Genomic DNA, 121,896 nt, shown 5'->3' with positions numbered 1-121,896 from the left:
ATTTTAAGTTATTATTAACTTTATTGTACTCATGATGCAATTTTCTCAAAATGTCAATAAAAAATGATAACACACAAAAAAACCACAAATAGAGGAAGCACTTCAAATGTATTTTAGACACGGAAACTTTTCCTCAAGGGTTATCAAAGAAAACGGAGCCAGTATTGCCAAGTCGAAAACAAGAACGTTATGATTTTACACCCTTTCTTATTTAAATATACACCCAGGGGCCGCTGTGCTGGCCAAAGGAAGGGAGGCCGCTCCAAGGGCCCTCCTTGCAAGTCGCCCCCGTGCCCACCTCTTGCAGCGGAGGCCCCACCTCCCCCGCGCTTGGGCGCCCAATCCAAGATGGCCTCCGCAGGAAGACGCTCAGTTCAAGATGGCCACAGCGTTACGGTTCCCAATCAAAGATGGCCGCCGCACCTCTGTATACTTTTGTTCCAACTTTATTGTCCCTGCCGGAATACTTCCGGTTCACCTTGTCCTGACTTTATTGTCCGGACAGAAGCATGCAGAGCCTGGAGAAGCCGAGCATGGAGGCTCAGGGGGGACCCGAGGGCAAGCAGGCGAAGAAAAAGAGCAAGGTGGGCAGCGCAGGGCGTGTCCCTACGGGTAGAACCTCGGGGGCCACCGGGAGGGGCCTGGGGTGAGAGAGGCATTGCTGGCCTCTGGGAGAGCAGCAGGCTGACCTGTCAGCTGTGCCATGCTGAGGACAGAACACCTCAGTGGAAAGTCTGTGTCTCTAAGTTTGAAACAGGTGTTGTTAGGAGCACCATGCCTCCGAGCTCTCAGGCCTTCCAGGTCATGTAGCTCTGCCATTTCAGGTTTTCGTATTGCATTCTGGGACTTGTAGTCTTTATGCCTTCATAGATGACAAGTCCCAGAATGTAAAGACTAAAGCCTGGACTGGCTGACATACTCCAGCATGGACCTGGGGAAAGTGAGAGCTCTGCATGCTTCCGTCCAAGGCTTCCATCTAACAACATTCATTCTGAGAGTTGCATCCTGATTCACCTCATCCAGGCTGAGTAAAGTTGTAGCTCAAATGCTTTCGTCCAATTATAAACTTGAATTGAATGTGCTGTCCTCAAAGAAAGTGCTTTGAGACCCTTGTTGTAGTGTCCCAACGATAGGTATATACTCCCACCTTCCCTCAGATCCCAGTTCCTGTAATCCATCCACACCATATGTGTTGTACTATTAGTGTAGCTCTTCAAGCTTCTCATAGGCCATGATGCGTCCTGCTTTGGGCGAGTTTGTTGGTGCCCTGTCAGTGGTCATGGTCGGTAGGATGCTGACTTTAAGCATGTTACATCGCCTCCGCTGTTACCACGGGTGTTACACGTTTAAGATGAATGTGCACTCCCACATCAAGAGAGGAGCTATACTATCTATGGCTACGTACAAAGACTCTATTTCATTGGTCACAGGTGTCTATACCTACAGCACAAGAACATCAGATATTGAGCACTCTTCTTTAACCAAATTTGTCAATGCACTTCCATTTTTTGGGATGGAGTCTAATTAACTGATAGCAAAGAAGGCTGTTGTTGCTATCAGTTCTAACATTTTGCTACCCTGATACCATTTGGAAATGCACCACCTTTCACAAAGTGTTATGAAGTCTTTGAAAAGTGTTTTTTTTAAAGGAACCAAATTTATGCTGTCTGTGTTTGGATCTGTTTTATGGTCATATTACAAGGTGAGAAATAAAGAAAGAAGGAACACTGGCATATTATCAAGAGATATATCTCAGCTTTTTCAGCACATAGGGCCGAAAAAGCGACGTTTTTTAATCGCAATATTATCAAGGCGTCGCTAACATGTATTATCGCATCTTAGCAGCTGATTAACGCATCTCATGAGAGCGATAGTTATCGCTAATGAGATGCAAAGTAGGCGTTCCCTCCTAAGAACATGAGAAATTATCGCAAAACCAACATCGCAGTATTAACAACGCTGCCCCTGAACAGTGAAGCGATAACAAAAGGCATGCTAAGCCCCCATTATCGCGTGATTCTAACGCCTGCAAAAAACCTGACTTAGCCTTATTGCCTATGGGAGGTGGATTGTATGGTTAAGTACACACTATCGTATCAGCGAGTTTTTCTATTATCGCTGCTCAGTTATTTCTGGATTTCTCGCGATAATGGGTGTTTTCACCGCTATCGTTGGATTGGATTTCTTCTCGCCTTTGTGATGAGAGTTGATAATACTGCGGTATCATGGCGATGAAATCCAGAGATAGCCAGCGATAAGAAAAACAGCGCTAAGCGCGCTTTACAATAATTATCGCAACTCGTTGGTAATATGCCCCCACAGTCTTCGATGTTCTGATTGATTCCTCCAGAAATGGCTTTAAAACATAATTGAACGAATGTGTAACCACTGATGTCCTACCTCATTGGATTGACACAGACTTGGAGTACAAATATTTTGAATATTGGCTCAGCCTGTGAGTGGCAAAATGGCGATTTTCTAGCATCCAAGAATTTGTCATTATTGTGAAACGTGGGTCAGAGGGTAGTAGTTGTGCATTGTTCGAGTCACTGTCGGATAAATATATATATATATATATATATATATATATATATATATATATATATATATATATATATATATATATATATATATATATATATATATATATATATATATATATATATATATACACACACACACACACTCCTGGTTTACAATCCTTCATTGGTGAAAAAACCAGAGTCGGAGCCCAAATGCAGTGAACGGTGCTTTCAGATTTTAATCGGCAAGAAAAAACACCCAACGCGTTTCGAGATCAGCCGATCTCTTGCTCACAGGTGGAGCTTACCAGTACCATCCTTCTTTTAAAGTTACATGCTATGATTTAGGTTTTATCACGTGATCAATAGACACAAAGAAAACATTCAGTTAATGTAATGTCCCTTAATAATGTTTAAATAAACGTTTCATGTAAACATTAATGTCATGTTATTGTCCAGAAAAGGAAAACATACAGTGGAATTCACATTTCCAATGGCAACCGTATTTACAAGGTAAAAGTTTTATAGTTATATATATATATATATATATATATATAACTTTTTTTTTTATTATTAATGTCAGATGCAGTGTGGTCGATATTGAAGATGTTGGGAAGGGTCCGTGAGGTTCAAACATGATGCGGTGATCCATTGCTTCACCATAACACACAATAGTCCTCTAATAATTGTTTGGGTGTTTTTTTTGTTTTGAAAAACAAAGAATTTATTCCAGAATAACTGTATGCATTAAGGCGGAATGTTAGACCCTACGTGGAGGAGTGGCCACTTATTATAAGAAAATCAAAATGGACCTGTGACAGGTGAATTAAAAACCAACATGGAGAAAAGGGAACTAGTACCCCATCACCACTCAACTGACGGTTTGAGTGGTGATGGGGTACGAATTCCCCTTTCCTCCATGTTGGTTTTTCATTCCCAGTGGTATTCCATTTAATATAAAGGCCAGTTTGGCATATCACTTTTTTTTTTACTATACTTTGTCATAGGGTCATTCTTAGTTAGAAGTGCCTCCCCGATCTCCAGGTGTAGGCCCACTCTTCATCAAACCGTGTTTTTGAAGAGCACGGGGATTCCTATGATGAAGCATGACACTTGTGTGAGGACATCTGTCACATTTTCGTTTATGCCCAGAGAGAGGCTGTTGTGAAGTGTAGCATTGGTTTTAAGTAGTTTCTCAGTTGTGTTCAACAGTGTCACAACTATCCAGTTATTGAGTTGAGGTTTGATTGATGAAAGCTATGGGTCCTCAAGGGGTTGGTGAGTATTATATGGTAAGGGTAGACCCCATATAATACACCCCGTTTCCTCACAGTAGGTACCATTGCAAGAGCAGTGAGGCGAGTTGCTACACATTCCCCACCCTTCACTACAGTGCTCCCCAGTAAGGATCAACCTGGCTGGTTCGTGGGTGGGTCAGCATGGCAAGTCACTACCTAGCCACCTCCCTTGGCCGCAGTGGGAGTCAGGCAGGCAGACGTACTTCCATTCACCAATAATATGATGTGCCAGTATCTTAATCCAATACATTTATGTCACATTTGGGGCAGCCTGTGCATAGCTCTGTCGCTTCTGGCCACAGCATCAGTCCTCGGGACATCAAGAGATCTCCATCAACACCATTCCTTGCCACTTCGTTCCGACCCCACCAGCGAACCAAGCTACTAACTAGGAACCTTTGGATCGGGCTATTTCCATTAGGCAGCCGCCTGGGATTTTACCTGCGTGGCCTCTGCCTCGGACTTCTATCAATTTATTCTGGCTCTCACCAATTTCCTGCAGTAGTTACAGTCACAGTATCTTTCTGTCCTTCTTGTACCTCGCCCAGTAGCCCTGGATGCCTCTCGTAGTCTCTGGACATGGTGTGCTTGGGCCGGTCAGTGGAGAGCTCAATAGAACGGGTGTTGCTCCCTATCCTACTTCTGAGGTAATGCTCAAGGCAGTTACTCAAATCCGAAGTATAGTCTTTAATCAGAAGCATTAGAGAGAGCATTTCAAACAAACTTTTTGGAGTATTGCAAAGCCCTGAACTCAGACTTAGTGTGTATTCAGTTCTCCAGGTCCTGAAAATGTCAGGAAGAATTCTATCTATCTATCCTTCTATCTATCTGTCGCCCACACTCTATCTGTCGCCCACACTCTATCTGTTGCCCTCACTCTATCTATCTATCTATCTATCTATCTATCTATCTATCTATCTATCTATCTATCTATCTATCTATCTATCTATCTATCTATCTATCTATCCTTTTAAAATGTTAAGGAATTCTATCAAAAGGAAGCAGATACTGTTGCCAGTGGTACTTGTGGTTCTGCTGACAGTGTCTGCCATTTTTTTAGTTTGTTAAAAACCACCTTGCTGTGAATTGGCATGAAACATGGGAGTATGGCTTAGATGCGAGTCTAGATTTGGAGATGACAACAATTAATTACTTTGGAAATATTGAAAGCAAATATGACAATGCACTTTTGTAAAACTGAAACATAAATGGGTGCACTCAAAAACATATATCGCTGTCTCGGGACGTACTGCTCTAAGCAGACCAATACACTTGCTAATGATCATGACGATCCGCTATGAGTAGGGATGTCCCACCTACATTCAGCCCATTTAGATTTTCAATCGCTTTCTTATATTACAACTACTCTATAACATTATCGGTGGCTAAAATTAGATTATTAGAAAAAAAACACATAGAAATAAAGTATTGTTGATAATGATCAAAATGTGCTAATTGTCTTCATGACCCTCCTGTTATGGTGAAAGGGAAAGAGCCAGTGACCTTTTTCTGTGACATCTCGCTACAGGTTAGATTGTTTTATTATTTCTAATGTGGCCCGCTGCCAGGTTCCTAGCTTCTAGGCACAGCAAACATCAATTATTCACTACACGACGAGAACATAGAAGAATATATGCATATCACATACTTCAAAAATTGGTTTTGCAATACGCGATAAAACAAATATTTTCAAACCAGAACAGCTGACTGAGAAGGCCTAAGGTATATTGTTTTAATTTAGTGACGGAAGCGCTAACCTGAGTAAGGCATTTGTGAGCCCCTTACAGGTGCGTAGTGATTGACTAGAGGGATAGAAGCCAGTATAGGAGAGCCAGGATGAAGTTCAGCTGCCTGCAGCTGAATGCTGGAAAGGCGGAGGTGATGGTAGTTGGCAAGCAGCCAATATGGTCACATTTGTGGTGGCTGGAGGAGATGGGACCTACTCCGACTCCCACGGCTAAGGCCAAGAATTTGGGAGTATGGTTAAACAACACCCTATTTTATTCAGAGCAGATATCAGCTGTGGCCAGAGCCTGCTTTGGCATTCTAAAAATGTTGCGGAAAATCCTGGACCTACTACCACTGGACACCAAAAAAACCATTGTACAGGCCCTCGTTACGTCCTGTTTGGATTACTGTAACAGCCTTTACCTAGGGGTGAATAAAAGAAATCTGAGCATTTTTCAGAAGGTTCATAATACTGCGGTTCGGTTGATATTGAATATCCCTAGGTGGGCATCTGTGGGGGCTGCCTTGAGGGAATTACACTTGCTCCTTATACAGGCTAGAGTCACCTTTAAGGCTTTGTGCTTTTGCCATAGGATCCTCAACGAGAAAGGGCCAAGATATCTGTGCCCCCTTCTCACTGCCTATAGACTGGCTCGGAATCTGAGGTCGCTGGGCACGGCGAAGATGATCGTGCCTAAGGTTTGTAAGGTACAGGCAGGAGGTAGTTCCTTTTAGCTTTCTCGGAGCTAAGGCCTGGAATGACCTACCTGTGGAATTGAGGATTTGTCCATCGGAGACATTGTTTCGAAAAAAAAATGGAAAACCTGGCTCTTCCAATCCCCCCCAGGGGGCTGGTAGTTGGCCTTCTCCCATCTTAGGGCCTTGAGGTTAGGATGTGGGGGGGTCCGGACCAGTTGCTGTGGTGTTACGGTGTCCTAGCGTGGGGACAGGCGCTCTACAAGCTTAATAATCCTAATAATAGGATTGCCAGGAGTCTTGACCAGATCCTATTGTAATGCACATATTGAATGGTTTAAGGCCATTCTAAAGCTTTGCTCCTGTTACATTCTAGTTTGGCCTCTAAATTTGGTTAGACGTCATTTCGGGATGGTTAGTTTCTAATTGTGGCCACAGCAAATGAGTCTGGCCGTTAATGGGAAAGGAAGATGTCCATTAGATACCTGGTGGCTTTCCCTTTTTAACTTTTTTTTAAAAACTTAACTGCGCTCATACAATATTTCTATTTGGATACCGCCATTGCTTGGCATAATAGGCTGCAGTGTGCGATTGTCAGCATGGAGCATATTTTGGAGACGACCTTTAACTGAAAGTTGGCAGATCTTACCACAGCCAGTATCTGTGTCGTGAAGCAGTGACAGGGTACATGTCACTGCGACGGGCAGGTGACTGGCTGTACCCAGAAGGCCAGATCAGCTAAAGGGAAATACGGATGGATTGGTACTCCTAGAAACCTCTGGTTTTCCGATGTTTTGGCATAGTCCAGAAGGTCACATCCAACTTTTGATGGCCAAAAGGTCTACAGACAACCTGGAGTCCTCTCTAAAGTTGTTGCTGAGGTCAGTAAGAAGTTGTCCTTGGCGCATGTCTCACAACTGATTCCCCTCTCTAAATAGACGGGCAGTGATAATGTTGGCATCTTTGCTGATATAGCGAACTATGCAGTCAAGTGGGGGGTGGTCTCGGTCGTGCAGTGCTAATGGTCGCGTCTTTGCTGATATAGCGAACTATGCAAAGAAGCAGGGGGGGGGGAGGTGTCTGTTAAGTCAATTGTCCCAGTCTGATCTGCTGGATGCAGTGTATGAAGAGAGGTCATAGCCATTCCCATGCTTTGTCTGAGATACTTACCGAGTTCTTCAGATGCAGGTGGATTCTGTATCGGGCCTCTGCGTTGAAGTCTGCCGAGACGTTGAGTATGACTAAAACTAGTGGGTGTCTCTAAACCCTGCAAGCCATTTCCCTAATGTGCAAGATGCAGCATCCCTTCCTCTTAAAGGGTGAACACCTTATTAGCTCCTGACATCGGTAGAATGAATACCCGGGCTTCTCGAATCTGAGCCACAAAACGTAGACTAGAGATGAGTCTGAAACTGGAAGTAGTAGGTGAGCCAAGTGAGAGGACACCACTTGTTCAATGACCTCTCTGCAGGTCTGCTTTAATGATCCATGTACTGTGCATAGCCATTACTCCGATATACTACTTTCCGAGGGAGGTGGAGCATGTTCTTTAAGGGGTCCTGAGGGTCTTAAATTAGCGACAAGGATAGCCATGGACTTTCTTGATACAAATTCTACGGGCATCCTCTTACTAGTGAAGTGACCTGGAGGGTAAGGCAGAAAGCATATGCAGTTGTCAGATTCAACTTTGAGTGTGTCTCAATATCTTGACTTTTTGAGGGAATCGTAGTGTGCCAGGCAGTAGCGGTGAGGTTATTTTGAGGTTCACTCTGTAAGCTACATCTGAGGATAAAAAATGATTGGTTTAGATCATTTAGTGGCTTCAATTCACATATAAGAAGTTTGTCTTTACCTATCCAAACCAGCAGGTCACCTTGAGGCAGCGACCCGGTCTGGTTTTGTCTGTAGGGATATTGGGTTCGAATGAATTGGCAAGTCAGAAACTGTAGAAATCCATATCGACATGCTTCCGGGGCGACTGATTTACTTTTAGGGATAGGAAGAAACATCCCTGCCCTCCTTGCAGCGCACAGCCTATAATCTCTTGTTGTTTGTTTCACAGAATGTCAAACGCTACTGGGAGGGGACGCTGGAAAAAGAACCAGGATCTGTTGCACCGGAGCCGAAGAAACCCAAGGAGGACGGGGCTGCTGGACTCATTCTAGACCGGAAAAGGAAAAGGAACATGAAGAAGAAGAAGAAGAACCGACTCAAAGAGAAAGCAGCTGCTCCTGGAAAGAAATTAATCTCTGGGGTGAGCTGATGACTACCTGCCCTCTGAAAGTTGGTGTTGCAAGATTAGGGTTGTGCATCATATTTCATTCCTGAGTAAAGTTTCACTTGCATCCTGAATGTTGCATTTTATTGTGGCACTGATATCGTTCTTCATAACGCTGACAAGGTCACGAAGAGCTCAGATTTGCATTAAGATCCTGAGCTTTCAGAGTGCACGATTGAAAGTGTGTTTGTTGCAGATTGTCCAATATGACAGGTTTTGTGTCAGTTGTGTCCAGCGGCAGTGCTGTGCTTAACCATGCAGTGTTGCAGCCAGTGTGAGAATAGGCACATTCCTGTGGGTGGACACCTATCCTCTTTAATTTAGAAGTCCGCTTGTTGTGGATTCGTAAGTGCACTTCTAATGTACATCAGACTATTAAAGTGATGAGGCCTCACTTCTGGCAACATTTAAGAGGCCAGGTAGAAGTTCATTTGTTCATCTCTGGACACAGGAGACATGTCTAAGCCACTGGATAATACTCTATGCCCAGCTCTTGGAGGCACGGTTAAGCGATTAGAGCTCCTTAAAGAGCCCTCCTAGCAGCAGCTGGAGGTCACCTGTCGTAGGCTCTATCAGTCAGTATATACCATATAGAGTTCACCCAGGAAGTGGAGGGGAGCCGCCACATTAAACCCTTAGTGGGATCGCTGTCGGTGCAGCATGAAGAAGCCCATGGGAATAGGCATGAGAAGTGTTGCAAGTGCCTTGTGGTTTACTGGGAACAATGGCGCGATCAAGGACTATTGGCCAAGGGTAACTTGCAGTGTCCTGCTGCACCGGTGCTTCTACCCTCAAGCTGTGTTTTTCCCTGCAAGCTAACATTTCCGTACGAGTACTAGATGGTACAAAAAATGGATGAGCTGTTTTTAATGAGCTAATTTTAAAAATGTTTTTCTAAAGTCCAAAAGTGCTAGAATATCATGATTTTAACATGGAAACTCGCAGTCCTGACATGTGGCAGCCTAATTGTAGTAATCGTAATATTTGAGAAAATTATGACAAGCTTGCGAGATAAAAAAAAATTACGCATCTGTGTGCAAGACACAGCCTGGATTGAGATGTGCTCGGACTTCTCTGCTCAAGAAGAAGATATAATCTTAGATTCTGGCACCTAGAGATAACAACAGTTTCTAGCCGTTCTCACAAAGGAATAGTGTAGTCTATGACTTCTGATTGTGCAGCCTTTGGTATTTGTGCTTTCAACCCAGATGTCCTCTCACTCTTCTCTTATGCTTCCTCCAGAAAGTGGACCCTTTCCCTGGCCCTGCTCCAATACCCGAGGAGAAAGTGAAGAAATTTGAACGTGGAATGAAACCCGTTCTGGTAAGTACACAGCAGACGGTGCTGCCCGCACCTGAATCTTTTGTTTTGTGGATGGTATGGCGCCACATGAAGCAGAATGTATTGGCCAGCAATGTAACCTAACCCTGCATAATCTCTCTAACATCGGATCCCCACAGATCTGACTGCCTTCATGTGTATTTATAACTAGCACGTTAGGCGATCTTCTGAATTTTATGAATCTTCATACTCAGACTGCTTCTACCCAGGATACTTTGCATATATGTCTCTGTGACAATGCTTCCAGCCACTTCTTAGCTTTGTCTTCTCTCCGCAGAGCCAGGTGTCAAATCGGAGACTGAAGCATGAGCTAACAACCCTCGAAAGTAAAGTGGAGCTGGCCAAAAAGCAGGCTGCACGCTTCGATATGTTACTGCCAGAGGAAGCTGGGTAAGGAGGTGCTTGGACTACTCTCATGCCCTTGTTTGCTAGGCCCATCACAATCACAAGGCTTCTAAAATCATTAAAAGCAAGACCACTGTGGTGCCTTGCTCCAGTTTCCTCTCCTTCTGCCTTGGCTTTCACCAAGATCAGAATACCATGGATGAGCGCTTATGACTGTGGCAAACGTTTCTCTCTCTCCCAGATTCCTGGAAGGCGACGAGGGAGAAGACACCTGTACTATCCAGCAGCAGGACATTGCAGAAGCAGTAGACATCACCAGCGGCTCAAAGGTGAGCATGGGCCTTGTGTACATTTCTTTTATCCGTTACAATACCATTACATTACACTCCACACATCTAATCCCTTTCTTTCATTGCAGTATTTCAACCTGGTTCTGAATCAGTTTGGTCCATACAGAGTGAATTATTCGCGCAATGGCAGGTAATAAGTGGAATCCAAGGCTTGTGCAGCCCATGCAAATACGAGTGCAGTCAAGGTCCCTTCCATCCCTGTATACATAGTACAGTGAACTCTTCAGACCGCCTTCTCATACGCCAGCTGTCCATGTCAGAGCTATGTTGGTGACTGCCTGTCCTTTTCTTGGTGGAGTTGTATTTATTAGCAGACCCTTTGCCGTTTGTCATCTCTTGTTCATGTGTTGTTTGATGACCTTGCATTTTCTTGGCCTCCCTGTTGTTTTTCCACAGGCATCTTCTCCTGGGAGGTCGGAGGGGACATGTGGCCGCCGTAGACTGGAACTCCAAGCAGCTGACGTGTGAGATGAATGTAATGGAGTCCGTCAATGATATCAGGTGAGGGAGGCTGGGCGTGCATGTAGCTGTAGTATCGCTGCATGCACAGTACTTCTTGCTGTCTGCAGAAAAGTTGTGTATGTGTCCTGCAATGGTGACGGGTCATCCGATTCAGGCAGCTTATCTTTTTAGGAAAACAAATAAAACTTGGTTCTCTAGTGTGGGAGCTAGCGAAGTTTTATCGCTGCATTTGGGTCTGTGTATACCTATACCTAGCGCTGGGACACCTCTTTTGAGGCTGCTGCCCACTTTATAAAATGTGGTGTTGTTATTTATTTATTTATTAGTGCTGTGTCGCTCTATTAGAATCAGTTGAAACTACAAAATGTGGTAAACTTGATCAAAGGATGCTTTGCTCCTATTGCGTAGTGCATAGTGAAAACTTGGGCCCACGCCAAGCCGAGAATAGCCAGTTTTGATCTAATTCCAAGTCAATCCAGTTTACCAAACTGTTCGACTCAAGTCTGAATGCCTCCAGATAATGGACATCCGGAGGTGAATTGTTCCCAAAACTACAAGGGGAGAATTGACACAACACTCTGGGGAAGATGAGCCGGTTTCCCTTGGGCAGCGAGCGGTTCATAAGTATGTGTTGGGTGCAAACGTAAAATTTGTCAAAAGACTGAACATTCTCCAGTGGGATCAAAATACAGATTCTATTATACTCAGGTGCAGCGTGTGAGAAGTTGGCCTGGCATATGATGTTCACTATTCTAGTGAGCACCTTGCACCAGTCCAAACAACCCTTAGGGTGATGGTTGTAAAGTCAACCTTATAGACCAGCTATCCTAGGGGTAGCATGGACAAAGCAGTCTTAGGCTAAACTCAAGAGGGCATGTGAAGCCAGCTGTTTTACCATATTCAATCCCTTTAATACCAAATGAAAGGACCCCACACAGGATAAATATTTAAAATATATATGTATTTATTTCTAAACAAACCCCTGAACTCTTTATGAGCACAAAAGCACAAGCGCAAAACAAGTAACTTAATAGAATAGACAAAAGTTGTACAATTATGGATAGGGTGGGGTGGCCCGTCAAACCATATATTAAAAAAGTGGTATAAGTAGCACGTCACAAACCATGGTAAGGCCTAGGGCCTTGGGAATCGCTGGGGGTACACTGGACTAACAATGGTTAGGGAGCAGGAGGCCCACGGGATGCGTGTGCAGCATCTAAAGCCACACACGTTCCCAAATAGAAGTCAATGGGTGCGTAAAAGTTATAAAGTTAAAGATTTAGGAGTCTTCCGACTGGAATAGTACTTAACCACTTGAAACTAGGACACTAGGAGTGTAAACCTCTACAGGAGCACCGTAGTACTCGCGTTACCTAACCCACAGGAAGCGGGTGCATAGGTCCCAAAGTGTGTTGGGTTTCGTCGTGGAGATCTATGGAGCCATGGAGAAAAGATGCAGCAGGCGGCCAGAAGAGAAGAGTCCGGTTGGATCCAAGGGTGGATCGAAGATGAAGAGGACCTGAAAGCAGAGGGGACACAGTCTGGGTCACTAGCCAGTGACCAGGATGGAACCAGGTAATGTCGCGTTGCAATCAGGTACTGATGGGAAGCTTGTCTCTGCAGCCACGTGGACCAGGAGTCATCGACAACGACCAGGAGTCAGGCACGGACTGTCCCACGAAGGCTCTTCCTGTCGGCGGTGTCGGCTTCAAGATTGGAGGCAACAAGCCTTGGCAAAGGCAACCCACGCAGGAATCGATGTAGGCTTCTTACTCAGACCAGCAAGGTCTGAGGGGCTGCTTCTTTTGAGGGAAGCAAGGGCCAGTCTGGAGCAACCAGACCAGCGGTGAAGTTTCACAGGATCGTCGCCAAGATGGCCACTAGCCAACGGGCAAGTGACGGGGTAGACGCGTCGAGCAGGAAAATGCAAAAGGGCCCCACGCAGAACTCGTGGAGTGTGCAGGGCTGATCTTTGGTGCAGATGCTGCTCGGGGCTGGGGCTTCTCAATCCCCAATGCACAGCTTCGAGGAGGCCTCGGGGGCTGCACAGTTAGCAGGTCGCAGACTTTTCAAGATGCCTGGTCCCACGTCTCTCGTCGCCTCCACGGGTCTCAGCTTTGCAAGGACTGTGGATCGGGCTATTGGATGTCTGGGAATCCGGTTCTTGTTAGGCTCTGGGCTCGGGCTCTGGCGTGAGGCGGCAGCAAAGCAAGTCGTCGATCGCTGGATGGTGCCTGCTTGTGCAGGGTGGTCACTCATTGACCACAAGGGAGATTCTTCAGTCGTCTTCTTCCAAAGTAGAGTGATGAAGGTCCAGAGTTTCGTTTCAGTGTTTCAGTCAGGATAATCTAAAGTCTCTAGACTCAGCTCCTACCTATATACCAATCTTAGAGGCTGGATTACCTGCTAGGTCCCTCCAATGGGTGGGACCAGGGAAGGGGGTGATTACACCCCTTTCCCTTTGTCCAGTTTCGCGCCAGAGCTGGGACTGGAGTGCCCCAGCACCAGTTTGAACTGGCCTATGCATGGGACACCTTGTGTACCCCAGGCAGTGTCTCAATCCTTTCAGCCCTCCCTGTCCCAATACACAAAGTCCTGTCTGGGGTGGTGCTAGCACCTCCCAAGGCAGGAAACCTATTGTCCAAGCCTCCCTCGCTGGAATGACTCCCAGCAGCAGGAGGTCAGACTTGTGTCTGTGGCAGCAGCATCCATTTTGTGATGCTGAGGCTCTGGTTAACTTTAACCGGGAATAGTAGGAACAACATGTCTTCTCCCTCTAGAAGGGTGGAATGCTACCCCCGTCGCCGGAACTGGCGAGGGGGTAGTATTCCAAATCGTATGACACCTTACTCGACATGTTTTGATAAAGCCAAACCATAGTTAGCATCTAACTGCGAGGATTATAATGCACTTAAGAGTATATGGAGAAGTGTGGCTCAATGATAAGAGCAACAGACCCTGATGCAGAGGTCTAGGCCGGGGGTTCAATTCCCCGCCTCGGCGGGTCTTGGGCTCAAAAATTCCACGGACCGGATAATTCTCGCCTCGGTGCCTATTCCAATCATGGAGTCCCACTCTGCAACTCTGGGCAATAGCTTGCTTAATCTCCACAACGGCCCCCACAACGCTAAGGATGCCTGGCTTCCACCTTGGGGGTGCCCAGGAGTGGACGCCTCACAGGGAAAGCCAGGATGGGTTCCACAGCGGTATTCGTACAAGCGCCTTGAGACCCTTGCGGGTGAGTAGTGCGCTATACAAGTATCAATTTACAATTTTCAATTTTTATGCTATGGCAATATCCTAGAACAGCTAAAGGACATGGTTCCGAAAGCTGCATAAAGGCTCAGCTAATGCTAGAGCACCATCTCACATAAAACCAAGCACTCTGCCTCCAGGATTGATAAGGCCTGCAATAGGAGTGACTTATAGGTGTATATGTGTCCAGATATAAGGTTAGATATAGGTATACTATATCTAAGCAAGGGGTGATTACACCACCTTGCCCCAGCTGAGTGATCAGCCAGCTGTGTCAATTTGAGTGGCCAGCCAGGGGTGGCATAAGATATGCTGCAGCCCCTGGTAGGCCTTGGATGCACCTATGCCCTGGGTACCTATAGTATACTGTACAGGGGCTCATAAGGTGACTGTTGCCGGCAGATGCTTCGGTATAATTAAATCTCTTAGAAAGTTCTTCGACTTTCTCCCTCTTGAGGCCAGAAAAACTGTAACAGTAGCCCTCATAATCTCGCGCGTTGACTACTGTAACGGCCTCCTTGCTGGGACTAAAAAGTCCACTCTGTCCAAACTCCAAAGCGTCCTTCACACGGCTGCCCGCCTGGTCCTAAAATTACCCCGCAAATCCTCAATCTCTGCAGCCCTAAATACCCTGCATTGGCTACCCCTTCATAAGAGAATACTTTTCAAAATACTCACCGTTGCCTTCCGGGGATTTTAACAAAACGGGCCCTAAATACTTAACCAGACGCTTCCCACACTACAACCCGAGTCGTTCCCTTCGTTCTGCCCAAGACAATCTCATGTCCTCCGCCAGGTACAACTTGAAGTCAAAAGGTGGGAAAACTTTAAGCTCCCTGGCCATCAAAGCCTGGAACAGCATGCCTAAACACCTGAGACAACAGACCCTAGAGAAGCCTTTCAGAAAACTTCTCAAAACGTGGATTTTTAACCTTCCCGACGACTGGACCAGAGCCGCCATCTAGCCTCCCTCACGCCACTATTCGACCGGGCATTCAGAATTTTCAGCGCCATGATGCTCCCTCCGGAGCGAACGCCGCGCTTTAGAAATACCCCCTCAAATATCAAATATCAGTATCCAATTGGAGCTGTACCTAGGGTACATGGAGTCCGTTTTAAAGAGAGAGCAGATAGTTGGCCTGGGATCCTGCTAATCAGGGCCCCAGGCTAAGTCGAAAACCAGCTAAACACTAGGCAAAAAATCTGGGGTAACCATAGTCAGGTATCCACCTTCCTACACAGCGTAGCAATTTGAAAGCATTTTTAAGAGGAAGTGGAAGCCTGAAAAACACAACAGCTACTCAAAACCTTTCCTCTGAGTTAGCAATGGAGTAGAACACTCCCCTGTGAGCTCCATCACTGCTTGTGGCAATTACATATAAAATATTGCAGTAATACTATAGGAAAGTGCCTTGTTTGGACATGGTTATCCCCCACTTTTTGCCTGGAAAATCATGTAATTTCAACTCTAAGTGCACAGGGTCCCTGCCAACCAAGTGACCTGTGCCAACCAAGTCCCCTGGGTCAGATCTCATTCCCTAAACTGTACCTTTTGTATTCACAATTGGCACCCCTTTAGCTCACCTAAGTCCCTCGTAAAAGGTACCCGTGGTACCAAGAGCCTTGTTGTTAAAGAGGGCCCCTAGTGGGCTGCAGCACTAATTGTGCCACCCTAAAGGACCCCTCACTGAGCACATTCACCCTGCCACTACAGCCTGTGTGTCTTGGTATGGGCAAAACTGAAGAGTCGACATGGCACGCAATCCATGCCGTGCCCATAAACACTGCATGAGATATATGTAAGACACACCTCTAGCAGGCCTTAGCCCTAAGGCAGGGTGCACTATATTTCCTGTGAGCACATGTCTGCATGAGCAGATAAACCCCTGCAATACTCCTGTAGATTCCTTGATATTGTAAGTAACTAGGGAAGCCCTCGTAAGAACACGAGCTGGATGCTAATCATTACAAGTTCCCCAGGTCCATGATGGCTTTGCTGAAGTATGGGATGTTTGGTACCAAACCTCTGCGCATAATAAACCTGCACTGAATCCAGTGTCAGATGTCTTAAAAATTGAACACAGAGGACCCCGGAGAGGGGTCCCCTATAACCTACTAATCCTTATTGTGGTGACAGACTGGCCTGAGCCAGCCTGCTAGCACCAGACAGTGTTCTGACCTCATGGTTAAGCACACAATGCCTTTCCTGGATGGAGGGATTCACACCTCCCCTCAGTCAGGAAGAAAAATCCGCGGCGGGGAGCTTCAAATGCCTTGCTGTCTTTGTAATACAACTCCAGCCTCTCCTGTTAGAGGGAGCAGGCACCCACTTCCTGTCCTCACCCCCTTTTTGGCTGGAGGACAGACTGGAAAACTTAAAAAGAATAGGAGGTGTACCCCCCTCTGCCAACTCCATCCCTCAGGTGCGGGAGGTGAGGTGAAGTACACTTTTCAGTGCCCACCATCTTGAAGATGGTGGAACATATCCAATCAGGGCTAGGTATATGTCCTCTTTCCACAGGAGGTGGGCATAATAGAGGGTGTAGATACCCCAGGTAAGGGGCCCATTGGCCACTACTTGTTACTCACTTGTAACGCCCCTAAACCTAGTATTTAGGTGGCATCCCCAGGCCTTGAACTTCAGTTCCAGATGACCTACGACGAGCCAGACACCACAGAGTCGTACCAGCAGAGAAGACTGCAGAGAACTGCTGACTTAGTACCAGCCCTAGCGGCCTGTCTGCAGCCTTCGATAATCCTTCACCCAAAAATGACTCTTCCTGCAGCCCAGTGGCCTCCAGAACCTTGTGAGGACTGCCTGCTTGCGATAAAGACCAAAAGCTCCCGAGAACAGCAGACCTGTTCGCCAAACCCCTATCTTCAAAGTAAAGACTCTATGACCTAAAAAACCGCGAAGCCTGCCACCGGTCCCACCTCTGCACCCGATGCATCGGGCATGAGTCTAAATGCCCCACCGGTTCTAGCAAGGTTCCCCAGCATTCGAGAGCAGAGTCCACTGTGAGCTGACCCCTCGCAGACACCTTAATGTGTCCTGCAGAGACAACCCCCCCCCCCACCACCACGGCCTGCGCTAGTAAGCCGTTACCTACACCTAAAGACACCCCTGCACCTGTCCGCCCAGGGCCTTAGTGAAGAGGACCAAAAGTGTCTCTACATCCCTGAGCATTGAAACTTACCTCTCCAGCTATTGGTTTTCTTCGACTGGCCTCCTGGCCTGAGCCTGCAGCCTTTGTCCAATTTGGCCTTTCTCCATTGCTTTGCATCGGGTGCCCACTGCTGTGTTGGCACCCTGCACCTGGCTGCCCCTGTGCCGCTGGTGGTGTTGTGTTGGTGCTGCTTTGGATCCCGTCCAATGCTTGCTTCAACCCCTGGAGACTTGTCCCCCAAGAGACTGCTACTTACCTGTAAGCAGCCCCTGTCTGATTGTCCCATTCCCCTTCGATATGTATTGGGTTCCCGACCTCGAGTTTTCACCCTGCATCTGACCCCACCCCGTGCAGTTGGTGGTGCACCGTTGGTACTGAACTGAACGTTACCCAATTCTGATCTTAACTTCCAAAGACTGGTCTTGTAAGTCGATGTTATTCTTATGCATGCTGAATGGTTTCCTTTCTCCCATATGTTAACATTGCAAAGTCTGAACATTACACTGTCCACTTTTTACCTTGAAATGTATTTCTATTGCAAAACGTATTTACCCAAGACAAAGTTCTGTGGTTCTGCTAAATAAATATAAGCAAGTACTATTTTTATAAATTGGTCTTGGATTTATTTATTCAATGTGTGCCTAAATTATTGCCACTGTGTATTCAACAAATGCTTAAAGTTAACACTGTCCTCCGATAAGCTCAACTGCTCTCCCACACGACCACAAAAGAGCGTTACTATTATCTACTTTAGCTTCTGTAAAACTCGGGAAATCCACTGGACTCTGTGCACATGATACCTCTTTTTGGCATGGTATATAGAGAGCCAGCTACCTACAAATACATTTACACAGTGGTCAGACCTGTCAATATAAAATGGCCTTTTATCGGTTACAATCCCAGATCTCATTTGCGTCTAGTTAGTCGGTATATAGGTCTTGTGACGTCACCTCTGGGTGGAGACAGGCGTGGCCACCTGACCAAGAATATCTGGGCTCCTCTAGTTCTCCTTGTGGAATGCCTCCACTGCCCTTCTGGCACAATCAATAGCTACTGGGCCCTTCTTGTAGTTCATGTTCTCGGTCATTTCATCCCAACTCGCACTTCCAAAATAGCTTTTGCCCTCATTTGTTTTGCAGCTGTTTGTTCAAGCCCATTACATTTACTATTCACCAAGCCCCTAAAGTATCACATATTGTGCCGCAGTGATTGAGATTCATCACATCTCCAGCAAGCTCAAGTGACTTCTGAGAGCTATAATCAACTCCATTACTTGTTCTTGTACCTGTCCCTACTCTTCTGTCGCAGTTCCATCAACTAACATTATTAAGTGTATTCTTTTACCCTCCACTCACCCACTCTCACACAAAAAGTGCAGGGAAATGATGATGTATGGTTTGGAATGCTATGTGTTTATGATTTTATTTGTTATCGGCGTGTTTGAAGGCTTCTTTGCATGATAGCAACAAGTGGTTTGTGTTGCCGGTTGTGCTGATGCTGTTGCAGATGAATGGACACACCTGTTGGCCCTGGTGACTTACGCGTTTCCCTCTTTCAGGTGGTTGCACACCGAGAACATGTTTGCTGTGGCACAGAAAAAGTGGCTGTACATGTACGACAATCAAGGTGTGGAGCTGCATTGTGTGAAGAAGTTCAACGATGTGCTGCGCATGGAATTCCTGCCTTACCACTTCCTGTTGGCCACATGTGTGAGTCTACTGCTTTCAGGGTGGGTGGGTGGTAAGTTCTGGTGGATCAGGGGAGCGGCCTCTGTGCTTATGCCCCATTGGGAGTGGGATTCTAGGTGTATTGTGTGTACAGTTCTCTTATTAAGCCCTCACTTTTAAATTGAACGGCCATGAGGTGACCATATGTGTATTAATACTCCTTTGTGCAAAAAAGCCCTCCTCACTGTATGAAAAAAGTTGTTCAGAATGTTGTGTACAAATATATACAGTGTTAGAGTTTTGGTACCCTCCTATCTATAACCCTTGTTCTCCTGGCCTATGGCTTGTTAAGTCCTATGGTTTGTGTTTTCCTTTCTGTTGTCTTAATTTTGTATTATCAGGTGCCACTCCATACACACTAGTGCTTAATTTGAGCCGATGGTTTCCGGTGCTCAGCACCGGCACTTAGCTGTCAGCACCCGCTCTAGTGACAGTCAACCAGATGGTGGCGCTGTTTGTCTAATTTTTAGATGAGCCCAACAACAGTGTTTAATAAGTCAATCGGCATTAAAAATGCAGCTCACATCATGATTTTAGTTTTGGTTGACCAGGAATAGTCTGAATTGTCACACTTGCAGGCGTTGTTTGTCCTGTCATTGGCAGGGGCAATGGGTGGTGCAGGCTGCAGTGGCCTCCCGAGCAGGGCCTTGACACGTTTTAAATAACTAAGCACTAGTACACACACTTACGGTAATGATTTTTAACCTCTCCCACCCCATCCCTTTAGAGTGCGACAGGTTTTCTGCAGTATCTGGATATCTCCATCGGGAAGGAAGTCGCTGCCATCTGTACCAAGTCCGGCCGCCTGGATGTCATGGCTCAGAACCCGTACAACGCCATCATCCATCTGGGACACCACAATGGTGAGTTTCATTCTGTGGTTTATCTTCCATATCGAGGTTAATGGCTCCATTCAGCTTGTTATAACATCTTCGTCCTTGTTGTCTTGATTCATCCTGCGATCTGTTCACAGTTGCCCTTGTTGCCGATGTGGCCCAGAATAAATTTTTTATGGCCTATGTAGCCTTTATAATTAATCGGGCACCCATAAAGAGTTCCTTCTATTTTCTACTAAAGCGTATGTCTGTAGGGATTAACTGAATTTATACTTAAAACTGTCCACCATTACATTTTGGATTGGCTCAACATTGAACATTCCTTCATGTGCCGGTTCATAGATTTCCATTTCCGCCACACATTTCTAAAATAGTCGTTGTGGCATGCATGAGTTCCTTCATGCACTGAGATATTTGTAATATTTTTCATAGCCGGCCCTAATGAGATTCAGGTTTTGATCTACCATGCTGGGCCAAGTTAATTACTCCGATGGTTAGCTTGACGGTTCAAAGTCTCTCTCTGGACCAAAGGCACTCTTCCACCGGTCTCACCAGGAGTACCCTTTGAATCTTAGAGGGGAGAAACCAGGTTTGCAGTTTCCCTCAGGAAGCTAAGCTGAGGGGAGAGGTCTTGATGACCATCAATGGATTCTGTCATCTTTAAAAATCCCACAATGCTCTGCAGGTGGACGGGCCAGCCTGTGACCTGCTCTCAGTAAATGTCAGTCTGGAGTGGGTGGGTGATGTGGAGTCTCTGGATTGGGTAGTGATGCCCCCCTACTAGCGTGTTCACTGAGGGACCTTTCCCTGAATGCAAGGACACTGGGCTTGCCCCTATTGGGCTCTGTTGAAGTCTGTCCCCATAACCAATGGCTCTGGCTTCCCGGCTTCCTTTTGGGGAAAGTAAATGTTAGACTTACTGGAGACCTTGAAGGAAGCATGTGACCTTCAAACCCTTGCAAATTATTATAAAAAACGATGTCCAATATATTGGATGAGAAGGCTCGAAGTAAACCTAGAAGGCAAAGCCCAAGATGTCTGCACGGTGGTACAATAATTACGTCAGCGGAGAAGTCTGCTCCGATTGAGTGAACAGAGATGGAAACCAAACCGCTGAGCCTTGAATATATCTCCTTTCTGCCCTGAAAAAAGACCCACAACAGCATCTTTGATGCCAGAGAAATGTTAGCGTATTAGGCGACAGACCGAAACCTGCAGCTTTTCCATGGAGGAAATCAATAAAATAATACATTCATTATCCAGAGTCCCAGCTCCCTCCCAGTGTTCACTCTGAAATCCAGCATGATTTGGAACCTATCACTTCAAGAAAGAGGGATTGGTATCACAAATATAAAACCATCCATTCACAACGAGGACCTGATTCCCTCTGGGTTCATCAGAGTACATTTGAAGCATCTCTCCTTCCCGGACACTGTTGATCAACCTCTCATTGGGAGATGTCGCAGAGCGTCTGAAAATGGGTCGTCGCACCCCTCCTCAAAACATGGGAGCCAACCCAGAGGACATAAGCACTTATGGCAGGGTATGCTCAGACGTGAGTCCCTTGCTCACTTTGCCACTTGATTCAAGTAAGCCTGGCTGAAGACGGCTGGAATGCCAGAAACCGGTCCCCGGAAGCTTATTTCCGGTCCAGGGAAGACATGGCTTGGCAGTTCGGGCTGGACTGTTCCCATGAGGCACAGGGTCAGACTGATTTGCATATAGCCATGTCTGAACTGGGAAGGCAGAGTGGGCTAAAGAACGGTGATGGATTAGACCCAGATCTTTTGACTGGGTGTGAGTGTTTGATTGATTCAGATGCTCCGTCCATCACCACCCCCTTTTGTACCACTTCAACACCTCAACATCCGTCCAAAAATGATTATGCTTGTTAAATGCGATAGACTATGATCTGTCAATCATTAGATACCTCAAATCCCTCAAGATCACCATCGACAAGGAGTTAAATCTTCAAGCACCCTTGAAAAACGAAGACAATAGTTCTCAAGTCCAGGTTAGACTTAAACATGAAACCTTTCATCCGTGTTGGCTAAGACTTCAAACAGGTGTACAAGCTCTAGTCCTCTCCAGGCTGAATGATGTTAACGTCCTCCTTGCGGGAATTCCCAGGCTGCTCCTGGCCTCCATTAAGGCAGTCCTGAATTCTTGTGAAAGTCTTATCTCGGGAGCAAGACACTTCGATTACGACTCCTCAGTGCTCATTGCCCATCACCAGCTCCCTATCAAAGCTCGAAGCATCTTCAAGGGGTCTGCATTTCTCACAAAGTCCTGATTAGGTCCCTCCAGAATACTTGGCTCAAAAGCTCACACCATCTTGTGGATGCCATGCGGAATGCAATCTAACTCCTTCTAGAACCACTGAGGTTCAGGAAACGAAAACAAACTCTAGCTTCTTTTCAGGAAGCTGTCCCAAAATAGAGCAACGTGCCCGCGGATTCACACCAATCCCTTGTTTGAGTCTTTCACAAGAGACCAAAAAGTCCTCTTAATCCAGAGATGCACATTTAGGCATCTGAATCCCCTGCCTGCCCCTGGGACGGTTGTGGAATCCGAACTAACTCCAGTCTCCTGCGCTTTCTCAATGATGTATGTAACCAGCTACTCTACATCTTGAGATGGTCCCTACTCTCAGCTTTTCCCAGTAGCACTTTATGCTTTGGTTGTATTTTGTGCCTGATGTCTTGGCCATTATCTGAATATGGAATGGAATGCACGTAACTTACAGTTCAATGGCAAAGCCCTCTGGACACCCTTGGACCGATTTTTGCACTATAGAAAACTCTGCCAGAAAAAAAAAACCTTAGTGATCTAGTTGTGTCTGGAGGTGCCCTAGGAAACGGGTACCCCAGACTCCTGCTCTCCGTCCAGCACTTAAACTCCCTCCTAATCTGAGAGACGCAATTCCCTCTTCCATTGGGCTTCACTATTCCCTTGAAGTCTGCACACTTTTGGAATTGTCCTCCAGAGACACGTTCCTGTGCCTAGTAACTGACTGGCCTGAGGTGAGAACATGGGCGTTTGGTGCCTCAGGGAATGGTTAGTTGTTAAATGTACTGTAGATTCATACCCAGCTACCCACCACTCTTACCGAATATTACTAACAAAGTAAATAGAGCACCTATTCATCGCATTGAGTTGCCCTCATCTCTTTTTTTCCTTAAGAGTTTGTCTTCCTGATGTACATGTACAAGGTCCTGGCTGTGGTGGGGGTGTGTTTACCATCCTGCTTTTAAAGAAGAGCCATTAACCCCGTCACTGCGGCGGCTATTCCGCCGCAGTGCTAAGGGGTCGGGGCGGCCGCATGCTGGTGACGGAACCGCTCCGTCACCAGCCTAGGTTGAGCTGTGCTCATGACGGAGCGGTTCCGTCATGGCCCGCCCCGCTCAATAGAACGATCAGCGCAGGCGCAGAATTTGCGCCGCGCATGAGTGGCGAGCGGGCCATGATGGAACCGCTCCGTCATCAGCACAGCGCACCCGCAGCTGATGACGGAGCGGTTTCGTCATCAGCGTGCAAGGGGTTAAAGCATCTACAGAAGCAACACAATATTGAGTGTTCTCTCTGTAGGCGAGTCCCTTGGCTCATCTCTTATTTCCTTAAGAGTTTTATCTTTTTGATGTACATGTCCAGAGTCATGGCTCTGTTGGGAATGTGTTTACCATCCTACTTTTAAAGAAGAAGAGCCTTTAAGCATCTACAGAAGCAACAACATATGGAGTGTTCTCTCTGTAGGTGAAGGTCCCTTGGATTTAGGCAGCAAGGGGGCATTATCTGACAAATGGTTCCTACTATCCGTACCTTTTAAAAGGAGTTTTTTAGGTCTCGTGACCTACAATGCGCGCAAGCGCATTGAGGGAGCGAGAATTCAAGTGCTCGAAATCCTCGTCAAACCAAGGGTTTCTTGCGCTGCGGTTTTCATTAAGTTCACGTGAATCACGTGACCAAACAAGCACGCGCATTCACGGCCGCACAGCACATCAAAGGGCTTCGCCCAGTGTGCGCTCTGCGGCTTCTCCTCCCCTAATTGAATCATGGCCGGCCACAGGCCGGCTGTACTTTCTGTTTCCCGGCTGGCCGCTCTTAACGCTTGTTGTTGTGTAGCATTCTTGTTATACTTCTAATCCGGAAGCCAGTGGTATCAAGGAAGAAAAAAAGACAGAACATGTCCTATGTGAGGAGAGTGGTTGGGTTCCACGTTTCGGCGGGAGCATCAGCTTATAAAATAAGTCCAGCTTCTAATTCCTACATTCATCATGGACGCGTCTTTTATCCATGCTGAACAGTGCCAAGAGCGCTCCCTGTCTGCGTCTGCCCCCGCACATCATGCCACACTGTTCACACACAGCTCAACAGCACAATGGCTGAAGGTTTGCAGTCTACATTAGCTACAGTTCGCCTGGCAAAGGTTCCCTGTAAGCGACAAGGTGCAATATTGTCTCTAACGCAGAGAACTGTTTGACAGCTGTTCAAACACAAAGAAGCCGCCCTTCCCCCACGCTGCGGAGTGTCTCTTCTAATGTCTCCAGTATCTGGTGGTGTCATTCAGCCTAAGCATCTGGAAAGCTTTGCGTGAGGAGACCGCGCTCAGTGAGTACTCCGGGCGCGTGCCCGGCAGAGGTGTCCCTCATGTCATCATGCGCGTGGCGGACCGGCAACACCTAGCCTTTCATTGCTCCATCTAAGCTGACAGACAGGCCACTACCCCTGCACTCACACATGTGAGGCACTCCAACCTGCACTCATACAAACACCCCTACACTGAACTCACAGTACACTCGCGCACTCACACAGATGCTGGCCAGGGCAGCATGACGGGACTTGCTGGGGAGGAGGGGCGTGGATCAGCTGCATAGATAGTGGAGACAAGATGGAGAAGGTGAAGGGGTGCAGCCGAGAACCCAAAGTAAAACAGCACCCAGGCGTGGGAGCTGGGGGTGCAAGAAGTGAGGCTTCTACTGGGCACTCAGAAACAGAAGATCGCCCACCGAAGCAGCAGAGTGATAGCTGCAGGGTGTTAGGTGGGCTGGGTCCAGCCGGTGCTCAGTACCGACAGTTCTAAACAGCAACTGCTGAAAGGGGTCCATATCGGGCTCTTCATGTTTGCCCTCAACCGCAGGGTGAAAAGAAATCTTAACTCTGCAGTAGTAGCACCTTTTATCTGTTCATGCATCTTAAGTCAGGTGTTAAGGAGGTGTGTGCATGCTACCGCTCAGCCCCTCCTTTCGACTGTCAAGAGCCAGTCTATTTTGCAAGAGCACACTCGTCTGGCATCAAACCTATCTTTTATCCAACCTAAGTAATTGGCCATGGCAGGGGTTACTTCTTCCAGTATTTCAGCAATGAGCCTAGTCTCTCATATGGCCTAGCCTGCACCGTAGTTGGAAAACAAAGTTAGAAGAATCTGTTCATTTCAGAGAGTTTGCAGCGTCCCTACCGCCTTTGGAGAGGATGCACAGCAGTATAGCAAGGACAATGTAGCCAGTGTAGCAGACCCGACCCATGCCACTCTTGAGTGAGGTAGTCGTGGATAAGCCCCCATTCCGCAAAAGAAAAGTGCCTACCCTTCTTGATGTATGCATCTGTGAAACACCATACCAGTGGGAAGACGATATTTACGAGGGAGTAATTCGAAATGGTTTGCCTCTACACCAATGTCAGACTTGCTCACTTCTGCCCATAAATATACTATGGTCGCCTGCTTTCTGGCATTTATACATAGAAGTATGAAGCACACCTTGGTATCAGGATAAAGTCCATCTGCAAATGCACAAATGAGCTTGAAGGAGGTGTGAGCAGTGGGAGTGATCTTGATCCTTTTTACAGTGTTATGGGACTGACAGGTGACACAGGACCGTCTAAGAAAACAAGCACTGGCGTTGCCAATAGGTCTCGCAGTAGGAAAGTTGGAGCTATTGGTTTTGTAAATGACAAAGCCCTTTATGTTTTTAAAATGAAAACAAAAATTAAAGGCATTGTTTTTTGCAATTGTAATAGCTCCAACTTTCCTACTGCGAGACCTATTGGCAACGCCAGTGCTTGTCATCAGTTGTTCTCAACAGATATTGGCCCTCACCTGCGCAGATGAGTCCTCTGGTTTTATACAAGAAAGGAGTCCTTGTCTGACTCGTGGCTACAGCAGTCAGCGTGGTTAGCCTCTCGAAGAGAACACATTATCTGAGTGTTCTTTTCCGATCATCCAGTCGAACTATCAGAAGTTGTGTTAGTTTTCCTCTTCTTGTCGCTGAAGCAAGGGATTTGCGGCTTAAACAAATCTAAACATCGAAGGCTTATTTTTCTGAGAAGTCTGTGTAATACCAACACATTAGCCTCCCCCTCCAAGACATTTATTGTCCCCATTAGTTCTTCCTCTGCCCTCCCCCCCACCCCCACCCCCCTGGTGTTTTCTTGTAACCTCTTCCTTTTCAATCTCTAATGTATTCCATCCTCACCACTGACAGGCACTGTCTCTCTCTGGAGCCCGAACCTGAAGGAGCCTTTGGTAAAGATGTTGTGTCACCGTGGACCTGTGCGGGCTCTGGCTGTCGAAAAGACTGGCACGTGAGTCAAAGATGCATCTGGCATTCTGGTTTGAGCTTGTGATATAAATTTGTGAGATTTGTACCTTGAGGCGCGTTCTGGGTCAAAGGAGTGCGGTGAACATGAGGACAACAAAACTGGAGCTATAAAAGGTCTGTGCTCATGGTGGCAAGATGAATGGTGGTGGCTGCATGGATGGGTGGAGGACTGTCACTTGGGAGGTGTTGGAGGGGGCAGTGTAGGGTGCCGTGTGAGAGGAAAGATTGACAGGCGTAGGGAAAGTCAAGGGTTCACTGAGTGTAAGAAAATAATTAAAAGAGAGTTAATGCGTGGGTTAATCTGGAATATGAAGTGGCGGGTTGGCTAAGAAGCTCCTTGACTCCCAGCAGGAGAGTGATGGAGCGAGAGTGGATTGGGGGCATGCATGTTTCCATGTCCGGTGGCATGCACAGGTCGATGCGCAGTGGAATTCCCTATAAGATGCTCTTGAAGTGAGAGGGTCTCCTACCATGAAGGATAGTAATCTGTTCTTTCTCTGTGACCCTCTCATTCCTTTCCTCCCCTCGCAGGTACATGGCCACTGCAGGCCTGGACAAGAAGCTGAAGGTGTACGACATCCGCTCCTACAAGCCTCTGTATTCCTACCTCATCCCCGGGGGCGCTGGACACCTCTCCTTCAGCCAGAGCCTTCTGCTGGCTGCGGGCTCTGGCAACGTTGTACAGGTAATGGTCTGGGAGTTGGGGTTTAGGCTTGATCTCTGCATTGTGTTCAGATTAAAGGGGCCATTCTTAGGTTTACTACTTTCTGAAACTCTCAAACGTTGCTAGTAGTTCACCTGGAACATGCGCAAGGTGCAGTGTCCAGGCATACTATTGGGAATGTCATCTGAATTGTTACACAGGCACCCCCTTTCCCAATTTGTAATTCTACTTAAAGTACACGTGGGTGCTGGGAACATAGTGCCCACTGGGCAGATGCAAATTTTTGTTTTTCTCTATTCCCTTCACGGAGAAAACGTGTATTCTTTTTCAAGACTGGAGGTGATCCATTCTTCCTCCCATCTTGGAAGGGCAGTTACTCCTGGCCGTTTAATAGGTGTAAGAAAGTGGCTCTGTGTATACTGCACCACAGTAAGGTACAGTGTACACAGTGCCCACAGTCCCCAGAGCTTTGGCCGAGGTTAAAGTTAGATATAACCTTTCTCTCTAAAGTGGTAGCTTGGTCGAGCAGTAAGGCAGTATCAGAGGACCGTGTAAAGCATTTGTTGTACACACCCAGTCAGCAAATGGTCTCACACACTCAAGAACTGAACTCTCGGCCAATTGTTTTGTATATAAAAATATATTGTTGTTTTATTTTAGAACCACAAGTAGGTATAAAAATACTTTCTCAGAATGTGATGCTACAGTTAAATACTTTCAAATAACAATAGAATTTTCAACGCAATATATACAGTTGTTGCAATATACAACACAAGTCTTACTCAATGCTGGATCCTGGATTCAGCCCTTGTGCATCTTCTGTAAACAGTTGAAAGAAATCGTTTTTGTTACACAAGCGATTTTTAAGGAATATTTGTATGTTTCAAAAATCGACACTTAACCCCTTCCCTGCTCATGACGAGCTGAGCTCGTCATGAACAATGGGAAATAAGGAGTTCCAGCACAGGAGGAAAATCTCTCTAGCAGCGATGGTGTTAAAAGAATTTCTGGCTAAAGCCAGGCAATGTTATCCTATTGAGGAAAATCAGGCTATCTGAAAATCAGTTGTAATTACTTTTTAAGGTCAGTGCTGGGCACAAAGATCCAGCACAGGGATCTCTCCTGGTAACAGGTGAGTAATTTTGTTTTCGTTGATCGGGTGATTTGTGGCAGTCGCCGGGGGGACGTCCACGTGGTCTTTGTCCACTCAGGCACGGGCCGGGCTCGGCGGGTGCAGAGTGTGCGGGATTCGCCGTTCCTGGCTGGCACCAGGGGTTGTAGATCTTTAAGCAGAACCACTGCTCGTGGGAGTCCCAGTCTTTGGATGAGCAAGGCAAACCTCCTGGGTTTTCGAGGTTGCTGACCACAGGAGACGCTGGAATTTAGCAGGAGCAAGTTTGAGGGTCGACAGGCCGGTAGGGCTGGGGCCAAGTCAGTTGATGTTGTCCTCTTGTTAGCAGCTGCACGGCAGGTCTTCTATCTTTGTGTTCTACTTTGTAGTTTCGGAATCGGGATCTGAGGAAGGAAGGTTCAGGGTGCCTATAAATACTAAATTTAGGGGCGTTACAGGTAGGGTAGGGTAAGGTCAGGGACGCATAGGTCCCTGTCCTGGGGTGAGTACACCCCCTATCCTGCTCCTCTCCTGTGGGATGGGAACAGGAGCCTATCTCTGATTGAGCAGAGCTCCCCATCCTCAAGATGGCGAGAGCCCGGAGTTGTGCTTCACCTCGCCTCCCCCACCTGAGGGGTGGGGTTGACAGAGGCTGGCACACCCCCTTTCCTCACTTAGGTTTTCCCGCCTATCTTCCAGCCAGAGTGGGGGCAGAACCGGTGGGGGCCAGTTGCTGAGTACACCCAGTGGCCTGGAGAAGCTCACAGAGGCGGCATGCCTTTGAAGCTCCCCCTGCCCATCCTGGGGGAGGAGACCTAGCACCTTGCCCCAGGATGTGCATTTTTGCTGCTCCACATAGCGATGGCTCTCTACCCAGGGGTCCAGCAACAGGTCTGCTGGGTGGCAGCCTAGGCAGCCTCTCAGCCAGGACGCTGGCTGTGGGTTACTTTCAGGGGGCAACTCTAAGTTGCCCTCTGTTGTGCACTTTACATTAAATCCCACACTGGCATCAGTGTGGGTTTAATGTGCTGAGAAGTTTGATACAAAACTTCTCAGTCTTCAGTGGAGCCATCATGGTGCTGTGGAGTTCGTGATGACGACCTCCCAGCATCATATACTCTTAATGGCAGCACTGCACTTACAGTGTCCAGGAATGGACCTGGGTATTGTAAGGGTACAGGGCTCATGCACCTGTGCCCACGCCACTGGCATAGAGCACCCAGCTAGAGGGGTGACTGAGGTATGCCCGAGCAGTGTTTTGTGGGCATGGCACACAAACACAGGGCGGAAAGACGTGGGTTAAAGGATTGTTTATCTAGGATTGGGTGCAGTTGAAGGTGAAGGAGGTCACGCCATAGGTGCGATCTGCGCAGAAGCAAAAGTTTAAATAGCGCGCAATGGCTATAGGGAAAACGATCAGCGTCCTGAAGCAGGTAACTTTGAAGGCACGACATCCGGGAAGGTATTTTTGTTTATTTAAACAGGATGAGAATGCAGGCATGGAAAACCAGGAGTAGAGTTGTTTTTGAGATATTTAAGATACGTTTAATTCACTGGGGATGTGTACTGTTTATGTAAACGCAGGCGTACGTTTGGCAGGTTAGACAACGAGGTTGGAAAGGGGGAGGTTACTGCGTTTAGTAAACTTTGCACTTGGGCAGAAAGGTATTGTGGGTCAATTGGTGTGTAAATTATTTATTTATTTAAAAGGGTAGAGAATGCAGGTTATGTCTATAATATGCAAGGTTAGATAGATATGTCGGAGTAGAAAACTGGAGGACTAACATGGGTTTTACTTTATTAAAACAGCTTCCCCTGATGAAGAGCAAGAAAGGTGCTCGAAATGCATTGGGACTAAGTCTTTTGCTGCCATTCATGAATTTGAAATGTCCTGACGCAATGTAATAAGAGGCCTGGATGGGCACAATTATTTTGTGTGAAGCTTATGGATATTTGGACAGCTCTTTCGTGATTAATGATATCAAGATGGATAAATTATGAACACTTCGAAATAAAATGAATTTACAGTTGAAAAGTTGGTAACACATTTTTCTGATGCAGTGCGAATGGGTTTGCGACAGTTGTGTTGCATTTTTTTGAATCCACAGAGATATGTGCCATGTCGACTCTTGGTTTAGTTCTGCACCCAGACACTCGGCTTCGAAAGGCAGTGTGTGTGTGTCCGGGCACAGGGCCTCCGAGGGTGGCTCAATAAAGTGCTGCATCCCTTAGGGCCTTCTCTGGTCACAGTGCCCTGGGTACTATTTACCAGGGGCTGACATGTGGCCAGAGATGCCAATTGGGTTTAGGCTTCAATACAGTTTTAGGGAAGGAACACAGGCCCTGGGCACCTGATGTGCAGGTGCCCAGGGCACACTCTGTCAAAGCCCATCAGCAATTCAGCAAAAAGTGGGGGCATACCATGCAAGAAAGATGGCACTTCCTCACACTAGGGGAATCTACCATTTCCAGGGTATGAAAGGGTGGATAAGAGCGTATAAATACCAACAGACGTACAAGTTTGTGAGAGTTCAGAAACTTACAAGGCTACCATAGCCTTGCTTCACCTGCATCCCACCCCTTGTGTGGTAGTTGCTACTTTATATTCCTTCACAGTCCTGGAAGAGAAATATGCAGTAGCAAAACCATTTACGCCTACCAGGAATCCCTTTTAGGAATTCCTGTCCTTATAGATTTCTGGACAAAAAATGGTTTTGTGAGTTGGATTCGGACACTTTTTAGGGATTTCCTTCAATTTATGTTTTCAAAGTCAAGCTTTGCTCTTGGTTTTACAATAAATGTAAAATTACTTCCGTTTGTAGAAACAAATGTACGTTCATTGGCGCATTTCATCATGTTTAAGCTAAGCGCACTGGAAATATGTAGTGAAATGACTGAACTATGCAGCAAGAAAAGGCAAATTAATTTGTGTAATGTGCCACATTTTGGGGCAGTGTTACTTTGCTATTTTAAGGCGCAGCAAAGCTGTATGGGGAAAGATGAACCCCATTAGTGTCAGTTTAATATCACAATACACCAATCAGTAACTGTAAGGTGGCAGTTTAATCTTTGCAAAGCATTTGCTTCTGTATAACTTTGTGTATGAAGTGCTTCGTCTCTTGAGGACCCTGCTCAGTGCAGAGCGGTTAGTGGGTAGGATTCGCTGACCTCTGTAGCCAGCTGTGTGTTTGACAGGGTTGTTCCTGCAGGTGTAAGCAAGCAATAACAAGTCACCGAAAGGCCACCCTGTGCCCTCATCCAGACGGAGGGAAGATCTAAGCCCAAGTGATGTTTCTAAGGCTAGCACCTGAGTATCTCTTTCCCCTACTTTCTCTTCTGTATCTAGGTATATAAGGACATCCACCTGAAGCCCCCGAAGCAGCCGTACATGACTCACGCCCTGCGGCAGGGTGTCCATGGACTGCAGTTCTGTCCTTATGAGGATGTTCTTGGCATCGGGCATGGGGAAGGCTTCACCAGCATGCTGGTTCCAGGTAAGAGGACATCCGGATTACCCCTGATATTACTGCCGCTGTTTATGGATATCAGTTTTGTACAGTCTTGTAAATATACACCCTTTACTTTTCTTCACACTTTGAGCTTTCTTGGCTCCTATTTATACACTTGAGCACTCTTTCTAACACGTTCCCTAGAACATTCTCCTACCTTCTTGACCCTCTAATGATTGTTCCTTTAAATGACTAAATAAATATATTGTAATAATACTTAATGGTTTTTCTGCACATCTGTTTGTTTTAATTATTTTCACGATTTATAGACGTTTGTGAGCTGATTAATGTAAGCTCAAAGAAGTTGATAATTATGTTAATCTAACTCTTCCTTGAATAATTGGTCCAGGACCATTGTTTCTTTATAATAACCGATACCCAGGTCCAAGGACCATTTGGGAACACCCCCTTGTTTTATAATGACAAATGCAGCATGGTATTCGGATGTCACGTGAATGATAACATCTGGGCCTGCAAGGCCTGTGTAACGTGAAGCCTCAGCCTGTGAAAACTTTCTAAAGTGTTTGTCTTTATGATTCTCTCTGGGCCAGTGCCTGCAGTCTCTTTGCAAAATATCCCCCAAATACTAGCCAAGTGGCAGTGCGTTTGTGCGGCTCTAGCAGCAGTGTAGTTACACTTGGGTCAGACTTTCCTTAGGAAAGAATTTGTTTTAATACCTTGGCTCTGTTTGCCAAATTCGCACCAAATCTTCAACAAAAAAAGTTCATCCACCTTGGCTCCTTTATAGAAAGTCTTGCAGTAATGCATTATGTCGGAACTGGAAAAAGGGGTCGGTCCCAAAAGTTTGATTTCCCATTGGAAAGTTTGGTGCTCGATACAGAGAAAAACGTCTAAAGGGATTAGATTTGGTGTAAATCCGTACAAGCGTTTTCAAGAAATTAGTTTTAAAGAAATTAGTTTTAAAGAAATTAGTTTTAAAGAGGGGCTCGGGTAGTGCATGGATTATAAAGTTAGGCACATCTGGACTTTTGGTGTTTAGATAGGCCCTGGTCGGCCACTTTAAAGGGGACTAGTCAATACGGATTAGTTGCTCATTACCTGAACAATATGCTGTGGCAGCTATTACAAGGTCCCTGCGTCTGAAAATGCATTCAATATATAAGGGGGCAGGCTCTACACACCCTGACTCCAAAAGCCCCCCCCCCCCCCCCCCACTTGATTGACTGACCACAACATGGACAAAATACTCACTCTGCCCCCTTATAAATATTTTTAACTTATTTCCAGGACTTGGGGACCGCCTCATTGAGTCCTGTAACGGCTGTCGCAAGATTCTGCTCAGGTTGGGATCTACCAGTCAGGATTGACCAGTCTCCTTTAAAGAGGATGACCAGAGCAGAGCTGGGCATGTCCCAACCAGATATTTATTGTTTTTGTAACCTTAATTTCTGAAAACGGCCAAACTAATTTACACCAAATCACAAAAAGTACGCTTTGTGGATAAAGATCTGAATTATTGGCAAATGTGGTATAGTTCTGGTCCTGTATCATCGACTAAAAGTCCCAGTGGAGATTGCAAAGGTAAATTGCTTTTTGGGACCCCCCATATTTTTCACCTTCCGCGTGACGGATACCACGAAAAAAACTTTCCAGGAAGGAGCTGAAGGGAATGTACTGTTAAAATAGTTCCGTGAAGGTTTGTCAAATCGCACCAAAGTTCTTATCAAAACAAATACCCCTGTGCAGCCTTTGCCTCTATGTGCTGCTGTCAGGAGGCAAACACGTGTGTGCCATGTGTTTGTTTGAACGTGTGGTAGTCCCCACCTTGTTGTCTCTGTGGGCTCTCCTGGTATCTTTGTTTATGTGCAGAATGCCAGTCTTCTGTTATGTTATGAATGCCCTCTAAATCTCAAGCTTGCACTCGAAGAGGGTTTCATGGTGTTGTCGAAAGCCTTTGTCTTAAAGCTAAAGAAGCTCCTTTAGTGTTAACAAATGTATTCTTCGGTGTTACTTAGTTTTAAGTCACTGTGCTCTTCTCTAAGACTGAGCGACACATCGGCAGCCTGTGCCAGAAGCTCAGCCACCACTTCTGCTTCCGAAAGAACAAAGGGATTTTGAGCAGAAGATTAGACACGGATTGCAGTTGGCGAGAGGATAGATATTTGTTAAACTTGGGTTTCAGAAAAAGGGGGCTATTTTCATAAAACGGTTTAAGCAGAATGTACTGGGATTTAAAGGCAATATACTTGCATATGGGGGGGCAGTAGGAGGGTGGAATAAGGCATGAGTTATGTGTTAACAGATTTGCTCAGCCTGAGTACACACCAAGCCCACTGGACGGAGCCCAACATGTGATTCAGAAGGCGCTAACAGCCATCACCATGTGATTTTACAACAAATGAGGGAAACTCCACCTAATCTGACATAGCTGAAAGAACATGGTCCCCATATTCACAGCTGTATTCTGAGGCGCAAGGATTAATTCTGGATTGACTAGAATACCCGAGTTCTGGATGACCAGGGGCGTTATGGGTGCACTGTCACATGGAGGCCGATCACATATTGCATCATCGAAAGCAAAATTTCACACTTGGTGGTGTTACATTTTAAGATAAAATGTTTTTATTTATTTTTTGCTTTAGTTTGAACAGTCCCATCACCTACAACCAGCAGGGCGGCAAGTAGCAAAGAAACTGTTAGCAGAACTAACCACTCCCGAGGGGCCTATCGCCCACCAGCAGCCTCCAACTAGTCTAGGTTTGCCAAGTCGCTACTGCTTTCCCCCTCTAGGCTTGTTTACAACGCTGCTTCTGTTCAATACTGGCAGGCGTTATCCTCAATGGTAACTGTCCCTAGGTAATTGTTACTTTCTCCAGTGTTATTCACAGAGCTTGAACGTAACCTGGGCAGGAAGGGGAGACTCAGTAGCACATCACTGGGTTCCGCAGGATACTAGTACGTAACACTAAGTTGGGTGCCAATGTTTGTTGAACTGGAGGAAGTGCCAAAGTAGGTGAACAGTGAACCTTTCCAACAGAGAGGCAATTTTCCATTATCCAACTTATTTGCTTTCTTGGGTGTGTTGTACGAGCAGATGAGAATCTTGTACATATCCTCCCTTCAATTCACATTTCTTAGTTCCGCTTTAGATTTGTCATCGGTAATCGTTCTGCCTCTCTTCTTTTCTGACCTGAGTTTTTGTGTGGTCGTGCAGCCAACGTTATCATTTATACAAGATGGAAGCCTAGTGCTTTTTTGTGTCTGCCGCTCTTCGCCTGTTCTTCAAACGGTGTGAGCTTCTGTGACATTCCCTCCCTTTATGTCAGATTAATTGCTTAGTGAAGGACTTTTTAGCTATCTAAACCCTTCTATTTCAAGGAGTTAAAATTCTCTTTTCAGCCTTTCAAAGCATTTAGCATCACTCGCTCTAAATGATAAGCCCCATTCAGGCATCTACATTTAAAGCCATCACTATCCAGATCCAGTGTGAAGTTGGGGTTCTTGCATCAGGATGAAGTGTAGGTTGTGAAGACCCTGATCTACCCAGTTTGTCCCATACGTTGAGTGTCGCTCCCGGCAACGAAGATGAGTGTAACTTCACTTTCTGTGTTTATTTTCTAGCCACTAACCTTCCTGTGAGATACCCTTGCAATAGTGTAGTCTATAAATCACCGTTGCTTGTCAGTTTCCATCTTCCTGCTCACTGCCAGGAAGCATATTGGTACCCTTGGAAGTTACCAACCGGTAGCAGGAGCACCACTCCACCCTGCGACACTGGAAGATTGTCGAGTCTAGTAGTTGCCTCTCTTGCTTTCCTCTCCTGCCATAGAAAGTTTAAACTGTCGGAGGGTGGAGGGTGGCAGTGAGCGAGGGAGGATTTGCAATAGACGGCAGATCTTGAGCAGGACAGATATCTTGGCTGCAGCATTCCTGCTGAGCAAGGAAAATAGTGTGTGTGCCACCCTTGCCACTCTTTTCTAATTGTCACCAGCATCACTGGTTGTTTAAAGCGATAAGCTGTGCCATGGATGGGGCAGTTTGAACTCCCTGGTAGGTCACAGCTTTAGAGGAAGCTCATACAGGCATGAGGACAGAGAGGGCCAGCATCCGGTCAGGATGGGTGCTATGAATTAGGGCTTCAGACTTCATTATGATGACTTTGAATTCTGAGACTGCTATATTTCTCCAGTTCTGCCATCAAACGGGATGGGGAACATATTGGGTCTCTGATCAAGAGCATAATGTTGTCTGCAAAGATTGTCATTTTGATGGTGTTCATGTCTGGATGGACTCCCCAAAATCCTCCAGTCTCAGTATTCAAGCCTCAGGGAATTCGAGAGGTGATAGTGGGCAATTTGGCTGGCAATCCTTTGACTTTCAAGGACCTGGGAATCCGTGGGTTCGCTGGTAGATATGCCTGTGGGTTTTGATAGCTATCAACCAAGTACGGAACCCGGGACTAAAACCCAAGAAGTTCACCAGTCATTTCTTAAATGTCCAGTTCAGTCTGTCAAATGCCTTTTTCACATCAAGAGAGAGGCGCAGGCCATACCTTCACCTCAGTTGGACATTTTCATCAAGTTGTGGGACTTTCTTCATATAGTAGTCACTTGTGTGACCCAAAATGTATCTGACTTGTTTGGGTGTCCCACTACTGGTATGTTAGTGTTTAGTCTTATCACTAAAATGACTGTGAACAATGTAGTATTGAGGTTCAAGGCAGATTCTTGTAGGCCCATGCTGAGATCAGTCTGTGCCTGGTTTTGGGATAAGTTCTATAGAAGGGAGCAGCAAAGGGTTGGATACCGTTTCCTTATTCCCAAAGGAGTTGAAGAGCCTTGCAATTCAACCCTTGTCTTTTGGGCCCAGGTTTTGAGTGAATTGCTGTAATGGGGGAATGGTCTGAGAAGCTACTTGGCTTTTTGGTATTTCGGTGATTTCGGTATTAAAACTGTTATTAGCAAGTGATCATGTCCGGCCTAAGTATGACGGGCAAGCATGTGAAATGATTGGCCGGTGTAATTCAGGTTGTGAGCCCGCCTGCTCATTGAAATGACCCATTCCCTAAACTGTGTTGTAGCTACACCAGACCCACAAATCTGAGTGCTGTGCGATCACTTGTACTGTGCACTATGACATCTAGCTCAACCGCCCCCTATAATGATGTCTCCTTCCACTACTGTGAAAATGTCTGAGATGGCGCGTTCTTGAAAAGTTCTTGACTAGTATTTGGCCAATATATAACCTCAGAAGTCTCAGAATCCTATATGAAAATCACTGTCGAGCACAGAACCTCAAATTCTGCCTTTTAGGGGGGTCCTGGAAAGAACTATTGATTAGGGACCCACCCAACTTCAGTCCACTCCAATCACGTTTACGGGACATGGTTTGTTGGAGAAGGCAGCTCTCGCCACCCGGTGCTTCCAAGAGGTTGTTACTAACCAGGTACTTTGCTGTAGAGTTAGTCCTTTACAGTTCAGCTTAAGATATTTACCATGCTAAATACATAAACATATCTACAGCATCACAAAGATGTGTTCTCTTCAGATTCTGGCATGTGCATAATGTAGGTATATACAGTGAGGTGTGTGTGATGTAATCTGCTATACGCGGTCCACAGAATCCTTCCTTGTCCCGTCTCCCGGATCCTTCAGTTTCTGACGGAACATAAAAGCGAATACTCATTCCCCATTCTCCAGAAACAAGAATTCATTTTGACCCTGTATAGAGTGGTGATGGTCAACATCTTTTCCCCCAGGGTTCCTTGTTTCTCATCCTGCCTTTTAGAGTCCTCTTAATCTACCTCCGCCCCTTATGACCTTACAAGGATACAGCCTGGACCAATCTCTGATGTAGTTCTGTAAAGGTGGTGCCTGTGATACCTCTTGTGTTGACGGCTGCTGGTTCTGGTTGTGACTTTCCTCGGGTATTGCCTCTTCTAACCGCTATGTTTGCAGTTTTATGTAGAGTTAGCTTGGCCCAAGAGCATTATATATATTATACGTTTTATTAAGATACAAGATAATTACCGAGCTGCCTACAATCGCAGGATATTGAACCGTATCCGGGTTCCCAAGTTCCAAAGTGGAGGCTCTAATGGCTAGGCCACATTTTGTTGATTCTTTTGATATGTTGAACTCCAGCAGAACTACGAAACTTTATGCTGGGAATCCGCTCCGTATCATAAAGTGCTCCGTCACATAAAACTAAAGGAGTAAAGTGAGGGCTAGGAGTTGAAACTGAAAAATAAATGGCAGAACTCTGATGTGCTCAGCAAACTTTCTTCAAGGGAGAATTCAAAAGAAGGCTGAACAATGAAAAACGAGAAACCAGAATCCTATGGGGATAAATTAAAACCTGTGGTTCAATCCTACGATGAAATGATAATGTTTCATTGGATATCGTAATGTATCAGAATTGCCAACTGGTCAACATTATTTATTCAAAGTGCCAAGTGGAAAGATACTTTTACATTTTCCTTTAAGTTTCCGTGTCTCTGGAGAATTCACATACATTAAATTACAGCTACACCACTCATGCAACATAGCTAAATTACACATTATTTTTTTTGTTTCTTGTCCTTCAGTGAAAGTATAAAACATGTTGGTGTTTATCTTGTTATTTAGTTCACAATCCACCTGGACGTAGTCAAGATTGAGGCAAAAGCACTTTCCATATTGCTGTGTGTTGCTGAGGACTTTTGGTGCCGTACGTGCAGCTCGAAGGTGTGTGTCGATTACTGCGCAGAAACACTGCATGAAGCAGAGCAACCGATCAATCAGGGGTTTCTAAAGAGCAGCTACTCTCCTGAAAGGGTCTCCGGGTGCTGAGGGTTGAAGGACTGGGTTATTCTAAGACCCAGCGGTGCCAGGGGACAACACCTGAAACCTTCGTGGGTAACCTGTTCCGGCGTACAAATGACAGAGACACTGGACACTTCCTTCGGCGTCAAAGATTCGAGGTTTATTACTGCAGGGAACACAGGAGTCACAAGAAGTACAGCGTGTGTAGGTTCGAGGAGTCTGCTTCGAATTGCTACTGTAGGTCGCTCCTTTTATACACATTTCTCTCATAGGTTAACATGGTACACAAAGGTTTACAGCTTGGTTCTCATAGTAAACACCAGAAGGGGGTGCTTTCATGTATTCAGGACCCGGAACGTAAGTACGGAAACATTTGGTGGTTCCCAACTGTAAAAACCCATCTTCCCACCATTAGTACATTTCAATTGGCAGTAAACAGATCGAAGAAGGAACAGAAAACAGGTGCAGAGGAAGACAAAAACAGTGGGGAGATCGGAAAGGGTGTAAAAGGGGTGGTATCGGGAAACACGAGCTACAGGCATCAAAGGGACGTGCCTAATGAGATGCACGGCTAAGACAATAGAGCGGCACGGCAAGATGAGCCTCGAGCGGGGCCATCTGCCTTACAGTGTCATCCCCCTCATCATAAAGACACTTTCAAAGGAAACGTGTCTTCCGCAAGAGTCTTGGGAATCCCAGGGTCGCGAAGCGGACAGCGTCCGTTCGCTGGCTACTTGAGGGCAAGAAACAAAATGGATGCCATATCTAAGATGGAACCCGTGGGCTCGGATGTAGAAACCCACGAAACAAACGAACGGTTTAGGCTAGCACAGCGAAAATGCGTACACCCACTAAACTCGTCATTTGCGGTTCATAGATACCAGACTCGACCATATTCGTGCGAGTCAAAAACACCACTTACGATCGTCACGGAACCTCAGACGCTCCTTTTGCCCTCATGTAGGCAAGCACTAGTCGGAATCATACTCGATATTCATCAGACCATCTAGATGCTGCTGCAACATCATTCTATCCAACTGAGCTGCTTTGGTAACAGGCGGCTGTCTCATACACGTTGTAGCACAGAGGCCACATAAGGCAGGACCACACTGCACACAAAGGCAACACGTGAACAGAAATACTGCAACAACCCCAATGATCATCAGAATTTTCCAACCCCAAGTCGACATTAGGCCCCAAAACCACCCAAGTAGCGTCCAATCCCCTACGTCCACGTGTATGGACTCCGAGATCTTATGCAACTTTGAGATGGCTTGATAGACAGTCGGAGCGTTATCTGGAATGAAAATACAGCAGCTCGAATGGATCACCTTACATACTCCACCTCGATCTGCTAAGACAACGTCTAAAACCATACGGTTTTGTAACGTCATGAGCCTGTCCGCCTGAAGTTCTGCGGTGATATTACCAAGGGCACTGGCAGTGATATTAGCGGTCGATTCCACCACTCGAGTCAACTGTCTCAGGTTCCTACTATTGACCATAGGTCCCCAAAACGGAAAGAAACCTTTGAAAAAGTCTCCTGCCTCTTGACCGGCAGTGTCCTCTTCGCTAATCACGCCCCTCACAACTCTAGTCTTGTGATAGTCTGCATCAACAGTAAACGTCGGAGGCAACAAATTCGCAATATAACATGTGCCCGCAAAGTCGGAGGGCAACCATGTATACGCACGATCATGGCAGACAAAGTACGTACCCTTGGCAGCCAGAAACACAGGGGTGGAGAGCATTGGTAAGACATACGTCTCGGAGCAAGCACTCTCTCCAAGATATGCTCTCGATCTTCGGCCACGACCTTTTAGACAAAAATTACCGAGGTGGGGTACGATCCATATTGGAGACGAGCTTCTAAGCTGTCTTTCACCCACGAGCGCACTATACTCAGCCTCACTTAGATCCCTATAGGCTCGCACCTCCTCCTCTGGGATGAGCGAAGGCTCATAGATATCCCTATCTAAATCAGCGATCGCTATAGCCAAAGGCTTGTGGTACGGACCGGGACCAAAGTGCGGAGGACGTATCTCTCGGTTGGGGTAGGAATCTAGTGCACTTCGAAACATTGTTTGTAATGCTCGAGCTGAACCCTGGGAACTATAAGGAAGGACCAAATACGGAATTCCCTTATCCGTGGTATGTGGCATTAACCCACACACCCAACAATTAGTAGTATTAACCACTAACTGATGCTGATGAAGGAGCTGAATGAAGGAATTATTTCTGAATTCTGCACGTCTAGCCTGTTCGTGTTGGGGTAGGATATGGAAGGAATGAGGGAACATAGTGGAGGTAGTTTTAGGTTCAGAAGTAGGAGTAGGTATGGCAGAAGGTAGGAAATACTGTATCACATAATACACCCCACCCGCCAATAACGAGGAAACAATTAGAAACAGAAGGAACACCTGAAACATAAAGCATCTGGTACGAGTAATCTGTTGCAGTTTGAATCTTTGCGCCTGAGCTTTTTCCAAGTCCATCAGCTTTGAAAACGCCATCCCCTAAAACCGTCCGCAACGTTTCTTGACGCACTTCGTTCTGTGTAGCAGTAGTCAATCCCCAGGAGTTCCCAGGAACCGACGGTCTCTGACCTAGTGTCTGGACCTACTAACCAGAAGGAAGTACACGCGCGGCCCTACGGTTCACCTGGATGCAAGGTATTCTAATTCACAAATATATACAAAGTCTCTCAGCTGTGGAAGCAAAAACACATGTGGAAAAACTCAATATTTACAAAAATCACAGTTGTACGTGTGTTCAGACTGATCGTGGCAAAAAGGGGGTAACGTAGATGTCAAAGGATAGAAACGAAAATTTATTAGTCCTTGGTATTGGATCGCAAGAAGTAACGGCTTCTTCCAGGACGTGTCTGTTCGTCAAACAATGGATCCGATGAGGGAACAGAGTTCTGTTGATCAGTCAATTGTTCAGATCTTGAATCTTGTGATGGCAAATGTTCAACAATGTCTTTCTGCTGCACTGAGGATTCTCCGACAAGTTGAGCGTCGCTGAAAGGTACAAAGGTTTGCGATGCTTCAGTTTCAGACGAGGCAATGCCCTTCCTCACCCACGAGTCCGCTGGTAAAGGTATAGGAACCTTCTTAGTATGGGTGGCATGCACCCAGTGTTTTCGGCCTTCCAGACGGACAGCAGTTCTCGTGGCAAGGAGGACTTGGTAGGGTCCAGTAAAGCGAGGCTCGAGGTTACGCTTTCTTCCGAAGTTCCTCGTCACCACCCAGTCTCCGGGCTGGAGATGGTGGCCTGGACCCTCCGTCTGCGTCGGCAGTGCTTCAAAGACCTGTTGGTGAATTAACCTCAGTTTAGCAGTCAGATCATGTAGATAATCGATCAACATTGGATATTCAAGGTCTGAAAACATACTTGGTCTAGGGACCCCCCAAACATTCGCAGGACGGCCGAACACTATTTCATAGGGACTGAGCCCTACTCGGGAGTGTACAGTCGCCCTCGTTGACAACAGAGCTAGAGGCAAAGCGTCAGGCCATGAGAGACCAGTATTGGCCTGAATCTTCGCCAATTTTAGTTTAAGGGTGCCATTATACCCCTCAACCAGACCCGCTGACTGAGGATGATTGGCGCTATGGAACTTTTGAGTAATTCCAAGGCCCTTACACACATTCTTCATCACACTCCCCACAAACTCACTTCCGTTATCAGACCATACAATCCGTGGCATTCCATACCGAGGAAAGTATTCCTTCAGTAGGATTTTCGCAGTGGACATAGCAGTGTTGTCTTTGAGAGGGTAGGCTTCAATCCATCGGGAGAATGCGCAAACCACCACTAAAACGTATTTCAGGTTATTGCATCGCTCCATATGGATGAAGTCTAGCTGAATCACTTCAAAGGGGCATGAAGGGGGAGCAAAATGGCCAGGAGGTGTAGGGGTTCCTTTTTCAGGATTATACATCATACATATCATACAATTCTTGACCAATCTCTCAGCACATTTAGTAATACCATCATTCTTCCATACAGGGGACAACAACTTGCAGATACCTTTCTCACTAATATGTGCTAACCCATGTGCCATCGTCACAACAGCTAGCACATACGCGTCTGGCAACATCCATCTCTTATGCTCCGACAAATCTATCCAACAACCATTCGCATCCAACTTTCCCGTACTTTCTTTCCACTTCGTCTTTTCAGTCTCGGTGGCCTCATTCTGAATCGCTTTCACACTCTCGATGGTATCTTCACACATACCAGTCTCTGCAGGCCACCTTACCGCCACAATCGTCCAAAACTATGCGCGACGCCAAAAGCGTATTGGCTGTCGGTAAACACATTCACCCGTTTCCCTTTCGACAACACACACGCTCTAGTCAAAGCAATCAGCTCTGCAGCCTGAGCAGAACTCTGATTCAATCTCGCAGCTTCCACAACAGTATTCAAAGTTACCACAGCATACGCGGTCGTTACATCACCATTCGGCAATTTAAAACACGACCCATCCACATACAGAGTCCCATCGGGATTTTCCAAAGGAGTATTTTTCAGGTCTACACGACCTTTGGTTTCCTCTTCGGTTCGTAAGTAACAGTCGTGAGCTGCTACTTCATCTGATTCCATACTAATTGGTAACAAAGTCGCCGGATTCAGGACGTTACAGCGTTTTATTAGAATGTGACTTGCCAAAAGCGTCAATTCATACCCAGACAACCTTGCACTAGTCAAGTGCTGGGTTTTGGTACGATTCAAGAGAGTGTCAACTGCATGCGGAACCATCACCGTAAGCATATTATCCATGACCAATCCTGCAGATTGTCGGATGGACACCGCAGCTGCTGCTGTTGCCCTCAGACAACTCAGCAGTGCTCTAGCTACTGGGTCCAAGGTCGAGGAAAAATATGCGCATGGACGCTGCTTACCACCGAATTGTTGCGTCAAAACACTCAACGCACAACCTTCCCTCTCGTGAACGTATAGTGTAAACGGCTTACTGTAGTCAGGGGTCCCTAACACAGGAGCCGAACACAATGCGTCACGCAGTTCAGAAAAACTTTTCTGACATTCTTCTGTCCATGGCAAAGGAGTTGGAACATCCTTGCATGTAAGAGCCACCAATGGTTTCGCTAGCAATGAAAAATTTGGAATCCATTGCCTGCAGTATGACGTGATACCTAAAAAGGCACGCACATCTCTCTGAGTCGTTGGCACAGTCATTCGCGCAATCGCTGCAATTCTCTCTGGGGTCAACCTTCTTCCCTCCTTTGACAATAAGTGACCTAGATAGGTTACTTCTTGACAACAATATTGTAATTTAGAAGGTGACACTTTGTGATGTAAGTCACAGAGATGTTGCAACAACGACACCGTAGCAATTCTGCAAATGTCCTGAGTGTCTGCAGCCACCAATAAGTCATCGACATATTGGATTAAGGCTGCACCAACCGGCAACACAAATGCATCAAGTTGGCCCTTCAAGGCTTGACTGTATATCGATGGGCTCTCACAGTAGCCCTGAGGAGCACGTTTAAACCGGAAACTGCGGCCTCCAAGAGAGAAACCGAAAAGATCTCTACTCTCCTCAGCAATCGGTATACTGAAGAACGCATTCTTCAGATCGATCACTGAAAACCAAGATGCAGAAGCTGGAATCAGAGTGAGAAGTGCCGTGATGTCAGGCACCACAGGGAACTGAGGAACCACAATTTTATTTACCTCCCGTAAATCGATGACAAAACGATAAACAGGGGGTTTTGATGGATCAGTGCGCTTCAAAATGGGAAGTACAGGGCTATTGCACACGTTTCCCCGAGTCTCCTCGATAACATCTTTCTCAATCAAATAGTAGATTATGGCTAACAGTGCTCGTTCACCATCAAGGGAGATACGATACTGGGGAATACGTGGCAAACGCACATTAGGTTTCAAGTGAACAACATAAGGGGAGATATCAAGCAGGCCCACGTCATTGGGACCTGTTGCCCACAAAGAAGCAGGAAGAGAACTCAATTCCGGTGGAAGCTTATCGAGAGACAAGTACATCGGAGAGATAACTCTCTCACCCAACGTAAGCATCACTCCCGCAGGAGAACAATACAAAGTCGCATACAGACGTTTTAGCAAATCCAGGCCCAAAAGATTTTCACCACAACCAATGGTCAAAATCAACGGAGCTTTCAGCTCACGAGGCCCAATTGTAAGGGGCAAAGGGCACGAAACCGGATTGCTAACAGGGGCGCCAGAGAATCCAACGGAAACATTTGTTAAGCCAGACAAAGGTGCGCCAGGGAGTTTCGAATGCATGATAGAACTTTTCGCTGCACCAGTGTCCAACAGAAAAGGCTCAACGACGCCCGAGGTGGCAACTGCAACGTAAGGCCCTCTCTGATCAACCGGAACTGATACCACTCCCTCTCTTTGTTCATGGCTGTCCTAGTAATTACTATCATCGATATTGTGATCAACATAATAATCGTCTACATTGTACTGTGCAGATCTGCTTTGTGATGATCCACGTTGATCAAAACAATTGTTGGAATCGGAAGAATTATTGGAACGATCAGTTTGGACACCACGACCTCTACCACGTGATGCTTGTTGGGGGCCGCTACGACCTCCTCTAGAGGAATTGCCGCTGTTTCGATCACGCAAAACCGGACAATCGAATTTCAGATGACCCTCGTTCCGACAATAGGCACACTGATTGTACCCCAACGAAGATCTATCAGAAGAGAAGTCATTCCGAGATTGCGATCTGTTCGACTGAGACTGTGGTCTATTCCGCTGTTGTGAATCGTTCTGATTCGAACGTGGAGGATACGCTTGCTGCAACAACACTTTTGTTTTGAGCTCTTTCGTCTTTTTATCAGCGCGATCATTCTCTTCTTTCTCTCTGTTCTCATAATATTGTGCCGTGGCCAATATTTGAGCAGAAGTAGAAACCGCCCAAGCACTTTCTGAATTACGCAATTTGTTGCTTAAGTCAGGCAGCAAATTTGAGACGAACTTATCCACAAACAATCGCTGTCCACCCTCAGTACCCATATCCTGACCACTATGATCAATGAATGCCTCCTCAAATCTCGTAAAGAAATCAGAGACACTCTCGTCCTTCTTTTGTTTGCAAGCAGACAGTTTGTCCCAATTCACCTTCATGGCTGGCATAAGTGTTTTCATAAGGGTGATAATTCTCTGAGGAAGATCCGTAATCAATTGTTCAGGCTTAGCCCCACCAATTTGACGGGTGTCTGCTGCCACAAGAGCAGGCCAGTCACCACCTAATTCTGCCGCATGGTTTTCTTGACGAATCTTTGCCCATACCGGTTGCGGTACGACATTACCAAACAGCATATCGATATCGGCAAGATTCATTATCGTAGCATCTACGAGCTGCGATAATTCTTTGTAGTATCCTGCAGGATTTTTGCGAGGATCAGGCAAAGATTGCTTCACCTGCAAAACTTCCGATCGTTTCCACGGGAGATGTATCCATACTCTTTGAAAGTGTGGCAGGATCGGCGGAGCAGCGTTAGCGTTACCTGGCATCCACACTGGTGGAACTTCGCGCATGGGATACTGACCAGGCGCTGCAAGCGATCCCTCAATGTCCTCCACAAACAATGCCCGAGGCATCGTAGAAGGACGAAAAGACAATAATTGCTCGACAGGACGTCGAACATTGGTGCCCACCAACATTCCGCTCGCAAACTGGAGCTGAAGGTTAGTCAGAGCAGTCAATACCTCATCAGATGCGTCAGTCGATATTAGGTCACGTAAAGCCTTGCACATCTCTTCAAACACGAACCTTTGTGTCGGTATGTTGAATTGGCAAAACGTATCTAACACTACACGAGGAGGATTTCGAAAGGGGTATTTCATCCAACCCATAGCCATGTTATACAATGAGTCACGCTCCCTACCACCAGGAAGCTGACTTCGTCTTTGAGGACCGTCCGAACCAGAACAGGAGAGGCAGCGGGAGCAGGAGTATGAGGAAGTACAAGTGGAGGAGCAGTAGGGACAGAAGCGGGTAGAGGAGCAGGGACAGCTGGAAGTACGGGGACAGGAGCTGGTTGGGGAGCAGGAACAGGGGGAACCACATGAGCGGTGGTACCCTGTACATACGGAGGTGGTGACTTCATGAGATAAGACATTAAGGGGTCCTCGGTACCTTCCTCCTTTTTATCCGTATCCGCCGGTAAAGCAGGAAAGCACTTATCTATAGACATATGCTGCAATCTATCGTAAACTTCCTTTTTCTTTTCCTCCTTATCTCGCTGAAACTGCTCTGCTTTCCTTACCGTGGTAACAACTCCATCCCTCTGATTACGTTTAATCTGTCTGATTTCTCTCTGTTTGGCTTCCTTACGCCACAACCGAAAGGCATCAAACATGGCCGGCCTTGATTTCTTTTTAAACAATTTGGCTTCAAGATTATCTAGAATCGGAGTCTCGAAGCTACCATGAGGTGGCCAACTAAGGACACCATCCTTTTTAGTATAGCGGATCCAATATTCATTAAAGGTAATCGGACCTAACCCGTGCTTACTATAGAGCTCATAAGTTGGAGTTCCAACCGGAGGTATCGGACACGAGTCCTCCAGTCGGGAATCCGTACCACAACGTCTAAAACAACTGAACAAAGTACTGCGACCAGGCATCTTGCACACTAGCCGAGTTTCACAAACTTCAAGGGTTACGGGATTTACCAAGTCCCTGCAAAGAGCAAAAACCCTCGGTTTTTGGCGACTGCAGACGTCAAATAACACAACAAAGAACCAAGTACTAAGAACCACAAATGCAATGGAACCATGCAACAACTAAGCACCCACAACTAAGGACTCTGGGAGCGACCCACAAATACTTAACTCAAAGATCGATGGCGTCACCAGGAAGGCCCGTCAATCGTCTCGCTGTACCAAGGTCTACGCCAGGCGCCAAAACAGGTCTACAGTCAGGGCAGCAGTCCGTCGCAGCCGCCAGGAGGCGGGAATCTTCGCGGGAAAAGTCGTCGGGCCACTTGTTTCGACAACAGGATCGGTGAAGCGGGGTGCACCTTCCCTCGGAGATTTCACACGAAGTTCCTCACGATCGTCGGGCTTGGACCGGTACCACTGATGCAGCCCCACGTTGGGCGCCAACTGAAGGACTGGGTTATTCTAAGACCCAGCGGTGCCAGGGGACAACACCTGAAACCTTCGTGGGTAACCTGTTCTGGCGTACAAATGACAGAGACACGGGACACTTCCTTCGGCATCAAAGATTCAAGGTTTATTACTGCAGGGAACACAGGAGTCACAAGAAGTACAGCGTGTGTAGGTTCGAGGAGTCTGCTTCGAATTGCTACTGTAGGTCGCTCCTTTTATACACATTTCTCTCATAGGTTAACATGGTACACAAAGGTTTACAGCTTGGTTCCCATAGTAAACACCAGAAGGGGGTGCTTTCATGTATTCAGGACCCGGAACATAAGTACGGAAACATTTGGTGGTTCTCAACTGTAAAAACCCATCTTCCCACCATTAGTACATTTCAATTGGCAGTAAACAGATCGAAGAAGGAACAGAAAACAGGTGCAGAGGAAGACAAAAACAGTGGGGAGATCGGAAAGGGTGTAAAAGGGGTGGTATCGGGAAACACGAGCTACAGGCATCAAAGGGACGTGCCTAATGAGATGCACGGCTAAGACAATAGAGCGGCACGGCAAGATGAGCCTCGAGCGGGGCCATCTGCCTTACAGTGTCATCCCCCTCATCATAAAGACACTTTCAAAGGAAACGTGTCTTCCGCAAGAGTCTTGGGAATCCCAGGGTCGCGAAGCGGACAGCGTCCGTTCGCTGGCTACTTGAGGGCAAGAAACAAAATGGATGCCATATCTAAGATGGAACCCGTGGGCTCGGATGTAGAAACCCACGAAACAAACGAACGGTTTAGGCTAGCACAGCGAAAATGCGTACACCCACTAAACTCGTCATTTGCGGTTCATAGATACCAGACTCGACCATATTCGTGCGAGTCAAAAACACCACTTACGATCGTCACGGAACCTCAGGGTGGATGTGGTGCGCCTCTCCTGGAAGTTCACGGTGATTCGAAGAGCCAGGTCTTGAGGTCCTTCAGGAACCTGGAGAGAGTAGGGGTCTGCCGGGGGTGGAGAGGGAGGGAGTTCCATTCCTTGGCCTCAAGGAGGGAGAAGGAGCGTCCTCCTGTTCAGGTCGTCTTGATGCTTTGTACTGTCGCAAGGGCGAGCTGGGCTGAGCTGAGGGATCTTTGGGGGGCATGGAACGAGAGGCGGTGGCTCATGTAGGTGGGTCAGGTGTTGTGAAGGACCTTGTGGGCGTGGGTGAAAAGCTTGAAGGTGATTCTCATCTTGACGGGGAGCCAGTGTGGTGTCCATAGGTGTTGGCTGATGTGGCAGTGGCGTGGTAGATTGAGGACTAGTCTGGCGGCAGCGTTCTGGTGTTTGCGGTGAAGTTCTTGTTGATCCTGCCGTAGAGTGTGTTGCCGTAATCCAGTCTGCTGCTGATGAGGGCGTCGGTGACAGTTTTCCTGTGTTCAAGGGAATCCAGTAGAGAGTCTTTCTGAGTAGGCGGAGGATGTGGTAGCAGGAAGAGGTGACAGCGTTGATCTGGCGGTCCAGTTTGAGGTCGGAGTCCAGGATGATTCGGAATTCAAAATGGACCAGGATGATTCCGAGCGATGTATGAGGGGTATAGTCACTTTCGCATATACCAACCATAAGCTTCCCATATTTACGTCTTCTGGTAACTGATACGATATCATGACTGGATCCATCCAGGATTTGCACTGATGCACCCCAGGCGTAGCCAACACAAAAGGAGGACTATGTGGTCCATGCAGAATTGACCAAGTACAACAAAAAGGCTAACCACTGTACGCCACAGAAATTATTAAATCTACCCAGAATCTGCCAGGTGCAATCCACACAAGTGGTTTTTATTTAAGCACTAGCAGCCCGTCCCGACGTTGTCCGGGAGCAATTAGGCTTCAGGGCTCCCGCCGCCCCGACGTCCTTGGGTCCCCCGGAGCCTTCCTCCATATATTGCAGTATTATACCTCTATGTTTACTTTGTACGCTTTTGTAACCTGCACACGTAACTTTCCTCCTGTAATGCACCGTTTGGCTCACTTTTTTAATGCTCCGTTTGCTTCCTCTTGCTACCTGCACACGTCACTTTTTCCTCCTATAGCTCTATGTTTACTTTCTACGCTTTTGTAACCTGCACACGTAACTTTTTCCTCCTGTAATGCACCATTTGGCTCACTTTTGTAATGCTCCGTTTGCTTCCTCTTGCTCACGATGTACGCTTTTGTAACCTGCACACGTAACTTTTTCCTCCTGTAATACACAGTTTGGCACACTTTAGTAATGCTCCGTTTGCTTCCTCTTGCTCACGATTTTCATTTTTGCTTCATTTTTCCGCCGCTCACCGCTCCTACATAAATAAATAAATAACCTGCCGCTCACCGCTCCTCCCCGCCTGTCCGCCGCTCCTCCCCGCCTATTCGCCGCTCCTCACCGCCTGTCCGTCGCTCCTCACCGCCTGTCCGCCGCTCCTCACCGCTCCTCCCCGCGCCATGTCCGCCGGTCCTCCTCGTGCTCCCGGACGCCGCTCTTCCCCGCGCTCCTCACGTCGGGCACGCACGTCGCGGCCGTAGCTTCTTCCAAGGGACTACTTTTTTTCAGTAAATTTCTTAAATAACGTATATTTATTACGTTTATATAGCCTATGTCCATCTGCACACACTGACGATTACAACGATGTATCGGGTGTGTGGATTGGCGCTGTGGTTCCCGAGTTTACACGCCTCAAAGGTTCAAAGTTCTTCCTTTATAATAGTAATATAGATATGCAACTAACTTGAGACGTACATAGTCTGCCATTGCCTTTTTAATCGAAAATCTGTCCAGATACACTGGTAGGTGCTAAGAGTTGATAGCGAGGCAGAGGGGTTTGGATGTTTAGGACCATCATCGGGTGCTGGGAGTATCATCCGCCGATGCCTAGGGCTGCATGGCCATCCATCCAAGCACCTTATTCCAGCCGTCATCCTTGGAATAGGAGAGTCGCTTGGTGAGGCGGATGGGGCCTCAATGAGGACCGGTGCAGCGGGAAAAGGTTTTTGATTTTAAAGGATCAACTCGCCGCTATATACAGTTCTACTTTCACTTCAGGCAGAGTCCATATTGTTGGGATGCAAGGTCAAGATTTAATAGTCCTGAAGAAGTTCCTGATGTGAGGAACAAAACATGTTGTACCCCTTAGGATGAAGTGAAAATTAAAGGACTGCGGGGATTGTGTATGTTTATTTAAACCAAGGAGATAAAACCAATAGAGACATATGTACTTAGGTGCACAATAGGCAATGGTATATGAGCTCAACCCCAACATGACATAAGAATAAATGAGTAATTACCATACTTGTGATTACTCTTTATTTCTTTCTGTAAGATATTACTCAATATATTACATCTGAAATCTCTGTGAAAAAACTAAATATAAATGTTTTTAGCAAGATCTAATGTGAAAAAATTTGGTTCTGTTGATTTTAATGTTACATAATTCAGTCTTGCTGTTTAGTTAATTCTATATATATTTTTTAAACAAAAAAAATCAATGAGAACTATTAAAATACTTTGCACATCAGGTGATCAGCTGTGATTTCATTCTAGAAGTGTGCTGTTTAGCCATATGACAGACTGATTTTTAGTAGCACAATATGTTACTTTTAGGGAGATAAATCCTTTTTACCTTCACTCATGCATGGCTTTATATGCTTCATGTTCATATAAAATCTTTGCGATTTAAGGTCCATGACTCAGAGCCTGTGAGTCTGGAGCCACGTGTCCTTAGTGTTGCTCCATGCTCGTGTATCTCCCTCGTCGATGTATGCGGGGCACTCCTTACCTGCATAAGCCCCTCGTGTCTGCACGCGTGTAGACGTTAGTCCCTTTGTATACCCCTTGTTTCCACTAACGTGGATTAGTAAGTTACTGCCTATGATTGTATGTTGCACCCACTTGTGATCCGCGTGGAGCCACCATGAATCACTGTGCGTTCCCCTCATCGTATTGCTCTGCCGCAGACCTGTTGCTTCCCTCGCCTCATACACTGGTCACCTCTCTTGTGTTGCAGGCGCCGGGGAGGCCAACTTCGACGCCATGGAGAGCAATCCCTTCCAGAGCAAGAAGCAGCGCCAGGAGTGGGAGGTCAAGGCTCTGCTGGAGAAGGTGAGTGGTCAGACGGCTCCATCGGGGAGCGGGTGGGTGGAGGAACGGCCTGAGCTTATGGGATCATAGAGCCTTCCTTGAAGCCAGCGGGTCCTGATGCGCAGGGAGTGCTTGCGGGCGGCTAGTAGGAGCTTGGTGGACGAAACAGATAAAAGCATGGCCTGCAGCACACCTTGATATGAGGAGGTGAGGGCTTCGATAGATGACTCGGAGGAAGGAGAACACATCTTGGCAGGGAAGGGGTGGAAGTGCACAGTGGGTAGCTTGTTTAGGGCTGAAAAACCAACATGTCCAGTCCGGGGAGGTGATGGTGTGGTACACTAAGCAGGGTTTAGTGCATGGAAGCGGCTCATCTGGCCAAAGTGGTTTGGGATGATGGTCCAGGAAGCAGTTTGTGTGCGTAAATTAGCCCGCCGCAGTGATTGGAGTGAAGTTCATGATGCAGGTATCGGGCCTGGAATGAAAGCACGCATAGTTGTGTGGCTGCTAGAGCTCTATACTCCAGGCACGTTTGATCTCAAGGGGGGCACAATATCTTGTCTGGAACGGGCTGGGAGTGTTGAGCAGTAGGTGGAGCTTTGTCTCGGGTTGGGAAACTGTTCATTGAGCAGGGTTGACTTATGCATGGTAGGGCTCCTTGTTGAGGTGCTATCCACAAGGCAGCGACTAGTCTGAAAAGTGGCACACTTTGTCAGGCTGTCGTGCACCAGGCAGACTTGGTGTATGGGAGAGGGCATACCATGTTGTGATGGTAGCGGGCATGTAGTCTACAAGGCAGCAGTTAGTGTATTGGAGGTGAGTGTGCCGTTTTGGTAGTCAATGGGTGTATGATGCACTTAGCAGCTGTTATTTTTAGTAGAGGATCACCCCTCCTCTCTGGAGACCTGATGCCCCAAGCAGGGTTTACTGTATGCACGTGTACGCCTCTAAGTGCAGTGGTTAATCTGTACAACAGAGCATAATATGTCAGGGTAGTGGTTGGAATATTGGTGCAATGGGTGGTGAGGGGGCGACCTTATGTTATGGCGGCGATAGGGATGGTACCATGCTGTGCTTATGGTGGTGGGCTATGGTGCAAGAGGCAGGGGTAGCCGGAGGAGGGGTTGCAGCATGTCCTAATGGTGAATGGAGTGTGACACAAAATAAGAGTTAGGTTAAGAAGTGAACGCCGTGTCCTGGTGGTGATTGGATACAGCTGACTAGGTAAATGTTATCCAGAGGTAATGGTGGTGAGCGCTTCCTCTTCATTGGCATTGTAGTGACCGTGAACTGGGACGTGATAAGTCAGGGGCGGTCTAACAGACAATAATGGCTGGTGATACCGTGGTTTGCTCCAGCAGGGACTAGTTTAGGGAGCGAGGTGCACCAAGCCAAGGAAGGAGTGTGGGCACATTGTAACAGTCCTGCCATGGTCTAGAGTGGGGAGTGTATCCTGTCAGTCGAGTTTCTTCTTCTCACGCTCTTCTTTCCTCATCATTCATAGGTGCAGCCAGAGCTCATCACACTGGACCCTCTGAAGCTCGGCGAGGTGGACTTCCTGACCATGGAGCAAAAGCACCAGGAGAAAGTGGAACGGCTGGTGAGTGCGGTACAAAAGGCATTCTGGGAAACCGGGCCCACTCAGGCAGTGCATGGTGGTGGTCATTATGTGAATATTGACTGCTTACTCTCATTATCAATTTGTTCTTGTATATTAGTTTGCAGAGTTGAACCTTCAGGGAGCAGTGTCAGATGCTTGCACTAGTTGCACCTGTAACCTCATAATCTTCAGCACTCTGCCTCCTACTCTCCATCCTTGCAGACTGCATAGGCACCCTTCTACAGGCAACAACGGACCCTACTATTAAAGAGGATGTGGCTTTAAACACTTGCAGAGGAATCACTATACATACCCAATCCTCAGCACGCCGGGCCCTGCCTATATCCCTTATGCAGCGTCCTTTGCTCCTAATTTGAGACCTCTCCTGTGTACACGTTTTTCCATTTATGAGGGGTCTGGGAAAATCCTTCCCTTCGGTCCATATCGTGAACGCTGCTTTTCTTGGTCTCAACCACCGCATTATTGAACATTGGGGTAGTCTGTCCCAGAGTTGAGCTGTGCCGGTCAAGTAATAGGTCTACCAATTATGTATTACTCCTGAGGTTTATAATGGAAGTCACCTTTCACCTTTGCAGTTTTACCTGAATTACAAACCTAGGATCCTGGTTCCCCCCTCTATACCTAAGATATGGTGCAGGCAGTGCCCATGTTCCCTCTCACACAGACATCCTGAGATTATACCCCTCCCCCCACTAGATCCTGCTTTGCAGAAGAGATTAGGTTAAGACTCCTAACTGGGACTGGGGGTGTTCTGAGCTGGAATACGTCCATCCTACCAAGGTGTTTTAGTCTTGCTTTTTCGGAGCAGTGAGGGCCTACATACTCGCCCTGCACAAGCATGTCACCTATACATCTAAGCTTCAGTTCTGAAAAACGTTGTGGCGTCTTGAAAGAAGCTTTCCTAGAACATGCCAATCTAGATTGGAAGACCCCACACTTCACTCCTGTACCAGCGTACAAAATGCCAGACACCAGAGGATGAACCAATGTATGTGAACAGTCCGCAGGAGCTGGCGCAACTGAAGGTAAGGGGATTGTTTTCCGTTCCCTTACATTTTCAACAATCTTAAGTTGCCAAGGAGGTACACCAGAATGCTGCCCAAAAACACCCAGACTGGTGACAGCTGCGGTGCGTAGGTCCCTATGTGGCCCCCTCACAGACCTGGTGGGCGAGACGTGGCCGTCTGTAGGTCCCTCGAGGATCCATGTGGGAAGCCCTGGCACCTGCTGCTGTTTTCCTAGGAATCCCTGTTGATGATGTATTGGTTTCTCCTGGTTAAGGGGATTAGGTCAGGCGGTTTTGTCTCTTCCCCTCTCTCTTCCATATGCACTCCGTTAGTCAAGATGGAGTTCTTGTTTCAGCTCTAAACCAGATCACATAAGGGACATTCTGGCTGTCGCATGAACTGTCCCATTCTGACATTTCAGCCCCTGTCGCTTGTTTGAAAAGCGTTGATTCAAATTTCCTTGGATTTTTCCTTATGAAGCTTCATGTTTAGGACGAGGTTGTACCAGAGCAGGCGACAATATGCCCATAAGATACAATCATTTTGTATCACTGCGTATCAGTTGGTGTGTGTTCATTTGCGAGGACAAGTAGAACGGGACTGGTGTTACTCAGATCCCCCACGCCCTTGTGTTTGGTGCACAGGACCCTCCGTTTAACTATCCACACCAGCGGGAGTGGTTGTGTTTTTCAGGTGCATGCGCATTCTCGCTGCATCTCCAGCTGATGGCTGACTGAAACAGCTGCAGTAAAGAACAAAAGAAATGTACAAACCGAATCTACAGTGAAATAAACACTGAACATATGTATAACACACATACTGAACAAAAATAACCACCTCCAGAATGAATCCTCTCGCTCCTCCATCTTCCTCCTCTCGCTCCTCCTATCTTCCTCCTCTCGCTCCTCCTATCTTCCTCCTCTCGCTCCTCTATCTTCCTCCTCTCGCTCCTCCTATCTTCCTCCTCTCGCTCCACTATCTTCCTCCTCTCGCTCCTCTATCTTCCTCCTCTCGCTCCTCTATCTTCCTCCTCTCGCTCCTCCTATCTTCCTCCTCTCGCTCCTCCTATCTTCCTCCTCTCGCTCCTCCATCTTCCTCCTCTCGCTCCTCCATCTTCCTCCTCTCGCTCCTCCATCTTCCTCCTCTCGCTCCTCCATCTTCCTCCTCTCGCTCCTCCATCTTCCTCCTCTCGCTCCTCCTCTCGCTCCTCCTATCTTCCTCCTCTCGCTCCTCCTATCTTCCTCCTCTCGCTCCTCCATCTTCCTCCTCTCGCTCCTCCATCTTCCTCCTCTCGCTCCTCCATCTTCCTCCTCTCGTTCCTTTATCTTCCTTCTCTTCTGCTCCTCAAAAGGAGATGATAAAGTTGCATTGTATAAACACCTAACACTGCCAAGTAAGTCTCTTGAAGTGAGTATCACTACCCTCGCTGATGTACCATCCAACAGGCAAATTTTCAGGTCTCCTTGGGGGTTACTGGTGGTGGAATTTCACAAGCAATTAGTGTCAGTGGTCACTTTGTCAATGTGAAACATGTTTGCGATGGCGTTATATGCAGCATTCTGCCACAAGAATTAAGGACAGCTATGACCGCCTTGATGCACAAATCTGGGAAGCGTATTGAGGTTTGGTCTTATCCTGCCCCATGTTGTGGAGGATGCTAGATGAAAATGTTAGCCAAAGTTTTGTTGAGTGGACTGGCTCCATTTATCTCAAGACGTATTCATCCAAACCATTCTGTATTTATGCCACAGAGGTCGATGAAGTGAAACCTTCGTAGACTATACAACAAGGTGGCATAGGTAGAGGGAGTAACATAACCTCGGGCCCTAGAGTCGCTTGACTCGAACAAGCCTTTTGACTCTCGACTAGCCGTGTCTGTTCACAATATTAGGAAAGAAAGGCTTTGGACCATACTTTTTTGTCCACGGTCAGACTGTTATACAGTACTCTGACTGTAGTGCACTACTTCCTTAACAAAGGTCGGGATAAATAGTGCTGAGTTAGAGAGCTTTTCGATAGGAAGGAGACCAAGTAGGGCTAACCCTGGCTCACACTCTTATTGCATTACAGAGTGGATGGCAGTGGTGCTGTGACAATCTCATTACACGCAGATCTCATTCTGGTGTATATCACAGACCACTTGCATCCCTTGACTAAATTAAAATCAGTGTTCCATATCCATAAAAAATATTCAGGCTTATGTATAAATCGGGAGAGATCTTTGTTGTACACCCTGAAAATGTTGGTTCTACCATTAACTCTCCCTTCGCCCCTCAAGTTTAGAAAATTGCATCTTAAATACACCTCTGAATCTGGGTGTCGAGGGATTCTGATAAATTCTACAGGGATAGTCTGACGCCCTGTTAAAGGGGTTGAAGACTGAGGTGCCTATGACTTCCTCTGTGTACGATGGGTCTCGTGCTATTCAAGATAAAGGTGCAACAGCAATTCTGTTACATCGTACAGAATATGCCCTATGAAATACCAGACTAATGTTTCAAAATATTGGATGCAATACGAAGATCCCTAATATGGAAGACAAAATTACCTGAAGTACACTAACCATTTTACACAAAAATACCTTTGTTAGCGGAATAGTACTGCCAACCGTAAAGAGATTTTATGAGGCCACTCAACTAGCAATGGTAAACAGAAGGGTCTCTGCCTCACAGAAAGAGCCAGAATTAAGAATTGACAGACAAGACCTAAGTAAGAACGGATGCTCACATGATATATGGAACAACCAACAAACACGATACCATCGGCCACACAGGTGGCGGTGAAGTTGTGGTGGAAACCCACAAGAGATGTAGAATGGAAAGGGAAACTAACACCCTATACACCTCTGTGAGGAGGAAACAGACTACCGGGTCTGGGTGACCTGAAGGGATTTCATGGCTTTGACACTATAGGAATCTCGACACGGGGCGAGATATTGGCGAGTCAGACAGGATACCATTCTCGAAAATAAAAAAAGGAATCATATGAGGAGTGATTCCAAGATATTCAGACACCATCTAGTCAAACACACTTTACACTTGCTCAAAAGAGACTGCTCATTTGTAGTAAAGGGATCTCCACTTGAAATAAGACTCCTGGATACAGAAATGCCGAAGAAGTCTTTGTTCCGCTCTAACATAACCCTAATGTCGAACACACAGACACCTGGGAGATGTATGAGCACACAAACAAGGGGAAACTTGAGGAAAGAGAATGAGAAGGGTCCTTAATGCACCCCCCGGGGGGGGGTCTCAATCTAACCAAACTTCAGACTAGTGCAGTTTAAAGTTCTGCACAGGATATACTATTCGAGGGTCCAGGTGATGACGTTTGGTAGAGCAACAAATGGCGAGTGCCCGCAGGGCTGAGTGCTGCAGGACACCTTTAATGTCACCACATGGCACTGCCTGGTCCTTAATAAATATTGGACAAAGAGAGAGAAGTGGAGGTTGTTCTAGGACCACAGTTCAAAATGGATGCATCCACAATACAATTTGGAATATGCGGGCTGCAGGACCTAACTGAATATCAAGAGCGGTTTGTTGTTCAGGGTCTTACAGTGGCACAAAGTGGGTCAAGACTGAGTTGCATATGACTGGGTTTAAACTGGAATGGCATGGTTAGCAAATAAACGATGAATTTAAGCCCAGATCTCTGTACTGGGGTGAATGTATGAAATTGTTCTGCATTCTGTCCATCAACTGTTGTTTATGCATTTGTCACCCCGTGTGCGACGGGTATTTTCAGACGTGAGTCCCGTGATCTCCATGCCTCTGGAATCAAGCTATCCTGGCTGAAGAGGGCTGAAAGTCCGAAACCGGTCCTAGGAGGCGTGTTTCCGGTCCAGGGAGGACCTGGCCTGGCGGTTCATCAACCTCTCTGGGATGAGAGCACTTTCTGTGCTCCTGATTTACATGGAGAGTTCCGCCATCCTTTGAGTGTTTCTCCAAGTATCTTAGCTGTGTGGTGTCGCACACACTGCGTGCTCTGTTCCTGTCGATATTAAGTTGGGCGCCTTTGACCGACTGAAGGAAACGAGCCAGAAGTTGCTTTTATTCTTTTCCTCAAGAGCTTGGATAAGATTTTATTACATACAAAGCTGTATGTATCACGGTAAATGCCGAGGTTGCTTTCTGACATGACAAAGTTGGGTTTTTGCTAACCCAGTGTTTACAGACTTTGCCCGTAAACAGTTGCTTCAATGAGGTAGAGAAAAGTGTAGTTGGTGAGTGAATTCACGTGCTTTGCAATAAAGGTTTTTGGTCTCAAATTCTGATGATCTTATTTAGTTTGGCATCATTGAAGTGAGTCATAACGCAGAAGGGTATGATCTTGACTGACGCTTGCAAGCCATATGACTGGCCTCAATAGACAACGAACACTTGCTGTGGGGGGGCATCAACTACTCAAAACACTCTTGATGAATCTTGGGTTGAGAATGATTGAAAGCCCTGGCAAGACTTGTGTATTCTTTAGCTGCCCCTCAAACAGTAGCTTGACCGTGCTGGTACTGAGTCTTGGACATTCTTCAGCATGATCCCTTTCTCGAGCACCCCCAGGACTCCCATTCTAGCAGAAAGGTCTAATTCTCCTCTCTTCTGTAGCCCAACTTTACAGCTTGGTTCTTTAAAAGAGTTACTTCCTGGCCATGCTGGTCTCTTGAGCAGGTCTTAAGATTGTGTGTCTACAGGAAAAGCTGAGCGTTGTATGACAGTTAATGGATAGGATTCTGCTATCAGACTTTGGAGCAGAACATACAGACATTTGCATCAAAATTTTACAGAGCTGTGTCTTACATGAGAGCCCTAGAAGACACAGGGCTTCTAGTAGGTTCCAGGGAAAGCTCCATCATCCCTATAGTGACCTCGATTAGCAGGATTTGCTAAATTCGTTTTTATCACAATATGGGGGTACCTTCGCCTCCGTGCGATTTAATTTTGCCGTTCATCATGCACCTTACCTTTGACCACTGACACTCAAAATATCAACCTTCTTGTTTGGTAAATCGTACTCATCATTGATCTTACTTCTCTCAGACGGGTCAGTTGGCATCGGGCTGGTCAGCCAAAGGACCCCCTCATTTATTTGACAAGTGGCACAAGTTATACACTTTGCCTATTCCCATAATGCGACGTAAATCAAACCTCAATCCTGAACTGTTCCTACTTCCTCTTCAACCTTGGTCTTGTACAAACCTTCCTGATAGGAAGACATTGTTGACATGGTGGGGCTCTGAATTTTCACCTGGAGAGGACCAATTCTCCCATAGACTTATGAAACTTTTCTTTGCACCAAGAATACTGCCAAAGAATACATGCCGGTCCATTGGCTTCTGTAAATCACTGAAAACCAATGTGGTTCCTATTTCTTCTGCCTTCACATGCATTTTATTTGAGCCAAGGTGGCCTTCTCATCTTTCCAGAGGCTTACAATCGTTTTGGAGATGTGTAGTGCACCCACATGGTCTACCACAGGTATTCGTGCCAGGAGGCTGCTTCGAGGTGAGAAATATATTCGATCAGTAATTCAGAGCCCTCATACATGCCTGTTTCTTGGCCCTGCACATGCTTGCTTCCAGATATTTCAAACTTCATTCTCTGAAATCTAAATGTGTCCCAGTTGTCGTGCTCTGAAATCTGCAGCTGCTATGTTTGAAAAAGGGAGATGGAGGTGAAGGAATAAAGTAAGAAGACGTTTGTGGTGATCCTAGTCTTGTTGTCGCTCTACTCCTCTTGCGGAGTGGACATGAGGAATGTGGGGCGTTGTGCACAAGGCGATGTCCCTCCAGGCTCCTTTAAAACAACTAAATATTTTTAAAGAACATGTTCCCATCCTGCATCCTTAATGCTCGCCCATTGTGAAGGGATGATGATCTACTAAGAGTGCCGGGATGTCAGTGACGCAGGTGTTTGTCCATTATACACTCCATTCTGTCTGTTTCTCACCCATGCCTGTCCTCACATCCTGTCGATTTTACAATCGTAATGCCCCTTTTTCTTCTGAGCAGGGGTACGATCCACTAGCCAAAGAGAAGTTTGAGCCGAAGCACAAGAAGAAGGGAAGGAGCTCAACGGGTAACCTGCTGAAAAGGAAGAAGAAAGTGGCACACGAGGAACTGCGGGTAAGTGTGGGCATGGACGGGCACACCATGGGGGCATATTCTAGACCAGGTAAGAATTTGATGGGTAACCTTTTGGGAAGAGCAGCAGGTGAATCTTAGGGTGTGGGGTGGAGCACACCAAGACAGGCGTACACTAGACCAGATGTGCCCCTGGAAACAAGCTGCACCCAACTGAAGAACCGCAATCAGGATTAACCTGGTCCTGGGTAGCTTGCAGTCTGCGCTTCAGGGAGGACCGGCCTGGCAGTTCTGGCTGGGCTGTTCTGTTAGAGCAGGGTCAAGGCTGATTTGCATATAGCTGGGTCCAAACTGATGTGCCATGGTGGGAACAATGAAGATGGATTGGGAGGCTACCCGAGCAATGCCAGTGGTTAAACTTATTGCAGGCGTTGCTCCCACCACCTTTTGTATGTCCAGGGGTTCAGGCACACTAGGAGGGCTCCCACTGGATGAGGTGTGTCAAGAAAGCAGCACACCATGAGGGGCACTCTATATAAGGTGTTTCTATGGTTGGGGCAGAAGTCATAGGGCGGGCATGGTGCTTTGGAGGTGAGGGAGTGGGCACAGTGCCAAGGGGCATACACTGAACAAGGGCAGCTGTGGCCGCTGCATGCATCACTCCCTCCCCTCCCCCCCTTACCCTCACCCTCTCCCCCCCCACCACTCTTACCTGCACCGGCCGCGGCTGAACAAGGGTCTGGGGTGGAGTTACAAACTCACCAAGAGGGGCACATGCTGGAGGAGGTATGTCTAGGGTGTCTAGAGAGGATGAAGCAGGGAGGAGAACTCCATGGACAAAGTATCTGACGTGCATGGAGTGGATGGGAACCCACTGTACATGGTTTCTGAGGTGGACTGGAAATAACAGACGGCTAGGATCTATCAGAGGTGGGTCAAGGGCACAGCAGTTAGGGCACAAACCCCGGCACACCAGGGACTTGCATACTCTGGACAAGTTGCACCTGAGTCAAAGTCTACCATCTGCTCAGACATGTAGCTGGCACTACTTTGACCTATGTGATTGGTGTGTTAACCGTCTTGCCTCTATATTCCCAGGTGCTGATTCGGAACTCTGTGCAAGAGAAGGAGGAGCAGGAAGCACAGCGGAAGCAGAGTGAAAAGACGGCGATAGCTGTCAAGAAGTCCACCCTGGATAGGTTCATCAAATAACCTGCTGAAGAAGCCATCCATGCCCCTAAGAAGGGGTGCCCAAAGTGATGACATTGAAGAGTTCAGTGGGAACTCTGCCCTTGCTGCTGCTGGATGGACTCGGAGAGCTGGCCATGCACAGACTCTACTGTGGCAGTAAGATCTCACTTGTTCCTGGAGCCGGCTGCCGTTGGTGGTGTCTGTCCTGCTCATTCCACACCTGATGGACAGTGCCCCCTGACCCAGCGAGAGCCTGTCTTCTCCACTGGTCAGAGCAAGAGCTGGACACGGTCTTGGCCAGGCTTTTTGAGTGACAAATGACCACAACTAAAGGTCCTGGAGATGGCCCAAGGGTCACAGACGCGGCTCCTAGTGTCATTTCAGACATGTACTGTTTTATAATGGTGGCCTTTTTGTATTAAAAATGTGAGGACTGTAGGACTAATTTCTGAGATCTTCTGCCGTTGGCTCCAAAGCTGTCCGCCCAACTTGCTTTTTGCCCGACCCCTTCTGTGCAGTCACTTGACCTGAACGTTTGCTGGGTTCACTTTTAAATGGAGACCACTGATTTCCTGTTCTTGATGGCGGTATTACAATTATAGCCTAACTAAAGACCTGCTGTCGCCATGCTCTCTGCCTGTAGTTAGGACTCCAGGCAGCCCCAGTTCTTGGCCAGCTCCATTATTCATGTTGTCTGTGTCTGAAATCCACCACCACTTCTGTGACAATGAAGGCCAGGGCTTATCTTTGGTGTGCCTGGGGGAGGAGGGAGGGTGAAGGAAGAAAGAACATCTGGATCGGGTAATGTTTGGGATGCTGGAGAATATGGAGCATGTGTTGGTTTTATTTTTTTGGTGCATGGATGGGGATTCGATGTGGGTTTGTTTGGTGGATGTGGTGAGTTGTGATTGAGTTGGCATGCTTTATAGATTGACTAGTTTGGGTGTTGCAGTTAGATCATGGGTGTGTTTTGTCTTCTTGTGTGCTTGCTGATAGAGCTTCAGTTGTCTGACCATAGGCTATAGGGTGGTATGGGAATCTTTTGGGTGTGCTACAAAAACTGCAGGCTCCGGGAATCTGTATCTTAGAACGTCAATAAGGTGTAGAGCAGCGGAGCTCCCAGACAGTGTGGACCAACCGGGGCTCCCAGACGGCTTCGACCAGTGTAGCTCCCAGACGGCTTCGACCAACGGGGCTCCCAGACAGCGTGGACCAACGGGGCTCCCAGACAGCGTGGACCAACGGGGCGCCCAGACAGTGTCGACCAACGGGGCTCCCAGACAGCATGGACCGACGGGGCTCCCAGACGGCTTCGACCAGTGTAGCTCCCAGATGGCGTGGACCAACGGGGCTCCCAGACAGCGTCGGCCAGCGTAGCTCCCAGACTGCTTCGGCCAGCGTAGCTACCAGACGGCTTCGACCAGCGTAGCTACCAGACGGCTTCGACCAGCGTAGCTACCAGACGGCTTCGACCAGCGTAGCTACCAGACTGCTTCGACCAGTGTAGCTACCAGACGGCTTCGACCATCGTAGCTCCCAGACGGCGTCGACCAGCGTAGCTCCCAGACGCCGTCGACCAGCGTAGCTCTCAGATGCCGTCGACCAGCCTAGCTCCCAGACGCTGTCGGCCAGCGTAGCAGGGGTGCTCCCAGACGGCGCGGACCAGCGTGGCTCCCAGACGGCGCAGACCAGCGTGGCTCCCAGACGGCGCAGACCAGCGTGGCTCCCAGACGGCGCGGACCAGCGTGGCTCCCAGACGGCGCGGACCAGCGTGGCTCCCAGACGGCGCGGACCAGCGTGGCTCCCAGACGGCGCGGACCAGCGTGGCTCCCAGACGGCGCGGACCAGCGTGGCTCCCAGACGGCGCGGACCAGCGTGGCTCCCAGACGGCGCGGACCAGCGTGGCTCCCAGACGGCGCGGACCAGGGAGGCTCCCAGACGGTGCGGACCAGGGGTGCTCCCAGACGGTGCGGACCATGGGTGCTCCCAGGCGGTGCGGACCATGGGTGCTCCCAGGCGGTGCGGACCATGGGTGCTCCCAGACGGTGCGGACCAGCGGGGCTCCCAGACAGTGCGGACCAGGGAGGCTCCCAGATAGTGTACACAGGAGTCTCACAAGAAGCAAAATACACGGAGTGACAAACCTAGAAAAAGAAAATGCGCCAAACAAGTAGAAGCCATGCTGTAATCGTAAACTATTGGAAGTGAAGGTAATGAAACATGAGATTAGGTGTGAATACCGTAAACCTTTGAAAGAAACACCTGTCTTCAAAGTTTCCAGAGGGAGGGATTGAGGGGTAAAGGCAGCCTGTCTTCAAAGTTCCCGGGGGAGGGATTGAGGGGTAAAGGCAGCCTGTCTCTAAAGTTCCCGGAGGAGGTATTGAGGGGTAAAGGCAGCCGTCTTCAAAGTTCATAGAGGGAGGGATTGAGGGTAAAAAGCAGCCTGTGTTCAGAGTTTCCAGAGGGAGGGATTGAGCGGTAAAAGCAGCCTTTCTTCAAAGTTTCCAGAGGGAGGGATTGAGGGGTAAAGGCAGCCTGTTTTCAAAGTTCCCGGAGGATGGATTGAGGGTAAAGGCAGCCTGTCTCCAAAGTTCCTGGAGGAGGGATTGAGGGGTAAAGGCAGCCTTCTCCGAAGTTCCCGGGGGAGGGATTGAGGGGTAAAGGCAGCCGTCTTCAAAGTTCATAGAGGGAGGGATTGAGGGGAGAAAGCAGCCTGTGTTCAGAGTTCAGAGATACGCTATAATGCATAGAGAAGGGCCATGGCAGGAAATGGCAAAAAATAACACTTTAAAGTTCTAAGAGAGGTTGGTCATGCAATAGAGCTGGAAGTAAAAAAATAATGATCCTGTCTCAACCGATGTGTGAACCATTTGGAGGAATTCCACAGGCAGGAGAAGGGACCAGGAAACCAGTCGCAGGTCTAATCATGAAGAGTGGAACCGAGGACCTGGGGAGAGTCTAAGAATTCTCTTGGGTTCCAGTCTCTCTCGAGGAGTGGAGAAAATGATTAGTGGGGTTAATCTAACCCAAAGCCCAGGTGCTCCTTGCGCAGCCAGTGTGGTGAAAGAACATAACTTTTTTCTCCGCCATCAATGGAAGAACCTTCAGCACCTCGGTGGCGGAACATTAGTCTTCCAAATTGTTCAAAACAAGCATGGAGTAAAACCATTACTAAGAAAAACAAATCATCCTGGATGTGACTGATCAGGCAAGGTACCAACCCGTAGCAGGATCACCATTCCCGACCAGGGTCGCGGAGAAGGTGTGCACCAGGCAGTTGTCAGACCACCTGGATGCATGCGGTTTACTGGGTGATCTTCAGTCTGGTGTCCGTTTTGGGGGAGGCGTAAAGTCAAGTCAGTCTTGCTGGACAAACTGCTAGACACACCGGCATCGTGCATCAACATTGGTGTTCCTTGACCTGGCTTCCGCTCGAGCTAGAGCATGAAATATTGGAATGGCCAAGGAGTGTAGCCAGAGTACCTTAGACCTCCCCGGAGGTGTTTAGATCTTTCCTGGAGCACCACTGGTACAACAGCACTTCTAGAGATGTTTGCACGTGGAGTCCTCGTCCTCCTCCTAATTGCCGCTGTTTTCAATATATAAGAAAAGCCCCTGCACCAACTAAACGCTGTAGGAAGCGGGCTCTCTACATAGTAACAAAATGAGGTGCAGTGTGCAAACAGTCCCAGGGTCCCTTATTAGTGTACAGGGAATTGCTTTAACAATCCCATGGTGCTCTATTTGTGGTAGTGTGGGCAAATGAGACACACACTCATTAAGAAAATCCAACACCAATTTAGAAAAATAACAGATTTTTATATGAATTTAGACACCGAGCTCCACGATAGTAGGCAAGTACTTTTCAAGTTAACGATTTTCAGAAACACAGATTTACAGTTGTCGGGTTTGAGGCCTGAGCCTCGAACGGAGTAATGTTATCCTAAGGGAGAAACATACACTGCATATGGGTCCTTGCAAGGGAGTTACAGGGTTGTGCTTACGGACTTGGGGTAAAGGTCTTTAGAACCATCAGCAGTTTTGGTTTACCTGCCCTGGTGTGTCTGGGTGCAGAGGTGCTGGTCGCAAGGGAAGCCTCTCACTCTACCGCTGAATTCAATAGAGAAAACCTGTCACAGCAAAAGGCTACAAGTAGGGACAAGTGCATCAGAATCCAAAGGGGGCCTCAGTTCCTGAGGGTCTCTGGGGCAAGGGTGCACTATTGGTAGGCTCGGGTTCAAGCTGCAGGCCTCGGATGCAAAGGTGTTTTGTCGGGCGGGTCGCTTGCATTGAAGGCTCTCAATTTTTAGGCTGTTCCATTTCGGTAGGTCAGTCATGGCCGTGTTGGTGTCCGGGCTGGACACTGAACAAGCCTTGACTGCAGCAAGAGTTCTGGTACCCCAGATTTTGGTGCCAGTCACCTCCCGAGGGTCCTGGTGTCTCCAAACATGGTGGAGAGAAAATCTGATCTCCTGGAGCACTTTGACTTTCTTCTGGGTGGCTGTTGCATCGTGGGACCTGGTGGTCAGATGCTCGGTAAACCATACGTTGCGGTCGGTGGCTGCAGGGAAGTGGCTCCTCCACTTCAAGGGAGATCCTGCTGGTTGCCGAAGTGCTGGCAGCCCGCTGAGGCTTATGGAGGATGGACAGCTGCACAGTTCTTGCGTTCGTTGGCCCTTCTTTGTCGTCCTTCTTCTTTATTCAGGCGAATCTGAGTTCCTGGTATCGGGGGGTCACCTAAATACTGAATTTAGGGGCATTAAGAGGAGTGAAGGTTAGTAACCAATGGCCTACTTACCCTTAGGGTTACTACACCCCCCCCCCCCTATATGACCGCTTCCTGTGGGGAGTGGGCATAACCCTGTCCTAGAGTTCCTAATTCCACCAAAAACAAAATGCTGGAACCATTCTTTCATAGTGCACATCAGGTAGCCCATCTTAGGGTGTGACTAGCCTGGTGGTGCAACACACCTACTGCATAGATAATTTCCCACCTGTCCTGGTGCCCAATGGGCCTCACGGCAGTGGTGGCATCTCCCAGGTCTGGCGGAATCCAGGGTTGCAGATCAAAGGCACCATGGGCTTTGAAGCCATGGTCTTCATATGCTAAATCGCTGCCCATCCTGCTGGAGGAGGTGTGAACACCTTTCTCAGGAGGAGGAATTGTTTCTAGCCTCAAGGGGTGGACTCCCACCTGCAGGGGGTCAGAAACATGACTGTGGTGGCAGGCTGGATGATACCAGTCAGCCAACACCGTAGACAGTATCAGGTTTTTGAGGGGGGCACCTCTAAGGCGCCCTCCGGGTGCATGTCAAAATTAATCTTGCAATGGCAACAGTACAGATTTATTAAGACAAGGTGTTTGATATCAAACATCATATGTTTCAGTAAAGCCATCATGTAGCTGGGGAACTCGTAATGACCAGTGCACAGTACATATCCTTAAGATGGCTTCCCTGTTCATTTGTACCATCTAGTATTTGAACTAGGCAGCACAAGGGCATAGCTGCGCATGCAGATATTTCCTCACATGTAATACAATGCACCCTGCCTTAGTGCTCCAAGGCATGCTGTAGTTGTGACTTACGTATATTACATGCAGTGACTTTGGCATGGCACACAATGAGTGTGCCGTGTCGTGTTTTCACTCATGGTTTGCACAATGACGCGCAGTCGGCAATGGCAGGCAGCACTGGCTTCACGTGGAGGAGCGAGTGAAGTTCAGAATTCAGACCCTGGGCAGGCTGGAAAGAGACCAAGTGTAGGAGGGTGGCACAGTATGTGGTGCACACTTATTTAAGTGAGGCACCTGGCACTAATCCAGACAACCCTTGTGGTGGTTTTAGAGGTCTTAGACAACCTTAGAAAGCTCTCTAAGAGGTAGCTGTGGAGAGCAGCCTTCAGGCTCAGTCCAGAAGGAGTGTACAGCAGCCTGTTTTACCAGTACTACTCATATAGTGTAGGTTAAGTGAAAAAGAACCACATAGTGTTGTTATAAAAATATGTATTTATTATAAATACTCCCATACACATTGCAATATCTCCTACCAAGAGATATAACCACAATACACACACTCCTTTAAATGTAAATAGGTACAAATACACAGTGGTCTCCAGGGGGAGACCAAACCATATACTAAAATAATTTGATGCAACCGAAGTCTGGCCTTGGACCAGAAGACTGAGGACACTCGGAAGGTTGGAGAGTCACTCCACCTGTGGATACCCCAAGAACCATAATACCTACACCAGGGAAGCCAAGTGCATAGGTGTGAAGTGACTTCGGAAAGCACCGTAGACCACAATGGAGGACTTCAGGAAGGAAGCCGCAGGCGAAGAAGGTGAAAGTCTGGTGGAATCCAAGGGTGGATTCTTGAAGAGCAGAACCAGCAAGTAGAGAGGACAGAGTCTATGCCACTCGCAGGTGACCAGGAGGCACGGAAGAGCAATGACCACTGAAGACGGAAGATGCAGGAGTGATGATGGTGACCTTGTCGCTGCAGCTGTGAGGACCAGGCGACTGTGGAAACCAGGAGCCGTTCACGAGCTGTCCCTAGTCGGAAGTGGAGAACCAGGGGGGCGGTGTCCGACAGGAGCACCAACAAGCCTTGGCAGTAGCAACAGACATGGTATAGGATAACAGAGCAACATTGGGATCAGCAAGGTCCAAGGGACTCCATTGCAGGAGTGTCAGAGCAGGGTGTCCACTGAAGCCAAAGAAGACCCTCTTGAGGACCCACAGGCTAAAGGCACAGGAGTTGCTAGAGGACCTCTAGCAGCTCACCAAAGATGCAGACCCACGGTGCAGAGTGTAGGAGAGTAGGGTCTGCTTTCTATGGTTACCCCCACTTTTTGCTGTGATTCTCTGGTTTTTCGACTTTAGTATGGCTGTGTTCCTGCTAATCAGGCCTACAGCCCAGCTGTTCTCTCTCTAAATTGATACCATGTACTTTAGGTACATACCAGATTGGTTACTGGGTCACCCTTGTGAGCCCATGTATAGTACACTATAGGTACCCAGGTCATAGGTGCACCCTAGGCCTACCAGGGGCTGCAGCATGTGTTGTGCCACCCCTGGTTTGCCTTCCAAACTGACACCACAGGTCTGTACTTACAGCCTGGGTAAGGTGGTGTAATCACCCCTTACTTAGTATACCTATATCTACATATATATATATATATATAGACACATATTAACCTATAAGTCACTCCTATGGCAGGCTTTAACAATCCTGGAGGCAGAGTGCTTGGTTTTTTGTGAGAGGGTGCCCTAGCATGAGCTTTCGGAACCATCTCCTTATAGCTGTTCTATGATATAGCCATACCATATACACCTAAGTGCATTATAATCCTCGCGGTTAATGCTAACTTTGGTTTGACTTCATCATGTTGTGTCAAACACTTTGGAATACTACCTCCCCATCAGTCTTATTATTATTAGCGGGTTTGTAAAGCGCTTGAATCAACTCCCAGGGGAGTATCTCCACGCTGCAGAAGCACCAATGGTAGAAAAGAAGAAAAAAGGGCAGAAAGATCCAAGAAAGGACAAGATCACATAATTCTTAGGAAAACACAAAATCAGAATAGAGAGTTTTAACAGATCCAATTAGGATTGAAACAAGAAGGTTTTCAATTTATTCCTAAAACTAGAGTAGTCCACATATTGTTTAAGCAGAAGTGGAAGTCCGTTCCAGAGTGTGGGACTGACCACGGACAGAGCTTTACCTCCCTGTCTAGCCTTTTTAATCCTGGGCACCTTCAAAAGCAACTGGTTGCTAGATCGTAGGGAGCGCGTGGGGACGTACAGGACAAATTTATCTGCTAAATAGGAAGGACCTAGGCCATGTAGTCCCTTATGGACTATACAGCACACCTTAAACTTGATTCTTTGGCGAACAGACAACCAATGAAGTTTTACCAGCAGTGGCTTGGAAGGGGTTCTGGGCGGAGCGTTCAGGACCAATCTGGCAGCGGTGTTCTGCACCACTTGGAATCTGTCTAGTACTTCTTTATTGGCAGATGCTAGTAGACCATTACAATAGTCGATCCGACTCAATACTAGCGCCTGTACCAAAGTCTTTCTCGTAGAATCAGGGAGAAGCGGAAATACCTTACGGAGAAGGCCTATCATGTGGAAGCAGGACCCCACAATATTATTTCCGTTGTTTTACCATTCCACCCTTCTAGAGGGAGAAGACCTGTAGTTACTGTTAAACCCGGTTAAAGTTAAACAGAGCCCCAGCATCACAAAATGGATTCTGCTGCCACAGACACGAGTCTGACCTCCTGCTGCTGGACGAAACTCCAGCAGGGTAGGCCTGGACAATAGGTTTCCTGTCCAGGAAGGTGCCAGCACCTCCCCAGACAGGCTTTAGTGTACTGGGGCAGGGTGGGTTGCATTCAGTGAATGCTTTTCAGACACTGCCTGGGGCACACAAGGTGCTCCATGCATTTCCCAGTTCAAACCGGTTGCTGGGGCACTCAGCCCCAGCTCTGGCGTGAAACTGGACAAAGGGAAGGGGGTGTAACCCCCCCCCCCCCTCCCCAGGTCCACCCATAGGAGGGACCTTAGAGTTAGTCCAACCCCTAAACTTACTATAAGTATAGAACCCCAGTCCATAAGACTTTAGATTCCCCTGGACGAAACTCTGCAACATATAAGCTGGACCTACGACATTCCATTTCAACTGGAAGACGGAAGAAATCTCCCTTGTGGGCTAGGAGTGACCACCCTGTTCAAACAGGCACCAACAGCATCTTTGCTGGTCTGCAGTTTCGAGGCTCCCGCCAGACCCTGAAGTATCTGCGACACAGGACACAGACTTCTAGACATCTCTGACCCCGACCTTCGCTCTCAGCAAAGCTGACACCCGTGGCGGACACGAGAGATGTGGGATCGGAACTCCTGGACATCCTGCATTTTGCTACCTGCATCAACTTCCAGAGGTATCCTGAAGTTGTGCATTGGGGTGGTTGAAGCCCCAGCCCCGAGCACCTTTTGCACTGAAGCTCAGAGGCCCAGACTCCATGAGTGTCCCGTGGGCCCACTTTGTGCATTTCAGCTCGGCACTTCTTCGCGGTTCCTAGTCGGTTAACTAGTGAGCCCCCTAGAAGTCCAATCTTGAAACGACTTTGCTTTTCTGGTTGCTCCAGGCTTGCTCCAGCTTCCCTGCAAAGGAGAAGCGCCCCAGGCCTTGCTGGTCTGCACCGAAGCCAATCTCGACGTCTTGCGTTTGCCACGGCTTGTTGGGTCCAATCCGGATACTGACACCGCAGTCAACTAGATCCTTCGTGGGACAGCTCGAATCTAGCTCCTGGTCGTCATCGACACCTCCTGGTCCTTGTGACTGAAGAGACAAACTTCACCTTTTCACCTGAAATCACCCGACATCCGGCGGCATCTTTCTATCGCCGCCCTGGTCACTGGCTAGTGGCCCAGACTCTGTCTCCTCTGCTTTCAGGTTCTTCACATCTCCGATCCTCCCTTGGATCCACCCGGACACTTTTCCTCTGGTCGCCTGCAGCAATTCTTCGCAGCTCTCCATTGGAATTGACGACAAAACCAGACTCGAAAAGACACCTATGCACCCGGCTTGCCTGGGTGAGGTAACACGAGTACTCCGGTGCTGCCGTGGGTTTTGACTCTCCAAGTGTCCTAGTCTAAAAGGGTTTCATCGCAGTTCACCTCCTTGTACATTTTATCTTTAAAATTGTAACTTGTTCGTTCTCCATAGAAAGTCAATGGTAACCCTTGGCTGTGTTTAGACACTGCACGCGTCTCCCGTGGGCCTCCTACTTCCTAACCTTGGGTTGTTCCTAGAAGCCCCAGCGATTCCCCAGGCCTGCTTTCTATTCCTCACGTGGTTCTTATACCACTATTTTAGTATATGGTTTGTGAGGCCCCCTAGGGCAAAACGTATACTGTGCAACTTATCGTCTGCTAATTAAGTTCCTTGTATTGTACTTTTACCTCTGACCTCATAAAGAGTGCAGAGGGGTTGTTTTTAGAATGAACACATATATATTTGATATAGAACTTGTGTGGTGTGCTCTCATTTGGTACTCAAGAGATTATAAATGGTAAATCAACTTGCTTAACTCGTCTCCAAGTCTTAGCCTGAAGGCTGCTCTCCACAGCTACCACTAAGGATAGCTTTCTATAAGGTTGACTTTATAAACTACCATCAATAAGGGTCGATTGGACTGGTACAAGGTGCCCACTAGAATAGGGGACAGCATATACCAGGCCAACCTCTCACACAGAGGATGCAGTGAGAATGAAGATCCTGGAAGAAAAAGATGCTGGAGCTTCTTGTAGCCCGAACATCTCTGGAGTACAGAGCCAACAAGCCTTGGCAACTGCAAGTCGACACGGTGCGCAGGAGTTCTGTTCCAGCGAGCCCATACTAGGGATACGGGCCTCAAACTTGCTAAGAAGACCGGCCAGGCTTTGAGGGAGTTGCAGAACCATTACCAGTGTAGCTGAGCTTTTCGAAGTCAGTGGGGCGTCAGGAGCAGCAGACCAGTCCGCTTCGTTGCGGTACCTGCAAATGCAGAGGAGTGACTCCTTCACTCCAAGGGAGATTACTTTGGGTGTCCTTGATGCCCGCAGGCCTGGAGAGGAACCTGGAAGTAGCACATGCACAGTTTACGAAGAAGACTTGCAGAACAGCGAGACTAGGAATAGCAGGAGTCTTCCTTGGTGCTGTCTCGGTTCCAGGTGAAGTCCAGGTGCCCAGACGATCGAAGTTTGGGCGATGAGGTGCTCTTGTGTCCTGAGGACCTCAAGACACAAGTGGACTTCATCCCCCGAGTAGCAGTGCCCCAGGAGGCACGTTTGCGGAGTGGTGTGAAAAGGGGCCTCGGACCACCTCTCTGCAATTCAGCTGTGTGGCACTTATTGGAGGTACCTGGTGGGCTAGTTGGCCCCCAGGGACCCTCAGGAGGCAAGGGGACTTCACCCTTCAACCAAGAGCATGCCAGATGGCGTGTTTGCTGTGTCCACTCTCAGCAATCCCACTATCTGGGGTTTACTGGAGGTGTCAGGTAGGCTAGTCAGCCTCTAACGACCCACAGCAGCGAAGGGCACTTCAATTCCCCTCTAAGAGCATGCCAGGGAGTGTGTTTGCAGACTTCTGGGCAAAGGGGGCGTGGCTTGCTTTGAGAACTTACCATTGCTGCTGTATGAGACTTACTGGAGGTAATAGGAGGGGTAGTTGGCCCCTAAAGTTGTCCTTGGGGGCCAACAACCCTTCCTATTACCTTCAGTAAGTCCCACACACTGATATTGCTGAGAGGTCTTCGGAGACCACCCCCCCCCTTTCCCCAGCACTCTGCAAATGCGCCTCCTGGCACACTATGGGTTGGGGTATGAATTCCACTTTACTCCTGTGGGACTTTAGGGGCCAAGAAGCCACTTGCTTCGGACTAATGAGGATGCTCCGGCGGGTGCTCCCTTTGCTCCCTTTCCAGGCGAGGAGGATCATGGTCCAGGCCCTCATTCTCTCTCGCCTGGATTACGGGAACGCTCTCTACCTGGGAGCACCGGCTTCGGTCCTTCAGAGGCTCCAGGTCACACAAAACAGTGCGGCCCGCCTATTGTTCAATCTGTCCCGTCGGCAGTCGGCGAGGAAGGCTCTGAAGGACCTTCATTGGCTCCCAATGGCTGCCAGAGTGCAGTTCAAAGCTCTGTGCATCATGCACAAATCCTTCCACCGTGTAGGCCCAGCGATTCTGCACCCTCTGGTTATGCCTTATGTTCCAACACGCCCCCTTCGGTCTGGTACCCTGCAGCTGGCCACCTCCTCTAAAATTAACAAAGCCCGTTGGGGTGGCCGCTCTTTTTCTCATTCGGCGACCAGACTCTGGAATGCCCTCCTTTGCCATCCGGGGTAACAGCAACCTCCTCTCGTTCAGAAAGGCCCTAAAAACGCATTTGTTTGCTAGATCTCTCTGATCTGCCCCGAGCCTGCGCTAAAACCATTTTATCTTCAAGCGCTGCGAGGCCCCAGGGCGGTTATGCGCTATACAAATGCAATTTTTCATTTCATTTCATTTCATTTCATTTCCTGGTACCTCCTTTAAGTCCTTTGCAGCAGAATTCCTGAGTGCTGGTCAGAGGCCAAGCCCCCTTTCTCCACAACTCTTCAAACGTGACTAGTAGTTAAAGAAGCATTTGCTATGTAATAGGTTTCGCATTTGCGAGAGTTACAGCTATTGGCGTTGTAAATTTAAAAGATTTTTACTAATGTTTTGGAGTGGAGTAAATGTACGTTGTGTGTAGTGGAATTATGTGGTATGTTGTGCAGTGAAATTATATGGATAGAAAGTATGTGGTATTTAGTGTATAGTAATTATGTAGAGTGGGATTATGTGTTAAAGTGAGCAATTATGTGGTATGGTAGTCTGTGTTGTGGAGTGGTAGCCTCAAGTTTAGTCTTCCTCGTCTCTATAGAAGTTAAACTATAAACTCAATGAGACAAAAAAAGAAGGAACCACGGAGGAGCACTTCCAGACCTAGTCAGAGGTATGAGCAAGGCCACATGAATTATCCAACTGTTTGGCTGCACTGATTTGTGCATGATTACCCATTTTACGCATTTGCCTCATAATTAGGGTTCCCGGTTTTCCGTTTAAACGGATTTTTACATATAAATACAGACGGAAACCTTTTTGGTCTTCGTTTGTATTTATATATAGAAACTGGAAAATACTTACAAAATAATCCTGCCGCCTCTGTGCTCCACTATGAAATTCGTGTCAGAGGTGCACAGGGGCTGCCAACGGAAATCAGAAACTGCTGAATAAGTGCAGCTGAGAGCGCTGTGTCTGCGGAGGCCCTCCAGCCCCCCTCGCAGCATTTGTTATGCAAGGTTTAAATTGTTCGAGCAGTGCAAGCAGCGATCAGCGATGCCCATTAAGAGGTGTGAAAACACCCCAGGACATCGGCTGCAGGCCCAGCAACCCTTTAGTTTTGTATGGGAGGGAGAAGGAGGTTGATGTGGCAGGGCACGGGGCAGACTTGCCTCCAACAACTATTAGGTGGCACTGATCAGATAGGAAAGGAGCGCATTTAGGACACTATTTTAAAATATAGTGGCTTGTTGAAGGTGGAGTGATGGTCCCATTACCTATTTTACAGTGCTTTATAAACCCAACAGCCGAAATGAGAACATGTTGTCACTATTGACAGTGAGTAATGTGATCTTCCTACAGTAGTAGGGTGGAGAGACGCACTTGAAATGCGGCGTTCAGAACAGAGGGCTAACTTTGTGTGCCAAGAGCTAGGCCCACATTGGGTGCAAAAATATATTTAAAATTAACAGTAATTTTTTTTATTTTTTAAATGTAGTTGGGACGGTGTTTTCAGGTAGAGGGACAGGAGTGTGGAGAGATTGGTTCTTACGCTGTGGGGTAATGGGGGTGGTGGTGTGTGAGCAGTGTGGTTGCAGCTCGGAGATGTGCATTCAGCCCTGACTGACTTGCACTCTGGCTGCATGCTGATATTACCCCACTGAGGACCGAAGCAGTGCCCTGGCCTCCACGTCACAAAGCACTCTCTCACGGAGTGCAACAGTGCAAGGAGACACTGCGGCCTGGAGAAAAGAGATAGCGCCATTACCGCCCCAATCGTGGACCTTACATAATATTTAACACAAAAACTATGGCAACAGAGTTCAGGGAAAGAACTCCAAAAATAACATATCCTATACAGGCATCCTAAAACCAATGAGTTCAGTAACGCATCCTAAATTACCCGGAAACGTGTTTTTTGCATGCTTCTTTGTGGTAATGGTAGGTTGTTGCATGTGATCTCCGGATCTTGTTCAGCATCATACTACCACTTGCTCTTGTCTCCATAGGCTCTAAAGAGGTTTCACTTCTCTGGGTAGTGATGGGGAGGGACTCCCCTCGCCGATCAGCCACCAGGCAGGAGAACATGCTTTCTTTCCCTCAGTAGGGGCATAGGGGTGGCACGATCTACATGCCTCATCGGGTAGGAAGGAACTAGCCTGCACTCTTAAAGGAAGGCAGGGTTGCTCCCAATATGTAATGTGCGCTTAGCATAGGCTCCAATTGAAAACAAAAACAGCAAAACAACCCATTGCATGTCAATTTAAATAAATGAGGAAAAATACTAGCTACAGTGTCTTTTTTTTCTTGCTACAAAATAAATGTGGATAAATACAGATAAAATGACCAACAAATAAATATGGATAAATACAGACGGAAATGTTAAAAAAAAAAAATACCATAAAACCGGGAGCCCTACTCATAATCCATCATCTGCTGTATAATCTGCAGACTTGAACAAAAAAATCTTGTTTCTAGCTCTAAGAGCTCAAACGTTACCAAAAATGCAGCGACAAGTGTTACAGCGTGGTGGAAGGTACTTTGCAACTGTTACTTATGGCTAAATGTGGGTGTTAAATTGGTACTAATGGTGCACAAATCACTCTTGCTTCTTTCTGCGCTTCTCTTGCCTCTGTCTGTACCTCACTTTCCTCTGTCTCTACCTCTAATGCCTCTTTCTGCACTTCTCTTGCCTCTTTGTGTACCTCTCTTGCCTCTTCTGCATCTCACGCGCCTCTTTTGTACCTCTATTGCTTCTTTCTGCATCTCACTTGCATCTTTTGTACCTTTCTTGCCTCTTTCTGCACGTTGCTTGCCTCTTTCTGTACCTCTCTTCATACCTCACTTGCCTCTTTCTGCACTTCTCTTGCCTCTTTCTGCATTTATCTTCCCTCTTTCAGCACTTCACTTGCTTTTTTGCAGTTCTCTTGCCTCTTTCTACGCTTCTCTTGCCACTTTCTGTACTTCTCTTGCATCGTTCTCAACTTCTCTTGCTTCTTTCTGCACTTCTCTTGGCTGTTTCTGCACTTCTCTTGGCTGTTTCTGCACTTCTATTTCCACTTTCTGCACTTCTGTTCCTTCTTTCAGCACTTTTCCTGCCTTTTTTGTGTGCATCTCTTGACTGTTTCTGTACTTCTTTTGCCTCTTTGTGCAGTTCTCTTGCCTCTATCTGCACCTCAATCTCTTCTTTCTGCACATCTCTTGCCTCTTTCTGCACTTTTCATGCTTCTTTCTGCACCTCTCTTGCCTCTTTCTGCACTTCTTTCTGTGCGTCTTTTGCCTCTTGTTGCACTTCTCTTGCTTCTGTCTGCACCTCTCTTGCCTCTTTCTGCACTTCTCCTTTCTGTGCTTCTTTTGCCTCTTTTTGCACATCTCGCCTTTTTGTGTGCGTCTCTTGCCTGTTTCTGCAGTTCTTTTGCCTCATTCTCTTGCCTGTTTCTGCACATTTCTTACTCTTTCTGCACCTGTTTCTTCTTTCTGCACTTCTCTTGCATCATTCTGAACCCCTGTTGCTTCCTTCTGCACTTTCCATGCTTCTTTCTTAATCTGTCTTGCTTTTTTCTGCACCCCTGTTGTCTCTTTTTGCAATAGTCTTCCCTCTTTTTCTACCTTTCTTGCCTGTTTCTGCATCTCACTTGCCTCTTTCTGTACTTTTGCTTCTTTCTACACCTGTTGGTTCTTTCAGAAATTCTCTTGCCTCTTTCTGCAGTTCTCCTGTCTCTTTCTGTACCTGTTTTACCTCTTTGTGCAACTCTCTAGCCTCTTCCCACACCTCTACCTCTTTTTGTACCTCTAAGGCTTCTTTCTGCACTTCTCTTGACGTTTTCTGTACCTTTCTCGACTCTTTCAGCACCTCTGTTGCTTCTTTCTGCACTTCTTTTCCTTCTTTCTGCATCCCCTCCTGCCTCTTTCTGTATCCCTCTTGCCTCTCTCTGCACCTCTCCTACCTTTTTTGCACCCCTCTTGCCTCTTTTTGCACCTCTTTTGGTTCTTTCTGCACCTCTTTTGCAAATGTCCCTCATGGCTCTTTTTGTTTATTAGTTTTCTGCTTACAGTACAACAGTAAAAGAAAGTGCAGTCGAAACATACAGTACGACCAGTACAATCCGAAACTGATATCAATGATACATGTGTGACCTCCATAATTCCTGCGCTGACAGCGCTGTAATGTCATCATATACAATGTAGTAGGTTGGTACAATACAACTCTTCCCATAGCTCATGTTCCCGCCCCGTCATCCAGTGAGTTCATATATTCTGTGAAACAAGACCAGTAGTCTTTTGACCTGGACCCCATTGGTAGTTCTTCCTCGTACGTAAGTAGTTTATCTCTGCAGCTTGCCATATCTCGCAACCATTGAAGGGTTGTAGGCACCCTTTTGCTATTCCAGCATTGCACAATTTGTCTTTTTGCAAGTAGTAATGATACAGCACTAAATTTGCGTTAAGTAGCCTTTACGTGTGGTGTGATACCCAGTACACAGGACCGTATCTCGCATTCCAGCTCGACGCCAATCATGACAGACAGTTTAGCCACAACCTCTCCCCAAAAATCATGAATTTGCGGGCAGTACCAAGCTAGATGTGCGAAATCTGCTCCTTCACCACCACATCTTTTGCATCTGTCTTCATCTTGCAACCCATATTTGTACATTTTGGGAGGTGTGTAATATGCCTGATGGAGGAACTTGTAATGAATGATAGGTAGATTTCCGTTGGGTGTGAGTATCTGTACTAAGGTGCAGGTATGTCGCCATTGACGCTCTGTCAATGGGTCTGCTAGTGCCGCGTCCCATCGTGCCTTAGCTTTGTCTGTGGTGTATGGTATTTCTGCCTGTGCTGTGGCGTACAGCCTTGATACTAAATGTGACAAGTCTTGAGTTTGGAGTACGAGTTGCAGCGTATTTAGACAGTCTGGTTCATTGGGGAATGGAAAGGAAAAAGTTCTTTTAGGGCTCTTTTCAGTCTGTAATGAGTAAAGTAAAATAGTTGTGTTTCGTTTTGTACGTATTCAAGATCCTGAATGTCCCTCAATTTCCCTTCGGTGACTAGGTCCCCCAATTGTTCTATGCCTACGCTACGCAGTAGCGACATTCCTACACTTTCGCTTGTGACCGACAGCGCCTGGTGGTGGTGTAGTGGCAATTCTGGAGCGTATAGCGGGAGTTTGTTCGCTAATTGTCCTAGTTTACGCCATGCTTTCACTGTGGTGTGGATCATATTTATATTGCACGCATGTAGGGGCTGCCGCACATGTGTTAAAATGGCTGATAATGGGATAGGTTTGGCGTCCCCTTCTTCTACGGCAGTGTGGCTGAGATACGGTATCTCATGGTACCAGTAGGCTGCATAGTGCGCCTGAGCACATAAATAATACAATAGGAAATCTGGCACCGCGTACCCTCCTCTGTCATATGGGAGAGTCAATGTTCTGAGGTCTATGCAAGCGTGTTTACCCGCCCATGTGAGCTGCAACACCAGTGATTCTATGCGCCGGAACACCTCTCCCGGAGGAGGACTAGGTATGTTATTAAAGAGATAAAGGAATTTGGGTAAGATGTTCATTTTTACAATCGCGATGCGATCCGCTATTAATAGCGGTAGTTGCGTCCAACGTTTCACATTGTCCTCTAATTTGGAGATTGTGCACCCATAATTTGAGCGGATTACTACTTCTGGATCCCTGTGGTACCAGACTCCTAAATAGCGTATGGGGTCCGATTGCCACTCTAAGGGGAAGTCAGAGTCGTGCGTGGTAGTCGTGTCGGTTAGAGGGATGATTGATGATTTGCACCAGTTAATGGTTAGGCCGGAGTGTCCCCCAAATTTAATATATTCTCTCAACAATGGGTTCAGATGCACCGCAGGGTCCCTAACATACAATACCATATTGTCTGCATAGGAGGAGATATGGAGAGGTCTGGATAGGAACTGCAAAGCGGATGATTTGTACTTCTGTCGGATCCGGCATGCTAGCGGTTCCAAGGCAAGAGCGAAGAGCAGGGGCGATAGTGGGCATCCCTGCCTGGTGCCACGCTCAATGTCGAAAGCGTCTGAGACGTACCCATTGACTCTAACCCTGGCACGTGGTTTTGTATATATCAGGGATACCCATTGTACGAAGCGTTTGGGAAAGCCCATTCTATGTAGTATAGTGATTAAGTAGCACCATTCTATAGAATCGAACGCTTTGGCGGCGTCCAGCATCACTGCTACGGCCCTCGTGGTGAGTGTGAGATAGTGGGGGAGGGCAAATAGTGTCCTCTTGTTGTGCGATGTGGATCATGTTGGGATAAAGCCTGCTTGATCAGGGAGTACCAGGTGCATCATCAATGGGTTCAACCTGATCGCCAGTATTTTTGCTAAGATTTTGGAATCTGCATTGATAAGCGACAGCGGCCTGTACGAGTCGCATGTCTCTGGGTCCTTTGAGGGTCTTAAGAGGGTTATAATTACTGCTTCCCTTAGCGTCGGGGGTAGTTCTGCCTGCTCAAAAGCCACTCCATACATTGCAACTAAATAAGGGGCTAGACCGTCTACGTACTGTTTATAAAATTCGTTGGTGAACCCGTCTGGGCGAGGTGCTTTTCCGTTTGGTAAGGCCTTTATCACATCGGTGACTTCCTCTACTGTTATAGGGGATGCTAAGTATTCCCTCTGCCCGTCCGATATCCATGCAATCGCTACGTCCTCTAGATAGGCAAAAGTGTCTTCTGCCGATGCCGTCTTCTGTGATCTATATAAGGCGCTGTAGGTGTTGGTGAAGCAGTTTAGAATGCCTGTCGCTTGTGTGTGTAATGTGCCATCAGCGGATTTGACACGCAATATTGCTGTGTGACTCTTACCCTCACATATTTTAGCTGCGAGTACTCTGCCAGGTCTGCCACCCTCCCCGAAAGGTCTGGCCACGTGTGTCTTGTTAAGGTATTTCATCTCATCTTCGACAAATGTTTGATGTTCTGTATGTACTGGTCGTAATTCACCCAGTAATGAAAGATCGTGAGTGCTTGCAAAGGCTGACTCCAGATCTTTCATACGCTCTTCTCGTTTTTGTATTTGCTGTCTTATGTCCCTCAAGACGCCTATCGTGGTGCTCATGCACACCCCCCGTATCATGGCCTTGAACGCCTCCCACAGAGTGCACGGATCCTCCGTCTCCTTAATCTGAAAATATTCCTTAATCGCTTTAAGAATAGTGTCAGCATAAACTTTGTCTGTCAGTGCTCTCGAATTGAATCTCCAATGAAAAGGGGGTGGTGTGTAGTTCGGAATTGTGAGCTTCATTAGAACCGGGTTATGGTCTGATAGTGTCCTGGGAAGAATAGTTATATCCGATAGCCATAGTGCAATGCTATTTGTGCCTAACCAGTAATCAATACGTGACCAACTATTATGTAGGACGTTAACGTGTGTCGCACCTGGTACTTTTGGGTGTTTGTGTCTCCACAGATCTGTAAGTGATAAATCATTTATTATATGTATAAGTTTTGTCCTTGCACGTTTGTGTGGTTCGGTGGAATTAGGGGATCGGTCTGTTCTATCCACCAGCGTTACATTCCAGTCACCCCCCATATGATCTGTGTGTCTAGTAATGTGTGCAGGTGTTCCCACATCCCCTGGAAAAATTCTGGGGCATCCACATTTGGACCGTAAGTATTGGCCAGTGTCACTCTTTGGCCTCGCAGTATGCCTGATACTATAACGAATCTACCATTAGGGTCTGTTATCACTTGTTAGGCTGTAAAATGTGTGCCCTTACGAATTAGAGTCATTACTCCTCTCGAGTAAGACGAGTAAGTGGATGCGTATGTTGCTTCCGCCCAGCGTTTGCCTATAGTCTGATGTGTGCCAAGAGCAATATGTGTTTCTTGTAGGAATGCTATGTCTATGGCCCATCTATTCAGATAGGCAAACACCTGTCTGATTTTATAAGGTTGTGTGAAGCCTCTAACATTCCACGTGAGGATGTTTACATGTGGTCTACAGGTGTTGCGTGTCGTTTGCATCATGGGGAAGGGGAGTATCCATAAATACTAGGGCTGTGTATTACAAAAACAGAACTACGGGAATTTCGGTTGTACGGTGTTACATGTGATATCAGTACAATCTTTGTCGTAATTGGAGGTTGGATAACATATTTCAATTGACTTGGTCTGTGAACTCTAACATCCCAGTGCCCCCACCCGTTCCCACCCACTCCAGCAACCCAATCTTGCTGAAGCCTATTACCCATCAGAACAGCTCCCAATAACATAAGTAGGTTGGGGATCACCCTTGTGGAGGTCCGCTTGGGGCACATCTCACCATCCAACTTAATGGATGTGGACAGCTCTAAACATCAGCATCATTGATTGTACATTGCAGGGATAACCAAAATATCACAAAATCTTAATATTCATAGACAACCACCTTCGAATCAAGTACCCTAAAAATCTAATTGGCTTTAACAGTCGCCGATGAGAATAAAAGGCATACAGTCAAAGAGTCGAGAATACTATGGAAGCAACCATAAACTGTAAGGTAAAAGCTTATTCATCACCACTGAGGGCGCTCTGATGTGCTAAGTCCTTAGAACATGGTGAACATGTGCCATTCCAACAAATATAATATCAGTCATAATTATGTAGTTCATGTAGGGGGCTTATTGCGGTCATCATTGCATAAGGCATAGCTTGCGGTTATGCTGTACAAACATGTCAAATCCACTCCTAAAGTTCGGGGGTGATTCTCAGTTGCGCCACATTGCGCCCATGTCAATAGCTGGCATGCGAGTACGTGAAATCAATAGATAAGGACGTTGTATTTAGATAAGAACGTTCCTTTGCCAGTAGCACAGGGCGCAAATAGTCAGAATGGCGCCAAAGTAGGGGGTTACTATGCCTCTGCACTTGTTCAATCCAAAAAAAAGATAAGAAGGCCTTACCGCTGTGTCAATCAATCAATCATGAGTTGGTTAAAGCGCGACTACTCACCCATGAGGGTCTCAAGGCGCTAGGGGTGGGGGGGCAGGTTCCATTCCAGCAAGGAGGGGGTCTGTCGACGAGCCAGGTTTTGAGGTTTCTTGCGGAGATGGGGAGCGATGTTGTCTGAGGTGGAGCGGAAGGGCGTTCCATGCTTTGGCCACGAGGAAGGAGAAGGAACGGCCTCCCGATCTGGTCTTTCTGGTGCGAGGGACCACGGCGTAGGAAAGCTGGGCTGATCGCACCAACCTTGCCAGGTCAGTAGCTCATGTTCATTCAGAGGATTGTTGTTGTTCTCTGTGCGCCGATTCTTTGTTCTGCATCGCCACTTTTTTGACGAACTCTTGCGCAGCTTTCGGATTTAACAGTATGACCGCCTTTCCATCCCACATCACCCGCAGCCTGGCCGGGTATAACATGGAATAAGATATGTGCAGATCACGAAGCTTCGCCTTCACAGCCGAGAATTCCTTTCGCGCTTGTTGGACAGCTACGGTGTGGTCCGGGTAGAACTCAAGGTGGTTCCCTTGGTGAGTGATTGTGACTTTTTCACTTGCTAGTCGCAGAAGAGTGTCACGATCCTGATAATTCAGTATTTTGGCGACTATAGGTCGCGGCGGGGCTCCTGTTGGTGGTCGGGGCGCGAGTGAGCGATGGGCTCTTTCCACAACGAATATAGGCAACAGTGCCTCTGCTCCTAATATTTCTTTACATAATTGTTCCACGTACAATTCCATACGACCAGTGTTTGTCGTTTCTGGGAAGCCTGCGATGCGTACGTTGTTGCACCTTGAGCGCGCTTCTAACTCCTCTGCTTTTGCTTTGCTGACATCCAAAACGCGCTCCATGCCGGTACATCTGTTCGTGGTAGTATGGGATTCGTCCTCAACTGCAGATATGCGTGTCTCGGCCGTTTCCAATCGTTCGCCATGTTTCTCCAACTTGGCCGCCGTGTTATCCACGCGATTCAGAAAAGGGGGTGGTGATGAACAGAGTGCCTGAATTAAGCAGACCACTCTTACCCAGTCCAAAGATCAGGGCTTGATCCATCACCGTTTTTTAGCTCACTGCACCATCCCAGCTCAGAACTTGGCTATATGCAAATTAGTCTGACCCTGGCCCAGTGCATCATGGGAACAGGGCAGACCAAACTACCAAGCCAATTCTTATACTGGGAAGGAAACAAGCTACCGGGGACCGGTTTCTGGCATTTCAGCCGTCTTCGGCCCGGCTTGCTTGAATCCTGATGGTGCAATGAGCTAGGGACTCACATCTGAGTATACCCTTCCACGCTTATGGTGGACAAAAATGATTCAGAAAAGGGGGTGGTGATGAACAGAGTGTCTGAATTAAGCAGACCACTCTTACCCAGTCCAAAGATCAGGGCTTGATCCATCACCGTTTTTTAGCTCACTGCACCATCACAGCTCAGAACTTGGCTATATGCAAATTAATCTGACCCTGGCCCAGTGCATCATGGGAACAGGGCAGACCAAACTACCAAGCCAATTCTTATACTGGGAAGGAAACAAGCTACCGGGGACCGGTAGCTTGTGGTCTGCTTAATTCAGACACTCTGTTCATCACCACCCCCTTTTCTGAATCGTTTTTGGCCACTATAGGTGTGGCAGGGTATACTCAGACATGAGTCCCTTTCTCACTGCACCATCAGGATTCAAGCAAGCCGGGCCGAAGACGGCTGAAATGCCAGAAACTGGTCCCCGGTAGCTTGTCTCCTTTCTGGTGAAGAATTGGCTTGGTAGTTTAGTCTGCCCTGTTCCCATGATGCACTGGGCCAGGGACAGACTGATTTGCATATAGCCAGGTTCTGAGCTGGGATGGTGCAGTGAGATAAATAACGGTGATGGATCAAGCCCTAATCTTTGGACTGGGTAAGAGTGGTCTGCTTAATTCAGACACTCTGTTCATCACCACCCCCTTTTCTGAATCATTTTTGGCCACTATAGGTGTGGCAGGGTATACTCAGACATGAGTCCCTTTCTCACTGCACCATCAGGATTCAAGCAAGCCGGGCCGAAGACGGCTGAAATGCCAGAAACCGGTCCCCGGTAGCTTGTCTCCTTTCTGGTGAAGAATTGGCTTGGTAGTTTAGTCTGCCCTGTTCCCATGATGCACTGGGCCAGGGACAGACTGATTTGCATATAGCCAGGTTCTGAGCTGGGATGGTGCAGTGAGATAAATAACGGTGATGGATCAAGCCCTGATCTTTGGACTGGGTAAGAGTGGTCTGCTTAATTCAGACACTCTGTTCATCACCACCCCCTTTTCTGAATCGTGTTATCCACGCAGCATGTCAGGTTGTCTAGCTTACCGTTGATGTCTTGCAGGTTCGATTAAATAGCTAGTAGTATCTTTTCCATATTGTTGGTTGGTGTTTGTTCTGCCCCTGAGGCGGTGCTCGCCATTTCTTCAGTGCTTTTTGGAGCTTTTTTGTTTTAGAAATTTATCTTCGGTTGCTGCCTGTCTGGACGAACCATGTCTGCTAAGAGTGCCTACACCGGGCCGGTGATAGTGGTCATGACCTTGGTCTTGTGTGTGCTTGTCGCCGACGATACAATGGTATTATATAAGCAAATTTCTTCAGAGCGATCGGCGTATGTTGAAGCAGCACAGCGCCTATCGTGGGTGCAGTAGATGATAGGTTTTGATCGCCAATTTTGTGCAGCCCTGCCCAGTAGCGCTACCGGTATCTTGTCTTGGCTCACCCCAATTGTTATTCTATGCGTTGCAGCAACGCATATGCCGAGTGCGCTTTGCGTTGGTGCGAGGTGATGCTCTGCTCCAATTTAATCAGGATGCATGGACTCGGAAGAGCGGCAAATCAGTGGAGCGTTTGTCGCTTAGCGTGTGACATTGAGCGCTGTGTGTTCTGTACGCGTTTTCGTGCCTGTGCTTCACGCCATGATACAGGATTGGTGTCACCAGGAGTCCCGCAGTTTCATAGTGAATACCTTACATCAGGCTCTGTGATAGGGGCGCTAAGAATGGTGTTTCACTCACTGCAGTCCGATCTTGGAGCTAACTGCTGTGTTTATTGGCAGTTCTTCCAGTTCCGATAAAAAGGCGCCGCCATTTTGCGTTAGCATACCGGAGTTGTTCTAGGCACCTCGTTATGCTCTGTCTTTCGTTAGAACTCTGTATTGAGGAGTGAAGTGGTGCCGGGATCTCCGCTATGGGCGGGGGCGACCGGGTCAGCACATAACGATCATGCCAGCGCACCCACCGTTTGTTCCGCGATCCATAAGGTGTCCGTTAGGGCGCCACCATCTTAAGTGCTTGATGGCTCAGGTAGAGGCATTTCGCTGCAGTCTCGTGAAATCAGCAATCCTGTTAGTGGAAAAGCATTGCGTTGGAACCACGATACCTTCCCATTCGGTTTGCTATGTTCCGATGGTCATTTAGAGGGCATTTGGTTGGTGTAAACCCTGTTTGTTTACGGCTGTCCGGCGGAGCTGCGATGCTAACCAGCCATTCCGCTGTGCGCCCCCTAGCGCCTCTGCCCTTGCTTCTTTTTGCCCCAGCGGTTGCACATTTCTGCATCCCGCTTGCCTCTTTCTACATCCCTCTTTCTGTACCTCTCTTGCCTCTGTCTGCACACCCGTTCCCTCTTTCTGCACCCGTTTACCTGTTTCTGCACCTCTCTTGCCTCTTTCTGCAGGTCTCTTGTCTCCTGCACCTCACTTGCCTCTTTCTGCACATCTCTTGGTTCTTTCTGCACCCCTCTTGCCTCTTTGTGCACCTCTGTTGCTTCTTTCTGCACTACTCTTGCCTCTTTCTGCACTTCTCTTGCCTCTTTCTGCACCCTTCCTCCTTTTTCTGCCCTGCTATTGCCTCTCTGCACCCCTTTTGCCACTGTGTACCTCTTTTGCTTCTTTCTGCACTTCTCTCCTCTTTCTGTACCCCTCTTGCCTCTTTTTGCACCTCTGTTGGTTCTTTCTGCACCTTGCTTGCTTCTTTCTACACCTCCGTTGCTTCTTTCAGCAATTCTCTTGCCTCTTTCTGCACTTCTCTTCCGCCTTCCTGTGCCTCTGTTGCCTCTTTCTGCACTTCACTTGCTTCTTTCTGCACCTCTCTTATGGCACCTCTGTTGCTTCTTTCTGCACTTCTATTTCTTCTTTCTGCCCTCTCCCTGCCTCTTTCTATAACTCTCGTCTCTTTGCGCACCCCTCCTACCGTTTTCTGTACCCCTCTTGCCTCTTTTTGCGCCTCTGTTGGTTTATTCTGCACTGCTCTTGCTTCTTTCTGTACCTCTCTTACCTCTTTCTGCACCTCTGTTGCTTCTTTTTGCACTTCTCTTGCCTCTTTCTGCACCTCTGACTTAGAGGTGGTTTTAACCCCCCTGCCCTATTATGTACTAGGGCCTTAAGGGGAGTTCATGCCAATCATGGGGGTACCCCAACCCATAGTGTACCCTATTGTATGTAGGTGTTTTCACTGTTTTTGAAGTCTTTGAGCATAGCACTGGCTCCGGGCCCGGTTAGTCAGTTAGTTCCCACCAGTACCAGTCAGCAAAAATTTGGGGGCACAGGATGACTTTGCAAAAAGGCCTCTTTCTGTACCTCTGTTGGTTCTTGCTCCATAGCTCTTGCTTCGCTCTGCAACTATCTGCTTCTTAATTAACTTCTGTTGCCTCTTTCTGCATTTCCCTTGCTTCTTTCTGCGTTTTTCTTCCTCTTTCTGCACATGTCCTACCTCCATAGGAATAGTCCTGTAGTAGGGGATCTCTGTGTATAGTCATAATCTAGGGAATAGTCCCGCCCATGTGAGTGGACCCCGGAGCAATCAAAAATAATCTCTTAAGCTGTCTTCATTGCAGTCCTGCATAGACACTTAAGAGAAAATTAAAGACAATAATGCAGCCTACACCTACAAGGCTACACTGTCCAGTACTTCAACTAGAAATGCCAAGGATATAACGCCAATAACACATTCAGTACAATTTGTCCAGTTTCACCCACAGAGAAACTTTCCTCCCCTCACCAACTCCTTGGAATGATAGAGAGGAAGGCAAGGACAGACAAGCCTCCATAGGCTGCCATTATGTGTCTGGAAAAGGGATACTCTGCCTTTAAGGAACTCTCTGGAGACCCTCTGTATCCCAGCATGCTCAGCCCCTTCCTTTTACTTTCAGTTCTTTTTTCCGGCTCCTGCTAGCAGGGCCCTGGAGCATTGAGCTCTCCCTTTTTGGGTAATTTGTTAACTTTTTTGCACTTTTAAAGTTTTAGTGTGTTCACTCGACGTGCTTTTGCCTCTTATTCACTTTTTTGGTGATTTGGCCACTCTTTTATCAAATATGCCTGCCTTATTTGAGAAATTTCCAGAGTGTGCCAGGAAGAAGGCAAGATCTGATCCACACAGGGTCTGTATCGTGTGTCTCCCTTCTTCTCATGTTCCTGGGACTTGTGAGATCTGCCTGCAGTTTTCAAGTAGGACCCTGAAGGACAGAGAGAAGATCAGGCTCCAAGGACTGGAGCAAAGAAGACAGCAAGGTCAAGGTGGGTCTGAGCAAGAAGGGGCTTCTTCGTCTGCCCGTGCTGAGGCCTCTGGGGGCTCCCCAGTAAGAAGAAGGCCAGAAAACACCACCGGTCTCCGTTGACGTCGATACCCTTGACATCGGAGTCAAGAGGAATAACCACGGTCTGCTCCTCGTCTCCCCAGGGCTCTGGGTGAAGCGATGTCGACGTCGAGGGGATTGATGTTGAGACCTCTGACAAGGTCGACGTCGAGAACGGATTCCTCGTCGAGTCATCATCGACGTCGAGAAGTTTCGAGAGGCAGGCGGTCGACATCTGGCGTCGCCGTCGACTCGATGTTGAGAAAAAGATCATCGACGTCAAGAAGGAAGTCTCCGACGTCGAGAAGGAGATCATCGTCGACATCGAGACGGTGTTCGTCGACGTCGAGACGGCGTTCGTCAATGTCAAAAAGGCGCTCAGCATCGAGGAGGAGAGCATCGCCCACCAGGAGGCGTTCCAAGGCCAGGACTGTGTCCTCAATCACCACAAGTCCACGATCGCGACGGCGCCGTCGCTCGACTACCAGTGGTGTGGCCTCTAGGTCACCCCCTCTAAGGTCAGGCGTAGAGAAGGAAGAGGGGGGAAGATGCTCCGGGCTCGGGGCACTCCCAAGTTTATTCCCCCACCAAGCCGAGGTCGCCTACACCGCCTCCGTCACCTAAGGATCCTCCTCCACATAATCCGCCGCCGCCTCCGCCGCCTTTTCCTCCTCATCGTCCTCCACCTCTGCCGAGGTCCGCCTCGTTGCCACATCTTCTAACACCGCCTACGGGGCCACCGCAACATAGGCTCCTGTTTAGGCCTCCACAGCGCCCTCTGCTGTGGTCCGTGGAACGTCCAAGGCTGCGGAGGTCGAGATCTCGCTCCAGATGGAGGGATAGACCCAGGAGTCGCTGTCGCTCTTCTACAAGATCCAGACAGCGCCACAGGAGGGACAGGTCGAGGTCCCGCTACACAGATAGCTCTAGTGCCTGGGACTATTCTCCTACCCTGACGGATTCCCCTCGGACGAGGGTGTCTCCAGTAGACGACAGAGTGTCCTTCCAGGATGTGTTGCTACGAGGGGCAGCTAAACTGGGCATCGCGCTCACTGTGCCAGCACCACTGACATCGGTCATCTTCGAAACGCTTCACAAGAAGCAGTTGTCTCGACCTTTGCTGCCCTTGGTGCCTGGGCTGGTAGAACCGGCCATGGAGCTGTTCCTCACGCCTGCGTCTACGAGATCGGCACCTTCAAGGCTGCAGAAGAAATATAAGGCTCCTGACACGGACCCAGCATTTCTTTGGGTGGATCCCACGCCTGACTCAGTGATCGTGACGGCGGCAAGAAAACAACACGCCACCACCCCATCATCAACAGTGCCTCCTGACCAGGAGAGCCTCTGGATGGATTCGGCAAGCAGGAAGGTTTGCGGGACGGCCTCCACATCGATGAAGGCCGCGAGTGCCTCAGCCCTGTTGGGACGTTACGATCGGGCTCTGTGGGAGTCCCTCCAACAGTTTGCAGAACACCTTCCCCGGGACAAAAGGAACGATTTCCAAGAGATCCTCCCTGAAGGGCTGCTGGTTTCCAACCAGGTAATAAGTTTGGCTGCGGATTCTTCCCTCTTGGCAGCCCACGGGTACTGCCATGGTTTCAACCTGAGGCGTCATGCCTGGCTGCGTCTCACATCCTTGAAGCCCAAGGCACAGCAAAGGGTTGCTAACCTAACCTTTTCGGGCAAGACCCTCTTTGGGAAACATGCGGATGACGAGATGGCCCGCATGAAGGTGGAGGCGGAAACCCTGACGGCTGTCGTGTTGGAAAAGCCTAAGGAACAGAAAAAGACCTTCCGCCCGTTCCAGAGGCGGTCGGGGCGCAAGGCAGAGGGCAAGGTCGACAGGCTGGACAGCAACATCAGCAGCAACAGTTCCAGCAGAAACCGTTCCAAAAGCGCCAGAGGGGCCGAGGTGGTCAACAGTCTTCCGCCGCGACCAAAGGTCCGGCTGGGTCTAGGCCCTGAGCTGTTACTTCCCCTTTATCCGTTACCCGCTCCGGTGGGGGGGAAGTATTCAACATTACCTGGCAGAGTGGAGAAACATTACTCAGGACAAGTGGGTGCTGAATATTGTTTGCAATGGATACAGTCTTCGATTCACCAGCCCGCCTCCAGCGATTCCACCGGTCGGCTCGCATTTCCAACTACGCAAACTTCAGGCGGAGGCCAAAACCCTGTTAAGAAAAAGGGCGATAGAAGATATCTCTCTGTCTCAAAGGGGAAAGGGACTTTACTCGCGCTTCTTCCTAGTACAGAAGAAGGACAAGAACGAGTTCAGACCCATTCTGGATTTGCGACAAGCAAACAAGTGGATTCGCAAGAAAAAGTTTCGCATGCTGTCTTTGCACCAGATTTATCTTCAGCTGCAGAGGGGAGACTGGCTGTGTGCGATAGATCTGCAAGATGCGTACTTCCATGTGCCCATTGCACGGAAACATCGGAAGTTCCTACACTTTCTTGTCGGCGCCAATCACTATCAGTACACCATACTACCATTTGGACTGAAGTTTGCACTCAGGACTTTTTCGAAATGCATGGCTGTGATAGCAGCACACCTGAGAAAGAACAAGGTGTTTGTCTACCCGTACCTTGACGATTGGTTGATCAAGGCCTCCACCTTCCAGGAAGCACAATTGCACTTCAACAAGACGGCCGTCCTGTTGAACTGTCTGGGGTTGCACATAAATCTGTCCAAGTCTGTCCCGATTCCTGTACAGTGCCTGCAGTACTTGGGAGCCTTCATCAATACGCTGCCGGCAAGCGTGTCTCTTTCGGAGGAGAGACGCTTATCCATCCTTCGGAAGGCTCAGGCTCTCATAGCTGCTCCATCTACAACAGTGAGGACGGTGTCTTCTCTACTGGGATCGATGGCCTCTTGTATCTTCCTCACACCGCACGCACATGAGGCCGCTACAGGAATGTTTGGAGGACCAGAGAAAAGGGTGTTGGGATGGCCGGATTCAGTTGTCTCTTCACGCCCAACAGTCCCTGAGATGGTGGTGCTCTGCAGAGAATCTCCTCAGAGGGGTTCCTTTCTACAAGGACATCCTGACTCAGACTATCATGACGGATGCGTCTGTCCTGGGCTGGGGAGCGCATTCAGACCATCTACAGATCCAGGGAACGTGGTCTCCGGCAGAATCCACGTATCACAGCAATTTCCTGGAACTCAGAGCTGTTCACTTGGCACTAAAGGCCTTTCATTCGTCCTTCCAGACCAACTCCTTGCTTGTGCAGACGGACAATACGACCACGATGTATTACCTCAACAAGCAGGGGGGCTCGAGATCGCTCACACTGTCACAGGAAGCGCAGGCGATCTTGCACTGGCTGCTAGCCACAGGATTGACGATAACGGCAACTCATCTGCCAGGTGTGCAGAATGTTCAGGCAGACGCTCTCAGCAGGTTGCTTCACGAAAACCACGAGTGGGTCATAAACGACGAAGTGCTCAACGACATCTTCGCCATGTGGGGCACTCCAGACGTGGATCTATTCACCACCGCAGAAAACAACTTCGCCTCGAGGTATTACCAGCCGGGGACGCTGTGGAACGCGTTATGGATCAGTTGGTCGAACAGCTTTCTGTACGCTTTTCCATCCATTCCCCTGATTCCAGCAGTGCTCATCAAGCTGGCCCGATCCCGGGCACGGATGATCCTCATTGCGCCGGAATGGCCCAGACAGTGGTGGTTCATGGACCTGCTTCACTAGTCTATCCTACCTCATCGGCGGCTGCCGTGTCGGCCGGACCTTCTCACGAAGTTCGGGGGGCAGATGGTGCACCCCAGGTCAAGTCAAGTCAAGTCATAAAATTTGTATAGCGCACTACATACCCAGAGGGTTTCAAGGCGCTTAGGAAGGGGAGGAGGATTATTTGTCAAATATCCACGTTTTAAGCTGCTTTCTGAACGCAAGGTGGTTCTGGGTGAGGCGAAGGTAAGCGGGGAGTGAGTTCCATGTTTTAGCAGCCAGGTATGAAAAGGATCTGCCTCCCATGGTGGTCTTGTTGATGCGAGGTACAGTGGCGAAGGCTTGGCTGGAAGAGCGCAGTTGGCGGGAGGGGGTGTAGAAGGACAGTCGAGAGTTGAGGCAATCTGGTCCGGTGTCGTAGAGTGATTTGTGTGCGTGTGTAAGCAATCGGAAAGTGATCCTCTTATTGGCGGGTAGCCAGTGGAGGTCTTTAAGGTGGCCAGAGATGTGTTCGTTGCGTGGGATGTCTAATATGAGCCTGGCTGAGGCGTTTTGGATTCGTTGGAGTTTCTTCTGGAGTTTAGCGGTGGTACCTGCGTAGAGGGTGTTACCGTAGTCCAGTCGGCTCGTGACCAGAGCGTGGGTGACTGTTTTCCTTGTTTCGGAGGGGATCCAGCGAAAAGTTTTTCTGAGCATGCGAAGAATGTTAAAGCAGGAAGAGGATACGGCGCTGACTTGTCTGTTCATTGAGAGTGAAGAATCCAGGATGACGCCAAGGTTCCGTGCGTGGTCTGTCGGGGTGGGTGCTTTTCCGAGGGCTTCCGGCCACCAGGAGTCGTCCCAAGCAGAGGGGGATGTACCTAAGATGAGGACTTCTGTTTTGTCTGAGTTCAGTTTCAGACGGCTCTGTTTCATCCATTCGGCGACTTCTTTCATTCCTTCGTGTAGGTTAGTTTTGGCGGTGTTGGGGTCCTTGGTGAGAGAAAGGATCAGTTGAGTGTCGTCCGCGTAAGAGATGATGTTGAGGTTGTGTTGGCGGGCGATGGCCGCGAGGGGGCTCATGTATACGTTGAAGAGGGTGGGACTGAGTGAGGATCCTTAAGGTACGCCGCAGATGACTTCAGAGGCCTCGGATTTGAATGGAGGAAGGCGGACTCTCTGGGTTCTTCCGGTGAGGAACGAGGTGATCCATTCAAGTGCTTTTCCTTGGATTCCGATGTTATTGAGGCGTTGTAAGAGGGTGCTGTGGCAGACTGTGTCGAATGCTGCAGAGAGGTCGAGGAGGATGAGGGCGACTGTGTCTCCATTGTCCAGTAGAGTTCGAATGTCGTCTGTTGCTGCGATGAGGGCGGTCTCGGTGCTGTGTTTTGCTCGGAAGCCAGATTGTGAGGTGTCGAGGAATTTGTTGGCTTCGAGGAAGGCGGCGAGCTGGTTGTTGACGGCTTTCTCGATGACTTTGGCCGGGAATGGGAGAAGTGAGATGGGGCGGTAGTTTTTGAGTTCGGTGGGGTCTGCTGTTGGTTTTTTCAGAAGGGCGGTGAGTTCAGCGTGTTTCCAGTCTTCTGGGAAGGTAGCGGAGTTGAAGGAGCAGTTGATGACGTCTCGGAGGTGCGGTGCTATGACGGAGTCTGCTTTGTTGAAGATGTGGTGAGGGCATGGGTCTGTGGGGGATCCAGAATGGATGGAATTCATCAGGCGGATGGTTTCCTCAGTGGAGATTGGGTTCCAGGCGTTGAGGGTGTTTACGGGGGGAGGATGGTCAGCAGATGGTAGGGTGGGTTGTTTTCCGGGTTGGTTGTCAAAGCTATTGTGGATGTCTGCAATCTTGTTGTGGAAAAAAGAGGCTAAGGAGTCGCAGAGGGTTTGAGAGGGGGTGATGTCGTTGGAGTTGGCCGAGGGGTTGGAAAATTCCTTGACGATGTTGAAAAGTTCCTTGCTGTTGTGGGCGTTGTTGTCAAGTCGATCTTTGAATGCTGTTTTCTTGGCTTTTCGGATCAGTTGGTGGTGAGTGCGGGTGGCGCTTTTGAAGGCGTCCTTGGAGCTGGTGGTTGGGTCTTTTTTCCAGGCTCTTTCAAGGGAGCGGCATAGTTTCTTGGATTTCTTAAGATCATCGTTGAACCATGAGGCCTTCTTGCTGCCAGGTTTGCTTTGACGTTTTTTCAGTGGTGCTAAGGTGTCGGCGGTGTTGGATAACCATAGGGTGAGGTTGGAGGCGGCTTCGTTGGCATTGGAAGAGAGGGCTGGGGGGATTCGAAGGAGCGATGCGGAGATTTGGTCCGTGGTGATTTTGTTCCAGTTTCTTTGCAGGGTAGGTTGGGAGTGGGTGATGGGTTTCGGCTTGTTGTAGGTGAAGTGAACGCAGCTGTGGTCGGTCCATAGGAGATCCGTAGTGTGGCTGAAGGAGACATGATTGCTGGAAGAGAAGATGGGGTCGAGTGTGTGACCTGCGATGTGGGTGGGGGAAGTGACTAGTTGTTTAAGTCCGAGGTTGGCGAGGTTGTCCACGAGGGTGGCGGTGTTGTGGTCGTTTATCTTTTCAAGGTGAAAGTTGAGGTCTCCCAGAAGGATGTAGTCTTTGGAGGGGAGCGCGTGTGGAGAGATGAAGTCCGTGATGTCTTCACTGAATTTTGCGCGGGGTCCTGGTGGTCTGTAGAGGAGGGTGCCTCTGAGTGTGGTTTTGGGGTCGACGTGGATCTGGAAGTGAAGGTGTTCGGAGTTGGCGAGGTTGGTGTCAGAGCTGGTTGAGATGCGGATAGATTTCTTATGGACGATAGCGATTCCTCCTCCTGTGTGGCTGGTACGGTCTTTGCGAGTGATCTTATAGTCTTCAGGGATGGCAATGGTGATGTCTGGTGCGGAGGAAGCATTCATCCATGTTTCCGTAAGGAAGGCGACGTCTGGAGAGACGGTGTCTAGTAGGTTCCATAGGTCAATGGCGTGTCTGTGGACTGAGCGGGTGTTGAGAAGGATGCATTGTAGGTTGCTGGGGTTGGGAATCTGTGGTGTAGTCGTAGCGGAGATGTTGTCGGTGCCGCTGAATTTGCAGGAGTAGCAGGAGAAAGGTCCATGGGTGTATCCAGGAGCGGCTTGGACGCAATTGGGGGCGCGACCGGGGTTAAGGGCTAGGAGGGTGGCGGCATCGTAGGTAACGCGGGAGGGCTGGGCAGCGCGAGGGGCAGGGGGTCTGGCGCTGGGCGCGGTCCAGGCGCGGACGGGCGTAGACGGGCTTACCTTTGGCGCACCTTCGGCGCGGGTTGGGCGCGGTTGCTGCGCGTAAACGCTGCGCGCGGGAACTGCTGTCATATATGGATAGTGGAGGGGGAGGGGCGAGGGCGTCTCAGCTGGGAGGCGGGGCGGGCACACGAGGACGACGAGAACAACAAGCAAAATGGAGGCGGAGGGGGGAGGCACAGCGGAGCGCTACAGGTAAACGCGCTGGTAACGCTATGTAAGCGGACCCAAATGTACAGAGCGCAAAAGAAGCAAAGCGCTAGAATTGCACTAAGCAGGCGGAATGAAATAAAATGCCAAAATACGGTCACATACACAGAGCGCCAATGCAGTATAATGAAATGGAAAGATACGATCACACACACAGAGCGCTAATGTAGTATACAATTCAGGCAGGTTCCTGAGGATTGCATGGACATATTGAAGGAGGCTAAGAGGCCGTCTACTAGGACCTCTTATGCTTACAAGTGGAAGAGATTCTGCATCTGGTGCATGTCTAAGAACTATGATCCGACGATCTGCAAGGAGGATGTCATCCTTCCATAATTTCTGCATCTAGCTCAGTCTGGCCTTAATTTTCATTCCATTAAGGTTCATCTAGCTGCATTGACTGCTTACAGAAAAGGCCCTTCACAGACATTCTTCTTCCAGATTCCTGCGATTAAGGATTTTTTGGAAGGGTTGAAGAAAGTGTTCCCTCCTGTCCGGCTTCCTTCGCCTTCATGGGAACTGAATGTGGTGCTGTCCAGATTGAAGAAGGAACCCTTCGAGCCTATTCATTAGGCTTCGTTGCTGCACCTGTCCTGGAAGGCGGCGTTCCTCGTGGCCATTACATCGGCCCGCTGGGTGAGTGAAATTCAGGTATTGTGTTGCTAGGAACCTTATACTGTATTTCATGCTGCTAAGGTTGTTATGCGTACTCACCCTAAGTTCCTTCCCAAGGTGATTATTGATTTTCATTTTAATCAGACTATAACTTTACCAACATTTTTCCAGAATCCTTCCACTCCAGCGGAAAGGGCTCTTCATTTCCTGGATGTTAGGAGGGTGTTGAAATTCTATCTGGATAAGACCAAGGATATCCGTTGATCGGACCAGCTGTTTGTTAACTATGGGCCGGTCAGGACTGGTCTGGCTACTTCAAAACAGTCCATATCTAGGTGGATTGTGTCATGTATCCAGCAATGTTATCAGAAAGCGAATAAGACCTTAGGGGGTATGCCTAAGGCTCATTCTACCAGGGGCAAAGCAGCTACAACAGCTTTGCTTCGAAATGTTCCCATTGCAGAGATCTGCAGGGCTGCCACTTGGAAGTCGGTCCACACCTTTGCTAAGCATTACTGTCTGGACTCTGATGCCAGAGCAGATGCTCAGGTTGGACAGGCTTCGCTGCGAAATCTGTTTGCATAATAGTGGTGTTGTATATATTTCTCCACCGCCGGGTTGTTTTTGGATGGGCTTGCCATTCTATTCACTAGATTATGACTATACACAGAGATCCCCTACTACAGAAGGAGTAGTTTCTTACCTGTAACTCCAGTTCTGTAGTAGGGGTATCTCTGTTATAGTCATAAGCGCCCGCCCTCCTCCCCGGTGGAGAAAATGGTATTGTAGTGTATGTTACAGGCCTTGTTTTATGCACCTTCAAAAAGAACTGAAAGTAAAAGGAAGGGGCTGAGCATGCTGGGATACCGAGGGTCTCCAGAGAGTTCCTTAAAGGCATGGTACCCCTTTTCCAGACACATAATGGCAGCCTATGGAGGCTTGTCTGTCCTTGCCTTCCTCTCTATCATTCCAAGGAGTTGGCGAGGGGAGGAAGGTTTCTCTGTGGGTGAAACTTGACAGATTGTGCTGAATGTGTTATTGGCGTTATAACCTTGGCATTTATAGTTGAAGTACTGGACAGTGTAGCCTTGTAGGTGTAGGCTGCATTATTGTCTTTAATTTTCTCTTAAGTGTCTATGCAGGACTGCAATGAAGACAGCTTAAGAGATTATTTTTGATTGCTCCGGGGTCCACGCACATCAGCGGGACTATTCCCTAGATTATGACTATAATAGAGATACCCCTACTGAAGTATTTCGGGGTTCCCAAGGCCTACACGCTCCAGAGATTACCCACTTACACAAGAACTGTTGGCACGGAAACTGTAAAATGCAAAGAACAAGTTTATTAGGACCCCATGGGGTGGTGGTACACTCAAACAGCACCCTTCGGTAATGCAAGAGGTATCACACCGAACACCGGTGTGACCCCGTTTATATACAATTTTGGGGCAATAAAAGTTTAGGCGGCACAAGTTAAGACACAGTTTAGAGACATATATGGTCATGTTTTGGAATACTGCCAGCTCATTGGAGAGTTTCAAACCCGCTGGTCAGTTAGTAGCACATTCCTGAAGGTTTACGGGTCAGTGAGAACTGCGCATGTGTGGCTTGACCAGTACTAAAAATAGCCTGTTGCTGGGCAGATGAGAGTGGTCAGTGGAACGGACAAAGGACTAAAGGGCACGTCGGCCACGAGGCCGCTCATGGTCTAAGATGGCCGCTGCAACATTCGAAATGGCGTTTATCGTATATAGCCAAGTTAAGAAGCGAAACGTGTAGGTTCAGCTAATCGCTAATCCGATCGGGCCAATTACGACAGACGACCCTTTTAGCGTTTAGCTGAATCTACCTCATAATGAACATAGTCTGGATGTTCGTCCTCGATGTCTATTAACATAATTTTTGTCACCTCTTTGTGTAGCATCATTTTATCCTGAGTAAGAGCTCGTCTCGATGGTAAACAAGCTGATAGACACGTTGAGCATAAGGCAGGGCCACATTGAATACACAAGCATATAAAGAACATTGCTCCCACAAGTATGCAAAGAATTGTCAACAGTTTCCAGCCCCAAGTTGCAATCATGGACCAGAACCATCCAGAAAGTGTCCAAGTCCCATTGTCCGGGTGTATTTCGGCAGCGATTTTATGCAGCTTGGAAATCGCATCATACACAGATGGAGAATTATCAGGGACATAGACACAACAGCTGCTTCCGATGATTCTACATGCCCCCCCACGGTCAGCCAAAACAACGTCCAGCACCATCCTGTTTTGGAGGGTGACAATTCTAGAAATCTGCAGTTCTTCGGTAATATTCCCCAGGGCAATGGCAGTGTCATTCGCAACAGCCTCAACAACGCGAGTCAGCCGTCTAATTTTCTGGCTGTTCAATGCAGCCCCCACAAAGGAGAATAGTCCCAGATTGAAATCCACATACTGTTGTAATGCAGTGTCCGTTTGATCAATGTCCTCTAGGGCAACAGTTCGTTTAACTCTGTTCAAAACAAAATCGTGGTACAGAGTATAGTCGTTGTGGTACATTGGAGGGGCAATAAACACAGGAGGTAGCACAAACGATACGTAGCACGTGCCCAACCACCCTACTGGAAGCTGATGGTACCCCTTCGTTCCACAAATGAAGTAGGTGTTTCGAGATGCAACAAACGAAATGCCATTCGGGCTGTCAAACATAAGAGTGATATTACATTCGCTTTTCCCCACTGCAATCGTGCCTTTGTTTCTAATACATAAATCGGCTTTTGTGGCAATGACATTTATGACATGAACACTAGATACATTCACATTTCGCTGATTGCTATATTTTCGTGGAGCAGATACATTATCAGGCCTGTACTCTTCCCATTCAAAACGTGTACCCTCAGCCCGGGGAAACCCATCCTTGTCATGGGAGCATACTTTATTCAAACGGAAAAGCACCCCCCCTTTTGTTGGCCATCTCAAAGTAAAGAGGAGGGTGTACCAAGCATTGCATGACCCATTGTGCGAAAACGGAAGTGGAATAAGTGGGGTACCCCCTCTCTTCTGGTGCCCAGGCAACATTCCACACACCCAGCAGTTAGAGGTATTGGTCATATTATGCGTGTGGTGAAGAATCTGAATGAAGCTGTTATTTAAGTACGTTTGGCGATGGCGTTCTTCATGGAATGGCAATGTAAAATGGAAATGTTCAGACGGTGCCGGGGTAGTCGGCAGCAAATGTTCTCGTACAGGCACCACAAGTTCAACTACCCACGCAATAACAGCTATCACCACAATCGTAAAAACAAAAAGAAAGGCACCCAGTATTTTCTTATCACGCGATGCCGTTGATGCCATAGTTTCAAGGGAGTCTGTGCAAAGTCTCAAACGACACAAATTGTTCACAGTTTTTCACAAATAGTCTTTGATACACGTACGTGTATACCCTAAAAAAAAAGAAAAATGCGGTGCTGAACTCCGAGGTAGCCGTTGTTTTCTTCTCCGGGCCAAGACGGGTGTCGCTACTCTGGCAGAACTGATCCCCCCCCCTTGGAATTCCCGGTTTCCGTTTCACAAACCTGGAGCGGTTACCAACCAGTCTAAAAAGGAACAAAAAATCTTCTTTATCGCGGTCGTAGATTGTAGCACTCTCTCCCAGTAGCAGATTGGTCCGGGAAGACTCCCTCCACTTCGGCCGACGTCACAGCTGGGCTCTTTTCTTTCTCCAAGATCTCTTTGTAATCAGTCAGCACAGCAGGAGTCACCAGGTCCGGAGAGTCACGACGACAATGGGTCGAATGCACCCACCGCTTTCTGTTTGTCACTCGTACTGCGGTGCGGGTCGCCAAGAGGACCTGCTCGGGGCCTTTCCACCTGGGCTCCAAACTGCTTGCTCTCTCAAACGAGCGGATCATCACATGATCCCCAGGACGAAGATCGTGGCCTTCTCCAGTGGAGTTATCAGGGAGCGCTTCTCGAACCTGTTGATGAATAGAGAGCAAATCATTTGTTAATCGTGCCAAATAATCATTCATCATAACACAAGGCACATCATGTATTAATCGCGGCTTGGGCACCCCCCAGATATTCATAGGCCGGCCAAACACTACCTCATAGGGCGTAAGGCCGGTTCGTGAGTGGGGTACTAATCTAAGGGAGAGCAGTGCTAACGGCAACGCATCTGGCCACTTCAATGATGTGGACGCCACAATCTTGGCCAGCTTAAGTTTCAACGTTGCATTATACCGCTCGACCAAACCTGCTGACTGAGGGTGGAATACAGCGTGGAACTTTTGCTGAATCCCCAACCCCTTCAGTACATATTCCACAATCTTTCCAACAAAATGGGGCCCATTATCACTCCACAAAAATTTGCAAACTCCAAAGCGAGGAAAGAATTCCTTAAGCAACACCTTAGCTGTTGTCAAAGCCGTATTGTCTTTCGTGGGGTAGGCCTCAACCCATTTACTAAAAGCACACACCACCACTAGGACATACTTCAGGTTGTTGCAGCGCTCGAGTTGAATGTAGTCCATTTGAAGCACTTCAAATGGTGCAGAAGGTGGAACGAACCCTCCTTTCGGAGTATGGATCCCCTTTCCAGGATTGTGTTGCAAGCATACCAGGCAGGTCTCCACTACTCTCTTTGCAGTGTTCGCAATCTCGGGATGCTCCCAAACTCGTTGTAAAAGCCGAGTTATTGCAAGAGCTCCGACGTGGGCCAGTCCATGAGTCATCTGGACCATCGCCTGTAAGTAAGCCGCAGGCAATTTCCACTTCTCCATGTCTTTACTTCTCCAACAACCCTCGTCATCTAGTACCCCATCTACTGCCCAAGCCGCAAGTTCAGATTCTGTAGCTGATTTTTGAATGTCCCGTATCTCTGCTCTGGCATCACGCCATCTCTCAGCCTGTGATTGTACCACATACATAGGGGAGCTAGTTCGGGACATAGCCGTCTGCCTTGCTATGCTGTCTGCAAAGGCATTTCCTTGACCCACTTTATCCGTGATCTTTTTATGGGCACTACACTTCACTATCGCTACTTTCTTAGGGCAAAGCAACGCATTTAGGAGATCACGCACTAACTCTCCGTGCATAATGTGCTCCCCGTGTGATGTCAGAAACCCACGCTCCCTCCAGAGGAGCCCGAAGTCATGGGCCACTCCGAAGGCGTACCGGCTGTCCGTGTATATGTTCACACATAGGCCAGCACTCAATTCGCAGGCTCTTGTCAAGGCTATCAGCTCTGCTGCCTGAGCCGATTTTTGTGGTATTCTAGCTGTTTCAACCACCGTCTTAAGAGTCGTGATCGCATATGCTGCAGAAGTCGTACCATCTGGCAGCCTCAAACACGATCCATCAACCCACAGTTCCCCATCCACATCAGGAAGTGGCACATCCTGTAAGTCAACACGACCCTTTGTCTGTTCCTCAGTCAGGAAAACACAGTCATGATGTTTTTCTTCCTGACTTTCCTCGGCCGGATAGGGCAATAAAGTCGCGGGTTTCAAAGTAGCGCATCTTTTCAATGTTATGTGAGGCGCTAAAAGCGTCAGCTCATATCCTGTAAGTCGTGCGCTCGTAAGATATTGGGTCTTTGTTTGGTTTAACAGGGCATCTACTGCGTGGGGAACTAACACCAATAGTTTGTGTGATAACACTATGCCCTCACTCTGTCGTATGGCTACTGCTGTTGCCGCTACCGCCCGAAAACACCCAGGCAACCCTCGTGCTACAGGATCCAAAATGGCAGAGAAGTATGCACATGGTCTCTGCTTATCCCCGTGTAACTGCACTAACACTGACAATGCACACCCATCATTCTCATGCACGTACAGTGTGAAAAGTTTCGTGTAATCTGGTGTTCCTAACACGGGTGCAGAGCAAAGGGCCTGTCTCAACTGTTCAAAAGCTTTCTGACATTCTTCTGTCCACTCAAGAGGCATCGGTGTAGTTTTGGACAGTAATGCTAGCAATGGTTTTATGATATGTGAAAAACCCATGATCCATTGCCTACAAAAGGATGTCAACCCTATGAAAGCACGCACATCTCTCTGCGTGCGGGGGACTGGTGTGTCTAAAATTGCTTGAATTCGATCTGATGTTAATGCCCGCCCCTCCTTAGACAACAGATGACCGAGGTAGGTCACCTGGGGTCTACAGTATTGAAGCTTTTTCTTGGAAACCTTATGATTGTTTTGTGCCAAAAAGGAAAGCAACGCAAGCGTACTCTGTTCACATTGTGCATAGGAGTCGGCGGCGAGCAGAAGGTCATCCACATACTGGATGAGTGCCACGCCAGACTGTAATGTAAAGGAATCTAGTTGACGTTTCAAAGCCTGGCTGTAGATGCTAGGGCTCTCAGTATAACCTTGGGGAACGCGACAAAATCTATACGATTTATTATGGAGCGTAAAACCAAACAGATATCTACTATCCGGGTGAACAGGAATAGAAAAGAATGCATTCTTTAGGTCAATAACGCTAAAAGTGGTGGCTGTCGGTGGAACCAAAGTAAGCAAAGTCGTGATATCAGACACCACTGGGTATTGGGGAATGACAATTTTATTTATTTCACGCAAATCAATAATAAATCGATAGATCTTGCCATCTGAATCTCTTTTAAGAATCGGTAGAATAGGGCTATTACAAACATTATAAGGGACCTCCTCCACCACCCCTGCGGAAATCAAATCCTGAACAATATGCGTCAGTGCAATTTCACCTTCCTTCGAGATCTTATACTGTGGCACTCGTGGTAGGGGGGCCCCCTCCTTAACAGTAATGTGTATTGGTGGAATGCGCATCTCTCCCACATCCGTATCTGATGTCGCCCACAACGTGTGCGGCAGAGAGGCCAGAGCGGGAATATCTAAAATGACACAAAATCTGTCAGGGTCAGGGCAATCATCAGGGTCAGGGTAGTTGTCATTCAGAATAACCCGCACTCCCTCTGGAGCGCAGCGTATTGTTGCTCGAAAATATTTAAGCAAATCAATGCCCAAGATATTATCTGGGGTATGGGGCGATAACAAAAATTGGCCAAAGCTAAAGTATTTGTCAATGCATAGTGCAAGGGGCTTGGACAATGGGCTGGGGGAGGGTGTGCCATCAAACCCTACACACGTAATCATTTCGCCAGACAGGGGAGCCCTCGGAACCAAGTTTTTCGACAGAGCGCTACGAGTAGCTCCTGTGTCGACTAGAAACTGATCAGTAGAACCCAAAATACCCGCTGTTACATATGGACCTTGCTGATCTACTGGCACTTCAACTGATTCCTTACCCCATCCTACGCAATCCTATGCATGCACGTAGTCCTGATGTTCCACATTCTCTCCTTCCGAAATCTGATATTGATTCCGTCTATCAAACGTATTTCGTTCGTCCTGGCCACGGCCCCTCTCCTCAACCTGTCTACGATCACCTCCGCCACCTCTCGTTCCAGTATAACCTCCCCTTGACCTTCCACTACCTCGACCACGCTGACTACGCTGTTCGCGAAGTACCGGACAATCTTCTGCCCAATGCCCAAACTCCTTACAATAAGCACACTGATCCTCCGCAATGTCCGTACGACCATACGATGCATTTCCCCCACCGCGTCTACCTCTATCATTCCCTCTACCCTGTGTTCCCCGAACCTGTGCCAACATCACCTTCGTTTTCAATTCCTTCGTCTTTTTCTCTACACTTTCTTTAGCTTCCACCTCCTGCCGCTCATAATACTGAGCCATAGTTAACAAGGACGCAGGGGTCGCCGTGGCCCAGGAACTTTCACTCGATTTCAATCGCTTAGCAATCTCTGGTAGGAGATTAGCTACATACTTATCTACAAACAGATGCCGACCCGTATCGTCTGTTAAGGATTGACCACTGTAATCATGAAAGGCCTCCTCGAAGCGTGTAAAGAAATCAGAGACCGTTTCATCGGGTTTCTGCTTGCACGACGTTAACATGGTCCAATCAATCTTTTTGGCGGGAACAAGCGTTTTCAATTTATGCAAAATAGCTGCCGGAAGATCTAAAATTAGCGGACAAGGCTTACATGCCGGTTCCCTATCTAAATCTGCAGCGTTTATTTCTTTCCAGGTTCCCCCCAAGATCGTTTCATCATTAGTCTTACGAATTTGCCTCCACATATCAGGTGGTAAAATTAGCCCAAAAAACAAATCTATATCTACAAGAGTCATCACACAAGACGATATAGCCCCTTCCACCCCCTCATAAAATGCCGCTGGGTTCTTTCGGAGATCAGGTAGAGAATTTTTCAGTGCCATGACATCTGCCCTATTCCATGGCGTATATACCCAATTATACACAAAATACCCCTTCGCATCCTTCGACAACTTATCATCATCCGTACCTTCCCCTTTTGGTGGAACATACAAAGGCGCGGCTTCACGCATAGGCATAACATGCAACGCAGAGCTCTTATCTGAACGACGGAGAGAACACTCCTTAACCGCCCCGTCATTTCCCGGCTCGGACTCTTTTTGCCTCCGTTTCCGTTCCTGCCTCAAATGGGTTGTCTCGTCTCGCAGCTTGATCAATTGCTTGAACAGGTCGTCAACATCTGAAAGATCAAAGTCACCTTTAGCTAAATTTTCACGGTACACCGACAACACTTTTGGCTCTAACGTATCCGAAAGATCTCGATATGCGCTTACAACCTCATCAGCCAAGGAAGACAAAAAATACATCACTTCAAGATCCGTCCACCCTGCTTTCTCTGATATCAATTGATCCTGAGTAACACTATGCTTATTCACTTTGCGAGCCCAACTACGTAAATGAGCGGACCTCTCCGCAGTAAACCTGAGAGCCGATACCCCCTTCTTGCCCGACTTATCCCGTCCGTCATCGTCAAAGTCCACAGCTGGGGCCGTCGGCGTAACATACGGAGGCGGTGACCGATCTAACAAAGAAAAATCATCAACTTCATTATTAAGGACAGGATAAAGTGGTCGGCGAATAGGAAACTGACCAGCAGTTTGCAAATTACGTTCCCGTTCCTCCCTTTCTTTCTTCTCCTGAGCCTCCTTTTCCTCAAGCTGTAAAGCCTTATCCCGAGCAGCCTTGCGCTGCTCTTTGTCCGCCAAGGCAACCTCACGCTTCATTCGTTCACGCGCCGCTTTCTCCCACATTCGCACACAATCAAACATGTTTTGTCTAGACCTGCGCTGAAACATACATTGCTCCACAAATTGGATTTTACTCAAATCGTATGACCCGTGTAGAGGCCATTGCAATTCGGGATCGGCCTTAGTGTACTTATGCCACAATTTACTGTACATAATAGGGGGGAGGCCGAACTTGATATACATTTCCCTATTTGGAGTCCCCTCTGGGGGAGCCGGCTGCGATTCCGCTAACCTGATTGAGGCACCTTCTCCTAAACAACACATTCCTCGGAGTGTGCTAAAAACAGGCATGTTCAAAAAGTATCACGAAAGCGCGACACCAGACAAAATGGCACTTACAGTCCTCCACACGATCGTGCCGCTCAAAGGAAAAAAACAAAGTTAGAGAAACATCTCTACATGCCTGCCTATGTGAAGTGCACTACACATATAAGTTCAAAGATCACAAATTCACAATGTTAGCTAACTCAAATCAAAGTTCATAGAATTCGGCAAGCGTCCTCACCGATCACAAAGCACAGATTTTTCAGTAAGCGTCCGAAGACTACCTTACCGAACACAATTCGTAGGACTTCAGTAAGCGTCCGAAGACTACCTTACCGAACACAATTCGTAGGACTTCAGTAAGCGTCCGAAGACTACCTTACCGAACACAATTCGTAGAACTTCAGTAAGCGTCCGAAGACTACCTTACCGAACACAAAGCTTACCAAATACTCAACTGTCCAGGTTCCAACTGCCAAGGTCTTGTAAGCCAAATCAGCCAAACGGCACTCTCTCAGTGATGCGGACACTTCGAAAACTCAGTCGGAGACCGGCGCCACCTGGAAGGTCAGATCGGAAGGAAAGGAAAAAACACCGTGGCAGCCAAGACTCGGGTCACTCGTGGCAGCGCGCGCCCATGGCGGATTTCCAAGCCTTCGTCACGACCTCTCCTTCGGGCATCCGAGTCGCCGATGAGTCCCTTCGTGGTCGCCAATTGAAGTATTTCGGGGTTCCCAAGGCCTACACGCTCCAGAGATTACCCACTTACACAAGAACTGTTGGCACGGAAACTGTAAAATGCAAAGAACAAGTTTATTAGGACCCCATGGGGTGGTGGTACACTCAAACAGCACCCTTCGGTAATGCAAGAGGTATCACACCGAACACCGGTGTGACCCCGTTTATATACAATTTTGGGGCAATAAAAGTTTAGGCGGCACAAGTTAAGACACAGTTTAGAGACATATATGGTCATGTTTTGGAATACTGCCAGCTCATTGGAGAGTTTCAAACCCGCTGGTCAGTTAGTAGCACATTCCTGAAGGTTTACGGGTCAGTGAGAACTGCGCATGTGTGGCTTGACCAGTACTAAAAATAGCCTGTTGCTGGGCAGATGAGAGTGGTCAGTGGAACGGACAAAGGACTAAAGGGCACGTCGGCCACGAGGCCGCTCATGGTCTAAGATGGCCGCTGCAACATTCGAAATGGCGTTTATCGTATATAGCCAAGTTAAGAAGCGAAACGTGTAGGTTCAGCTAATCGCTAATCCGATCGGGCCAATTACGACACTACTACAGAACTGGAATTACAGGTAAGAAACAACTCCTTAGAAAGTATCATTTAAAAAACCTTTGAAATTCACTGAAAAACTATAGGTTTCAGGGACGTTATAGTTAGTTAGATATTTAACTCATACAAAGCCAGAGAAATTCGTCTGTTATAGTTAGTTCCGCTAACTAAAACTCGTGTCCCTGCAATGCACTGCTTATGACGTCACATATTACGTAAATCATGACCTGGCCAGTGACATCACTGATGACATCTCAAATGACTTCACTGATGACATCATCCACTTGATGATCTGATGCACCTCCTCATACCCTAATATAACCTTTGATACACCCACTCTAAAATACAGACTTCCATTTTCGAAACCATAGACACACCAATACCAGTTACTACATACCCACTCACTAATTCTTAGGTCTACACACACATCTACCCATACAGTCACTCATACATGCAGTCACTAATCAATACGGCACTATGATATGCACTCATACACCTATACAGATACTCACACACTGCCACTCACACCTAGTCATTCATGCAAACAATCAATCACACTCCCATTTACTCACCAATACAGTTATACACACACACCACCTCACTTATACATACATATACTAACGCATACTTACACTCTTATACAATCTTATACAATCACTAATATAAGGACACACTCATCCATACAGCCACTCTCACAATCACTCACTCTCACATATAGTCATTTTATATACTCCAACATGCACATATACTGCCTTTTACATATGTAGTTACTCACACATGTATCTCTGAGCCATCCATTCACTCACCAACGCACTCATACAGTCCATCACAGATGCACTCTTGAAGCCATACACCCAGTAAATCACCCACTCACACATCTATGGACAAAGTCACACGCTCCCCACCCACCCACACACACGCATACTCAGGCACCCCTACAGATACTCAGACAACCAATCAATAAACAATATAGACACTCATTTAGCTACTCACCAACCCATGCAACCGCTTACACACCAACTGACAGACATTTACAGTTTAGTCACTAACCCATGCATTCAGTAAAACACGTTTAATCACTCAAACAGACAGTCATGAACCTACTAAATCATCCATTCAGACACATACACCCACTCATTCTCCAATACACCTTCACACACATATATATATATATATATATATATATATTTTTTTTTTTTTCATTCAAAGGCTCTGCAACAAAGAAAGCACACAGCAGCAGAGAAGTTGGTAAAAACTTCCTTTATTGCGTGAGGATGTCCCAGCTTCCGTCTTTCATTCTTGGTAGCCCGACGTGTTTCAGTGCTTCCTGCACTTTCCTCTGGGGCTGGATGACAGTGCGTTTCGATTGTAAGTGGCTTGTGCAATTACTAGTACCTGCTGGCTTTAGTAGGTCAGCTTTAGGAGGCGCTATTGTAGCACATGACTTTTTTGGTGTCTGCTGGGAATTGTAGTACGTATCGCCTTTATTTATTACCCATAGTGGGTTCCACACTGGCATTATATTACTTCAAGTTGTAGTGGTTTTGTAGCACTCCACTGCATTGTACAGGCATTCCAGTATGCCCCGGTCAGCTCGAACATTCACATCAGTGTTGCGCTCTGCTGCGCCGTGTAATGTCTGGGTTAGTCCCCGCACAACGGCCCCTTTCTCCACGGCTCCTTCCTGTGTGTCCAGGTGGTGCATCTCTTTCACGACGAAGCTGTTGTGTTAAATGTTTTTCATTCAAAGGCTCTGCAACAAAGAAAGCACACGGCAGCAGAGAAGTCGGTAAAAACGTCATTTATTGCGTGAGGATGTCCCAGCTTCCGTCTTTCATTCTTGGTAGCCCGACGCGTTTCAGTGCTTCCTGCACTTTCCTCGGGGGCTGGATGACAGTGCGTTTCGATTGTAAGTGGCTTGTGCAATTACTAGTACCTGCTGGCTTTAGTAGGTCAGCTTTAGGAGGCGCTATTGTAGCACATGACTTATTTGGTGTCTGCTGGGAATTGTAGTACGTATCACCTTTATTTATTACCCATAGTGGGTTCCACACTGGCACAAGCCACTCACAATCAAAACGCACTGTCATCCAGCCCCAGAGGAAAGTGCAGGAAGCACTGAAACGCGTCGGGCTACCAAGAATGAAAGACGGAAGCTGGGACATCCTCACGCAATAAATGACGTTTTTACCGACTTCTCTGCTGCCGTGTGCTTTCTTTGTTGCAGAGTCTTTGAATGAAAAAAAAATATATATATATATATATATATCTTTATATAACACATATTTAGACTTTACAGAAACACACAGTCGCTGGATGATGTCATCAGTGATGTATTTTGAGATGTCATCAGTGATGTCACTGACCATGTCATGATGATGTATTATGTGACGTCATCATCAGTGCATTGTGGGGGCGTGAGTTCTAGTTAGTTGAACTATAATAGCAGAATTTCTCCGGTTTTGTATGAGTGAAATTTTTAACTAACTAAAACGTCCTTAAAACCTGAGCTTTTTTCTGTGAATTTTTTTTGTAAATAATAATAATAATAATAATAAGCCATTTGTTAAGCGCCTGGTTACACAAAAAACAGTGTGTCCCCGCGCTGAAAGCTGCTAAGATTTCCAAAGACAGATGGCAAGAAAGAGCCATTTAAGGGAGAAATTACATCATGGGAAACAGATATGTCTTAAGTTTACTTCTAAATCTCGTTTCCGAGGGTTCCATACGAAGATGTAATGGAAATCTTTTTATTAGTTTCAAAACAAGGAAATAAATAGACATATCAGGTGCCATACATTCAGACATAATAATAAGACAAGCAGACGTATATACAGGATAGATACTAAGCAATGAAGAAATGGTTGAGACGCCTACGCTAATGTATGAGAAACAGGATGTGCCACAATACAATATACGATTCACATTAAGTACAAGTCCTCAGAGTCTGCCCACCCATAAAATCAGGATAATAAAAGAAGCATGAGTACCGGATACTGGAATACCAACAAAGTAAGGATGTTCCACCAACTATATTTATAAAAGGAAAGTGAGAGAGAGTGTGAAGAAAAAGAAAGCATAAAAATAAAAATGAAGACAAAACAATAAACCCATCCCCCCACCCTGCACCCCCGCATATGGCTATCGCCTAACCCCAACTAGCAGTGTGCCTGTCACCCCAACTAAGTAAATACTAAAAGTAGAAAATTGAGGAGGGCATCTTCATACATGCCCCCGGTCTCCCGTCCCCTTCGCCAGAGTACGTAGCGCAACAGGGGAAACTCCAAACACCGCCCAACCTCCCGAAAGCATCATGGTTGCAAACCCCGTGTCCAGTAATACCCGATGTCAAACTCAATCACACAGTCTCATCCTTGACCCTTCTGATCAGACATGTGAGCCCCTTCCGACAAACTGTCGCTTCCGCAGGATAGTCAATGCACGAAAAAGCTGTAGCAAAGTTCAAACCAAGACATAGCAGAGAGATGAAAGTGTTGAGAACTCCGCTAGGTCCAAAGATTCCCCATACCGTCATGGATTCCCAAGGTTGTTTCGTCCACCATCTTAGTGGTGCCGATGTATAGGGGAGTGACGCAGTTTCAAACCAGCAACAGATCCCATCAAAAGTCTCCGGAAAGGGAGCATCAAATAGTCCTTCCATAGTCGGCAGCGATCGCAGGCCTGACAATCCATTTGCGGCATCAAGCTTGCTCTCATCCCCAAGAACACTGGTCACAGGCTCCAATGCCTCCCATAGTACGGGGTCTGCTTCCTCCATCGAAGTGGCCATCTTGGGTATCTCGAGTTGTTTTGTTTCTTGTAGTGGGCCAGGGTCCGGTCCCATCTGCCCAATTCCAGACAAACAAGCTATCATTTTATGAATGTGGGCTTCAACTCAAACATGAAGTGACCCTATGGCTGCCAATACAGTTCGTAGTGACGGGTCACTCTCGGTCCGCTCCACAACACCTCGCTCGGTTTCGGTCATATTTGCGTCCCCAGAGAGCCCGGTCTCCCCGGGGGGAACAGGAGGATGCGGAACCGACGACTTCAGAGGGGGATTTATCGTTGGGGACAATACCAATTCGAACTCAGCCACCGCAGGCAGAGCTCCCAACCCAGCGAACACCGGTGGGGCCCTAACCGGGCCACCGGGCCAGGGACCCCCGTTCACCGCTCCTATTGTGCGTCGTCACCCCTCCTTCGATGTTCACCAATTCAGCCAACCATCGTCAACTTCGGTCCAAGAAAATTTTACCCACCTCGGTAGACCGGACCCTGTCACACAACTACAGCCGACGTTGAAACCCAGCTGGGCCAGTACTCGAGACCCCGGCTTCCAGGCTGGTCTAGGCCGCAAACTGCCACACGACATATCTTTGTCTACCAAACTGGTAGAAATCTCGGGTTTGCACCGTTAAGCTCCAGTCCGGTTCATACACACGGAGGCAGGGCGCAAAAACAGGATAAGTAACAGGATCTTCTGGCAGGTGTCGGAGGCCATCTTGTTTGCTAGCGTAGCTCCTCCCCTCAGTGTGATTTTAAGGTTTTATTTAATGCTAATTTCTAACTAAAACGTCCCTGAAACTTATGTTTTTTTCAGTGAACACACACACACACATATATATATATATCGAACTCCACAGTCCTGCAGCACAAGGATCCCGATGAGAACAAGAGCACAAACAGGTACAGACCACAGCGATGGATGATGCAAAAAGAAGTGCTTTATTCCAAGATGGGTGGCAACATGACGCGTTTCGTCCGGGAAACCCGGACTTGATCATATATACACACACACATTTGAATATTTTCAATTAACAAAAAGGCTTTCCCAGATGTCAGAGTATTGCACAAACAAAACCACATGTTTTATTCTGAAAACAGTCTTTTGATGTGCCTCATTTTATGAGAGTGAAGTCTCTTTCCTGGTATTTTTATTGCTTCGCTGTGTGTGCACCTCCATGTGGGAGAACTGTATTTTCTATTATTTGGGAGGGCAAAGCAATACAGCGATCGAAGGTGAAGTGGTTTTGAACCTGAATCTTGTACAGCGACAAATCTGAAGAGCCACCCACAGGTAAGCCCTTAAGTACCCTAGAGAAAGGGTTGGAATGATTCAGGGCCTACCAGAGGAGGGGCTGGACAGAGGTGAAGATACTCCTATGTCCTTTGTCCAGTTTCACACCAGAGCGGGAGCCAACGGCTCCCTGAACTGGTTCAAACTAGAGTATGCAAGGAGGGCACCAAACGTGTCCTGCAAAGCAGTCTGGTGGTGCTGGCAAGCGCCCTCACCCCAGCCCAATACGCTAAATCCTATCTGGGAGGTGATGTTGTATATCGTTTTAGCTTCCGAATGGATTTTCCAGATTCATGCCCTTATATAGGTATAATTCACGTTGCTTGTTATTTAGGCATAGAGATCAAGCCCTTATTTAGGCATAGCCCATGCTACCCAAATACAGGCATGGCTACTTCCATCCGTTCACCAAACGTCACAACGATTTCTTGGAAAACCAGCTGAAGCCGTTAGGGACTTCCCCTTGCTTGAATATTGATTTCTCCAAGAACTCAGTTAGTTTTACAATGAACAACTATTCTTCAGGGGTTCATTCATGACGTTCATATGCCCGACTTTACGTCAACTATGGCATTCCTAAACACCTTCAAGGTATAAATATACCTTCACTTGCTATTGCAAAGGACAGTGGTTCAGAGCAATTTGGTGACCTACTTGCCCGACGCAGCTCGCTACAGCAAGTGCCGAAGGAAGCCGACTCTCCAGCTGACGCACTGATCAGGAAGCTGTCCTCCTCTGCTGAGAAATCCAGCTCCAGTGTTTCTGACTCCCCTTGAGGGGTGTTGGGAAATCGAGTCCCGAGACACAGATACCAGACATCCTTCATTCAAAGGCATGGATCTGATTAGAACCTAGAGAAACCTTTGGTAGATTCTTGGCAAAACTAAACCTATGCAAAAGACAATACTTACTTCTTCCCTCGTACTAGACTTAGGTTAGGTACATTGGGGTAGGCGTATTTTAGAAACACCAGTTGAGTATTTTAGCCTTTGTATTTATGTATGTATTTTTATATGGCTTAGAAACCATACAATGATCTTACAGTACAATTTTATAATACTATTCTCGCTGTACGCATTATATTTTACATTCTGTCTAACGATTGTGGCAGTTCACCTCTCTTGCATGAGAAAGAAGACTGTTCAATAAACCCTTTTTTAATTGAAAACACCCGTCCCACTATTTCTCTGCAACTCTAGAAACGAAGCATGCACGATTGACTGAATGAAATACTTATCTATTGTTTCCACGACTGATGATATTTGTTCCAGTCCTGGGGAAACAAAGTTGTCATGTTTATGCGGTTGTCAGAAACTAATCCCTTCTTGTGAATTCGAGAAAGTTTCTAGTGACCTCTGAGCTAGCTGGCACTCACAATTAAGTTTAGTATATTTATATTCAATAGAGACCTAGCTGACCTAAGTCCTACGTCAAATCTATAGGATATATTATTCCAATGTGCAGAGCCTATTGGGAATATAGGAACTACACTACAGTGGACACATCTCCCTCTGACAGAAAACCTACAGTTCTACCTTCCCCTGCTTGAGCTCAGCAGCAACAGGAGGGTAGAATCATGTCTGGGGTCTGCAGCAGCACTAGCTTTCCGGCAGACCCTGGAAGGCTGTCACTGGGAGCACTGGGGACTTCCTGGAGGAGCCCCTCCGTGCATGGAATCATACCTCCAACACTGGTAACAGTGTTGGGGGTATGATTCCAACATGTTTGATACCAAACCTGCCCATGTTCGGCACAGCCATTATATAGTTAGCCATTGCATAGTGAAGCATGGTCACTATATGTATGAAAATGGCTGACAGCACTTACAAAGCCTGGAGAATCGACTCTGGGGTTTGTAGGGGATGTCCTGCTCATGCAGGGCACCCTCACACTTTTTTTTTTTTGTCCTCATCTCGTCTTATCAAGCCGCTGCGGAACTTGTACAGCCATGTTGACTAACTGGGTACCCCTTGGCTGACCGCACTCGCTTGGGTCGCCTGACCCATCCCCTTTTTGTACGGGGACGTGGTGTAATCATTGGACCGTCTAAATCAGTCTTAGGCTTTGTCCCCAACTCATTAGAGGATGCCAGATGTTAGTCGGCTTATCCTCTACACCCCCGTACTCTAGCCGGGCCATGACAAACGTTGCTTTGAGCCAATCTTCTCTTTTTGGGGGGAGGGGGTCTTTCTATCTTCTACAGATCTCTCTCCGCGCCAATAGGATCATGTATAGTAGGAGACCTTTATCCCGTCGTGAAGCAGTCTGACAAAAGAGGCCATCGTCACCAAATAAAACTAAGGAGAGATTAACCTCCACCCTTGATATAAAAATTTCCAAAAGATTATCCCCCACCTCTTTCCAAAAATTTTCCAACACTGTACATTCGTAAAAAATATGGATGTCGTTGGCTAGTGAGGTATGACATCTCGGGCATTTAGGTGGAGGTGCTAGGGCGAATTTTGCTATCTTGTAGGGGGTATAATAAAGTCTGTTAATGACGAAAAAGTGATTCTTTTTCAAACAGGCTGGTTTTATATACTTATATAGTATCTTTTAAAGATGGCTCAAAAAGGACATCTACTTGAAATCCCTTAGAGGATGGATTCCATACCGCCTATGAGGGGGGATCACAAGATCTTCAGCTTTCAATAGGTGATTGTACCCCATCGATATTTCCTTCTTAAATGGTAAGGTGGATTGGCAAAGCCTCTCGATCTCACCATTTCCCTTTATCTCCTCCCGTTCCGCACCAAACCAAGATACTAACTGAAGATACTTGAATCTAGATAATCCAATCTCTATCTTTGCCCTCAGATATTCCCATGGATGTATTCCTTCCATTCCATCCATGTGGTAATTCCCGCCCTCTTTATTGGTAATGCCAAGGTATCCCTCAAACATTCTGGGGTTCCGGGCGAGTCCCAGATAGGAGCTAGATCTGAATAGTAACCCATGCCCCAACTGAGCCTTGCCCTATGCCACGGCTCCAGGGCTGCTAGAACCTTCAGACGAACCTGTTTGAAGAATCTGGGGGATCTAAACTTATACATAAAAGCCTCGCCTCCACCTCCCCCTTCCTCTCTTACCATTTCTCCCAGCAATCTACCCCATGCCGACCCATCTGGTTTCACAAGTAGCATCCGAATGCTCTTAAACTGGAATGCTACTGCATACAGACTGATGTCTGGAAGAGCCAACCCTCCTTTAAGTAATCTTCTTCTGAGCTTTTTCCATGTTAGTCGGACCCCATTATCCCCCCATATAAAGCTTCTTATCTTACTCTGCACCTTACTGATATTCTTTTTTGGAAAGGTTAGAGGTATAGTGGAAAATAGATTAAATGAAATGAAAAGTAAATTTATACAGCGCGGTTGCTGCCCAGAGGCGTCCAAGCACTAGAGGCCAGAGTGGAATTGCTTGACAGAGAAAAAGGGGGAAGTTAATGAGGGGCATTAAACAGAAAAGTCTTCAGCTGTTTACGAAACGAGGAGAGGTTGGAGTTGGACCTAAGATGAAAAGGAAGTGAGTTCCATGTCTTGGTGGCATTGTAGACGAACGTCCTGCCGCCAGCTCTTACCTTTTTTATTCTGGGAACTATGGCCGTACATGCCTGGCTAGAACGGAGGTTTCTGCTGGGATGGTATTGTTTTACTAGGTCCCGGACAATCATCGGTCCTGTGTCCCAAAATGCCTGGTGAGAAATACACATGGCCTTGAAGGTGATTCTTTGTCGCACTGGAAGCCAATGCAGCTTGTTCAAACCAGGTTTGGCTGACTGTCTGCGCGGCAGCTGGAGCTGAGTGCGAGCCGCGCGATTCTGAAATATCTGTAGTTTGCGCAAGGTGTATTCCGGGGCACCGAGATAGAGGACATTATTGAAGTCTAAACGGGACTGAATCAAGCCTTGAATGGCCACCTGCTTTGCCTCCATAGGTAGAAGAGGGAGGACTTTCTTCAACATCCTAAGAAGTCCGAAGCAGGTAGCCGAGAGTTTTGTAGCCTGGGTGTTGAAAGAGAGGGTTTTGGCAAGCCAGACCCCAAGGCTCTTAATATTGTCCTTTGGTATAGGGGGGTACCTAAACAAGGGGGCCACAAGGAGTTAAAAAGGGTGGGATGTGCGGGACCCAGGAGCATCAGCTCAGTTTTGTCCCCATTGAGCTTAAGGGAAGAGGAGGTCATCCATCCCTTTACCTCCTCCAGGCATTTTATTAGCCCACCTGAGGATGGCAGACCAGCCTCCTGCGCCAGGGAGACCACTAGCTGAGTGTCCGCGTAAGAAATTATTTTAACCCCAAACGGACGGACGACCTCAGCCAGTGGTCTCATGTAGATGTTAAAAAGCGCGGGGCTTAAGGAGGAGCCCTGTGGGACTCCACACCTCAGAGGCCTGCTCGTGGATACTGTGTCTCCATCAGAAACTTGGAAAGATCTGTCACTCAAAAAGGATTTGAGCCACAGCCATGCTCCATCAACTATTCCGACACTCGAGAGGCGGCTCAGCAAGGTGTCGTGGCTGACCGTATCGAATGCCGCACTTAGGTCAAGGAGGATCACTGCCACTGATCCCCCTTGATCTAAGATTTTTCTGGTTTCCTCAGTGACTGCCAGAAGGGCAGTCTCTGTTCCATGTCTGGGTCTGAAACCCGTCTGGGTGGCGTCTAACAGCTGGTTATTCTCGAGAAAATTCACCAGATGGAAGTTGATGTATCTCTCGAGAATTTTGCTCACCCATAGAAGTAGGGAAATCGGCCTATAGTTACTGAAATCAGTGGGGTCCAAATTAGGTTTCTTTAGCAGAGCCCGAACCATGGCCCGCTTCCAGGCAGGAGGAACTGTACCAGAGATGATGGAGGCATTTAGGAGGTCCATGATGGTTGGTAGAATGACCTGAGATGCCAACATCATAACTTTTGGAGGTGCTGGATCACAAGGAGACCCAGATTTTACCTTGCGGGCTATAGAATCCAAAGATTCAGGGTCAAGTGGAGGAAAGTGATCCAATGTTATTGAGGGTTGCGATGGAGTATGGGAACCATTGCTGTAGAGGGGAAAGGTGAATAGATTTTATTAACTTTCTGGTGGTAAAATTCTGCCAAGTCATTGCAGTGAGCTGTTGTCTGGTCCTGGTGCAAGCTAGATGAGGGAAGTTTGGTAAGATTTTTCAGTATTTCAAAAATTTCCTTAGGCTTGGACTTGGCTTGTATGATTTTATCAGAGAAGTATACAGATTGGGCAGATTTACCCTCAGCTTTATAAATTTTAATAGACTCTCTGTATCGGGTTTTTCCTCCGAACAGTAATCTAAGCGCCACCGTCTTTCTGCTTTCCTGCAGTGGCGTTTCTTTTCCCTAAGCGCCTCTGAATACCAGGGGGACGTTTCTTGAAAACGTTTCAACGTGATTTTACCCAGGGGGAGGGTGGCTTCAAGGGATTGTGCGATCCAGTCTTCATATTCCTGATTAGCCAAACATGGGTCCTCATTGTAGGAGGGCTGGTCAGTCGATAGTCTACTTGCCCAGGCATCGACTGGTAGCCGCGCCCAAGCTCCGGTGTTCCTTACGGTGGGTTTAGAGGGGAGTGGCTTGAGTGTGGTCCAGGTGAAAGGCACAAGTAAATGGTCAGTCCAAGGGAGGGAGATGGGCAGCCCAACCACAAGGTCTGTACAGTTACTGAACACAGGCCCTTAATGTGAGTAGGTGCCTTCACTCGTTGCACCAATTGTTGTGCAGCTAGATCGTCTGCAAGTGTCATAGCAGTGCGATCCATAGTAGTATCAAAATGGAAATTAAGGTCCCCTAGCAGGGTATAATTAGAGGCAGTGCTAACCCGTTCAGCCATAATCGATGGAAGGAGATTGTGAAGCTGTTTAGGGGGTCCCGGGGGCGATATATGACCGTACCTGAGAAGCAGTTGTTGGGGAAAAATTCCAGGCTGAATGCTAAGCTCTCGCATTCTGGAATAACTTCAGGAATTACTCGACAGTGGTATTGCTCTTTATGTATAATGGCTAGGCCTCCTCCTCTCCCTTCAGGACGATCTTGCAGAGTAATTTGGAAGCCTGGAGGGAGGGCTGTCACTAAGACAGGATCAGAGTCCGACGCAAGCCACGTTTCAGTGAGAAAAACTGCATCTGGCATGCGTTCCTCTAACAGAAGCAGGGCCGGCCCTAGGCATGTGCAAACTGTGCACCTGCACAGGGCCGCCAAACCCCAGGGGCCGCCACGACGAGGATCTGTTCGTGGCACTGGCGGCCCCCTGGCAGGATTTGGCAGCCTCCCGTCTCCAGTAGATGAAGGGGGCCCCTCAGCTGAGCTCTCCGTTAGAGAGCTGTCTCTCTCTCTCTCTCTCTAAAGCAGCTGCTGCTGTCTGCAGCCTGCTCCTCGCTGCTGACCTTTGACTGAAGAGAAACAAAGTATCAACTTCCATTGTTTCTCTTCAGTCAAAGCCACGAGCCAGGCCCAGAAGGAGGAGGGGGTGGGGCCCCAGGATGGTGCATTCTCCTCAGGGCACTATTCCTTTGAGAAGGGAGGAGGCCAGGGCTGTGAGGGGTGAGGGGTGGGGGAGGGGGGTTTGTCAGGGTTTGGGGGCCTACATGGGCTGGGAACCTCTTAATGTGATTGTGGCACCCTTAAAAAAAACTGCTTCCCTGCCTCCCCTACAAGTTATCTAAAGACACAATTATAATGTTGAAGCTGGCTCTGTGTTTCCACAGCAGCATTTTAAAAGCATGCTTACATTTTCTGGATGATTTTAGCCGGTTCGACTACGCATGTCCAACATTGCGAAAGTGAAAGCGATTTGCACACCCCTCTTGAGTGGGCCTCGGTAAATGTGGAGAGCTGGCATGCTGGCATGTGGCGAAGACGCAGTGTTCTGCTATGTGCTTGTGCACAGGTTGGCCCATGGTGAATTATAATGATTAGAAAGAACGCTCCAGATGCAGAAGCACTTCCTCAGACACCAAGTTTGGGACAAGGAACGAGACAGTGAGTAAGTGTATTTTTATTGTTGAAAGGTGAAACAGAGGTCTCGGTGGAATGGGATAACGGGCCTGCAAGTAAGGGAAGATTATCTGATCTCTGTTCAGACAGCCTGTAGGTCCTTTCTCCAACATACGTGTCTGTGTAATATAGTTTGTATTCACTGTGACATTTTTAGGAACTTTTATACATAATAGAAACTGTGTTTTCCGACAAGTCATGGTTCTTTTAAACAAAATACAATTTTAATTGCTTGCTTTATCGTAGTCCGTTTCACGCTCACCCTGACATCTGTTTAAGTCCTCCGAGTCATTTGTTATTCTCTCGGTGTACCAAGTCAACCTTCCCTCTGAGTTCAGTAAGCTGAGTTACAGTGACAATCGTTATGCACAGCACATAGAGGTGTCAAAATGGCATTTGTACAAACATTAATTTTATTGTGAGAGAAAAGCATCCTCATTAAAACATGAATGCATGTGAGGGTGATGTGCTCTCTGCCCACCCTTGTTTGGCCGATATATTGTTGGTAGGTCTTAGTATTTAGTGTGTATCCTTGGCTTGGGATAGTGGCCCTTTCCTTGTATAGCCAGAGTACATATGGATACTGGATGAAAACTGCAAACTGATAGTAGAGCACCTGCCATGCATTTACTAAAAATAAAAAGCTTGTCTATTGAAGAAAGTGATCAGCTTACGTTTTGGAGTCCAGGCGGAGGGGGAGAAGGGTGCAAGGCAGAAGGGAGAAGGGCGGAAGGCAGAGAGGAGAAGGGCGCAAGGCAGAAAGGAGAAGGGCGCAAGGCAGAGAGGAGAAGGGCGCACAGCAGAGAGGAGAAGGGTGCAAGGCAGAGGGGAGAAAGGTGGAAGGCAGAGAGGAGAAGGGTGCAAGGTAGAGAAGGGTGCAAAGTAGAGAAGGGAGCAAGGCGGAGGGGAGAAGGGTGCAAGGCAGAGGGGAGAAGGGTGCAAGGCAGAGAGTAGAAAGGGTGCACGGTAGGGAAGGGTGCAAGGCAGAGGGCAGAAGGTTGCAAGGCAGAGGGTAGAAGGGTGCAAGGCAGAGAGGAGAAGGGTGCAAGGCAGAGGGGAGAGGGGTGCAAGGAAGAGGGGAGAATGGTGCAACGCGGAGGGGGAGAAGGGTGCAAGGCGGAGGGGAGAAGGGTGCAAGGTGGAGGGGAGAAGGGTGCAAGGCAGAGGGGAGAAGGGTGCAAGGCAGAGAGAAGAAGGGTGCAAGGCAGAGAGGAGAAGGGTGCAAGGCAGAGGGGAGAAGGGTGCAAGGCAGAGAGGAGAAGGGTGCAAGGCAGAGGGGAGAAGGGAGCAAGTCGGAGGGGAGAAGGGTGCAAGGCAGAGGGGAGAAGGGTGCAAGGCAGAGAGTAGAAAGGGTGCACGGTAGAGAAGGGTGCAAGGCAGGGGGGAGAAGGTTGCAAGGCAGAGGGTAGAAGGTTGCAAGGCAGAGAGGAGAAGGGTGCAAGGCAGAGAGGAGAAGGGTGCAAGGCAGAGGGGAGTAGGATGCAAGGCAGAGAGGAGTAGGATGCAAGGCAGAGAGGAGAAGGGTGCAAGGCGGAGGGGAGAAGGGTGCAAGGCAGAGGGGAGAAGGGTGCAAGGCAGAGGGGAGAAGGGTGCAAGGCAGAGAGGAGAAGGGTGCAAGGCAGAGGGGAGAAGGGTGCAAGGAAGAGGCGAGAATGGTGCAACGGGGAGGGGGAGAAGGGTGCAAGGCGGAGGGGAGAAGGGTGCAAGGTGGAGGGGAGAAGGGTGCAAGGCAGAGGGGAGAAGGGTGCAAGGCAGAGAGGAGAAGGGTGAAAGGCAGAGGGGAGAAGGGTGCAAGGCAGAGAGGAGAAGGGTGCAAGGCAGAGGGGAGAAGGGTGCAAGGCAGAGAGGAGAAGGGTGCAAGGCAGAGGGGAGAAGGGTGCAAGGCAGAGGGGAGAAGGGTGCAAGGCAGAGAGGAGAAGGGTGCAAGGTGGAGAGGAGAAGGGTGCAAGGAAGAGGGGAGAATGGTGCAACGGGGAGGGGGAGAAGGGTGCAAGGCGGAGGGGAGAAGGGTGCAAGGTGGAGAGGAGAAGGGTGCAAGGTGGAGAGGAGAAGGGTGCCACGGGGAGGGGAGAAGGGTGCAAGGCAGAGAGGAGAAGGGTGCAAGGCAGAGAGGAGAAGGGTGCACGGTAGAGAAGGCTGCAAGGCAGAGAGGAGAAGGGTGCAAGGCAGAGGGGAGAAGGGTGCAAGGCAGAGGGGAGAAGGGTGCAAGGCAGAGAGGAGAAGGGTACAAGGCAGAGGGGAGAAGGGTGCAAGGCAGAGGGGAGAAGGGTGCAAGGCAGATGGGAGAAGGGTGCAAGGCAGAGGGGAGAAGGGTGCAAGGCAGAGAGGAGAAGGGTGCAAGGCAGAGGGGAGAAGGGTGCAAGGCAGAGGGGAGAATGGTGCAAGGTAGAAAAGGGTGCAAGGCGGAGGTGGAGAAGGGTGCAAGGGGGAGTGGGAGAAGGGTGCAAGGGGGAGGGCGAGAAGGGTGCTGCAAGGCAGAGGGGAGAAGGGTGCAAGGCAGAGGGGAGAAGGGTGCAAGGCAGAGAGGAGAAGGGTGCAAGGCAGAGGGGAGAAGGGTGCAAGGCAGAGGGGAGAATGGTGCAAGGTAGAAAAGGGTGCAAGGCGGAGGTGGAGAAGGGTGCAAGGGGGAGGGGGAGAAGGGTGCAAGGGGGAGGGCGAGAAGGGTGCTGCAAGGCAGAGGGGAGAAGGGTGCAAGGGGGATGGAGATGAAGTTAAAAATGTGCCCCCCCCGGAAACATTTCTGCGGATGCCCATGGAACGCACACTACTTTGTGAGAGAGAGTGGGAGAGAGTGGAGAGAGAGAGAGTGGAGAGAGAGTGTGGAGAGAGAGAGTAGAGCGAGAGTAGAGAGAGAGAGTGGAGAGAGAGTGAGGGTGGAGAGAGAGGGTGGAGAGCGAGAGTGGAGAGGGAGTGGAGAAAGAGTGGAGTGAGGCAGTGGAGAGAGAGTATAGAGAGAGTGGAGAGAGAGAGTAGCGAGAGAGTAGAAAGAGAGAGTCAGTGGAGAGAGAGTGGAGAGAGAGTAGAGAGAGTGGAGAGAAAGACAGTGGAGAGAGAGTAGAGAGAGAGTGGAGAGAGAGAGTGGAGAGAGAGTAGAGAGAGAGAGTGGAGGGATAGAGGGTGGAGAGAGTGGAGAGAGAGCGTGGAGAGAGAGTAGAGAGAGAGAGAGTGGAGAGAGAGAGAGTGGAGAGGGAGTGGAGCAAGACAGTGGAGAGAGAAAGAGTGGAGAG

General features: G+C 47.9%; 1 protein-coding gene and 1 long non-coding RNA gene across 2 annotated transcripts; one reads left to right on the top strand and one right to left on the bottom strand.

Annotated features, from left to right (window-relative positions):
• The first annotated feature begins 461 nt into the window (after window positions 1–461).
• Window positions 462–62,204, top strand: WDR46 (WD repeat domain 46). The gene is made up of 16 exons (XM_086920630.1): window positions 462–584; window positions 8,307–8,498; window positions 9,765–9,845; window positions 10,141–10,253; window positions 10,450–10,537; window positions 10,627–10,688; window positions 10,955–11,059; window positions 19,001–19,151; window positions 19,897–20,032; window positions 26,485–26,584; window positions 27,133–27,286; window positions 31,723–31,870; window positions 51,795–51,889; window positions 53,373–53,468; window positions 60,504–60,617; window positions 61,674–62,204. The coding sequence occupies exons 1-16, from the start codon at window positions 510–512 to the stop codon at window positions 61,785–61,787; spliced, it is 1,824 nt and encodes a 607-aa protein (XP_086776756.1). The 5' UTR covers window positions 462–509; the 3' UTR covers window positions 61,788–62,204.
• Window positions 62,205–84,966: 22,762 nt separating this feature from the next.
• On the bottom strand, window positions 84,967–87,360 carry LOC147709963 (uncharacterized). Its single transcript, XR_015295604.1, has 3 exons — window positions 86,238–87,360; window positions 85,779–86,175; window positions 84,967–85,376 (listed from the first exon to the last, which is right to left on the bottom strand). It is a non-coding gene; the product is annotated as an uncharacterized LOC147709963 (long non-coding RNA).
• Window positions 87,361–121,896: the final 34,536 nt, after the last annotated feature.

This window comes from Lissotriton vulgaris, chromosome 5, assembly GCF_964263255.1.
Source record: "Lissotriton vulgaris chromosome 5, aLisVul1.2, whole genome shotgun sequence".
Classification (NCBI taxonomy): Eukaryota; Metazoa; Chordata; class Amphibia; order Caudata; family Salamandridae; genus Lissotriton; species Lissotriton vulgaris.
Note: the sequence above shows the minus strand (reverse complement) of the source record. Positions and strands in the feature narration are given on the sequence as shown.

Bases quoted from the DNA above. Each gene is read 5' to 3' on its own strand.
- WDR46 (XM_086920630.1), top strand. From the start codon at position 510: ATGCAGAGCCTGGAGAAGCCGAGCATGGAGGCTCAGGGGGGACCCGAG. The intron at 19,152-19,896 runs GTGAGTCTACTG...CCATCCCTTTAG, and splicing joins ACTTCCTGTTGGCCACATGT to AGTGCGACAGGTTTTCTGCA. The intron at 60,618-61,673 runs GTAAGTGTGGGC...CTATATTCCCAG, and splicing joins TGGCACACGAGGAACTGCGG to GTGCTGATTCGGAACTCTGT.